This window comes from Nyctereutes procyonoides, unplaced genomic scaffold, assembly GCF_905146905.1.
Source record: "Nyctereutes procyonoides isolate TBG_1078 unplaced genomic scaffold, NYPRO_anot_genome, whole genome shotgun sequence".
Taxonomy (NCBI): Eukaryota; Metazoa; Chordata; class Mammalia; order Carnivora; family Canidae; genus Nyctereutes; species Nyctereutes procyonoides.
This window is the reverse complement of record NW_026575134.1, coordinates 11,302,309-11,446,487: the sequence shown is the minus strand read 5'-3', so window position 1 is coordinate 11,446,487 and position 144,179 is coordinate 11,302,309. Positions and strand designations below refer to the sequence as shown.

The window sequence follows — 144,179 nt, the reverse complement described above, 5'->3', positions numbered from 1 at the left end:
CCTTGTGGGGGACAAAACTCGGTTTCCCCACATAGTGGCCTGCTAGACCCTGGGAGGAGGGAGAGCACCAGCAGCCAGTGGGGTCGGGAGCCACGGAGAAGCCCATGTTGGCCCAGTGTCGGTTCAGGGGCTGAAGACAGAGTGATGTGGGCAGAGCTTTTCCGGGCATTGGGAGCTTCTGGCTCAGACAGGGATCTTTGGGAGCAGGTTCCTCCCAATGTAAAAGGTCTAATCTGAATGGTGCTGGATGATGTGTCTGTCAGCTGATGACAGCAGTGACTAGTGCCCTTTACTCCCAGAGCAATCCTGTCACAGGTACAGCCTCCCACATTTTCTAGAAGGAAGAGCCTGGAAGTCATGATCTGACACACTTGGCAGGGTTAGGGGGACATCGGGGCTCCATCCCTCAGTGGGCCCAGCAGAAATCCCAAGCAGGTGGATGACAGGCTGGTGAGAGAATGTGGTCCTCTCTTGAGCTATAAGGCCAGGCTTCCTCAGAAGATGTGGGAGCCCTGGGGGAAAGGACATCCCAGCCACAGAAACAGCCAGCACCTCTCTGCATGGATGGTGGAGGAGGGGGACAGCCAGCCAGACAAGTGCTCAGCCCCCTCTAGCTTCCCCATCCTCCTGCGAGGAGCAGAGGGGTTCCTAGCACTGTGGGATCCCGAGCCCTCCCAGGCAGCTATCACCTCCCTATGGGCTGGGAGCCCCCTGGACACTGACCAGGAAATCCCCATGACGGACTGAGCCGCAAGGTTCATTATTGGGCTGGAATCTTCTGCAGGATGATGTGAGTGGAAGTCCAGGGGCTGCACCTGCCCTCCTGCTGGTGACATGATCCAGGCTCCGTGCAGAGACCCAGGCCATCTCAACACGTGCTGTGATTATGCTCGGTCACGCATCCGGCTTGGTTTGCCGTAAGAAGAAAAAAAGGCCTTTTAAAAAAATTATTTGATTTATTTTCCTGTGAGAGAGTGAGTGAAGGAGAGTGCAAAGGGCCAGGGGCAGAGGGAGAGGCAGTCTCGCCGCTGAGCAGGAAGCCCGATGTGGGGCTCAACCCTGGACCCTGAGTTCATGACCCAAGCCAAAGGCAGATACTTACCTGACTGAGCCACCCAGCCACCTCTGCCTAAGAAAAAAAGTCTTATGTCCTAGAGAAAGTTAACCACGAACATGTTCCCAAAGAACAATGGAGGATAAATAACCCTGTAAATGTTTTTTTTTTTTCCATTTTTTTTTACAGAGCAGAAATCTATAAGGGCATAATTATTATTCAAGAGGAAATTTTAAAACACCTGAATCAGATCAAGATAATTCTTCTGTGCTGTGCCCTCTGTCCTTCTATGAAACCTTTCCTGGAGCAGGGGCAGGGAGAGCTCATGGAAGTTGCTTCTGTAATTGTGTGTCAACATCAAATTGACTTGATTGAAAGCACGTCAACTATTAACGTGACTGAGGCTTGAGGCTTGAAAGTTTATGTGATTTAACCAAGTTCAGAGGAAATAATACAGCAGAACACGGGATGAATGAAACAGTTTACAACAGCCTGTATTTTCATGGTCTACAGCATATTAGGCCGGGTGCTCCCCCAACTTCTCTCAGCGTTGCCTCCCCTGGGGCCCTGAGCCTCTCTGAGATGGTCCCTGTCACCATGTGCGAGTTTGCTGAGCTCCCACCTCGGGCTTCCTCCTCTTTTCTGTGCTTTTTAAATTCCTTTCTTCTCTGTGGGCACCTTTTTATTGAATAGCTTTTTAAAAAATCATCTTAATAATGTTTTACTTATTTTATTCTTTTTATTTTAAAGATTTTATTTATTTATTTATTCATGAGAAACACAGAGAGAGGCAGAGACACAGGCAGAGGGAGAAGCAGAGAGCTCAGTGTGGGACTCGATCCCAGGACCCCAGGATCACGACCTGAGGCAAAGCCAGATGCTCAACCACTGAGCCACCCAGGCAGCCCTATAATGTTTTATACATTTATAAAAGGCTACTATTTATTGTGCTTTACAAATTACATTTCTCTACTGAAATCCATACATTAGGCCATTTGTCTGACCTGACCGGGAATTTGGATTTGCTTTGTGCTTTGATTGTGATGATGTTGTTGATTTCTGCAGGGAGGACGGTATTCCCCAAGGAGAGATGCCATAAATACTGAGTCAAGGAATCATATGAATAACAGGCATTTTTAAAAACTAGTTGGAACTGTTCATAGCTTATTAACAAAACAGGTTTTTTGTCAAGAGATTTCAAAATACTTTTTTTTTTTTTAGTTTTATTCCCTCCTGAATCTGAAACAGGTAAAAAATGTGATTCTCCTTTGTGTTTTCATTCATCACTCAAAAGCCCAGTCCTCCCTCCCTCTGCTCTCAGAACACTGAGCAGACATGGAGCACAGCAGGGATGGAAGACAGGAAAGTAACTGAGACCTGGTCTTGCTGTGGGACCCGTGGTGAGACCGAGTGTAAAATAAATGTCTCCGAGGGCCACAGACCCTGTGACGTGCCCTCTGCATCTCAGAAGACAGGCAGACCAGGGGAAGGGGCTGGATGTTCTCTGATTACCTGTCATGCCCTCACCTGACCATCCTCCAGGACCCCCCTGTGTGAGGATGGAGCTCTGTCTACCTGGTTGCTGGTGATGGAGACCAGAGCCTCCCTGGAGACCCGCCCTTTCTCAGGGGCTCTCGTCCCATTGCTCACTGGGCCATGTCCACCCTCTGGATTTCTGCCTCTTGTGTCTCATCATTGTCCCACCTCCTGCTTTTCCACCTTCCATTCAGCATCTCCTGCTTCGGTTTTTGCACCAGCCTCCTGCCTCCTGCCACAGTCACCCTGTCCCAGCCCCACCAGAGCCCCATGTGAAATGGAACACTAGCCTTGTTCCATTGGTTCCTGAAGCCAGTCTAGGACTTGAAAGTCTCATTAACCCTGTTTTAGAGATGATTAGATATAGGCACAGAGAGGGAAATTTGTGCAAAGTCATACAAAGACTAAGAGATGGACTTAGGATTTGAACCCGGCTCAGGGCTGGAGTCCATGCTCACAGCTGATCCATGTGCAGCCTTTCAGTATTAATGGAAACACAGTATTGATCACATCTTCCCTGTGCAAAAGCTTTCACTTGTGGAAAGGATCAAGGAAGTTATGGGTCCTCAGCCTTCCAGAAAGCACCATTTGACCTCACTTACCAGTTGTCCAACCCCCAGTGCTGTCTCCTTGTGTTCCCTTTTTAGCTTTGCTGAAGATGTCATGAGCCAAAGCCCCCAGGCCATTGCTCAGCTTGTTTTTCTATCCTTCCCGCTGTTCCTCTACAGCCCTACTGTCCACTCACAGGAGAGAAGGCTTCTCCCACCCCACCCTCACCCCCGGGCTGCTGGGAGGGTGTTCTCTGCATTTCCTTAGGAACCCCTCCTACAGCCCTGTCATCTGTGCTAGCTCCCTGCCCTCAGCGCTGACCCGGCTGTTCCTACCACGCAGATGGGGACCTGAGTTAGAGACTGCATTATTGTATTCCCAGCATTGAGCTCAGTGGGTAATTGAACTCACACACACACACACACACACACACACACACACACACACACACACACGACGGTACAGCAGATTCCAGGCAGAAAGACTCATGTGAGTGATCAGAGACACAGCAATGGGACACAGCGAATCAGGGGAACTCCAAGTAACATGATATTCTGGACTCTTGGTATTGCATCTAAATGTAGGTTAAACAGGAAAGCATAGAGTTAGATGAAATACAGATGTGAATTTGCAGAAAATTAATTTCTCAGCTAGCGAAACCTCAGAAGTATTAAACTCTGTATACCTCAATATATGGCTTATTTCATGGAGATTTTTTGTACATCATAGGACTTGTTCTTTGGAAGAAAGGAAGTTCACAGTTTCGTGCATGTTTTTGCATAGCATTTATTTTCTAAGACTAATAAAAGTATCAGGAGAAATGTGTTCACTTAACTAGAATTTCAGAGCAGCAGGATAATAATGGGAGGAAAACCTCTGGAGACATCATTGTGAATCAGATTTACAATTCCAAATCCACTGGCTCTGACTTTCACCCCCACCTAGTGGTGTTGGGAGCATTTCCATTTCATTGGATTATGGAGCTGAAGTAGAACAAACCTGGTCAGGGTGCTCTGCTGGGAAGCTGCTTTGTTCAAGACAAAATGCAAGTGTGTAGTAGGAGAGAAGGAGTGTTCAAAGTGACTTACTTTATTGTATTATATTTTCATTGTCTGACCTTCAAGTTAGGATAGAATTATAATTAAAAACTATAATTGGAATTAATGTGCTGAGGACAGAAGACTACTCTAAAGCACCGCTGGCTCAGGGGGCAAGTGGCTGAAAATTTAACAGAACAGGTGTCTGTGCTTCTGCTGCCCTGGGATTGATGAGGCGCTGGTTGGCACCTGGTGGAGAAGAGGGCATCTGGGGGCTGCTTGCCTTCTCCTGACTTTCTTTCTCTTGCACCTACTGTGGTGCTGGCACAGAGTAGATTTATAGCTGTGGAAGGAATGGATGAAAAGAAGAGAAGAAAAACATGAGACTCGCCAAAAATTAAAATATTTGCATTTTTCTTGTAAAAAATGGCTTGAATTTTAATATCTTAGAGATTTGATAAATTAGCACCTTTTTGTTAGATTTACTTTGAAAGAATATGAAGGGGGTTTGCTTGCAGTTCTGCGTGTTGGTCTAACTGTGTCCTGCTTACCTGCGTATTCAATGGAAGGACGAGGAGGCAGAATCTTCTTAGAAAACTGGGTTGAAGGTGTTATGTGTGGTCAGACAGCTGAAATGAACTAGTCATGATGCTGAGGAAAGAGCAGTTGGTCACCCCTTGACTCATGGAAGACTGATTTAAAATGGAGAATAGCTCAATTGCTTAATATTATCTGTGATAAGCATATGTGGATGAAGATGCTGAAATTAGAATTTGACACTGTCTACACATTACCAGCCATACACGCTGGTTTGCCTGGAACAGTCTGGCTAACTCCTGAGGCCCCATGCCAGTGTCGCGAACGCCGTTATCTCTCAGCAGTGCTCCTAATTAGATGATCGTTATATACTGACTTCGTGTACAGTGCATAGATTGGAACACAGTGTTGAAAAGTATTAACACATCATGGCTAAGGATATTACCTAACCTTAATTTAAAAAAAATAAACAGTTTTTTTTGTGAGGTATAATTTGCATAGCATAAGTCATCCATTGTAAATGTGTGATTGCATGGTTTTTAGTACATTTTTACTTTTTAAATCAACACGGTGTGTAATTTTAAAGCACTTTTATCACTCAAAGATGCTTCTTTATTTCCAGCTAGTCCTCACTCCTACTTCTAGTCCCAGGTAAATCATGATCTGCTTTCTGTATTGAAAATTTGCCCTTTGGGATGCCTGGGTGTCTTAGCGGTTGAGCATCTGCCTTTGGCTCAGGGAGTGATCCTGGTCCTGGATCAAGTCTCACATCAGGATCCCTGCATAGAGACTGGTTCTCCCTCTACCTGTGTCTCTGCCTCTCTCTGTGTATCTCTCATGAATAAATAAATAAAATCTTTAAAAAAAAAGAAAATTTGACCTTTATGGAAAATTTATATAACTGCAGAATATGTCATTTTTTTGCATGCGGCTTCTTTTTCATAGTATGATGTTCTTGACAGTCATTCCTATTAGAGCATGTATAAGTAGTTTCTTCCTTTATATGACTCAATACTATTTCATTTTATGGACATGCAGTGTTTTGTTTATTTATCAGTAGATGGATATTTTAATTGTTGCCCATTTTTGGCTATTATGAGTAATCCTGTTATAAATATTTACATATATGTCTTTGTGGGGACATATGTTCTGTTTTACTTATATTCCTAGGCGAGGATTTGATGGGTGTTTTAGTGAGTATCTATTTAACTTTTTATATTATTGTCAGTGTTCTCCAAAGTAGCTGTACCATTTTATGGGTTTATTTCTTGACTCACAATTCTCCTCCACTGACCCGTGTGCTCTCTTAGCACCAGTACCACACTGGCCATACTACTTTAACTTAATCTCTCTGTAGCTATGAAATCAAGTATTGTATGGCCTTTCTTGAAATGCCTGCCCTGCTATCCCCTGGGCCTCAATTGTGTCAGTGATAAAACTTTCCACACCTTCTGTGTGTGCAGCATCATCATTCTCATCATCCAAATCAAATTCTGGATGTGCCCTTTCTCCCACTAATTCTGCAAGGTGACCATAACAATCCTCCAACTTTGTTCTTTTTCAAAATTATTTTGTCTATTCTAGGCCTTTTGGGTTTTCATGCCAATATTAGGAGTAGCTTAATTTTTGTTCATGGAAACTGCTGCATTGAATCATCAGTAGATTTGGTAAGAATTGCCATCACAACAGTATTGAATCTTCTAATCCATGAACATGGACCCTGTCTGCATTTATTTAGATATTCTTTAATTTTTCTCTGCATTGTTTTGTGATTTTCAGAAGTTTTGATCTTCTTTTGTTAATGTAATTCCTAAATGTTCTTTCCTTTGGGTTTATTGTAAATAGAATTATTTCCTTAATTTATTTTCAAGTTGTTCATGTTAGTGTATATAAATCCAACTGATGTTTTGTACTTTGAATGTGCACCTTGTGTCAATGCTAAACGTGTTTATGAGTTCTACTTTTGGTTTTGTGTGTAGTAGCCATGGAATCATGTCATCTGTGGATGAAGACCATTTAACTTTTCCTTTGCAATCTGTTATATATATTCATTTTTTTCTAGAACTTTTAATACCAAATTCAATAGAAGTACTAAGAGCAGACATCCCTGTTTTGTTTTGGGGGGGATGCATTCAGTCTTTCAACATTAAGAGTGATGTCCGTTATGGGTTTTCAAAGAAGCCGTATATCAGGTTTTGGAAATCCTCTTTTATTAAGGTTTTATATTCTGCCAACTAGAATATTTACTTAAAGCCTTCTAGTGAATAGTTCACTTCAGTTGTAATGCTTTGCTATTGCAGATTTTTAAAAAAAACTATTCTTTTTTTGTAATTTCTGTCTCATTCTTTAGATCTCCATTTGTTGATTTATTATTGTCATACTTTCCTTTAATTCTTTAAACATGGTTTTCTATAACATATTTCTAATAGCTGTGTTTAAGTCTTGTTCTGCTACAGAAAATGTCTGGGCATGCTCAAAGACGGTTTGAGTTGAGTTGTGGGAGTTTTCCTCTTGTAATAGGCACACATTTGTGATTCTTTGCCTGTCTTGTTAATTTTTTCTTGAAAAATATTTTGTTGCAAATTTTTCCAGCAATTCTAGATTGTGATCCCCCCAAATTTGTTTTCATTGCTGTTTGTGTACTAACAATGTTGCTTGAGGTATATCTGTGGTATTATATCCCTTGCAATATGTGCCTATTCATGGAGCTCTTGTTTTCTTTTTTAATTATTTATTTTTTCAGCCTATCTTCTTGGGGATCACTCTCTGCCTACATAGCTTACTAGTAGCCACAATTAGATAGGGATTGTGATCAAGAACTTTGATTAAGACTTCCATGCTCTGCCAAATCATTATGGTGTGTGTATTGGGTAGCATATTCATATTTTAGGCAATTTTGAGTCTTACCCAGCTTATACATTTTGTGAGTCTCTTCATGTTTACTCTACATATGCCTATGGCCTTGGGGTTTGCTAGGAGTGTTTGACTGGCTTGGGTTTGTTTAGGTTTCTGCTAAGCATGCGTAAAGCTTCAACTATGCACATGCTTGCTGCAGCCATGACCACAACTGCAAACCAGCAGAGCCCCTGGCCTTCCTTCTTGCACACCAGCGATATTGTCAGCTCTCCATCACATCATTCCCCATTCCAAATTAACTGAGCTTTCTAACACTGTGCAACTTTACTGCTAGTCCTCATGGCCTGTCCTATCTAGAAGTTTCATTCCATGGAGCTGGATATTGAGAAGAGGGTGAAGAATAGGATCAGCTCCAGGCAAGAGCACCACTGTTGTTCCATGAATTTTGCAGCTTTTCAAACACAAACAATTCTTAGCTTATTGTGACACTTACTAAGGGCTGAAATGACTGGTTTTGCTGTTTTAATGTCTTGTTTTATATATGATTTTTAAGTAGAAGATTTGTTAACCTCACTTGACTGTAGCCAGAAGTCTTTGCTAGATTTCACTTTTAAATTATGCAAAGCATACATGTCTTTTTATTTTATTTAGAAGTTTGTCTTTACTATCCACTGGAAGAAAGTCTCTTCAATAAATGGTTCTGGGAAAATTGGACATCCACATGCAGAAGAATGAAACTAGACCACTCTCTTTCACCATACACAAAGATAAACTCAAAATAGATGAAAGATCTAAATGTGAGACAAGATTCCATCAAAATCCTGGAGGAGAAAACAGGCAACACCCTTTTTGAACTCGGCCACAGTAACTTCTTGCAAGATACATCCACGAAGGCAAAAGAAACAAAAGCAAAAATGAACTATTGGGACTTCATCAAGATAAGAAGCTTTTGCACAGCAAAGGATACAGTCAACAAAACTCAAAAGACAACCTACAGAATGGGAGAAGATATTTGCAAATGACGTATCAGATAAAGGGCTAGTTTCCAAGATCTATAAAGAACTTATTAAACTCAACACCAAAGAAACAAACAATCCAATCATGAAATGGGCAAAAGACATGTACAGAATCTCACAGAGGAAGACATAGACATGGCCAACATGCACATGAGAAAATGCTCTGCATCACTTGCCATCAGGGAAATACAAATCAAAACCACAGTGAGATACCACCTCACATCAGTGAGAATGGGGAAAATTAGCAAGGCAGGAAACCACAAATGTTGAAGAGGATGCGGAGAAAAGGGAACCCTCTTACACTGTTGGTGGGAATGTGAACTGGTGTAGCCACTCTGGAAAACTGTGTGGAGGTTCCTCAAAGAGTTAAAAATAGACCTGCCTTATGACCCAGCAATTGCACTGTTGGGGATTTACCCCAAAGATACAGATGTAATGAAATGCCGGGACACCTGCACCCCGATGTTTCTAGCAGCAATGTCCACAATAGCCAAACTGTAGAAGGAGCCTCAGTGTCCATCGAAAGATGAATGGATAAAGAAGATGTGGTTTATGTATACAATGGAATATTACTCAGCCATTAGAAACGACAAATACCCACCATTTGCGTCAACGTGGATGGAACTGGAGGGTATTATGCTGAGTGAAGTAAGTCAATCGGAGAAGGACAAACATTATATGGTCTCATTCATTTGGGGAATACAGATAATAGTGAAAGGGAATAGAAAGGAAGGGAGAAGAAATGAGTAGGAAATATCAGAAAGGGAGACAGAACATAAAGACTCCTAACTCTGGGAAACGAACTAAGGGTAGTGGAAGGGGAGGAGGGCGGAGGGTGGGGGTGACTGGTTGGCGGGCACTGAGTGGGGCACTTGACGGGATGAGCACTGGGTGTTATTCTGTATGTTGGTAAATTGAACACCAATAAAAAATAGATTTATTATTAAAAAAAGTTTGTCTTTAGTTAGGACACAGACATAGTTCCAAGACATGTAGGCTTATTGTAGCTCAAAAACCATTAGCCTGACATGTGGAGAGGAAGCCCAGAAACAGAAAGACGTGGTATGTGTGACAGTCTTCCTCAGACTCATTTCCAAGTGAGAAGGCATTTACTCTATCCTAGTGTCTTTAAGATTTACAACAGTTTGACAGGTTGGCAAGTGGAGCCTTCTGATAGTGATATCCTGGTCTATTTATTTTGCCACAAATTTAATCTGAACTCTGTGACATTTATGAGGTTAAAAAGTGGGACACGATCTTTCCTAACATTGTCTGCTATTCATTACCTGTACCAGACTTGTTCTTGCCTATAATGCAGGCAGATATTTTCAGAAGAACAAACTGTCCTCTTTGAGTCATATTATCTGACCTGAGGAAAGCAGCTGTGAAGCAGGCTGCCTCCTCTGTGTGAGGAGGCTCCATCCCTCACCCACTCCCTTGTCTTCTCATTGCTCCTGTTTTGTGTCCCTTCCCTGACAGTAAAACTTGCCTTTTATAAAAATGTGCACAGAACAGCAATTGAAGAACCTGTCCTTCTAACTCTGTGGCCACATCAGCGTTGACAGTTCAGTTTGTCTCCTGCTGGTTTTGTGATTGTAATTTCACATAATCATGGCCGTACTGCTGGTATTATTTACACCCTGTTTTAACAATTATAATTTAAAAATTATGAAGTCCATTTGTTGTAGAAATTTTGGAATATCCAGAAATTATTTAAGTCACCTGGTTATTTTTTTCTTGTCTTTCTGATTTGCATATGTATCCTTACTTTTTATTATCATAAGTATGATCCTGTGGTATATACACTTTTTTTCATTACATATTTGCCTTTACTTTATAAAATTTGCATTTTCCATGCCGTCCCAAATTATATGAATATAATTTTAAGCGAATGTAAAATATTTTGTGGAAATATGATAATCATTTAACTTTTTTTCTTCTCTCACACATTTAGACTTTATGATTTTTAGGAGAAAAGTGTACATAATGGAAATCAAGTATTTCATTAGAAATATTTCCTAAGAAATATTAGAGTGAGATAGCAGGGTCAAACATACAATCAATATAAGGCTCATGAGGCATGACTCACAATGTTTGTAGCAGTGGTCACAGGCAAGAGCATGTAACAGTGACCATCTGGCATCCCCCTTGACATTGGGAAGTCTTCGCCACTTTCATTCACTGGGTACAGCAACTTTTAAAAACAATTAGATTAGATTATTTGTACCAAAGCTCACAGGCATTTGCACTTGAAAAAATATATGCAAGCTGGGTCAGCCAGGAGGTGGAGGAAGAATAGCAGTAGATAATAATTCTTAGTCTATATAAATATTTTTAGTAGTACAGAAGTGACATTCATTTTGACAGGTTAGCATGAGTTATAGATTCTCTTAAAGGTTTTCCTCCTACAAGAAATAAAGTAAAACTTTATTTTACAGTTACAGTTTTGTTAAGCTAAATCTCTTGAGGATTAAACCCATGTATCTCCAGAGGTCTTAAAATTTGATGCGCTTATATTGTAATATTAAAATAAATTATATTATTCCTGAATGGACAGTGATACATCTTCTCTTCTTCTCAACTAGGTAGGATCTGAAGGAAATCCAGAGAAAAAGCAGGACAGTAAAAAACCATGCTGTTTTAGAACTTACTTTAATTTGTTTCCCTATTGAAACAAATTAGTTAAAATTGGACTGCTTCTTTGAGTAGACTCAAGGTAAAATTCAAGGATATAAGTACAAGTGTACAGCAGATTTGCCTCATTCACATGGATTTAAGGTTATATGTTATTCATGTGCAATTTCTTACCATTCTTTTGTGTGGTAAAAAATTGAATTTTGGGGGGTATGAATTTTTAAAGTCTGAAAAATAAGCTAGAGTTCCAAATTTCTTTCTCTGTTTTATTGAAGTAAAATTGGCATACAACATTATAGAAGTTTCTGGAGTACAACATTACAACTCCATATTTGTATACACAACAAAGTGACCACCAACATTATTCTCATCACCACCCAAATTCCTACACAGTAAGATTGAGTGCATCTTGTCTACACAGCCAGAATGCCTCTGTGTCAGGTGTTGTTCAACGAAGTGTGCTATGAGGGGAGCAGTGCTGTGAGATGTGGGAACCATTGGCGTCTTGGTTTACTTCTGAGAATGTGGGACTAGAATGGTGAGTGACTGTCCCAGGTGGCACAGCTGGCAAGTGGCAGAGACTCAGGCTCCAGCTCTGCCACTCAGACCCTGGTACCAGAGTCTGTCTTTGTCCTGCACCCAGATGTCCCCCAAGTGCTGTGGAGCTTCTGAGATGAAACATGTGATCCAGTCAGAGCAGTAAGCGATGGGTCTCGAGGTGGGGTCTATTCAATCCCTTCAAATCATCAAGCAAAGCTCTTCAACTTCAGAAATGCAAGCAGATAGGCACAAAGAGAATCATAGTAGAAACAACTCTGCCTAATTATGTGAAGACAGGAAGAAAGTGGTGACCAGCTCAGAACAGTGGGGTGGGGCCTGTACAGGTGGGGACTGGCTCCAGAGGCAGCCAGAGAGGCTGCAAATGAGACCCATGCCTGCATCCCCAGAAGCTCACAGGCCCTGGTCAGGCTTTCTGCTTTAGTGATTGAGACACAGCAAAGAAAGGGGCATGTGAATAGTCAAATTCTAAAATACTTTAAAATAAATTCTTATGTAGCCACACCCAGGTCTTTTTGTGTCTATAACAGCCCATCTTCAGCACACACACTTTCTCATAAAGACATAAGGCAAAGTGTAGCATTTCCTCTTTAACTGTACATCTCAAATATTTTTGAGTTCTCTCTTTTTCTAAGTGTGAAAAGCCATTACTGAAAGTCACTGGAGGTAAAAACAAAAATAAAACAAACAAAAACAAAACAGGATTACAGCTGGGGTCTCCCTATTGAAAGTTGAAGGAGACGTCCACTGCTGACTTGAATGAATGGCTAATAAAGAATTTATTTATTGTAATACCTCATAGACATTGTACAGATCCATGTACATTGAGGACCTGCCTGTGGCTGGTAAGATAATGTGATGATCCATCCTGTGTTCAGTGAGACAGAGTCTGATCTGTTCATGAATAGTTGGAGCAAAGTCTTGTGCTGTATTCCGGATTAAAAGATTTCTTACTACATTGGAATAACACTTTTTTATGATGCAAAATATCTTTTTTTTTTTTTAAGATTTACTTATTTCTTTTTAGAGAGAGAATGCTATGGGGGTGGGGCAGAGGGAGTGAAAATCTTTAAGCGGACTCTGCACTGAGGATCCCAGTGGGGGAGCTCTATCCCCAGGTGTTGAGACCGGGACCAGAGGTGAAACCAGGAATCTGATGCTTAATTGAACACACTACTCAGGCGCCTGAAGAAAATATCTTTTTATTTAGATATGCAGGTTGGAATTTTTTGCTTCGTGTTTTTATATTTCTTTTGTATTTCTTATTTAACATCCTTCATTTCCCTTGTGTTTTTTAAATCACACTTATGGGCTCTTTGTACAATTTTAAGAAGTGGTAAACTCCAGCATATCAACAGGATTCATTTTGCTTCTCTTGTTTTGCATCATGTGTTTGGCCTGAAGCATTGGAATTACCAAATGGGGCAAGGAGGGAATGAGAACACATGCACAGTGTAACCAGATATTTTTGTATTATTTTCATTATGAAATAGCACATTTCTCTTATAAGTATGGTTCTGAAATAGTGTAAGACTTATTTTGAACCCACAGTCTGAAATCATTGCCATCATCTTCCCTTTCTGTTTGGTTAATTTTTAAAAAATAGTGTTTCACTAATTTGAATTAAAATGAGATAAATTATACTGTGAACTCTTTCTTCCAAACATGAATATTTACCTTAATGCTTCACAGGAAGGCAGCGTGTCTATTAGTTTTCCTTCACTATTTATTGTGTCCTCACTTGTGTGTAATGGCAGTGGTGCTGTCTTGGGTGGAAAGTGACCATTTATTTGTGCTGTTAGATTGATTCGATCTGTGCTTGTTCTGGAATGACCAAATGACAGGAGTGCCACCAAGAGGGATGTGAGAGGTTGAGGCTTAACCAGAAAGAGTTTCTTAATGTGGAGAAAGGGGTGAGAAGGGTCTACAGTTTCTGACCTTTGGACCAAAATATCAAGAACTCAGTGGTGTGGCCACAGTTAGAATATCCTACCTCAGGAGTGGAGTCCCGTAAACACCAGGCCCACAGATGATGCCTAAGCTGGATATGAGTGTATAATTTACCCTCTCTTCCACACATGCTGGGCTGAAGCAGTAGCATGGGGCCTCTACTCATGGAGGTCAAGATTCACCCAGAAGATGGCTCTTAAGCACAGACTAACAGGAGTGAAGTCTATGGTGGGAAAGTGTTGTGAAGTCAGACCGTGAAAGCCTAGGGTGGCAATCTCAGCAATAGAAGTTTGTTTCCCCAAGTACTGGACAGATTGGGTCCCAGGACTGGGCACCATCTGTGTACCATGCTCAGGTGGGTTGGGAGTGGGGGAATTTGCTCTTTGTGCACACATTGCTGAACAGGGTGGTCCTCAGCTCCACCCCCAGCACACTTACTTGATGTGCATGTTTCTATTGAGCCTTGCTCAGCCTGACTCTGTAGTCACTTGTCCCTTTAGAGGGACTGAGATGACTCAATCTATGACATTCAATTACACAGTTGAACTCAGGGCCCCCATATATCTGTTATCTTGTGAGGAGAGAAGCACCTGATGTTGTGATGTGTACACTTTGCCTATGCCAACAGTCTCATGGGCGGGGGTCTCATGTCATCCTACCTACACTGACAAAATGAGACTCGGTGAATCACCTACCATGGAAAAGAATAGACTCTGGTGGAATGTCTGGGATAACCTAACACTACAAGAAGTCTGTGTGCTGTTTTCTTGAGAACAGTGTCATCAGAGTGGACTGAGGGTGAAGTGTCTCAACGGTCCTGGTCAGAGGATCCCAACTCACATAGTAGCTACTTTGAATGAACGTGGTACAAAATAGGGGAACCCATTACTCATAGCATAAGAGTATGTATGATAGCAAGATCATGTGTGTGTTGAATATTTTCCTTCCATTAGCTGTGGCCTATTGGAAGTGAGCAAAATTGGCTGTGGTTTAACTGTCCTTATTTCATCTTTCAAATGCTGGGGCCACCTCTTCCACAGCCCCAACTAGCAGAGGCCGGTTTGACCTCAAGCATTTTCCACGAATCAACCACGTTTGATAGAGTGCATAGATAAAACAAGCCTGAGAAAATAAAGCACCGTCCTCACATCAACACCCTTCTGCCACTCACACCATCTCTGGCACCACCACCTTCTCCCTCTCTGCACATCCCAGTCCAGGACAGCCCACAGCCCAAATCCAGTTGGGGAAAGAAGGTGCTGAGGAGTTGGAAACCACAAGAGACACTGTCTAGGAGCCCCAGCAGGGATATCAGCCCACTCAGCTTTCCATCATTTGCTGGTTTCCCCTCTGTGCCTCCGTCCTTTCCACATGCAGAAACAGATCCAGAGTCTAAGTAGAGGCCCAGTTGTTTGTCCTAAGTAGGTTTGATCATATTCTTGAGAATCAAAGAGCAGATCAAAATTAAATTTCCTCTTCCTTGTATCTGGTGGGTCTGTTATTTCCACATGGGAACCTCTATTTGGTTTCCAAATGCTCCTGTTTCATAGCAACTGATGTTGATTGTAAATAAAAAAGTAGATCCTTCTGGGGACACCTGGGTGGCTCAGCAGTTGAGTGCCTGTCTTTGGCTCAGGGTGTGATGATCCTGGGGTCTGGGATCGAGTCCTGCATCAGACTCCTTGTGAGGAGCCTGCTTCTCTCTCTGTGTCTCTGCCTCTGGCTGTGTGTCTCTCAAGAATAAATAAATAAATAAGCTCTTTAAAAAATCCTTCTGAATTTTAAATGAGACATTTTATTCTAATATATAAAATCTTTTACTTTAAAAGGAATCATTAGAAAAGGAGAAAAATGAATAATCATTTATTTCTTTACCCAATAACCATGCAATGAACATTTTGTTTACCTTCATGTTTGTACAAATATACACACACATATAAATGAGTGTCATACTTGGTAGTATTGCTGCACATAGAAACTATGTTCAAAGGACTGGACAAATATTGCACAAAAAGAGAAATATAAATGGATTCAATGTATGAAAAGATGCTTATTCTCATTAGAGAAAAGCAAATTAATACCATGATGAGATACTACTTTTTACATGTCAGATTAGCAAAAATGTGATGTTTGATAACAGTGTCCTGACATCCACCTACATTGTGGTAGAAGTGCACAATGGTGCTGGATCTATCAGGGTAAGCTGACAATACCCGTTAAAATGACCAATAATTCCATCAGAGTGGCATAAAACAATATTATAATTTCAGCATATTATATAATAGTAAAGACTGGAAATAATCCACTGGTCTATCACAGGGAAGTGAATAACATATCTTATAAAGTGTATAGTCACCAATGAAATACTGTGCAGCTAAGTGTTCTTTTGTATTGACATGAAAATAGCACAAGGATGTGTGAGGAAGATATGCAGAATAATATATATTACTACTGTTTGTGTGTTAGAAGAAAGAAAATTAGATCTATGTGCATTTATTTATTTTTTATATCTAAATTTGTATTAACCTAAATAAACTGAAAAGATAGACAAGAAGAGTGTAACATGTAAGTTGTGGGGAGTTAGAGACAGTGGTTGGAGCAAGGTTTTGTTTTTCAATCTTTACAGTGTTTTGATTCTGGAACTATGTGAAGGTATAATCCAACACTTTTAGTAAGGTCCTGCCATGCAAAGCTCTTCAACAACACTTTTTTTTTTCTTAAAGTTTTCATTTGTTTACATAATCTCTATCCCTGGTGTGGAACTCCAACTCAAGATTCCAGGATCAAGAGTTGTTCACTCCCTTGACCGAGCCAGCCAGCCACCCTTTCAACAACACTGATCAATTTTCCATTTCTTCAATAATCTACATTTTTGTGTAAATGAATAGTGGTCCACATACAGTATCATTTATTTTACTTTTTTTTAAGTTTCTTATTAGGCTTTTGACTTAATTGGGGACTGTTGAAAATGGTGCTATGATATTGCCTGTAAATCTTAATGCATACTTCGAAGTTGTGTGGGAGTGTGTGGGAGGAGGTGTGTTATCTATTATTTAGAAATTAGAGCTGCCAACAGTAGATGCTAATGATATTGAGGGCTGGCATGTGCCCAGCAAAGTTAACTCATCCCATCCACACAACTCCAGGAGACAGGGAAGACTGTATCTTCATATTGCAAATGGGGAAATTAAGGCATAGAGAGTTCAAATAGCTATAGAACCAAGATTTAAACCCAGGCACTTGGGGTTCAAGTCCAACCATTTAAACCCTCCATCACTCTAGCTTTCCAGTCTTAGTGCAGTTCTCATGGGATTCTTGTGAGATCAAGAAATGTGGTGCCCATGAAACACTGGTATAGTTTTGACCACAGCTGCCAGACATTTATGTTATACTGTTGCCACTAGAGTGTCTTAAATGAGATGGGTCTGAATCAGCTGACCATTGAAGGAGAAATAATCTGGGCACCATCACTGGCTGTGGCTCTCAGGTGCCAGTGCCTCAAAGAAGTCATAATAAGGACTATGTCAGGGAAAGAATTAGAAATTTGGAATTGACCATTATTACAACCACTGCTGATTTTGAAAACTCAGTTGTCATGTTGTCCCTTACCTCAATATCTCAGTTAGATTGCACCAAATGAAAGAACACAGATGCAAAAGTAGACTTTTGATTGTTTTTATTATGCCTATTTTCAAAAATAGTAGAGGTAGCAAAGATGCCAGCTTCCCAATGTGTAAAATAAAAGGATTTGAAGCAATTATCTGGTTAAAGACCCTTTGGAGATGTAGCTGGAAGCTGTGTATTGGCTGAACTCTGAGGTATGGGTACTGCGTGGCTGAGCCGCTGGTGGACATCGAGGAGAGAGCAGCGCTGAAGCTCCTAGGGATGGCCCCCTGGCCCCGCCCCTGAGTCATGACAGATTTTGTTCTTGCTACAGAGTGAAAGTTTCTGTTTGCCCAGTGGTTTGTAAACCTATTCTGCAATAATTTCTCAATAGGAAAAGACACATTTGAACTGAAATAATTCAGTCTCAGAGAGAAAGCTGCACTAGATCCTCAGCAGACACTTGTCGCCACAATAGCCAATGGAGAAAAAGGGGACCTTTGGTGTCACTGTGTGTTAGGAACTCTTCCCATTGCCACAGAATGCTGGTCTCCAAGTAGATAGAAGGTGATGGCGACAGAGTAGGCCAGGCTCTTGAGGAGAAGGAGGAGGTAGATGTAGTAGGCAGAGGTGTTCATGAGCTGCAGCTGCAGGACGTCTAAAAGAAGTTACTTATTAGTTTCACCTGTTCTTTTGAAGACGAGGGCTTATTAGCGGGGGAGGGACTCACATTATACATTTCTGATGATCTAGATTGAAAGGACCTCTCACATCAGCACAACCCAACAGTAAATGTCTACATCATCAATACTACCACCACCATCAATACCAAATAACTCAGAGTCCAGCTTGCAGGTCGAGTCAATAAACAACCTCTGAGAAGCTCACTTAGAACATTCTAAAGTATTAAAAAGTAAGGATATGTCTTAGATAAATGAGTTAGCCTGAAAAAAATTGGTTAAAAATAGCTTTTACCATTTCTTCACCCCCACCACATCTGTAAATAACAACATAGCTAATATGCCTTAACCACTAACTAAATGCCAGGCCTTTAATTTGAGAGGTTTGTAGGCAAAGCTTCAATATTAAATTTACATTTTTAAATTTAATTTCATATATGGCATTTAAATTCATATACGGCATATACTACATGCCAACATATAGTATAACACTCAGCACTTATCCCGTCAAGTGTCCTCCTCAGTGCTCCTCATCCAGTTACCTCATTCCCTTACCCACCTCCCCTTCTGCAACCTTTGTTTCCCAGAGTTAGGAGTCCCTTATGGTTTGTCTCACTCTCTAATTTTTCAACCTTGGAGATTATTATTTTCATTGCCATTTTACAAATAAATTGAGGACAGAGAACTAAGTTGCCTGGTGTCATACAATTAGTAAGTACCACAAGCAAGATTCTAATCCCAGCACATAATGTTCAAGAACACATTCTTACTCTGTATTTCTGTACATCCACGTGTAATAAATGCCCCCGACAACAAAGAGTTAAGCATCAATATAAAGATGGATTGCTAATTTAGAAGCATTTTAGCTATTATACCTTATACATTGCTGAGATTCCTTTTAGGGGAACAATCAATGGAAATGTGGTTGTGCTGCAGTAGAGTAGGTAGGAGGTTTCGGTAAGAGGGTTAGTTGTGATGACACACACACACACACCTAGTGTGTGTTACTAGGTGATGTATGGAAGTGATAAATCTCTATATTTTAAACCTTAAATTAATACTACGCTGTATGATAACTGGAATTTAAATTAAAAATTAAAAAAAATAATAAAATAAAGTGCAAGAATGGTGCTAATCCAAATTCTCTGCAACTTGAGGAGGTCACTCCTTTGTCTTTACTGAATACCTTAATTGTAGCTATGATGTTATAGGATAATTTATTATCCTATATCCTATCCATTTACTATCCTTTGAGGTTTTGCAGGAAAAATATGATACCAAGAAATAATGCCAGAGATGTTGGGCCAGATTAGCTACTCAATGAGCCACCAGGCTGAGTCTGTTCCTGTGGAATATTGTTTCACATGTTTATCTCCAAATATTCAGAATTCTGGAATCATTAGCCCTTCATGGAAAAGGACCTCAAGTGGTGTTGTACTCATAATTTCTTGTCCTTGGTCAAGTAATATGTTAGCTAAGGTCTAGAGGCCCCTTGATATTGGACATGGAGAGCAGATAAGCAGGACAAGAGCCAAAGTTCCTTGTGCTTTCTTGGTACATATTTTGGAAGAAAAGGCCAGAAACTAGTACTTACAATGTGTCAGCTAAATGATATACCCTATGATAGATATTCCACATATGTGACATTATATCTTCAATAACTGAGTGAGGTGTTATTCCTATTATTCCTGATTGGCTCAGGAAATGTAACTACTATACTCATATCCATGCAACTAATAATTAAAAGACTGGGGTTAATGTCCAGTCTATGGCATTTGAAACTCTGTACTGACCCCTCTCCATATGTGTATCTGTCTCAGTGCCTTGGCTTTGGGATCTCATGCTCTATGACAAAAGCATAGAAGAAGAATAGAAAACTGAGTAAGTGTATGAATTGTTGGCTCAGACAGTCTGGGCTGAAGCCCCAGATCTCACTGTGTGATGTGGTGCAAGGGACTTAACTAGTTTTAGCTCACTGTCTTCATGTGTAAAATAAGAATAAAATCCTTCATAGTGAGTATTAAGAGAATTAAACAAAATGCACTCACAGTGCAGCACAATGCCTTTTGTACAAGAACTTCAGTGTCAGTTCATGTTATTAACTACCAGCAAGAATAAAGACTTATTAAAAAACCTCTAGAAACAACCTGATATCATGTTTTCCTCAATCAGTAGAAACAAAGGCCACAGAAATATATGAAGTCCATTGCTGCAAGAATTCAGATCACATCACTGAACTCCTAATTTATAGTTCTTTCACACCCAAACCAGCATTTACTTTGCAAAGATGACTCCTGAGCAATGATGAATTGATTTAAAATATGATTCAGTCTATTTTGCAAGATCCAGCCATTCTGATATTTCACCCTGACACCAGGGAAGTTTAAATGTCAAGTTGATCAGGAGGAAAAAAATACTGTAGTGTAACATAAAGGCAAACATAGACAAAAACTTACCATTTTCATATCTCATAGAAGGTTTTGCGGAGGTAATAGCAGTGAGCTCTAAAAAAATAAGAGCAAGTATGATTCAATGGTTCATATCCATTATTTTTAATATGTCTGTGTTGTGGATAGATGGATAGATAGACAACAGATAGAATTTGTCAACCCAGAGGATAGAGCCTTTACTAATATGAGCCCCATGATTCCAGAAATGATTGGTCTGATCTGTGTAGTTCAGTAGATCAATTCATATATTGTATTTCTGCACATGAAGATGTTGAAGTTCATGAATGATTCATTTTATCTTTTTTTCTCACAACTGAAGGGCAATATCTAAGACTTGTTTTCTGTCTGTGCTCATAGCTCCCAGTCCTGTGCCTGCTGCAAAGAAGGTGTTCTAAAAATACGTATTGAAAGGAAAAATAGCCAGAAACAGTGGATACCGTTCAGTCCTCAGCACCCACTGCTGACATGAAGGATTGCTACCAAAATGAATTCATCCAACCCTGGAATCCACAGTAGAATCTTATAAATCAGAAGGAGTCTGGAGATTTTCTGGAGTGGTGGTATTTGTAGACATGATAATGATACTAATGATAACATGTATCTATCGAGTGATTTTCCTGTGCCAGGCACTTTGTGAAAGGTTCACATGTATTACATCATCTGATCCCCCAATGACATGGATGTAAACTGTATTTTGGAGGACCCCATGTTAGACTCAAAAAAGTAAAGTTTATAGTGTCTAAGTAACTTATTGGGAGTCTTACCAGTGACCGGCAAAGGCAGCACTCAAAGGACCATTGTGAGGGTTTAGATGAGCTAGAGTATGTGGAAAGTACCTTGTAAAACAATCCATAGAAATCATACATAACTCCACCGTTGTGGACTCTCAGACATCATCTCTCACAGTTAGTTAATTACTCTTAGCAAATGACCTTTTTATTACAGAAGTTCAACATTTCATGCACATCTTTCCAGGGATAGAATGATTGGCCAAGAAATAATCATAGTTTTCTGAATATATAAAACTGAGTTGAAGGTTGTATTTCTCTACAGTGTAAAAAAACAAAACAAAACAAAACAAAAACAAAACAAAGACCCAACATGCATACAAAGACAAGAATCCTTAAAAAGATCATTGACTGCTGGATGGAGGAAGAAAGTCTCAACTGGTTTTGATTTATCTTTTTTCTGCTCAATGTGTCCTTGTCCATACAGATATGGTTCTGTTGTGCACATTATTCACTCCACACAATCTTATTTTGGTACACTCTTAAAAAATAAATCTGAGCTATAGGCTTTGGGGTAAATCCAAAAAATAAAAATGTTCATCTAGTCAGGTTTAGATGTTAAAATATCTTCAGGAATTGACTTTTTAGTGTCTTAAAAGTCTCTTTCTTTTCCATACAGTGACTTTGCTCATTAAAAGGGAAATAAACATCCATCACCATGCATTGATCGATTGAAAAACATTAAGGTAGCAATCTCTCAAATCAAAATCTGTGTGGTGTAGGCTAAATTCTCTTTCTCAGTTAAGTTTGCTTAAAACTTGGATCAGATTAGTTTTCTCTCTTTGAGATCACTTCGTGGATTTGGGCTTCCATGTACTGTATATTTTTAGCTTTCATCAAAAGCAAAAAGAACAAACAAAAAACTTACAAGAAAGAGCATTAGAAATTTGCTGACGAAAGGCATTAACAGAAATGCCCTCATTAACTTTGTTCCTATGAGAAGATCTTGGAAGATAATCCTTCTATGAATTAATTCTCAGGTAAAATACATCATATATAAGAATTTCTCCCTTTTCTCTAATCACCATGGAATTTACTATAGTATATTTTTACTGTGATCACTATAACAATCAATCCCTAAAGGACTACAGCCCAGTGGTTACATTAAACTTGTGCTTCGCTCATTTGTCTCCTGTTTCTTAGCTATAGAAATAAAAAATTAGGGTTGTTTGTAAACTCAGTTTTATTTAGGATAAGATATACATTAATACATTAAACAAAAGAATGAATGTATCTGTGTCATGTTTTCAAAACCAAGCATTTTCACTGACATTGCACTTTCTATTCATCACATGCCAGACAAAGCAAAGATAAGTGTTCCACTCTAATTTGATCATTGGAAAAATGAAGGATCCAAGAAGATAAAGATTTAGTTTAGCAATTCATAGTGGTACACAGCAAAGGTCTTTGCATGTTTTGTTAAGTGTTTGTTCCCCATTGGTTCCCAAGGGCTTGTGAAACACAGGGAAAAGCTCTAACTGGTTCCTTTTTATGGGCCCTCTGGGGCTTTAGTCTTTGATGTTCCTGCTCAGGACTTGACTTTTCAGTCTAGAGGTTACTAGATCACAGCAAGACCAGGGCACATCCATCTGCCCACACTGTGGAAATATATCCAGTATCTGCATCAATGAGATTAGTTTGGGTCACAATGCCTGAATCACAAGTGACCCTGAGTGATTAGGAAAAGTGTATTCTCTCTACTGTAGTGATCCTCCTTGGGAGAGTAGTTCATCCTGCGTCCCTTCCAGGCCTGGCACATGCTAGAGCTGCAAGAAATGTTTGCTGAGCAGCATTTACCAATGGTAAAGATTATATTCATGTGTAGAATGGATGAATGTTTGTACACGTTAGCTTAACCCAATCTTTACTTACCAAATTTCACCTTAGGGTGGTATATAAAATTCAAAACTGAGAAATCCAAGACCGTACTAACACCTCAGCAACCATATTATTGTAGCCTATATCTCATTGTTAATGAGTTATATTTTGAGTAGAGCAAAATTAAAGTGAGAAGCACCTTGACTACTGAGTAGAACATCCCTGAAAGATGTATAATTGTCCTTATTTCCTGATCAAGTGAGATCATTAAAGATGGTTCTCTTCTAGAGCATCTCTCGTGTGTGATATTGCTAGGTGCTTTCATGTGTATTATTTCTTTTAATTCATACAATGACTTTAAAAACATCATTGTGATGACTTTCGTGTTTTGGATGATGAAACTGAGGCTGAGAAAGGCTAAGTAAATTAGTCTTTTTCTTTTTCTCTCTATTTTCCAAAGCCCATTCTATTTTGATTCTATGGGGGAAATAACAGAACATCTATGCTACCATTAAACGTAAAAACATTAAAGAAAAGTTTCAATTTTTTTCATTAATATCTGTCAGAAAAGGTGGGATATTTCCTTTGGAAAAAGGGTATGGAAGGTTGTGTTTATATATACATATACATACCTTTTTTCTGTGAAGGAAATAGAATCTCTTGTTCAACTCCTCCTTTATTCCTCTCATGTTTGATGATACATTTGTATTCTTTATTCACTGACACTCCAGTCACAGTCAGCCAGCTGAATTTCATGTATGTGTTATAAGTCTTTATGGTGTCTCCCTGCTGGGATTTCAGAACTGTTTGGTCATTCTTTTCTTTCCAGTCTATCTTGATAACATCAGGGAAAAAATTCTCAAGAAGACAAAGATATGTTCCAGCATTCTGGAGTGTTGTTTCAGCAATTGAGGGAAGAAAAATTGTAGGCTTGGGGGAAATGCCTACATTAAGGTTTCTATCTGTGGAGAGGTGTAACAGCAATTAAAACATTATTAGAGCAACACAAACATTATGTGGTTTGAAACCACCAAGCACAAGAGGAAATTTGCCATAGAATTAGTGCTTACTATAGTCTTTCATCCACAATGGGATAGGAGATACTAAGTGTTCTTATTTTCAATGGGAAAACATGTTCAAGAAGTCATGTAACTTGTCCAGTAGCAGAGTCTGGATTGAAATGTGAGATTTTTTGGAACAACACACACTCACTTTTTGAATGGGAATCTATTTCCGTGTGTACTTGACACTCTATCAAGTTGACCTTTAAATATTCAAATATGGATCCTATGCACACTGCTGAAGTGATGGAGGTCTCCTACTTGATTTCTGATTTCAAAACATTTCAATCTCATATCTGAACCACTTGAGGATTTTGAGTAGATTAATGTTTAAAGCTGCACCTCCCAATTATTTACAGTGCCTCATATTTAGAAGCAAAGGAGCAGTATTTCCAAAACTGCTATTAGAAAACATTCTTTTCAGAAATACTTATATATTAAACTTGTTAAGTAAGGACACATATCAGAATTTTGTTTTGCTTTGGAAAATGTTCACTGAAAGCAAATTTTATATTGGAATATCATTTGAAACTTATGTGTGACTAAGAAGATGCCAAATTTGACTCTGAGTCTCCCTTTAAAGTCGAATCTGCCCTTGACAGCTGATAAACGTTTTTTTTTTTTTTTTAGAATGCCACAGTATCTGTGATTTCACCTGCTGAATATAATACATATATAACTGGTGTAATATTAGGTGTATGGTTCTAGAGTTTGTTGCAGACATAATGTCAAAATATATAACAAAATATCATTAGTTTTAAAGGACATGCCACTTGAACACTGGTATGTTACTTGATTCTACATTTACTATTAATGATTAAAATAAATGTTAGAACCCTTCTAAAATTTATTTCCACCTGAAACTCAAGTGTTTTACTAATGTTCTCTTTGGGCTAGTTTGGAGTTAGTTTAGTATATCAATGGGCAATTTCCTTAGAAAAGAGGAGTTAAATTTCTCGTTTGACAAGAAAAGGAAAAAATTATTTTTGAGGGTGGCTTGTGATATATATATATATATATATATATATACACACACACACACACACTCTAATATATAATATATTAAGATTATATCTAAGATATTATATATATATACATATATATATATATATGTATATATATATAATTAGGAAAAAAACCTTGAGAATTTCTCCCCGTGTAGCAAAGCTCCTGATCAGTAAACAAATGATGAAATTTATTCATTCTATAAACAGAATTAGGCCATAAGGTACTATTTTAAGTTTATACATCTTGCTTGGATTGCAAATTGTATTTTATTGATTATAATAGTAAGATACTGTATATTTCTCCAACCATATACTTTATTTTTAATGTAAAAAGCATGTTACATAAAGGAGATTAGTTTTTCAATTGTGCATGATATTCACATAATGTTAGCCTCTAGTCAACATATTAAGTAATCTAATTTTCATATTAGAAACTTTGGTTTTTTTTTAATAATACTTCTGATTCATTATTGTAAAGAAATTGAAAATCAAATGATGAAATCAAAAAGTTTCTGGATGGTAACACATTGATTTTATATCCTGTTACTTTTCTTTAGTTAGATTCTTGATATTTTATTCTTTCCAGCATAAAATGAATCTTGAACTTCCACAATTTTCTCAGTGGAATATTAGCTGAGCATTAAAATAGTGCACTTGATTATATATGGTTAGTGGTATATTTTGGATAGTAATATGACATGGTTTTTCCTTCAACATTCTTTTTTAAACTTATTAACAGTTATTTTTATGGCCAAAATAATTTTTATGATGCATAAATTAGAAACTAGATTCCAAGATAAATAAACCTGTCCAATATATTTATACACATTCATTTGCATAATCACAAAGTACATTGGAGTTAAATTGTCTGAATTATTTATATTTTATTAAGATGCACCAGTGTGAATTCTATTTAAGTTTACCAAATATCAACTACATTTTCAAGTGCAAGTGTAATATTTCAAACCTCCATATCAATGTTGATTTAATTGTTCTCTATTTTTCTTTTATTAAGTAAATAATTAGAGCAGTTTCATATTTAAATATGCATTTCAAATTTATGACATTCCTAAATTTATTTAAAGTTCTAACTATAGTTAAAAAGTTTAAACTTTTTCTGATAACTATGAGCATGAGGGCCAGAATTGTTGATGTCTAACCATGTCTGCTGGAAGTCACCATCTGTGAATACATTAAAAGTCATGGTGCCCATGGTAATGATGCAGTGGTAGCATGAAACGCACTGCTTAAAGACCATTTCTTCCATTTTATAAAATGGCTGTGGAAGCCAATGCCCACTGTTTCACTTCACATTTCCTCCTAAGAGACTCATACATTGAAGTCTTTTTCTAATTTTTTTGGTGGGAAAGACATAACAAATTTGAATATTTGGTGTGCTTCATTTTCTCAGGTAATATAAAGTATGTACTCCACCACATTTACCTCCTATCTTTGAACATAAAATTTTACCCTGTGTTTCTTGCTAGATGATCACAGGTCTTTTTTTTTATCTGATTTCCTTAGTGCTTTTGATCTATTTTCATTTTATGGTCTAACTCTACTTGTGTATTTCATTTTAACTCTTCTCAAATAGATTTTGGAAGTAGTTTAAATAAATGAGAAATAGTTTGTGCATTAGAGCTTGTTTCTTTTTCTGCCCCAGAGCTTGGTGGTTTAAAGTCTACCTTGAAGATATTGTGAAAAATAGGAGATGTTTGCAAATTCCACACTGCAATATAGATGCAAAACATACAGAATTCGACACACTGAAATGCCAGGGCATAAGGCAAGTCTTTTGTTCTCCCAATTATCCCTCAACAGGGTTGCCTTATGTTTCCTTGGGCAATCTCTCACTTTAAAGAGGCACTTCTAATGCTCAACTTTGATCAAACAATACTACTTGACAAGATAACAACCTGAAAAATCCAGTGCTAGTTTTAGAGGTTGTTCTACTAAAGGACAATAAGGAAGTTTAATATGGATTAGGTAAATATTACATGGAACAAAAGTCTCTACACATTATGCTTGCATTGCAAAATATAAATACCAGAGTAAATGAAAAAATATTTTTCAAAAAAATTTTAAGTGGGTAATTTTATATTCAAATAGTATATCCGGTTACCTTATCGTAAGGTTATCCAAAAACAGACACTCAGACTCTGAGACAACTCAGAAATTTGTTCTAAAGTAGATGTTTTAGATGCGTGTGGAGAGCCTGAACAAAAGTTTTTAATGAAATTTAGTGAAAACAAACAAAAAAAGTAGCATTTCTCAACTGATGTTTGATATAATTTTTAACTTTGTAGGTTAATTCAATTAAGATATTAAACATGTGAGTGAATATTTGACTTTTATCCATATAAGTTTATATATTCAAGTTGTAAAACCTCTTCCTTTTTTTCCTTTATATCTGGACATTTCCACTGAAAAATGAGAGACCACCTTATATTCAGGGTAGCAATATTTGAGACAAAACTTATTATATTCTCATTATTTAAAATTTTTTCTAATATTTATTTATTTATTTATTTTGGAGACAGAAGTAGAGTGCTTGAGCAGGGAAGAAAGAGGGAGATAAGCAGACTCTCGCTGAGTGTGAAGCCAACCATGGGGCTTGACCTGTGGCTGGACAGGCGGCTTGATGCAGGGCTTAATCCTATGACCCTGAGACCATGACCCAAACTGAAATCAAGAGTCAAGAGTCAGATGCTCAACCAACTGAGCCACCCAGGCACCCCTACACTCTCATCATTTTTAGAAGCAGGTGACAATTAATATTAGAAATTGAAGTATTCCACAAATTAGACCATTTGTTCTAAAGTGACCTGTAATAAATATATTTTTCTGTACTCTTGCTTTCATAAAAATTTCCAGTGGCGTTCATTTGAATTCTGGAGAAGAGACATTATTTATGACTGATCATGTCCTGTTTTTTATGATAGCTATTTCTATATTTAATTTCATACACTCCTATCACCATTCACTTGAGATTATTGTTACATTGATAAATGAATAGATGGAAAGCCAAAATGTTAACTATAACAGTGTCACTATAAAATTTTAATTTTTCTTTATTTTTTCCCTTTTCCAATTTTTCCATAATAAGCATATATTATTTTAATAATTTTAAGAAAGCAATAGCCAGTTAATCAAAATTTATTTACTAAAGGATGATTATACAAAAAGTGATAGATCTAGATTCACAGTCCATATTTTTCTCTGCATGATACTGTCCTCAAAAACATTTTTTGAGGTCCTCATGAATTATAACTGTGCCACCATTATTAAACTTGACTGCTAGAATTTACATTGACTATGTAGTCAGTTGGAAAAAAGAGCAGTAGAAACTTCCTTTTCAATTTGTGAATTCATGTGTGCCCCAGATCACAACTACTAAGGAAAACTAAATATATGTCTTTCATTTTTTCAGTGTTTTATTGCCTTTATGAAGATTCTTTGAAAACTTTTGACTAGACCTAGTACTCTAGAAACATCCTTCTAAGATGTTAACCCTCATGCAGGCAAAATTTCATCTTTAAAGCTAATGAAGAATGAACCAATTTACTAGACTGAGATTAAGGGGGAAAAAACCCCTAGCATATTCTTGAATACGTGGCATAAATATTTTGATAGTTGATAGTAATCATCCTCTGACTGAATGAAAGTTTAACAATTTTTGTTCATTCTTTTCCATTGGTTATTTTTCGAATCACATGAATAAGATATACAATCTTCTTTACAAAACTTTCAATGCAGAAATTCCAAGCACACCTAACATTTCCTCCTCTTAGGGACCTGCAGTTGCTCTAGCTCTTGTTAATCTGGTTAGCTCCTTGTTAATTAATGTCCTCCAAGCTTGCTCAGGCAGCAACTACCTCCAAGGACTGGGATGAAGTCACCAGCTTCTCCAAGGATCATGCTACTACCTGTGACCAAACTGGAATCAAATCCTAGAATTCTGAGCCAGCACCAGCACCTAGCCTGCAGCCCCTGTATTATTTGCCTCCCCTCCCTACCTTATAGGGAAGAATGTAAAGAAAATTTACCTGTAACCCTGAGCTGTGTGCCAGGACCCATCACTTTGTTGCTGTTCCAGCCATACCCACTCACTGTCTAAAAGGCTTTTCCAAAAAACTCCCTTTGTGCATCTTTTAAAATTGTGCCCATGTTTTTTCAATATTTATATATTTGTAAAAAAGGACTATGCTAATGTGGTTTTTTTTTTTTTTGAGAGAGAGAGAGAGAGAGAGAGAGAGAGAACGTGAGAGAGAGAAAGAGTGAGAGCAGGGAGTTGGAGCAGAGGGACAAGGAGAGAGGCATGACCAACAGGCAAGGAAACCAATTGTTTCAAGACCATGAGATCATGACCTGAGACCACATCAAGAGTTGGACACTTAACCGACTGAGCCACCGAGGACCCCCAAATTCTGCTAATTTTAAACAAAGATGAAGCTCAAGCAAAACCACATTAGATATGAATTGATGAACTGACCCCTCTCTCCCTGGGCAGCTTGGTTCCATCTTTCTCATCTTACTCACATCTCATCTTACTCACGGTTGGAGAGTCTGAATTTCTGACTATTTTCCTGAACGTTTAATCTCTTCCCTTAAAGGGTTTTCTTCTATAATATCAGTTCTTTTACAAGAATATAATTTATAGTTATTATTTATTTAATTTTCAAAGAAGAAAAAATAGAAATAATGTATTCGAGTATTTAATAAATTAATACTCAATATTTTTACAGGATTATTTTATCTCTATGTATTGAGGGGTGTATATCTGGTTTGATTGTAAAGTGAGTTCTTTCCAGAATCTAATCCCCACTGATACAAGACCTGATGTGTTGTTACAGAGTCTGAAATCATAATGATGATCTCTTTTAACCTATTTAATCCTGAAAGACTGTTCCTTTGAACTTAAAATTGCTGTAACAGTTTCCAGGGTATTGATTCCAGGGTAAAATTCCGAGCTGCCCATCAAAGGATCCTATTTGATTTGGTCTTTCTGAAGTTGTTCTAGCATGAGTGCAAAGGCAACTTTGAGTTATGTAGCTGAGTCCTGCATGCAGTGCAACTGCTCCCGTCCTTTTGCCAGCTTCAATATTTCCAGTCAGTTTGATGCCAATACAGAAAGAAGACTGAATGCATTGGTGTCAGAAGGATTTGTCCTTTAGAAATACCCTAAGAATTATGTTGAGTGAAATAAGTCAATCGGAAAAGGACAAACATTATATGGTCTCATTCATTTGGAGAATATAAAAATTAGTGAAAGGGAATAAAGGGAAAGGAGAGAAAATGAGTAGAAATATCAGTGAGGGTGACAAAACATGAGAGACACCTAACTCTGGGAAATGAACAAAGGGTAGTAGAAGGGGAAGTGGGCGGGGGGCTGAGGTGACTGGGTGACGGGCACTGAGGGGGGCACTTGGTGGGATGAGCACTGGGTGTTATGTTATATGTTGGCCAATTGAACTCCAATATAAAAATTAAAAAAAAAGAAATTTTAATAAATGCATATTCAACATGACTTGCTTGATCTTTTGTGGAGAAGAGAAGCAATTTTAATGCCATGATTAGAAGTAGAAGCATTCTTTTCCACATGAATAGTAATACAAATTATGAGCTATTACTAGCTAAGCATTCAGGTGAAGAGTCTACTTAAAATGTCAGGCTACACAATCAGAATCTAAAAATATGGCCTAGGGCACTTGGATGGCTCAATCGGTTAAGTATCCCACTCTTGGTTTCTGCTCAGGTCATGATCTCCTGGTCCTAGGATGGAGTCCCATGTTGGGCTCCTCACTCAGTATGGAGTCTGCTTCAGATTCTTTCTCGTCTCCCTCTCCCTCCCCTCTGCTACTTACTAAATGATGTGCACTCTCTCTCCCTCTTTCTCTCTCAAAATCTTAAAAAAAATACGGCCTAATGTTTCTCATAACACATAATGGTTGAGGCCATGCTTTTTGGAGTGGACAAGTCTCTCTTGAATCCCAGTCTTTGCCAGAGTAACCAGCCATGACTTTAGGCAAATAAATGAAATTCTCCAAACCTCAGTTTGCCTATCTATGAAACGGATCAAGAGGATTTTTTGTATAGGGCAGTTGAATGAAATAATGCACTAGACTAGTCAGCATGGTATCTGGCCCTTAACAAATCCTAGCTATTATTATTATTCCCTCTACTGGGATGATTTCAGGCCATTTTATCAAATTCTTCCAACAAATATATGAATTTTATGAGCAATAGGTGTTACATTAATGAAGAAAGCAAAAGAGCTCATGAATCTAAGATGTTCTGTGTCTCTGGCAGCCACAAGCTGAAAAATTTGGGGTCCAATGACCAAATCTAGAGTAGCTGTCATCCAGCCTAGAAGTTTTTTGAGTGTTGGGACTGTCTTCTTCACCCTTTTATCTCTATTGTACATCACAGAAACTGTCTTCAATAAATACTTGCTAAGACAATAAATGAGCAAATGAAAATGTAAAAGCATCAAGACTCTTTTCATGGATTCTGTAGCTGAAATGGTTTACTGAGCTCACAAATTCCATTAAAATGGATGATCTCTAGGCAATAGTGCAAGAATAACAATAGCCCAAATTTTGACTAGTCTCAGCCTCCCCTCTAAGATGCTATAGTAATAAGAATAAGTGGGATTTATTGATATTCTATAGTCATTTACTGTAGGAGTTAATTTTTTTGCACTGCACTTAAAAAGAGATCAAAGCAGTCATACCAATTTTGCAGGTTATTAGAGAAAGAAGCACTACTCATTAAGAAAGGGGCAGTATTATTACTAGAGGGAGTTAAAGTGTTTCTCACGTAAGTGACTGTCTACAAGAAAAGCATGTTGAATCAATAACTCACAGTAATGGTTAGTAGACACAGTTCTCAAAATATCTTAATTTCAATCCTGAATATATTTTACAGTGCAGGTATTTTCTAAAAGTAGAATTTTAATCTGCTTGCAAACACGGAAGTAAATAAACCATTTGCAAAGTAGTTGTGTTTCCATATAGAGGGCCCAGTGGCTGCAAAATTACTGTCCATATGATGAGGTGATCCTACATTGTTCTTTCTAAAAAGCTTCGGTCACAGGGTTTAAATAAAACAAAGTTACTTACCTGAAGGTGTTACTATGAGCTTAGTTCCTTCTCCAAATATCTTGATCCAGCCTGAGTTATCACACTGGTTGGAGGTTCTACAAAAATGTCAGCCTTCTCCTGAGCTTCATGGCATGACCAGTAGGTAGAAAAAAAAAAAAAAACCTCGCAATTTGATCTGGGTTCCCTTGGAAATCCTTGAATATAGGCTTCATAGTATCTGACATTTTATAAATTTTTCTCTAAAGTGCTAATAGGAAACAGGAACAATAAGAGCAAAAGAAAAAAGATGAAAAGATTGGGGGAAACCGATCAACCAACTACTTATCTACATTACCAGGAAAAGTATTCAGTCAATTAAGAGATTTTGATTTCCAGGTGTTCAAGTGTGTGAAACTGCTCAGAGGTTGCATCAAAGGAAAAAGCCCTTCTGTTCTCACAAACATCAGACCTGCTCTGTTAGTAATTTGGGATTGTATTTTTAAAGGAGGAAACTTTTCAGTAACCAAAAATACAAATATGTCAACAGAAATATACTTAAGAAATGTGAACAGTGTTTTCCATTTTTAAAATCAGCTACTTTTATGACTTGGCAACATGATTCTTTACCACACAAGGCAAAATGAGAAACTAGTTTGTGTAGCAACATTATTGTTCCTGGAATAAAAAAGAAATTTGTAGAAATCTATCTCCCTTGAGATAATAGATTCCTATTTAAACCAAAATTTCAAAACAAAATCCATTTCTCTGAAATGTTGAAAGAAAAAACTTCTTGGAAGCTATTCTATGTTCTTCAGAAATGCATGTGCAGCTCTAGTTCTGAGGTTAACTAGCTTTGGACAAGGCATTTGCCATCCTTAAGTCCCCATGTCCTCATTTGTTGTGTGGGCATTGGGCTATGTACGTCCAAAGGGCTCTTCCTGTTCCAAGAGTTTATGAACCTTTGATTAAGAGATCAGAAAAAGGTCTGCTCTGATTGCTTAAGTGAGAAAGGAGTTCAGGTTTTCTTACAAGTCCCTTCTGACTTTGTGATATTGTGAGATCTCAGCAGGCACAACAGCAGGTGGTTTCATTGGACATGAGGATTTCATTGATTATCAGATACAAGACTCTGTTGTCTTTCTTATCAGTGTCCAAGCCAGAATTGCGCGAGTCATACAGGGAATATTGGTTGAGCTATATAGGATTTATTTCAGGGGCTCTCCTTCTTTTAGTGGGTACAGTGGCCTTCTCCAGGAAAACCTCAGACTGCTTGCAACAAGTGCAACAGTATGTGGGGGAGGCAGTGGCAGCCCCTTTTCTTTAGAGGCAGGGACTGAGGAGGAAGATTGCTTTAGAACCAATGAAAGACCTTCTTACTTTCTGTCTCAGTGTTATTATGTTCGTGGTTTAAAAAAAAAACTATCAGATGTCAGAAGACTTCATCTAAATCCCCTGTCATAATAATTCATTGTTATCTTCCCCTTTGGAGCAACACCCTCAAGGTTTCCCTTAGGTTTTGCTCCAAACACACCTATCCTTGAGCTCTTTTTCACACTGAGTTATAGATTTTCCACCATACATTGGGAGAGTGTAGGAAGCTATATGGCTGTTGTGAGAATTGGAAGAAATTCTTATTACTTTATATAGTAACAAGTGAGACAATAATCCCACAACTTTATTCAGAAATATGTACATTCTATACATCAGTAGTTTGCAGAAAGTTCCCAAGGTTTGGTGAATATTAACAATTACTGTAGTTGTTGCTTTAGATGCTAGAATGTTTCCTGTGCTCTGATGTGAATGAAAAAAATTCTTGGAGGTAAAATATCCGTTGGTTTATTATTCTCAATTATTTTCCCATTCACAATTCTTAGCTTTTCGAAATAAAGAAAATTTTGCTGTTGTTTGGAGAACAATGTAAAATGTGACTTTTAAATGCTACAGTTAGTTTTGATGGCTCAGTGAAACAATTAGTTGTAATGGGAAAGAACTCCATGATGTGTTGACCCTGTGCTAGATCTGTCCTGTATGGAACCTCCTTTGATCCCCAGCAACCCTATGAGAAAGATTTAGTAACTTTTCTGAATTATACTCTCAGTTAAGTGCTGAGCAGATATTCAAATCCAGGTCCATGTTACTCCAAAGACTATCTATCTATCTATCTATCTATCTATCTATCTATCTATCATCTATCTATCTATCTATCTATCATCTTTCCTTCCTTCCTTCCTTCCTTCCTTCCTTCCTTCCTTCCTTCCTTCCAAGTCAGCACACCATTTTGCACGCTGGATTTGACTTTCTTTCTCAGAAACTTTTCATAGATGGAGAAGTAGGACACTAACTAGGATACCAGTTAGGTCACTAACAAAAGCCAGCCTAGACCCCAGAGAGGTAGATAATAAAGTGACCTACTGAAAGAAACACTTTACACTAATATCGTTAGTAATTAGTCCAGAGTGCATCCTTGGACTCCTAGCTCAGACCTTCCTGAGGACACAAATGCAGGAGAAAGCCCTGTATAGATAGTAACCAGGTCCCTCTGGAAGGTAGAAAGGAGCATGTAAGTGTTTGCAGGGGTGTGGAGTTGTGGGAGGGTTTTTGTTCAGTGGCAGTGGAGCATTTCCATACGGTGTATCCCAGCAGGCACAGTAATACAGCCCAGCATCTGCCTCATTAACTCGGTGTATCCTGAGACTCGCCGGCAAATCCTGCTTCCATTTCCTGGCTTCATATCTTTCCTCACTAACACCTTGTTCATGGACCACATTTTCATTTGAGGAAATATACAGAATTCGTTGTAGAGGCTGGTCTGGCTTCTGTCGGTACCAGTGTATATATACATTCTTCTTAAAGGCACCTGTTTTTATTTGGCATTCTAAAAATGCTGTGTTGCCTTGCTTCTTGATAACGGATGGCATGAGCTGGGTTATTAAAGTGTCTGCCTTGGTACCTGAAAGAAAAACAAAAATATCAGCAAAATTTTGACATTTATTTTAAATAGTGTTCATTGTTCTCTATTAATGAAAAGCTTGGGGTCTGAGGTTCACATGTTCTTCCTGAAGAATTCAAGGTCATGGTGTAATTTATCAGCCTAAGGTGAATGGTCATGTGGGCTTTTTTCTGCCCTTATGGGCTGACTTGATTGCCCATTCTTTCTGCCAGCTTTCTTCATGAAATGAAATCCCCCATGGGTAAAGCCACTTACAGCTCCACAGGGACGTCACAAGGATAATGTGTGTTAGGAGCAGCATCCTACCAGCTCTTGTCAGAGGTGACTGAACACCGGGCTGATCTCTGAGCAAATCTGAGGGCTGGTTTAGTAAGAGGAAGTGGTGCTCTGAACACACAGCAAAGACTCATAGACTGCAGAGAAGGGGCCCACAGTATTTACCCTAAAACATCCTGCAACACAGGGCTCTAAGTCAGTTTAACAGCAGATTTCTCACATCACTATGTGGTTGTTACCATCCAATGATATTAGTGTAAAGAAGCCATTTCTTATTAAAGGACTGTTCCTTTATTGGTTCAAATCAGAGTGGGAGAAGGGAGGGGGAGAGTTCTGATTTTCTGCCTCTCTTTCTCTGTCCCCTCCCCCCTACCTCTCGTATCTGTCTCTGTCTCTGTCTCTCTCTCTCTCTCATGTCTTTCCATTGCAGTTTGTGTAATTTCTAGTGGCCGGTCTTTGTGCCAATTCTTTATATCTCTTAAATACACTGGTGAGCCATTCATTGCATTCTTCATTTCTGTTAAGTACTTTTGGTTTCTTGCATTTCCTTTGGTTCTTGAAATCTCTCTGCTAAAATTATCTGTCTGATCTTGCATATTGTTTACCTTTTCTATTAGATTAGAGTCTCTAACATGTTAAACATAGTTATATTAAATTCCCTGATAGTTCTAATATCTGGGTAATGCCTCAGTCTGTTCTGGTGATTGTTTTGTGCCTTCAGACTGTCTTTATTCTAGACTTGTTGTATGCCTCTGAAATTATTGGTTGGAAGCTGAACATGCTGTATGGTGTAGAAGATACTGAGGTAAATATATTTTGTGCATCTTTCTTGCTAGGCCTTTAGTATGAGGGTTTGGGTTCACTGGTCAGGAGTTAGACTGGATTTGAAGTTTGGTAAGTTGTGAAATTGTGAAATTTGTTGTTGTGACTTCAGACACTTAAAATTTCTCTAGTTGTACTTTGTCTTTGTCTCTTCACTTGTCTTTGAGTCTTTGTTCTGCTCCCGAAGAAAGGTCTCTTGGAGCTCTCTTAGCTCTATTTCACTGTTAGTTTTACTCAAGAATTGCTAGCATGGGGGTGAAAGATCAGGAAAGGAGACATTCTCTGATATTTTTATGAAGTCTCAATTTTAACCAGATACAGTGAAACTGGGTCTTAAGGACGTACTTTCACAAGTAATCCTGCCTCTTTTTTCAGAGGTAGAACATTTTATTTATTTTTTTAAAAAGATTTTGTTTTTTTTTAGGGAGAGAGCATGAGCAGGGGAAGGGAGAGAGGAAGAAACAGAATCCAAAGCAGGCTACCTACTGAGCGTTGAACCCAACACAGGACTGGATGCAGAAATCATGACCTGAGCCAAAGTCAAGAGTCCAATGCTCAACCAACTGAGCCACCCAGGCACCCACACCAGTAGAATATTTTAAATCCTTGTCCCCCTCCCCCAACTGCAGTAAGTACCCACCTACTTCAGGCTGTAGTTTTGATGCCCATTCTTCTGCAGGTGAAAATTTGTTACTTTTGAAGAGAGGGGAGATGTTCTGAGCAGTTTCAGGGGTCACTTCCTTTGCCTTCTCTTATCTGCAGTGCGATTCCACCAGCACCTTCCCTTGCAGGTGAAGTCACTTGTTTCCTACAGTGATGATTGAGGTAGATGAGGCTCTGGGTGGATTTCAGCAGTAGCTGTTCATACCCTCCTGGGAAGCTTTCTCTGAATTGTCCCTGATAGTCCCTGCAAGAATTTTATGGAGATCCTGGAGAAGAAGCTTAAAAGGTGATAGGAAGTACCTCATATATATGGTCCCCCAGGGTTTACACTCTTCCACTAGTCTATACTCAGCTCTTACTGTTTCATCAAAAATGTCCACTTTAGTCTTGTTACTAGGTGAATGTGTTTGACAATATCTGTCCAAGGTGAGCATTCTGTTTCTCCCTGCAAGTGCCTTTCTGTTTCCAGTTTTTGTGTAAGTCATTAACCCTGAAACCCTAGTTATCTGATGGGTTCAAACAAAGTATCAAATTTCAGTGTGTCCTGCTTTTTTGGGTGTTACAGTAAGATGAGAGCTGTGTCATTGCCAACTCTCCACATCTCTGAGCACATGTATGTCCTTTTCCTTTTTTTTTTTGTTGTTAGTTTGTTTAGTGTAAATTGCTATTTACATTAAAATTCTTCTATCAAAAGAAGAAGAGAAGGGGATCCCTGGGTGGCTCAGCGGTTTAGCACCTGCCTTTGGCCTGGGGCGGGATCCTGGGGTCCCGGGATCGAGTCTCGCGTTGGGTTCCCGGCGTGAGCCTGCTTCTCCCTCCTCCTGTGTCTCTGCCTCTCTCTGTGTGTGTCTATCATGAATGAATGAATGAATGAATAAATAAATAAATAAATAAATCTTTTTTTTAAAAAAAAGAAGAGAAGTAAGTTTCAGTTGAGTTCTGCACAAATTCCCATTATATACCTTTCCAATTTTTTAACTGGATTTCTTTTCTCATTTTTGAGTCTTGGGACTTCTCTCTGTATTTTGGACATCAACCTTTCCTCTGATTATATATATGGAGAATGTTTTCTTTGAACCTGTGGCTTTTCTTTCCATTTTCTTGAATTTTCCTTCAATTTTCAGTTTTGAGAACAGAAATGTTAATTTTGAGGAAATGCAACTCACCAAATATTTCTTTTATTATTCTTGTTTTTTTTTAAAGAAAGATTTTATTTATTTACTCATGAGCGACACAGAGGCAGAGACACAGGCAGAGGGAGAAGCAGGTTCCGAATAGGGAGCCTGATGTGGGACTTGATTCCAGGACCCTGGGATCATGCCCTGAGCAGAAGGAAGGTGTTCAGTTGCTGAGCCACCCAGGAGCTCCTATGATGAGAAATCTTTTCCTAACCCAAGTCACAGAGATTTTCTCCTGTATTTTCATCTAGAAGTATTATTGTTTTAGTTTTTACTTTTAGGCTTCCAATGCATTTTTAAATTTGTGTATATGATGTATAGTATGGGTAGAAGTTTTTTTGTTTGTTTTACATACATGAAAAATTTTTCTTAACCAGTTGTAGAAACCTCTATTCTTTGTCTATTGGATTTTCCTGGCATCTGTGTTAGGAATTAGCTAATCATTTATGTGTTACTCTATTTCTGGATTCTGTTTGTCTTTTATCTATGCTTTCACAAATACCCCCACTATCTTGACCATTGTAGCTTAATAGTGTTTAAACTCTTTTCGAAACTATTTTGGCATGTTGGAGAGGATGCGGAGAAAAGGGAACCCTCTTACACTGTTGGTGGGAATGTGAACTGGTGCAGCCACTCTGGAAAACTGTGTGGAGGTTCCTCAAAGAATTAAAAATAGACCTGCCCCACGACCCAGCAATTGCACTGTTAGGGATTTACCCCAAAGATTCAGATGCAATGAAACGCCGGGACACCTGCACCCCGATGTTTTTAGCAGCAATGTCCACAATAGCCAAACTGTGGAAGGAGCCTCGGTGTCCATCGAAAGATGAATGGATAAAGAAGATGTGGTCTATGTATACAATGGAATATTACTCAGCCATTAGAAATGACAAATACCCACCATTTGCTTCGACGTGGATGGAATTGGAGGGTATTATGCTGAGTGAAGTAAGTCAATCGGAGAAGGACAAACAGTGTATGTTCTCATTCATTTGGGGAATATAAATAATAGTGAAAGGGAATATAAGGGAAGGGAGAAGAAATGTGTGGGAAATATCAGAAAGGGAGACAGAACATGAAGACTCCTAACTCTGGGAAATGAACTAGGGGTGGTGGAGGGGGAGGAGGGCGGGGGTGGGGGTGAATGGGTGATGGGCACTGAGGGGGGCCCTTGACGGGATGAGCACTGGGTGTTATTCTGTATGTTGGTAAATTGAACATCAATAAAAATTAATTTATTAAAAAAGAGACTATTTTGGCAATACTATGTTCTTTGTCTTCCCATATAGATTTTGCAAGCAGTTTATTGATTTTTAGAAAAAGCACTCCTGGGATTTTGGTTGAGATCACATTGAATATATTTATCAGTTTGCAGAATGTCTAACTTTGTAACTATGAACATGGTATATCTTGCAATCTATGAACATAGTATATCTCTAGATTTATTTAGTTCTTTTTTGACTTCTGTCAATAAAGTTTTATTGTTTTCAGCATACAAATCCTTCCCATTTTGGTTAAATTTACCTCTAAATATTATAGAGGTTTTTTTATATTGTTGCTGTTTCTACTGTAAATGATACTATTTCTGAAATTTCACTTTCCAGTTGTGAATTGCCATTATAATTACAATTGATTTTACATCTCACATTCTATTTTATGGTGTTTAGCCCTCCATTATGTGCATGAGCCATTATTTATTCAAACAATCTCTCTATATTTGGATATTTTTATCATTTCCAACATTTTGCAGTTACACAATGAAAGTCCATATATATTTTCACATTTTTGAAAGTTGTACATTTAGACTAAGTTTCTAAAAGTGCTTTTATTAGGTTGAAAGGTAAATGCATAAGAGCTTTTGTTAGATATTTCCAAATTTCCCCACAAAATGATTGTATTTTTCATCCTTACCATCAATGTATGAGTGCCTGCTTTTCCCCACAGCTTCACCAACAGAATGTATTGTCAAAATTTTAAATTCTTGCAAATCTCATGGGTGAGAAATGACATCTTAATGTAGTTTTAATTGATCTTTATCTTATTATAAGTGAAGTTGATCATCTTTTTATATCTTTAAGGGCTATTTTTCTGTTTCTCTCCATAAGTTGAGTTTTCATGTCTTCTGCATTTTTATTATAGGTATTTTAAATATTTTACCTCCATTTTTAAAATGTATTTTTATATTGGAGGTAGTTGGCCTTTATGTGCTTTACAGGTTGCAACTCTTTCCTAATGATTTATAATTTGTCCTTTGGTTTAACTTTTGCTGCTTTTTGTTATGCAAGCTTTTTTTTTTTTCATTTCCATGTAGTAATTTACCATTATTTTTTTCTTATTGCATCCTGAGTTTTAGTTATATTTGTGAACTCATTCCCTAACTTTATGTTGCATAGCAGAGCCTGGCAAATATTTTTTAATAGAGAGTCAGATAACAATATTTTATTTAAGTTTTTTTACTTTAAGATCTCTGTTGTGATTAATCATTAACTCTTCATTAACTCTGCCATATAACTCATAAGATGTTATAGACAGTTATGAAATGAATAGGCATGGCTGTGTCCCAGTGTCAGGGGCAAGTGTCCTATTATAAATGTCTAAAAATAAAAGGTTTATTTTTAAATTTATTTCTTTTATTTAAAAAAAAGAAAATACTATGTTATGGGTTTTGTTTTATATTTTGTTCTTTCTTATACTGTTTTATTGTTTGCTATTATAGCTTATTGTTTTATGATTTGAAAGTCCAATCAGCCAACATGTTTAGACTTATTCTAGGAAGACAATGCTCAAATTCTGACTCAGCATAGATATTCATCTATTTGCTTCGGTAATTATCTTGTGAATGACAGTTTGTTTTCTCTTTGGCTGTAGAAACAACAGAGTAAATGCCGTTTCTACTGCTTGTATTTCAGAGGCAGAATAGTACCCTGTGTACAAGGACAGAAATTGAGCCAGAAACCAGCCCTCTATCTCCATTTGGCAACTCTGTGACCACAAAGTAAATAATGTCCTTATGCCTTTGTCTCCTCATCTATAAAATGTGAATTATGACAGTGCCAATGTCACAGTGTTGTCACAGGGTGAGCTAGATTATATCTAAGGGATTTAGAACAGTGCCTAAGAAAGAGCAGCAGCTCTGATTAAATGGCTTCTGCAGTCCTCTCTAGGCTCACAGCAGAACCCCAGGGGAAAAGGGTCCTGATAGGATTTTCCACCTTACTCTGTGATCATTAATGTCCACCCTCCTGCCCTGGAGGATCTGAGGCTTGTGCAGAAGGAAGTATGCTGCTTGGGCTGTAGCCTGATCCTACAGTGTGAAATGATCTATAATCTTCAGTGTAGGAGAGGGTATGAGCTCCTGTCCACATTCTCCTCCAGTGTGTACAGCACAAATAAATGCTGCATGGCTGCAGATGAACTGATGGAGATGCAGAAAGATGGGATGAGGGATTTGAAAGTTATTTCACCTCTCTAAATCTCAGATTATTCATATCACAGTGGACAAAATCAATATTATACTGCAAAAATGTGATGATTTTATGTATATATATATATATAGAGAGAGAGAGAACTGTGATATATATATATATCACAATTGTGATATATGTTATATATATATATATATATATATATATATATATATATATATATATATTATCAGCACAGCAACATGTTTCCTGGCACTTAGTGGTTTCCTCTTTGGATCTGAGCAATGTTAAATGTTCATGAAATCTCTAGACAGTTAAGGGAAAAAAGAGTACATGATTTGGATTCTATAGGTCCTAATGTGTGAATATAATGCAAGTTTACATTGGCCAGCCCTGAGAACGAGCCAAGGAGGCCTGCTCAGGTTGACACAAACCTGAGAAGAGGCTCTGTGTGGGTGTCTGGGTTTTGCAGGATTTCTTTTTCCTTTAATGCCCACGGTTCTTGGTTACACCACTTCCAAGAATGAAGAGGTAGACGAGACAAAGAGTGGTGTGTAGCAAAGCAAAGTTTGTTGGGCGACAGTACAAAGCTCTCAAAGAGGGAGGGGACCTGGGAAGGTTGTCCCCAGAATTTCTAAGTCTAGTGGTTTTTGTGGGCTTGTTGGTTGGTGTTTTAATCTGATTAACCCTCCATGCACCTGTCAACTAACCAGGTTTTTGTCTGTGTGCTCATCTATCTAACATGTAGTTGTTCAGGTGGGAAAAGGTGGTGGGTTCCCTCCAGAGAGGTACAAAATCTTTTTAAGAGTGATTTCCTCTTAAGGCAGCAACCCTTATTCCTGCCTGTCTTTCATCTGACTATCCTTCATTATGGAGACCTCTATACTATGCTTGTAGCAGGCACAATAGTAAATACCCACATTTTCCTTTCCTGTGAATTTATATCAAGGTCAGAATGAACCTGGGAGTACTGTTTTTGGCTACAGAACCTAAATGAACTTGAGCACATGACATTGTTGTTAAATATATATCAGGGTGTTTTAACTGGTACAAGTGGCTAGATATCATCTTACACAGTATTTGGACTTTTTATATATTTATCTGGAAAATTAACATTTCAGGTTACTCCTACTTAAACTGTCAAAACCAAACTGTTATCAAAAAGAGAAATTCTATACACCTGATCTACAAATATGCACCATTAAATAATTTCTTTGCTCTCTCATCAAAAATTGAAAGGACTAGGAGCAGCTATGAGCTCAGAGGGAAGAGATGAATGTTTCTGGCAATGACATCTTCCTGAGAAGACAGGAAAATAAGAACTTAATGACCATATAGTTCAGGTCAGGGGGAGAAGGGTGTGGCCTGACTTGGGTGGGTCACGTGGTTCCCTAGGGCCCTTCTGTGCTGGCTGCAGACAGACAGGACACCCATGAGTGCCCAGAAGATCAAGGGAGACAGCGTTGGTTGATGTGTTGGTGATGATGCAGAGATTGCCTTAATTTTCCTTTATAAACCCCTGTCCTTCTCAGTTGTTTATACAGTACAAATGAGAAGATCCTTTTGTTCAATGTAAAACCCTTCACTTTGTGGATTCAGGACAGAGAAATGTGAGACATTGCAGTATTTTTCAATATTTATATCCATTGTTGGAATTTTTATTGATATTGTTTGGATACCAAATTAACAAACAGTAGAATAGATTTAAAAACTTAATTTGGACATCTCAACACAGATACAACTTCACAAAATCCAAATTTCAATTTCTATCTTTCACTTGTTTTGGATAACACCAGATAGACTTGTGTGTAGAGTGGATAGTAGCTTGAAACCTGCCTAAACCTTGTTGTCTGTCTCAAATATACCTCAATACTTGAAGAACTTCTACAAGTAATTTTGGCATGGAATAGCCACCATTGATATTACTATTTTTTGAACATTTGCTATCTTTTAGGCACTGTGCTTTATATATATTATTTCATATTCTCCTCTCAACAGTCATAAGATGCTGATATTATTACAGTCACTGCTGTACCAATGAGAGAAATGTAACAAACGGATGTTAACTTTCACAGCTGGTACATGTGGGAGCCTGGATAAGTAAATGAGAACTCAATAAAAAAATTCTGTGGCAAGGGAAATATATAAAAATAATAAATGCCTCCATTATTATAGCACTGTAGGCAAGTCTATTTTCACTGTTTTCACAGGGTTTTCCTCTACAGCTTAGATGGATAAATAGATAGATATAAAATCATGTGATTATGTGCAAATATGAAATTATATACATGCATAATTTTAAATTACATATACATATATAATTTAAGTGATCATTTATATATAGACTCATTTATACTTTTAGTTTTGTTATAGACTTATGAATACTTTTATAACTGAAGTTTATAGGTAAGTATAAATTTAACATTTTACAGTGTGTATCTTTATAACAAATTTATAGGAAGTCATTTTAAACATTTAAAAAATCAGAAAAAGTTCAAGGAAATAAAAATTGTCCATCACAGGCTTTACCACTCTTTTTTTTAATAAATTTATTTTTTATTGGTGTTCAATTTACCAACATACAGAATAACACCCAGTGCTCATCCCGTCAAGTGCCCCCCCCCCCAGTGCCCGTCACCCATTCACCCCACCCCCCGCCCTCCTCCCCTTCCACCACCCCTAGTTCGTTTCCCAGAGTTAGGAGTCTTTATGTTCTGTCTCCCTTTCTGATATTTCCCACACATTTCTTCTCCCTTCCCTTATATTCCCTTTCACTATTATTTATATTCCCCAAATGAATGAGAACATATGTTTGTCCTTCTCCGACTGACTTACTTCACTCAGCATAACTTTTAAATTTACCTTGATTTTATTAATATACATATTCACATATCTGAGAGCTGACCACATATACAATACTCTGCTGTTTTATTTTTTTCAAGTTAGTATTTTCAAGCTTATTCCTTGAAGTCACTATTTTTGGTAGACATCTAGTGTTTCAAATTTTGAATGCAACGTTAATTAGCTTCACCATTTTCCCACCATGGACACCTTCAGGGATTATTGAGTAGCTGACCTGGCTTCAATCCCATGGTGTTTTATATTACTCACAAATGATTCTCTACCTTTAAATCCCAACTTCTCAGATTGTAGAGTCAAAGAAATCCGTTAACCCTTGAAGTGAAAATGCTAATACTACCATTTCCAGAATATAACTACAGATTTTTTGGTAATTATTTTGTAACTAGTTAATTTAGAAGTTAAAAAATAAAGGCAGCAGAATTACTATAGCTAGGAATGATCAACTTGTGATTGAAATAGTTAAAAGTTGACTCATAGATGGCAGGAAAGTAGATTAAGGAAGGTCAGAAGGGATAAATCAAGTATAGCAAATGTATGAGGCTGAATTTGTTGACATTATGAAAGTGGCAGGCATTTCTCTAGGCTCAATTATTTAATAAGAATTGGAGTTGTTTCGCTACTATACACTTGCTTATTGTATTAAAGAACATCAAGAATACAGAATTGGATTCATCATAGTACTGGTTCATAAAGCAGTATAATCATATATCTACACATTGATCTCTTTTATATTATTTATTTTATTTGACTTATGTGTTGACTTACCTAATAAGTCAACAAATACCAGAGAATCCATTATTTAACCAAAGAACAAAAGCATTACAAATAATTTACATGCTCTTTCTTAGTTTATCAACTAGAAAAGCACAGAATTTAATGATAATCTCTCAACACTAGTCCTGTTTCCTGTTTTGTTACCAAAGGAACAGGGCACATCCTGTTCTGTTAGACATGGGACCTTGGTGGCTTTGTGGAGAGTGAAATGAAACAAATTAGATATAATCTTCCCCCTATTTCTCAAATTGTTTTACTAAATTTGGAACCAACATAACTCACTTATTTAATCGTCTGCTTGATTTATCCCTTTTGCTCCTGCATATGGACTGCTACTTCTCTTTACCTTGTCCCAGGTATTATGAGGCAGACCCTCATAGGCTGCATCTATGGTCTTCCTTATCTTCTGGGTGCTGCTTGGAAGCAGTCATTAGAGCATCACCAGGAGACTGAGAAGTGGGAGCAGAGAGAGCTCAAGATGCCTCCCTGACAGATGATGTGCATCATTCCCCAGAGCCAGCATATGGTGTCATCTACCCCAGAACCAGAGGTTTATGCTCAGGAACTAAGAGGTGCAGGTGTGAGTGCCTGTTCCCTTTCATATTAATTAACTCACTGGAAATATTTGTTTCTTTGCTCCCAGGACCTCAGATACACGTGCTTGGAAATCTAATGCCCAAGAAGGAATGTTTGTGTCAGGTGACATATGATGGTTCTTTGAACTTCAACTTTGATTGGCCAAGATTTGATAGCAATCAGAGCAAAGATTCTCCTTAGTGGAACCCATAGGGGTTAGCCTAAGAGGGCACAGACCAGTATGGAGAAACATGGAGTGTCGATCCTGAGGAAAAAACAGGTTTCAGAGGATCCACCCTTCCTGTCCCTCAGCATCCTTGCCTTTCCTTTGGGAAAGAACTTTGTGTCCCCAGATAAGGGGACACACAGAGTCCTACTTGAAAGTCTATCTTTTCTTAGTCCCAAGTGAAGATTACATGAGGCTGATTTTTTAGCACCTGTTCCATGAAAGCTAGTAAATCGTGCTTTCAGACAATAAAAGTCCCAAACAACTTTCCTGAAAGAAACTATAGTTTTGAGCAATACTGTGTGCAAGTCTGTCAGAGACAATCTCATTCTTGCATCTGCATGTGAACTAGAGACTTAAAGAAAGCCATATACTACAGTGTCATAGTAGAGTGTTAATAAGAAGAGTGAGTATTTGTGCCACTCTCTGTAGTACTTAGTGTCTATCCTACACAGAGGAAAAGACATACTCTGGTCAAGAAGCTACTCTGGGCTCTTGTCTAACCTTGTCTATAACTTGGAAGAGAGTTAATGGGAATCAGGAGAGAAAATAAGATTTCATTTTGTAAAGAAGCCAAGGTTGTTTGAGAAGAGGAGAGAAAAATGATCAAGACAGAGCCAGTTATTGGCCTTTCTAACTATCAAATTTCACATGTGGTGTCTAAGTACTCAATAATATGCAATTATTTTTAGCACTAAGAGCCAGGTGAATTCTTTTTTTTTCCCACTAGTTTGTGTTTTATTGATACCAGTGCTCAGGTCTTGACAACATGCTTCTGCCACCAGGACAGCCACTCCTTGCACTGCTGCTTCTTGGTCTTTAGGTTTTCCTCCTGTTTGTTCAGCTAGCAAGGCATCTGTCTTCTTGTGCTACATATTCATACCTTAGGCTTGTCCTTTTATGCTGGTAGAATTTCCTGAGGTTCTCTTTCTGAGTCTGGTTGATGATGGTGAGAACATAGGTGATGGATTTGTGAATAAGTCCTTTCTTGGAGAGCTTGGAAACAGCACCTCCTGTCACCTCGACAATGTGCAGCTGGGACAGCTCCACCTTTAGTCTTCCTGCTTTTTAAGCAGCTCCTCCTTCTTCTTGTCTGGATGGTTTGGATCCTTAGTCTTGGCCATACCTGTATAATCCATCACTGCTTTGGCCTGAGACTAAGGACCCCATGAATTATTTTTAAAATAAATTTTAAAATAAAATTTAAAAGCAATGCAAAGTGTCTATGAGATAATTTAGGGAATGTGGAAGTGACAAAAAAAATTTCCTGATTCTAATGTTTAATATTGACCTCTCCAAAGTTATCCCATTCCTATGGCCCAGGCTGTGCCTGTGAACCTGTGCTCAGAGCTGAATATAAAGAGTACCCGAAACAAAACAGAAATGTGGATTTCCAGGCTTACCAGGCAATTTTTAGAATTGTGATTTTTACAAGGTGAGTCTGAGGTAATGGACATCAACTTTTACACAGTACTACTATGTATGGTCACTTGGTAATGGATGTTACTAAGAAATCATGATATTTAAGATATCCTTAATCAGCTTTAACGTGATAACATAATGTTAGTCAAATTTTTCAAACTCATTGTGTCTCACCCACCTCAGGAGTGAAAGAAAATGAGTTGAGCCCAAATTATCAGGACATTTTGAGCATTCATCTATGCAAAATCCCCCACCGATAGGTAATGTGAGCTCCTCTCTAATACTCAAAATATCAATCTCACCTCAACAGACATTAATGTAGTCACCACTATACCCAGTGTTATCCATTGGAATAAGAAGCATTCGGTGTTTTTATGAATCATCCATTTAAACAACCATCTAGGGGCACCTGGGTGGCTCAGTCGGTTAAGCCTGGGCCTTTAGCTCAGGTCATGATCTCAGGGTCTTGAGATCCAGCCCCACATTGTGCTCCCTGCTCATTGGCAAGTCTGCTTCTCCTTCCCTCTGCTGTTCTCTCTCTCTCTCTCTCTCTCAAATAAATAAATAAAATCTTAAAAAAAAACCACAACTATTTAATTAGCAAATGTTTACTTAGGACAGGAGGACTGGTTGACCTCTGGCTGGTCTGCCTTTGGTGTTTGTGGCCAAAGTGTCCTTGGTGAAACTCATCTTAGCCAAGATGAGAAGGGCAGATGGAGGAAATGTCTCAAAAGTTGGGCTTGCCCCTCACTTCCCACCATAGGGTTGATTGCTCCATGCCCAAGGCTACTGTCCTTCTAGTTATGTGTAACTCAAAGGTCATATGGAATCATGTTGAAAACTGGTAATTTCATTGACTTGGGCTGACTTTTCCTGAGAGTGTCTTCATATTTAGCTAGTTTCCCTCTAAGTTTAATAGTCAGTTTAATAGTCAGGTCTCAGAGTCATGCTCTGTGGAGTTAGGCCCTGAGAGGATGCCACAAGAGGAGAGGGTTTGCTTGTATTAGGAAATGGGGAAGACAAATTGGGGGATGAAGACATCCCCCAAACAGACCAAGATAGATTTCTGCCACTCTATCCTCACCCCTTCCTGCATATGCTGGAAGGCTCAGACCTTTAATAGAGAGTCAGAGCATTAGCTGGGCTCTTTCAAAAGAAGGTATGTCTAAATTAAAAATCTCCCACCACAAAAACAGAAGCTCAGAGAATAAAGAGGAGTTAGTGAACCTTGAGATCATTTATTTATTTATTTATTTATTTTTATTTATTTTTTATTTTATTTTTATTTTTTTTTTATTTTTTTTTATAAATTAATTTTTATTGGTGTTCAATTTACCAACATACAGAATAACACCCAGTGCTCATCCCATCAAGTGTCCCCCTCAGTGCCCGTCACCCATTCACCCCCACCCCCCGCCCTCCTCCCCCTCCACCACCCCTAGTTCATTTCCCAGAGTTAGAAGTCTTTATGTTCTGTCTCCCTTTCTGATATTTCTCACACATTTCTTCTCCCTTCCCTTATATTCCCTTTCGCTATTATTCATATTCCCCAAATGAATGAGAACATACACTGTTTGTCCTTCTCCGGTTACTGTGGCCAAGTTCAAAAAGGGTGTTGCCTGAGTTCTTCTCTGGGATTTTGATGGAATCTTGTCTCACATTTAGATCTTTCATCTATTTTGAGTTTATCTTTGTGTATGGTGCAAGAGAGTGGTCCAGTTTCATTCTTCTGCAGGTGGATGTCCAATTTTCCCAGCACCATTTATTGAAGAGACTGTCTTTCTTCTAGTGGATCGTCTTTCCTCCTTTATCGTATATTAGTTGAGCATAAAGTTCAGGGTCCACTTCTGGGTTCTCTGTTCTGTTCCATTGATCTATATGTCTGTTTTTGTGCCAGTACCACACTGTCTTGATGAACACAGCTTTGTAGTACAACCTGAAATCTGGCATTGTGATGCCCCCAGATATGGTTTTCTTTTTTTAAAATTCCCCTGGCTGTTTGGGGTCTTTTCTGATTCCACACGAATCTTAAAATAATTTGTTCTAAGTCTCTGAAGAAAGTCCATGGTACTCTGCGCCTTTTGATGGGGTCATTAAGCCCATTCACGTTCAGAGTTACTATTGACAGATATGAGTTTAGTGTCATCATGATATCTATTTAGTCCTTGTTTTTGTGGATTGTTCCACTGACCTTCTTCTTAAAGGGGAGTTTTAAGAGTCCCCCTTAAAATTTCTTGCAGAGCTGGTTTGGAGGTCACATATTCTTTCAGTTCCTGCCTGTCTTGGAAGCTCTTTATCTCTCCTTCCATTTTGAATGAGAGCCTTGCTGGATAAAGTATTCTTGGTTGCATGTTCTTCTCATTTAGGACCCTGAATATATCCTGCCAGCCCTTTCTGGCCTGCCACGTCTCTGTGGAGAGGTCTGCTGTTACCCTAATATTCCTCCCCATGAAAGTCAGGGACTTCTTGTCTCTTGCTGCTTTAAGGATCTTCTCTTTATCTTTGGAATTTGCAAGCTTCACTATTAGATGTCGAGGTGTTGAACGGTTTTTATTGATTTTAGGGGGGGATCTCTCTATTTCCTGGATCTGAATGCCTGTTTCCCTTCCCAGATTGGGAAAGTTTTCAGCTAGGATTTGTTCAAATACATATTCTGGCCCTCTGTCCCTTTCGGCGCCCTCGGGGACCCCAATTAAACGTAGGTTTTTCTTCCTTAGAGTGTCATTTATTTGCCTTAATCTGTCTTCGTGGTTCTTTAATTGTTTATCTCTTTTTTCCTCAGTTTCCCTCTTTGCCATTAACTTGTCTTCTATGTCACTCACTCGTTCTTCCACCTCGTTAACCCTCGTCGTTAGGACTTCTAGTTTGGATTGCATCTCATTCAGTTGATTTTTAATTTCTGCCTGATTGGATCTAAATTCTGCAGTCATGAAGTCTCGTGAGGCCTTAATGCTTTTTTCTAGAGCCACCAGTAGCTGTATAATGGTGCTTCTGAATTGGCTTTCTGACATTGAAGTGTAATCCAGATTTTGTAACTCTGTGGGAGAGAGGGCTGTTTCTGATTCTTTCTTTTGAAGTGAGGTTTTCCTTCTAGTCATTTTGCTCAGTGCAGAGTGGCCAAAAACAAGTTGTATTGGAACACGGGGGAGTATCACTGGTCCGTCCAGCTGGTCTTCTGGGGGAGGGGCCTGTTGCGCTGATTCTCAGGTGTTAGCACTTGGGGGAGCTGCTCTGCCCCTGCCTGCTGCAGGGCTCAGCGGGGGTTGTTTACCCCGTGGGGCCCCAGGAGGAACAGCAGCAGTTGCTACGGCAACTCTGGAAGCCTGGATTCAGCCTCCGCAGGAACTACGGGGCTCGAGGCTCTCGGCTCTCCGTCCGCAGGGCCTGGAGGCTCCGGGGCGGGGCCGCTGATCTGCTCAGCTCGGGGCAGGAGCGTCCTCGCTGTCCTGGGCCCTCCCGGCCTCTGCCTGTCCCGGGGGAGGCCGGATCCTGGGCTGTGTCCCGGCGCCCTGAGCTCCGGGGCCTGCGCTGGTGGATTCGCGCTCCCGCCCCCTTGAGATCATTTAGACTTTGAGTAATCATGTTCATTAATGCCACTAAGCTTTCCATAGACTTTGAAAATTCAATTGAAAAGGACAAACATTATATGGTTTCATTCATTTGGGGAATATAAAAAATAGAGAAAGGGGATAAGGGGGAAAGGAGAAAAAATGAGTGGGAAATATCAGAAAGGGAGACAGAACATGAGAGACTCCTAACTCTGGGAAAAGAACAAGGGGTGGTGGAAAGGGAGGTGGGCGGGGGGTGGGGGTGACTGGGTGATGGGCACTGAGGGGGGCACTTGATGGGATGAGCACTGGGTGTTATGCTATATGTTGGCAAATTGAACTCCAATAAAAAAAATAGAAGAAAATGACTTTAATTCAGTTTAGACCTCCTCAGAGTGCTTTTTCTTCTTTCCCACTTACAGCAACAGGGATTTTCCTGTTTGGGGCTGGGGAATCAGTAATACTAGTTTTCTTTTCTTTCTTTCTTTCTTTTTTTTTTTTTTTTGGCCTTTTCAACCAGAGTTGACTACCTTTATAAGAAGGTAGTGACCATAGTGATATCTTATTTGTGTAATTTTGCTTTATGCAGAAATCAGTTATATAATTATAGCAGTTAAACCACCTCATTTTACACATGAGAGAAGAGAGGTTCAGGGACTCTGGACTCCAAATCCCATATGCAGTAGTATTTAAGGACAAGTAGAAGGCAAAGGGCCTTGAGTCTCATCCCAGGGCTGGTGCATCAACCTCACTGAGGATCATGTCCCCCCACAGGAGCTGAGCCCCAGAGATGCCAGTGCAGGAAGGTGCTGAGAAGTAGGCCCTCAGCTTCCTGAGCTTCTGTTCCCTGACTCTCCACTGCGAAGTAATAGCAGGCAGTGGGGCAGCAACATAGAAACAGGAGGTGACTTCCAATCTCAGCTTTCAAACATTTTGTGGCAAATCTCCAGAAAGTCCTTCATCCTTGACATCATTTGCATCATATTTTATTTGCACATCTTTCAGGGCAGATAATCAGAGTTTTAAATTGTCAGTGTATAAGAGTGCTGTTCAGTAGAAATAAACGTGGGTCAGCAATTGCAGCCAAAAATAAACATTGCAGCTTTGAAAAAAAAAAAAGCGGAACTGTTCTCCAATTAAAGCTGTTAACGTGAACTACGCTGTTTCCTTGTTGGATTTTGTTCTCTGCTGCTACTGTAAAAACAAAATGAGTGGTCCTGCTCAGGTTCCAATGATGTTCCCAAATGGTTCTGTGCCTCCTATTTATGTGCCTCCTGGATACACCCCACAGATTTTATTTATTTGACAGAGAGCATGCGAGCACAAACAGGGAGAATGGCAGAGAAAGGGAGAAGCAAACTCCCCACTGAGCAGGGAGCCCAATGCGGGGCTCAATCCCCAGGACCCTGGGACCACGACCTGAGCTGAAGGCAGATGTTTAACAGACTGAGCTACCCAGGCGCCCCTATAGTCATCATTATTGATATAATTTTACGTACTCACTAAGTAAAGTAAGACTGGATTCTAGCATTTTAATATCACTGTCAAGATAACCCCCCATTTCCTAGCATACACAATTTCTAATGTTAGAAAATACTTAAGAACCAGGTTCTCTTAAGATAAGCACTTAATAATTGTCTAAAACTTGACACATAAGGAAACATAATTGTCTTAGCAAATCTAAAGCTGGGAATTGAGCCAAATGTTAAGACAAATAGATGGCTATAATAAAAGTATAGGTTGTATTTGGCTCAGCAGGAACCAAATAGCACAAATACTAAGTGCATGAATATCTGTCATCTGTGGTCTTCTTTTAGACTTTTATGTACATCTCCCCTTGTAGCAGTGATCACCAATGAGGTGTCAAATTATATATTTGCCATATTATTGTGTTATAAAGTGCATCCTAATAAGATTCAGAAAATTTATGCATTCTAAAAAGTTAGGTCAGGCAAGCAAGGATGGCAGAAATAAAAATCCAGTGTTGGGATTGTTTAGCTCTATCACTGAGAAAATAATATGTACCTATGAGCATATTGGGGCAGAAAAGTTAAGGTTCCCAAAGATAGACAGGTCTTAATTTAAGATTCAGATCATGATTTAATGAAAGTACCTTTAGGACAAACATAAGAAATCATGATTACCCTAGGATATAACAACCTTCAAATTTGTAATGTTTATATCAGTGGCATGCCCCTATTAAGTTTAGAAGCACTGCAGATATTAACTCATCATTAACTCATACGTATATTTTAACTTCATTTTTAAGAGCAACATTAGACAAGGACAAGGTATCAGTAACTTTAGGAGTGGTTGGTTCTGTTTTTCTTGTTTTAGATTTGTAAAAGCCAAACCTTCCGTTAGTATTAAAGTTGCTAGTACTGTATTGTAAAAAACAAAACAAAACAAAAAAAAACATTGTATAGCTATAGCTGCTACCTTAAAAAAAATTTAAAAAAAAGAAGTAAAATTCACTTTAGGATCATTTTTAGTTAGTAATCCAAGATATCTGAAGTTATTTCAAGCATGCAATCAATATAGAGATTATTAATGTGATATTTAACTTTCAATTTGTAATGTTCAAAATAATGGTTTGTATGTTACATAAGCAGCCATCTCAGCTTGGACTTGCATAAAGCTACATTTCAAGTGCAGAGTATCCACCTGTGGCTAGTGGCTAGTGGCTACTACACTGAGCAGCACAGTTTCTGTTCCAAATACTTCAGAAACACTGCTCCTGACAATCTGTAGAAAAGTCCCTCCAGGCTGGACAGCTCCCTGGGTCTGAGCGACACTGAGCACCAGGGGCTCCTTAGCCTCCAGGGCTCTACCTGCTGAGGGGGTGCCCCCCAGAGTCTGGTTGCTGAGGGCTGACCCCAGAACAACTCCAGAAACCCAGAGGCTGTGGAAGGTGCCAGGCCTGAAGGGCCCGGAGTCAGTGACCTTTTTGCACGGGGGACCAGGGCAGAGTGAGTGGCTGTGTGCTTTCCAGGCAGCGCAGTAGTACACGCCCTCATCGCTCTTCTCCAGCTTCAGCACCAACAGGGTACAGCTGTAGCCATCCTTGGCCTCTATGGCGGTGACTTTGTCTGCTTCCAGGACCGAATCCCACTGCACATCTGTTTGGAACATGGCCAGGTAGAGGAGCCTCTGGAGCCCTTTTCCTTCCTGGTAGCGGTACCAGTGGATATAGCTGGCCTTGACATTGGCTGTGCACAGCAGGGAGGCTGAGCTTTTCTCACGTGCCACAACTACAGCAGGCTGCTCCAACCTGGTCTCCGCATGGCCACCTGTAAGGGGGACAGCTGTGAGGTGGTGGCAGGAGTCTGAAGGTGCCCATGCACCCTGCAGCAGGGAGGGAGTCCAGACTTACGGGGAAACAAGAGAGTGCACAGGATGGTAAGGGGACACAGAATGATTTTTCCTCCCACCTGGTGGAGAGAAGCCAAGGGGGACCTCATAGCTGCACCTGCTGGGAGGATACTGCCTGGGTGGGTGGCCGAGGGCAGGTTAGAGTCTGAGCCTCCACTTCACTGAGGCATCTGAAAGTACTGGTGAGGGAGAGGCTTGAGGGAGAGATGGGGAGGGGCTAGAGGGTAGGGTAGGCACAGGTCTGATCACAAGGGGTGGGATGGTCAGGGCCCTGAAAAACACTGAGGAATGTTGATGCAAAGAGATCACCAGTGATAACAGGATTCTTTGATTGGACATAGACTACACCTGAGCACCATACTAATTATTTTCTGCTCATTGTTTGATTAAATCCTGAAAATTACCCTGTGGGATAAATATTGCTGTCCACCATTCAGAAATGGGAATAGCTCACATTTTATAACTCTTCCAAGGCTGAATGCTTACAGAGAATTAGGTGGTGATGTTAGCCAGATCTGACTGGACACAAATCTCAAGCATCAAATGGCCATTTGGTACTAACAGAGTGATGGGTATGCATCCTGCTCAGGAAGCAGAGACAAGCACAGAGCAGAGATCCCTGCTGAAAAGACAGTAGTCCACGCCCCCACCACCCCAAGCGAGCATTGGAGCATTTCTCCTAAAGGGTTCATCAGAAGATTTAAATGCCCTAACAAAAAACATGATAGCTGTGCAGTCTTGGGCAAGCTGTTTCTCCTCCTTTCCCTCTTATGTCAAAAGGGACCTCATTAGGTTGCAGGCAGAGTAAGCAGGGAATGTGAGCAAAGCACGTAGGGTGTTCCAGATGCATAGAAAATGCTCAAGAAATGTTGGAGAATGGTGTTCACCTCAAAATTGGGCTGATTGCAGTAAGCTAATTTATAGGGTCCTCATAGTGTAGAATTTCAGAAAATATTACAGTCTTGGAAAATGGTGTGTGTGTGTGTGTGTGTGTGTGTGTGTGTGTGTGTGTGTGTGCAGCCAGAGGAAGAAGTATGCATCGAGCCTGAGGGCAGTGCAGACCAGGGGGCGGGATCAGGTCTTGCAGTTCCAGTGTCAGATCCTCAGGAATGGTAAAGGCAGGGCCTCAGGAGGGGTCAGCTAAAAAAACTTTCTGACATGAAAATTCAATTCAGTCAAGGTAGTATTTACCTTCAACTGAAATGAACATTAATTTTAATTGTACCCAGTATACTAGGGTCTCCTGGGTGTAGTTATGGTAATTAGTAATGCTAGTTATAGCTTGTGAGCCTGGGGAGAGAAGGCAGTGAGAATGGTCAGAAAGTGAGGAAGGTTGGGTCCTTCTCAACCACTATCAGACCCAGCTCCTGAGCTCCTCCTCTTGGTAAAAACTGAAAGGAAGACATACTGAGCCATAACCAACATTCAAGGCTCAAGTGTCCCAAAATGCAGGCTTTGGGTTGTACTGAGTTGGTGGGGTGTTGACTAGAATATTCTGCTAAAAGAATATTTTAGAGCCATCATTCAGGCCCTCAGCAGGTGTCTAGGGTAGTGGTGCCAAAGTGGTAAGTGGAAAAGAAAGTGCCAGTGGGGATGACATCTGCACAGAAAATGACAGTTGGAAAGAGTCTGAATACAGAAGGTGAGCTATGTGGGTGGTGAGAAATTGGGTAACAACTTTCTGGTTTTCTAGATTTCAATAAGAAAATCTTACATATGAAAGGATAATCCACAATGATCTATATTTTTATGAAAATAAATTTAACTTATGTTGTCAGCCTTTTTTGTTTTTAGGCAATTATTGTTTTTTTTTAATATTTTCTTTTTTTTCTTTTTTTTTAATTTTTATTTATTTATGATAGTCACAGAGAGAGAGAGAGAAAGGCAGAGACATAGGCAGAGGGAGAAGCAGGCTCCATGCACCGGGAGCCTGATGTGGGATTCGATCCCGGGTCTCCAGGATCGCGCCCTGGGCCAAAGGCAGGCGCCAAACCGCTGCACCACCCAGGGATCCCGGCAATTATTGTTTTTATGCAAACAGCTGTTGGCCATGACTAGCCTTCAGTGTGTAGTGAAGTCTACCTAAACTCCCAAATACTCTCCTGGGTGTCTCAAATGACAAAACTAAAACCATTTAATCTGTAGATTTGATGTCCTTTACTAAAATAAGAACAATCCATGGATTGGGGAGCTCAGGGCCTCACAAGCAGTGGAGCACTCTTCTTCGAAGATTCAGGGCAACAGGGAATATCACAGAGCCTTAGAAGCAGCCCAGGGGAACAGGCAGGATGGCCTGGGAGGTCAGGGATTTCCTCAAAAGGCTGGCAGGTCAGTCAGGAATGAGGAGAGAGAATCTGGATTAGGCTGATTGGTTGGGGTTGCATATCTGGTCTTATGTAGAACAGGGGAATCATTACAGATCCTTGGTGTCTGGGGCCTGGCTGGCTGGGATAGACAGTTTCTGGTCAAGGGCAGCATTTACAGGGACAGGAGAGTATCTAAGTTTTAGTTTGCTTACTCACCACCCCAGAGTGTAGAGGGTCCATCCTGGATCTGGAAATGCATTTCAACAGGTGACAATTGTTTTCCTTTCCTCTGCTTCTCTTCCTGCTGTGGTGCAGCTGTGCTTTTCTCCAAGTGACACTGAAAGGTTATATTTTTCTAAAAGAGACACACATTTAAAAAGTAATAGGAGAAAACTCTTGAGCATCACAGAAAAAGTAGCCGAGGCTTCCCCCCAACTACTCTCATGTGGAGAGTGGAAGGTTCTGAGCAAGACCCCCTGGTCCCCAGGAGGAGAGAAATCAGGTGGCTCTTGAGGGAGCAGTACTTCCTGTCCTCCCAAGTCATCCTGCTGCTGCCATGAATACAACTGCTCCGATGGCCCCAAACCTCAGCCCAAAGGGAGAAGCAGGTGGGTCAGAGCAGAAGCTTGGACCTTTTCATTTAACCTCTGAGAGGCTGGCCTGCTTTCCCTGACCTGGAACAGCTCCCTTCTGACCATGGGAGAGTATGAGATCTTATCCAGTTTTACTTCTTCACTAGATTACGGGGAATAAATTGGATGTCCACGTGATGTCGACTCTTAGTGAACTGGCCAGGCCCAGAAACCCCAAAATAGGAAAGCCACCGATATATTTTGATGAAAGGACTGCATACAATATTTTTTCTTTTACCTTCAGTTTATACCTTTATAACACTTTTTGCTGATAAAAAAACTGTTGAAAAATAATTTCTTTGTGTTAGACAAGTAACCCCATGTTTAAAAACAAGGCCTAAGTGTCATGTTGAAGAGTCACACTTTGCCATGGAATCACAGAAGCTTAGACACTTAAAGATGAAAAGTGTAGTGGCGCAGGGCAGCTGCCCCAGTGGGCTACTTCAGCGTAAAGATTATCCTGACTTAAAATAATCAAAATCCAGCAGATGCAGGAAAAGCTTGTGCCTCTCACTGAACTGCAGAAATTTACACTGGAAAGGAGAGCCTGTGGCAGCAAGAGGGCTATTAACAGAGACTCCACTTTGCCTAAGGAATCATCTGCATCATTGGGCAGCCTTGTTTTTCCAAATTGGGCTCTCCTCTCACCTTCCTGCACCTGGACCTTTTGTATCCTAGACCCCTGCCTCTCTCCTTAGCTTATAAAAGCTGCCTATTCCAAATTCTTGGGAATTTCCATGTCTGTATGGACTCCCCATATGTCTGCCTATTAAACTTGATTTTCTCCTGTTAATCTGTCTCATATCACCTTGACTCTAAGTCCAGCTAGAAGGACCACAGGATACAGGAAGATCTTTACCCAAGAAAAGGAAAGCCTTCCTATCAGAAGCCTCATTGTTCCTCATCTTTAAAGATGAGAAAACAGCTCCTACAATGCAAGTGACTCATTCAGTATGACAGGACCATGAGCAGCTGAGGCAGGATTAGAGCTCCATCCCCTCTCTACTGTGTGCACCTCTCACTGAGTGGACCTGGCATTTCAAGCTCAGTCACTACATGCAGAAAACCTACCACATGTCAGGCATGAGATCAGGCCCCTTTCAAACATTAATCTCAGTTTATAACCCTTGAAAATAATAAAATCTGTGAGATACACATGAGTATTCCCAGTCAACAGATAATGGCAGGCTTTGGACATTCCTCACCAAGGACGCCTTTAAAAAGGTGAGTTAATGTGATAATCTTTGAGCCTGCTTTATTAGAAGGAAATTAGAATCAGTGATGTTAGTCCAATTTGGCTCTTCTCAAGGTAAATGGATGTGTGTGTGTGTGTGTGTGTGTGTGCACATGTGCACACAGCAAATCAGTGTGATACAGTAATTCTGTTCCTCTCAAATCAAAAGTCTGCCTCACACAGGGTTGCGAGAGTTAATGGGAAAAAAGCACAAATACATAATATTTGGGACATAAGTTACAAAACTATATGTTGTTTATCTGAAATTCTTGGAATACAAACCAACTCACAATTAACAGGGCACCTCATGCCTGTTAGAATGGCTGTTATTACAAAGCACAAATACCAAGTGGCATCACAGAAGCTGGGAGTGAGGAAGAGCAGGGACGCTGGCTGACCGTCCTGTGCTCAGGGACCCCGTGAGCAGGGGACAGGAGGCTGCCCCAGGAGCAGCTGTGAGAGCAGACTATCCCAGGCAAGCTCTCTGTCTCCACCATGAGCCAGGGATTGGGCCAAATTAATTGCTTTGTAAATAAATATTGCCAGTCAGTCTTATGTACGAAGTGATTTGTATAACAATCTTTTCCTCATAATAACATGTCAAGGTAGTTATAACAATCACATTTGACAGATCAGCCTATTGGAATCCTAAGATATTTTAGGGTCATGTAAGTAATGGAGCCTTGATTCAAACCCAAATCTAACAAATACCAAAACCCACGACACCATCCATTCTCTGTATATAATCTCAACAGACACATATACATCTTTCTATATATAGAAAGAGGGAGGGAGGGAGAGAGACAGAGAGACACACAGAGAGAGATATTCTTCTACTACTTGTGAATTGATAGATGCTTACCTTTTTGAGACTAATTTTTTAAAGGTCATAAAAGAAATCATTGATCCCCTGAATAATAACAAATACCTCTTACTAAGTGTCACACACTGTACATGTTGATTCCCTCCCTGCAAGCAGCAAGCAGGTGTCATTCATCCCATTCTGCAGATGAGACCGAGGCTTAGGGAGGTGGAGTCACCCACCTGAGATTGCCCAGCTAGGAAAGACACACGGAGAACCTCCAGTCGGCCAGGCTCTGAGGCCTGTGCCCTACCTAACCTGCGTGGATGTTTGGGATTCAGGGATTAATTTTGTCCTCACTGAGCTGTTGCTTTGAATGCACATTGTGAGCTTGTTCCACTTCCCAATTGTTTTCAATAATAAGCTTCAGGCTTGAAAACTACAGTAGTTGGCTTGTTCCTTCTGCTGACTTCTGCCCCCCCCCCCTGCTGGCCGCTGAGGGTCTTATAGGGACAGTCCTCTGGGGTGGAGCCCAGGGAAGTGATGCCTTGTTACTGCAAAGGATCCACTGGAGGAGGGAAGTCCCCAGACCTACCAGGCTGGAAGCCTGCTTTTCCAGGTGTGGACTCAGTATGCTTGGCAGTTTTAGGTAAGGGGCTCCTCCTTGCAAGGCCCCATTTCCCAGCCTCAAATGAGAACACTGATATGTTTGGTGTCCTCTGTACCTGTGAAAACCATAGAGATTTGCTGGTGAATAGTGTACATTTACGTGTATATACATGGCATAGCATTCCTGTCAGCCCATGTGTCTGTCCCCACAATTCACTGCTCCCCTGTGCTGCTCCTTGAACCACTGCCTGCAGCCACTGCACTAATTCATCCCCCGACAGTGACGGGCACTTGTACTGCTGCCCAGACTGGCTGTCACAGCAAGGCTGTCCCCACCGCTCGAGGCTCTGCTGCTGGGAGTCAGCATTTCCCCGGGAATCTGATCCCCCAGTTCCTGGTACCAGGGAGTATACATGCATGTTCTCTATAAACACTGCCCATGCTCTTATCTGACATCCAAGACTTTAGAAACTTGATGGTGACCACACAGCGTCACGTTGTTAAGGAGGTGATGGGCATCTCTCTGATGAGGAGAAAGCTGAGGGTCTCTCTTCATTCCTGATGTCCATGAAGTGTTTCCCTCAGAGACTAGCTTATCTGTGCCCTTTAGATGCAGCAAGAGGAGGCTGGGTTGCAGAGGCTCAGCATCCAGCGACCAGGCCATCTCTGCTGTCTCTGCCTTCCCCCCGCCCCACTGTCTTGGCTGTGAGCCCTGGAGTCAGTGTTCACACCACTGTTTCTCAGCTCCTCATCTGCAGAAAGGAAAATCCGCAAAAGTGAGACTGGTACTACGTGACACTTAGTGTCAGCTGATAAGCTTAATGATCCTCAGAATGTAAAAAATCCTCCCCTCCAGGTAGCTCACTAAGGCTGCTGAGTGTGCATGTGTGCTGTGATTTGCTAAAATACTGTTCCTGCAACTGTGTTTATACTCACAGAGCTTGACACCCCATGTCCCCTGACCCTCGTTCTGTCAGTCAGGCTCCTGCTGGCATCACCCTGGTCAGGGGTCATGGTGCTAGGAATCCTAGTCGGGGGTTGGAAGGACTAGGCCCAGGTCCTGTGGGATGATCTCTGGGCTCCCCAACCACTAGAGGGAGCCCCGGCTCTACATTTCAGGGCTCCCTTCTGTGGGGACACTGCCTTTGCAGGCTGGACCTTGTGGGGAACAAAACTCGGTTTCCCCACACAGTGGCCTGCTAGACCCTGGGAGGAGGGAGAGCACCAGCAGCCAGTGGGGGTCGGGAGCCACGGAGAAGCCCATGTTGGCCCAGTGTCGGTTCAGGGGCTGGAGACAGAGTGATGTGGGCAGAGCTTTTCCGGGCATTGGGAGCTTCTGGCTCAGACAGGGATCTTTGGGAGCAGGTTCCTCGCAATGTAAAAGGTCTAATGCGAATGATATTGGATGATGTGTCTGTCAGCTGACGACAGCAGTGACCAGTGCCCTTTACTCCCAGAGAGATCCTGTCACAGGTACAACCTCTCACATTTTCTAGAAGGAAGAGCCTGGAAGTCGTGATCTGACACACTTGGCGGGGTTAAGGGGACATCGGGGCTCAAAAGCTCAGCCCTCCCTTCCTTTCCTCCCTCCCTCTGCTCTCAGAACACTGAGCAGACATGGAGCACAGCAGGCATGGAGACAGGAAAGTAACTGAGACCTGGTCTTGCTGTGGGACCTGTAGTGAGACCCAGAGTGTAAAATAAATGTCTCCGAGGGCCACAGACCGTGACGTGCCCTCTGCATCTCAGAAGACAGGCAGACCAGGGGAAGGGGCTGGATGTTCTCTGATTACCTGTCATGCCCTCACCTGACCATCCTCCAGGACCCCCTGTGTAGGATGGAGCTCCGTCTACCTGGTTGCTGGTGATGGAGACCAGAGCCTCCTTGGGGACCTGCCCTTTCTTGGGGGCTTCCATCCCATCACTCACTGGACCATGTCCACCCTCTGGATTTCTGCCTCCTGTGTCCCATCACTGCCCCACCCCCTGCTTCTCCACCATCCACTCAGCATCTCCTGCTTTGGTTTCTGCACCAGCCTCCTGCCTCCCACTTCGGTCACCCTGTCTCAGCCCCACCAGAGCCCCATGTGAAATAGGACACTAGCCTTGTTCCATTGGTTCCTGAAGCCACTCTTGGATGTAAAAGTCTCATTAATTCTGTTTTAGAGGTGAACAATGGGAGGCACTGAGAGGGAAATCATTTGTGCAAGGTCACTGGAGGAGTAAAAAGACGAAGTAGAATTTGAACCCGGCTCAGGGCTGTAATCCATGCATACAGCTAATCCATGTGCTGCCATTAGGTATTAATGGAAACGCAGTGTTGATCACATCTTCCCCAGTGCCAACTCCTTCACTTTTGGAATGGATTAAGGAAGTCATGGGTCCTCAGCCTTCCAGAAAGCACCATTTTCACCATCCTAACCCAGTTGTCCAATAACCCAGTACTATGTCCTTGTGTTCAATAGCTTTGCTGAAGGTATTGTGTACCAAAACCCTCAGGCCATTGCTCAGCTTGCTTTTCTATCCTTTCCACTGTTCCTCTGCAACCCTACTGTCCACTCACAGGAGAGAAGGCTTCTCCCACCCCACCCCACCCCCGGGGCTGCTGGGAGGGTGTTCTCTGCATTTCCGTAGGAACCTCTCCCACAGCCCTGTCATCTGTGCTGTCTCCCTGACCTCAGCGCTGACCCGGCTGTTCTTACCACGCAGATGGGGACCTGAGTTAGAGACTGCATTATTGTATTCCCAGCATTGAGCTCAGTGGGTAATTGAACACACACACACACACACACACACACACACGACGGTACAGCAGATTCCAGGCAGAAAGACTCATGTGAGTGATCAGAGACACAGCAATGGGACCCAGCAAATCAGGGGAACTCCAAGTAACATGATATTCTGGACTCTTGGTATTGCTTCTAAATGTAGGTTAAACAGGAAAGCGTAGAGTTAGATGAAATACAGATGTGAATTTGCAGGAAATTCATTTCTCAGCCAGCAAAATCTCAGAAGTATTAAACTCTGTATACCTCAATATGTGGCTTATTTCAAGGGGATTTTTTTGTACATCATAGGATTTGTTCTTCGGAAGAAAGGAAGTTCACAGTTTCGTGCATGTTTTTGCATAGCATTTATTTTCTAAGACTAATAAAAGTATCAGGAGAAATGTGTTCACTTAACTAGAATTTCAGAGCAGCAGGATAATAATGGGAGGAAAACCTCTGGAGACATCATTGTGAATCAGGTTTACAATTCCAAATCCACTGGCTCTGACTTTTATCCCCACCTAGTGGTGCTGGGAGCATTTCCGTTTCACTGGATTATGGAGCTGAAGTAGGACAAACCTTGTCAGGGTCCTCTGCTGGGAAGCTGCTTTGTTCAAGACAAAATGCAGGTAGTGGTGGGCAGAGAAGGAGTGTTCAAGAACTTGCCTTAATGTTGTATCAGAAAGATTCTTCTTTTTTTAATAAATTAATTTTTTATTGGTGTTCAATTTACCAACATACAGAATAACACCCAGTGCTCATCCCGTCAAGTGTCCCCCAAGTGTCCCCCTCAGTGCCCGTCACCCATTCACCCCCACACCCGCCCTCCTCCCCTTCCACCACCCCTAGTTCGTTTTCCAGAGTTAGGAGTCTTTATGTTCTGTCTCCCTTTCTGATATTTCCCACACATCTCTTCTCCCTTCCCTTATATTCCCTTTCACTATTATTTATATTCCCCAAATGAATGAGACCATATAATGTTTGTCCTTCTCCGATTGACTTACTTCACTCAGCATAATGCCCTCCAGTTCCATCCACGTCGAAGCAAATGGTGGGTATTTGTCGTTTCTAATGGCTGAGGAATATTCCATTGTATACATAAACTACATCTTCTTTATCCATTCATCTTTCGGTGGACACCGAGGCTCCTTCCACAGTTTCGCTATTGCGGACATTGCTGCTAGAAACATCGGGGTGCAGGTGTCCCGGCGTTTCATTGCATCTGAATCTTTGGGGTATCTCTCCTACGTTTTCCTCTAGGAGATTTTATAGTGTTAGGTCTTCCATTAATTTATGGTCCACAATGAATTAATTTTCACGTATGTAGGAGGTAAGGAGACAAGTTTATTCTTCTGCCTTCAGAACCCATCTGTAGCTGAGCTGAGTTGCTGAAAAGACTATCTCATCTTGCACTGAATTAACCCAACACATTCATGAAAACCTGGTTGACCTTAAACATAAGAGATTATTTCTGGATTCTGAGTACTCTTCCATTGTCCTGTGTGCTCTCTTTGCACCAGTAGCACATTGGCTTAATTACATAACTTAATTTTTCTATGAGCTTTGAAATCAGGTACTGTAAAGCCTTGCTTAAAAGGCCTGTCCTGCTGTCCCCAGGACCTCATTTGCCAGCGAGAAAGCTTTCCACACCATCTGTGTGGGGGGCATCATCAGTTTCATCATCCAAGTCAAATTTTGGATGTGCCTCTCCCCGCACTGCCTCTGCAGGGTGACCATGTCCATCCCCCAACTTTGTTCTCCTTCAAAATTATTATGTCTATTCTAGGTCTTTTGGGTTTTCATGTTTTTTTAGAGCAAGTTTGCTAATTTGTGCCCACAAAACCTACTACTTTGAATCTTTAATCAGTTTGGTAAGAATTGTCACCTTGGCAATATTGAAGCTTTTAATCCAAGAACATGGATCCTCTCTGCATTTATTTAGATGTTCTTTAATATTCTGCATTGTGTTGTAATTTTCAACATGCAAGATTTGCTCTTCTTGTGTTAAATTAATTCCTAAATATTTTCTTCTTTTTGGTTCTATTGTAAATGGAATTGTTTCCTAAATTTCATTTTTAAGTAGTTCATGCTAGTATATAGAAATCCAACTGATATTTTGTACATCAAATGTGTACTTTGTGATGATGCTGACTTGGTTTATGAGTCCTTCTTTTGGTTTTGTGTGCACGTAGATTCTCTGGTATTATCTATGTACAGGATCATGTCATGTGGGTGAAGATATTTTTATTTTTCCTTTCAATCTGATAGAGATCTTTACAATTTTTTTCTAGTTGCACTGTCTAGAACTTTTAAAACCATGTTTAATAGAAGTGTCAAGAGCAGACATCCTTGTCTTGTCCATGTTCTTTGGGCAAAAGCATTCAATCTTTCAATATTAAGTATGATGTCAGCTATGGTTTTTCACAGATGCCCTTTATTAGGTTGAGGATGTCTGTTTGTATTGATATTGTTTCTTCTGCCAACTGAAATAGTCTCTTGAAGCCCTCTAGTGAACAGTTCGATTCAGGATAAAACTTTTCTACTCTAGATTTTTTTAAAAAAATATATGTTCTGTTTTGTAATTTTGGTATCCTTCATTAGAATATCTATTCTATTTGTTGACATTTTCCCCATATTTTCCATTAATATTTTAAACATTGTTTTTATATTTATTGGACACAATTGTTATTCAAAGTTTTTGTTTGCTAAAGAGAGTATCTACATGACTCAAGAACAGTTTATATTGAGTTGTAAGGGATTTTTCCCCTAAAAATAGTCTCACTTTTGTGATTCTTTGCCTGTCTTTTTTTAAAATAAAATACATTTTGTTGAAAATATCTTGTAGAAACTCTAGATTGTGACTTTTCCTCAAAACATTGTTTTCACTTACTTTTGTATGCTGAGAAAATTGCTTGGACTTAATCTGTGATATTATATCCCCTGTAGTATGTGGCTGCTCACCTCTCTGATATTTTCTTTCTCAGTTATTTTATTTTTCAGCCTAGCTTCCTGGGTTCACCCTGTGTCTACATAGCTTCATGGTCACCAAGATTACGTAGGGATGTGTTCCAGCAACTTGATTAAGACTTCACTTCTGCCAAATGGTTTTGCTGTAGGTATTGGGTAGCACATGCATGCTTTAGGGAATTAGCACACAGACTGCGTGGGCTAAAGTATAAGTCTTCCCAGATTATACTTTTTCTGAGTCTTTTCATGGTTCCTCTGATTATACTAATCACTTCAAGGTCAACCAGCAGTACTTGGCTGGCTTAGACACTTGAGTCTCTGCTAAGCATGCACACAGCTTCAGCTAAACACATGCTTGCTGCAGCCCTGACCACAATCTCAGACCAACAGTGCCCCTGGCCTTCCTGCTTACACACCATGCAGATTGTCAGTTCGCCATCTCATCACTCCCCACCCCAAATTAACTGACCTCCCTTTCACTGTGTGACTTTGCTGCCAGTCCTCATGCCCTGTCCCATCTCAGAAAATCTTTCATGCCCATGGAGCTGGGTGTTGGGAGGTGGGGGAAAGAATGGCAGTCACAGTAGGCAAGTGTGCTGCCATTGTTCCCTGAATTTTGCAGCTTTTCAAGGATAAACACTTTTCAGATTGTTACATGCATTTGGACATTTTCCAACCACTGAAATGGTTAGTTTTATTGATGTAGTCCAGTTTTATAGTTGGGATCTATGAGAAGATTTGCTGACTGTAGAGATCAGACTTGCTACCATTCACTTATAAATTGTGCAAAGTATACATATTATTATGTTTCAATTAAAAATTTAGCTTTAAAAAATTTTGGCTTTAAGGATGTGCACCTGGCTCATCTCAGGTGATTGAGAGTCTGCCTTTTGCTCAGGTCGTGATCCTGGGGTCCAGGGGTCAAGTCCCGCATCAGGCTCCCTGTGGGAAGCCTGCTTCTCCCTCTTCCTATGTCTCTGCCTCTCTTTGTCTCTCATGAATAAACAACTAAAATCTTTTTTAAAAGTTTGGCTTTATTTAGGACTCCCAAATAATTCCAAGACATGTGAGCTCTAGTTTAATAGGCTGGAAAGTGAAGCCTTCCTACAGAGGTACCTTTAACTATTTATGTTATCACAAACTTCACCTAACTGTGAGGTTAAGATGTGGGACAACTCTTTTCTTACGGTTCTCTGCTATTTATCCTCCCGTGCAGAGTAGTTCTTGGCTATAATGCAGGCAGACATTCTCAGGAAAAGAAAATGTGCTGTATGAGGTGTATTACCTGACAAGAGGAAAACATCTGTGCAGCAGGCTGCTTTGTGTATGAGGAGGCTCCATCCTTCACCTGCTCCCTTGTCTTCCCATGGCTACTTTTGTTATGTTCCTTCCAGAATGGTGAGAATAAATACATGCTTTTGTAAAACTGTGCATAGAACAAAAAGCACCTATCCTTCAAACTCTGTGAGCACATCACTGTTGATAGTTTAATTTGTCTCTTGCTCATTTTGTGTTTGTAAGTTCACATAATTGTGGCCATAAGGTCAATATTATTTATATCCTGTTTTAAAAATTGTACTGTAAAACTAATAAAATCAGTTTGCTGTAGAAAGAAATGATTGGAGTTACCTGGTTATTTTCTTCTTGTCTTTCGGATTTGCAGATATATATTTATATAAATATATTTATAAATATATGCAAGTACCTATATTTATAAATATGGTCCTATGGGAGATACAGTTTTTCATTATATATTTGCTTTTGCTTGATATTATGAACATTTACTGTGCTGTTACACACATATATGTTACATATATATAATTTTAAGTGGATGCAAAATATTTTGTGGAATTATTAAATTAATGTTTTTCTACCCTCAGACATTTAGATGTTTTCCAATTTTAGAGAAAAAAATGTACCTAATAGAAAACAAGTATTATTTGGTCAGATATATTTCCTGAAGAAATAACTAAGAATGTTATCACAGAGTCAAATGTGCATTTGTTCAGGTTGGATCAGCTCCATCTATGCTGTTCTGAAAATGGACTAAATGATAGAAGTGCCACCAAGAGGGGTGTGGGAGGCTGAGGCTTAACCAGAAAGGGTTTCTTAAGGTGGAGAAAGGGGTGAGGAGGGTCTGCAGATTCTGGCCTTTGGGAATCAAACCTCAAGAACTCAATGGTGTGGCCACAGTTAGAATATCCTGTCTCAAGAGTGGAGTTACATTTACACCAGGCCCATAGATGATGCCTAAGCTGGATGTGAGTGTATAATTTACCCTGAGAAAGAGCTCTCTCCCACACCTGCTGGGCTGAAGCAGTAGCATGGCGCCCATGCTTATGGAGGCCAAGGCTCACCCAGAAGTTGGCTCTAAGCACAGACCAAAAGGAATGAAATCTATGGGCTGTAAAGTCAGACTATAAAAGCCATAAGCAGCAAACTCAGCAATAGAAGTTTGTTTCCCCAGGAACTGGACAGATCGGGTCCCAGGACTGGGCACCCTCTCTGTACCAAGCTCAGGTGGGGAGCTCTTTGTGCTCACATTGCTGAACAGCCATCCTCTGCTCCACTCCCACCACACATTCTCTGATGTGCATCTCTTCTATTAAGCCTTGCTCATTCTGACTCTACAGTCACTGTCCCTTTAGAGGGACTGGGATCACTCAATCTATGACATCCAATTACACAGTTGAACTCAGGGCCTCTATATGTCTGTGTTCTTGTGAGGAAGATAGACCTGCTGTTGTGACGTCTACAGTCTACCTGTGCTAAAAGCTTCATGGGCAAGAGTCTCGTGTCACCCTGCCAACACTGACAGAATGAGACCAAAAGTGGGAGCCTGAGTGAATCATCCGCCGTGGAAAGCACAGATCTTGGGACGCCTGGGTGGCTCAGTGGTTGAGAGTCTGTCTTTGGTTCAGGGCATGACCCCGCAGTCCCGGGATTGAGTCCCACGTCGGGCTCCCTGCAAGGAGCCTGCTTCTCCCTCTGCCTCTGTCTCTGCCTCTCTCTCTTTGTGTCTCTCGTGAATAAATAAATAAAGTCTTAAAAAAAAAAAAAGAAGAAAGCACAGATCTTGGTGGAACATCAGGGATCACCTAGTGCTACAAGAAGTCTGTGTGCTGTTTCCTTCAGAACAGTGTCATCGGAGTGGACTGAGGGTGCAGTGTCTCAACAGTCCTGGTAAGAGGATCTTAATTCACATAGCAGATGCTTGAAATGAACTTGATATAAAATAGGGGAACCCTCACCCACAGCCTAAGAGTATGTTTGACAGCATGACCATGCATGTGCAGACCGATATTTTCTTTTCATTAGCTGTGGCCTTTTGGAAGTGAACAAAGTTGGCTGTGGTTTAACTGTCCTTATTTCATCTTACAACACCAGAGCCACCGCTTTCACAGCCCAACCAGTTGAGGCCGGTTTGACTTCAATCATTTTCCGTGAATTAACCACATTTGACAGAGCACGTAGACAAAAAAAAAAAGCAAAATAAAGCACCATCGCCACACCAGCAGCCTCCTGTCATTCACGCCATCTTCTGCACCACCATGCTCCTCCACTCTGCATGCCCCAGTGCAGATCAACCCAGGTTGGGTTGAGGACGGAAGGTGCTAAGGAGTTGGAACCACAGGAGATATTGCCTTGGAGCCCCAGCAGGGACATCAGCCTACACAGCTTCAGGTCATTTGCTACTTTCCCTTCTGTGCCTCCATGCATTCTACATGCAGAAACAGTTCCAAATCCCTAAGTAGAGGCCCAGACATTTGTCCAAGGAGATCTGAACAAATTTTTGAGAATCAAGGAGAAGACTGAAATTAAATTTCCTCTTCCAGTCTGCTGGGTCTTATGTTGTTTCCACATGGGAAACTCTACTTGGTTTCCAAAAACACTGGTTTCATAGAAATGGAAGCTGATCGTAAATAAGCAAAAAATTCTCCTCAATTTTAAATGAGATGTTGTTTGAATTCTAATATATAAAAGTTATTATTCTAAATGAATTCTTTAGTGAAAATGGAAAAATATACGATCATCTATTTTCTCATCATCTTGCCACACACTGAACATTTTGTTTACATGTAGAAATATACATACACACGTAAATGAGTGTCCTACTTCTTAGTATATGTGCTTGGGCATGTGTGTTATCTATTATTTCTAACTTAGAGCTGCCAACAGTAGATGCTAATGCTGTTGAAGACATACATGTACCCCGTATAATTAGCTCATTTGATCCACACAACTCTAGGAGATAGATCATTGTAATTTTACTTTTCAGAAGAGAAAATTATGTCTTAGAGAGTTCAAATAGTTATAGAACTAAGATTTAAACCCAGGCACTTGGAGTTCAGAGTCCAAGCCCTTAACCCCTCCACGACCCTATTTTCCAGTGTTATTGTTGCTCTCTGGGGTTCTTACGAGCCCATGAAACACTGCTATAGGTCTGAGCACACCCACCAGTCTTGAGATGTGTTATACTGTCATCACTAGAGTGTTTTGAACTAAATGAGTCTGAATCAGCTGACCTTTGAAGGAGGAATAACTTGGGCACCTTCAATGGCTGTGGCTCCCCAGTTTGGACCAGTGCCTCAAAGTAGGTGTCATAAGGTCAGGGCAAGAATTAGAAATCTGGAATTGACCAGTATTACAACCAGCACTGAATTGGAAGGCTCGGTGGTTATGGTGTCCCTTACATTGGACCCTTAGATTGCACCAAATGAAGGCACACAGGCCAAAACAGACTTTTCAATGCTTTTTATTGTGCCTATTTTGAAAAACGGTACAAAGTTCAAGTAGCAAGGATGGCGGGTTCCACGTATATAAAATAAAAGGCTTCCAGGCACTTATCTGGTTAAAGAGTCCAAAGGAGGCAGCTGGAAGTTGCATGCTGTCTGTCCTCAGAGGCATGGGTACTGCATGGCTGAGGAATGGGTGGGCATTAAGGAGAGAGCAGTGCTGAAGCCCCTGGGGATGGCCCCCTGGCCCCACCCTTGAGCCATAGTAGAATTTGTTCTTGCTGCAGAGAGAAAGTTTCTGTTTGCTCAGTGGTTTATAAACCCATTCTGCATAATGGCACTAGAGAGAATGACACATGTGAAAGGAAATAACCCAATCTCAGAAAGAAAGCCCCACTACATCCACAGCAGACATTTTAGAACAGCAGCCAATGGGAAAAATTGGATCCTGGTGGCACCATGTGTTAGTTCTTCCTATTGTCATCGAGCGCTGGTCTCCGAAGCAGACAGATGGTGATGATGATGGAGTACATCAAGCTCTTGAAGAGGAGGAGGATATAGGTATAGTAAGCAGAGGTGTTCATGACCTGCAGCTGCTGGTTGTCTAAAGGAAATCACTTATTAGTTTCATCTGTTGTTTTGAAGGTTAGGACTTATTAATAAGAGAGGGGTGACTGTATAAATTTCTGATGACCCAGGTTGAAGTGACACTCTCACACCAGCACAACCGAACAGTAAACATCTATAACACCACCACACCACCACCACCACCACCTAGAAAACTCAGATCCACGTTTGCAAGTCAAGTCAGTCAAAAAATCTGTGAAATTCATCTAGAACATTCCAAAGTATTGAAAACCCAGGTTGTTTTTATAATAAATGAATCCAATGGGAAAAAAGTATTGGTGATAAGTGGCTTTTAGCATTTTCATCCCCACCATGTCTCTAAGTAAGAATAAAAGGCAATATTCATTAAGTAAAAATTAAATGTTATTTATTTTGAGAACTTTGCATGCAAAGTGTAAATCTTATTTAATTTTCTAATAACTTATGAGATTATTATTTTATTCTTTACAAAGAATATTTATTTTATTTACTTTACAAATAAACTGAGGACAGAGAGAGAAGCCTTTTGCCTGATTTCTTTTTTTTATTGGAGTTCAATTTGCCAACATATAGCATAACACCCAGTACTCATCCTGCCAAGTGCCCTCCTCAGTGCCCATCACCCAGTCACCCCAACCCCCCACCCACCTCCCCTTCCACTACCCCTTGTTCATTTCCCAGAGTGAGGAGTCTCTCATGTTTTGTTACCCTCACTGATATTTCCACTCATTTTATCTCCTTTCCCTTTATTCCCTTTCACTAATTTTTATATTCCTCAAATGAATGAGACCATATAATGTTTGTCCTTTTCCAATTGACTTATTTCACTCAGCGTAATACCCTCCAGATCCATCCACGTGGAAGCAAATAGCGGGCATTTGTCGTTTCTAACATTTGCCTGATTTCATGCAAACAGTAAGAGAATCTAGATTGCAATCTCAGCAACATGGCATTTAAGAACACTTTCTCAGTTGCTCTGTAATTCTGCTCTTCATGTGCAATAAATACCCAAGGCATCAAAATTATTAAGCAAAAATATAAAGTTGGATGATGAAGATATTGAAGATGATGATGATGATGATGATTAGGGTCCAGAAGTCCCTTGATATTGGACATGGAGGGTGGATCAGCAGGGCTAGAAAGAATGTTCCCTTTGTTCATATGTGGGGAGAAAGAGGCAGGAGCTAGTACTTATAATGTAGCAGCTAAATGAGATATCTACACTGGATATTCCACGTATGTCATGTCATATCTTAGGAGTTATTGTTAGGTGTTATTTGTGTCATTTCGGAGGGCCCAGAAAATGCAAATAGTTTACCCATAGTCATGCAATTGATAATGAAAGAGTAGAGTTTATTTATTTATTTATTTATTTACTTATTTTAAAGAGTAGAGTTTAAATCTAGTATGTGGCACAAGAAGCCCTGCACTCACCTCTTCTCCTCATGTGTGCACCTGTCTTAGGGTATGGCTTTGGGATTTAGAGGAAGAATAAAAACTGTGTAAGAGTATAAAGGCTACATTAAAAATAAAAGCAGGAAGATGCCAAAAAAAATGTTCAATTGCTTGGAGGTTACTGGCTTTGTATTTGTATGTAAAGCTTTTGGGAGAAGACAATGCACAGGCAGATTATATGATTACTATAAACAGGATAATTCCCCATGTTTGGAGCGCTATTTGATGCCAAGGTCCCTAAGACTCAAAGCAATTAAGATCAAAGAAGTAAGAAAGACCCCTCTGAAGGAGTCACTCTTTTAAGCCTTATTAAGGCTTATTCAGTGATCTGATGTTATCTGGTTTTACCCTTTCCAACAGTTCATCTGAGTATAGCACATTGTGTTGTCTACAGCACAGATCCAGCCTTGCTCAGCTAAGAGATATTCAAGGGTTATCTTACTTTTAAGAAATGCTTTGGCCAGAATCTAAGGATTTTTGCTGGGTAGCCATTGCTTTAGGAACGATTCTACAACAATTTCAAGAATGAAGGAGAAAGTCTTAATCAGACCTCATTTACATTTATCCCAAACTGGGAAAGGGGGGCCCTGCCAAAGGGGTGAATCTTGGTGGCTTCTTGGTAGTCCCAACTAGCTACAGATGTAAATTTTTTTTTTTAATTTTTATTTATTTATGACAGTCACACATAGAGAGAGAGAGAGAGAGGCAGAGACACAGGCAGAGGGAGAAGCAGGCTCCATGCACCAGGAGCCCGACGTGGGATTCGATCCAGGGTCTCCAGGATCGCGCCCTGGGCCAAAGGCAGGTGCCAAACCGCTGCGCCACCCAGGGATCCCTACAGATGTAAATTTAGGAGAGTCAATGAATGAGATATCTTATTTACCTTGAAAAAATTTAGGAGCAGGGTAAGATTTTTCTGCTAGCCTGAAATAAACGTTTGCTATAAATTCCAAAGTTTACCCCCTTTGGCAATAATGTGGGAGATACAGGCTATTTGGATGTCAGCTACTTCTCTTTCCCTCAATTTGATTCAGAAACTCCATTGTCTGGGCAGGCTCAGGTATTATTTGGAGACTTCTGCAGCTGTGTGATGTGTACCAGGCTCAACCTTTAGTTTTACAGTGAAAGCACTTGGTAAGGTTCTTCTTCTTCTTTTTTTTTTACAGGTTATCATCCGTGTTTATTTATTATTATTATTACTTTTAATAATAAATTTATTTTGTATTGGTGTTCAATTTGCCAACATACAGAATATGCTGAGTGAAATAAGTGAATCGGAGAAGGACAAACATTATAGGTTCTTCTTTTAACTGAGATGTTTGAGGACTATCTTCCTCTAATGTTTTGTCTAAAATACCTAATCAGTTGGCTGTAAACTTGACTTAGAGGATCTCTCTAATTGTAATCTAGGAAGGTTTCTATAACCTATTGATGATAGGCTTAAGCATCAGGCTTTGGAGACTTACATTAGCTGGTCAGACTAGCAGGGAACATGAAGGATCAGCAGAAAATTGTACACTGAGACAATTCCAAAGTGTTTGCAAGGTTTCCCTAAAGGATCTATGATTTGCCCAGTGATGTAGGAGTCTTGGTCACTGGAGATCACAAAAGGTGGGAAACCCATTTTTAATAGTGTCTTTGCCACAGTGAGGACATCAGTCTCTTGGTAGGGAAAGGCTTTAACCATCCTGAAAATACACTAACAATGACAAGGGCTTATGAGAACCCATACTAAGTGGCAGAGGAATGAATTCCAGCTGCAGGTGTTCAAAGGGTACAGAGGCAGAAGGCATGAAGCCTCTGGAGACAACAGGATTTTCCAGGATTATGGATCTGACAGATTAGACATTGATGGTAAATCGTTTTCTACTATTATAGAAGTCTTCCACTGACATCTTTTTATAATCTGAGTCATTTATAATGCCCTATGGTGGGTGATGGAATGAAAAAACAAAAACTAAGAGAAATGGGGTTTGCCAAGGGAGCCCAGAAGAACCAAGTGGCCTGGTTTTCCCTTAGGCCTGACTCTTTGTTTAATATACTTCTATTGTTTATCCACCTTCATTTCTCTGAATCATAAGCAGACTGATAATGATGGGCCATTTTTTTTTGTAAAAGCAGAATGGTCTTTATCTACATGTGGCACAATCTTACAAATACTATATCTAGAAAACTTAGTATGAAGTTCTATTGTTCTATCCCATGTAATTTGACATATTAAATAAGTCAGACTACTTTAGCAAATCCATTGGAATGTTCCAGGTCAAAAGACTTAAGCAGACCAAAACTCCAAAGGAAACAAATAAACCCACAAAACCCATTGTCCTTTGACAGAGAGAAAACAAATTCTAATGCTGCACCCGCTAACTTTTGATTTGGAAATTCTTCATTCTAATATTAGCCACTCTTGACCACACATAACATTCCTTTCCTAACATTGCCTTTGTAGAAACCTCTACAACTTTCTCTTTTACATTCAGATTTTGTCCTGAGTTTACCCTCATTAGGTGACCAACCTCCTTTTAGGACAAAATCCTTCTTTTTCTCCCTCAAAAAACATATTTCCATTCCTCATACTTTTTCTTATTAAAACTACACATCTTACTTTTCCTTATATTTTCAGTTGTTTCCCATATTATTTTCTGTAGTCTTCATTACATATACTAGAATTCTTAGCACTTAGAAACCTTCATTTTAAATGAAAGCTAATAAGTAAACAGTTGTGAACTGTTTTTTTAGTCAGCATTGTTTATATTGGCAAATTTATGAATACTTTTCATAATTTCAACAAGCGTGCATCTTCATAAAGCAGTCTTTCAGTAAAGCACAAAATACATTTATGAACATGCCCACATTTATCTTCCGTCTCTGAAAAAAAGGAAACCAAAAGCAGATGAACCTATGTTTATTTGTTAATACTTTAATATTTTATCTTGCTTGGAAATGATCTAGATAATCAATATAACTTAACAGGTGACCTATCTCAGCAAAACCTTAAGGATTTAAGTTCCCAACAATATTTGAGAGACTATTTAAAACTTTATCTAAATTTTTTTCATTTTATTTACATCTTTTGAAATTACTTGTTCCTAACAGTTTAGCTGAGATTACCCATAAAATCATTATGAGATGTGGGGAGGGATGAGTAAAGTAGGTGATAGGAATTAAGAGGTACCCTTGTGGAACCCTCTTGCACTGTTCATGGGAATGCAAGTTGGTACAGCCATTCTGGAAAAACAGTGTGGAGGTTCTTCAAGAAGTTAAAAATAGAACTACCCTACCACCCAGCAATTGCACTACTGGATATTTACACCAAGATACAGATGTGGTAAAACAACAAAACATCTGCACCCCCAATGTTCATAGCAGCAATGTCCACAATAAGCAAGCTATGGAAGGAGATAAAAAGATGTCCTTCAACAGATGAATGGAAAAAAGAAACAGATGACTGGATAATGAAGTTCTGGTGTATATATACAATGGAGTGTTAGCCATCAGAAAGGATGAATACCCACCATTTGCTTCACTGTGGATGGAACTGGAGGGTATTATGCTGAGTGAAATAAGCCAATAAGAGAACAACAATTATCATATGGTTTTACTAATACATGGAATATATGAAATAGTGAAAGAGATCATAGGCGAAGGGAAGGGTAACTGAGTGGGGAAAAATTAGAGAGGAAGAAAAATCATGAGAGACTCCTAACTCTGGGAAACAAAGGATTGTGGGTAGGGGGGATAGGGTAACTGAGTGCCAGGCATTAAGGAGGGCACATGATGAGATGAACATTGGGTGTTATACTATATGTTGGAAAATGGAATTTAAATTAAAAAAAATAAAGAGGTGCCCTTGTCCTAATGTGCATAGGTAATGTTGGAAGTATTGAGTCACAATATTGTATACACAATACTAATATAATATGGTGTGCAAACTAAATGGAATTAAAATAAAAATTAAAAAAAAAACCTTATGAAACATCCAAGTCCATCATTCTCCTAAGTTAGTTCCTATAGCATTTTATAACAGAGATCATATCTATTTATTTGACTTTTGGTAAACTCAGGCACATGAAATTTCTCATTTTAGTGCTGATAAGGCAGTAAATATATGCTTATTTTACTTAAACCCACAACCATGCTCAGATCATGTAAAGTTGAAAGACATTTGAGTTAGTTTCTATTTCTGAGAGTTTTAGAATGCCCAGTCCTCATTGTTTGTGATTGTATTCAAATCAAGGAAATGAGCTATTTACAAATTAATTTTGGCAACACCATCCAGACAGAAAAATATCTCACACTGACAACATATATTTATGGACACACAGACTGCTGCAAAGACCCCAGAGTCACTAATATTTGGAGATAATTTCAAGATTTGTATTGTCTCTGGAATTATTAAGGAGACTAGACTAGAATTGAGGCACAAAAGCTCTTTAGCAGTTCATATTTTAGAAAGGGCTCTTTCTTTTTCTTTCCCTCAGTCTCAGGCATTTGTGGGTTATGCTTAAATTTTAAAGAATTAGTAGGATGTAGAGTTTTAAAGACAAAGAAGCAATGTATGTTCCTCCAAGAATGCTTTTGCCTTCCTAAAGCCAATCATTTATAAGCCATTTTCCATAAATAGGAGAAGCTTGGGAATAGGTAAAAGAATAGAAGAACTTTGAATTGCCTCAAGAGCTGCATTTCTACTTCTGTTAAGATTTGTCAGGATAGTTGCTCTGAGTTTCTTAAAGACTTGATTTAGGTGAAATGACACCATAGTTTGATACAACCTATCAGAACATATGAGCCTCAATTTGCTTTCTTACCTCTGGGTACATAGTTTGAATTTTAAGGATTTCTGGCAGCATGGAATAATCTCTCTTGGGTGTAAAATGGATCCCTAAAGAGGATGCAAAGGATATTATCTTCCCAAGATCCAGAGTCACTCAGTAAGAGTCAAAGGAAAAACCAACAGGCCACACGTCCCAGGTAAGCAGAAAGCTAAGAGCAGTTATGCAGGATGACACAAAAGAAGGAAACAGCTCTCTCTACGAGAGAAAGGATCAATAGCAATGGGTCTGGATTTGGAAAGAATGGGACTACAAAAATTTTACTATCCCCGCTGGACTAGGCACCATGGAGAGAGATTTGGAAGGAGCTACTTCTGTTAAGAGTTTCTACTCTTCCCTGGCTACTGCCAGTTTTTCTAGGATCCCAGTGCAGGTCCTGGTATTTACCAGAATTTCCACATGGCTGTTTAGGAAAGTAAAGCACATAGCAATTTTCCAGAAACCACCCAGTTTCATCAACTCTGGAAGGGGCTCATTTGGGGCTCTCCTGTGAAGGTAGATATGGAGGTGTCTGTAAGACTATGAACTGAGCAGACTGCTGTTTATGGCTGTGTAGTCTGTTCAGAGTGGAAAATCAATTCAGACTAGAATGAGCACTCAAAGGAGCCAAAAGGGAGCAGGAGTTAGATCAGTCTTATAGTTTTCTGTTTTAGGTACTTCTTCCATCTTTAATTTTTCATTAGCCTTTTGCAATGAGTCTTTCAATAAAATGACCTTGGAATTTTAAACCTTTTGGAGGTTCTGTTTAATTGGAGAACCCTTGCTTTTAAGTGGGTTCTTAATGATTTTATCTAATTGGAAAGTTCCCCCTTTATGGCCTTTGTATTTCTAGATTATCATTGCCCTGAGGGCTGGCAACAGTTTGGTAGGATACTAGCCTCAAATGGACTTAACCCACACCCCAGTCCAAATATATCTGGCTGAAAATGAGTTATGCCCCACATTCCTGTCTGGTATTATTTTGGGGTTTCCAATTCTTATCTGGGGTTTCCAATCTGATTCCAATCCAATCCAACCAAGTCAGTTGGTTAGGACACAAAACAAGCTTTTGATATCTTGCAATTTTGCTAGGTATCCGTAATCTAGGACTATAGTTTTAAATAAAAAATTAACAGGTGCATTGGAAAGTCATGTGTTTGACTCTTTAGAATTTAAGGATCCCATTAGCTAAGACATTGGACTTCTCAGAGCTAAACTAACACCTAAAATGGTTGTGTCCTGAAATTGGGGATTGTGGGTATTTCAGAGTGTGGCTCCTTGCCCAGAAGTTTTCGTGAGGTTGATGGGTGACCTAGTGCTGATCCACCCCATTTCCTGACCAGCTACTACTATCAGGGGTGTGTTCTTGAGGTATCAAATGCTCTAACAGCCTCTAAATGCTTGACTCATGTCCACCTATTGCTGTAGTTTTTTCCACCTTTCCCTGTTAGCAGTGGCCTTTATCTACACAAATGAAGACAATCAATTAGGTGCACATTAGTCTATGGGCAGTAAGAGATGTTACTGAGTTCTGGCCACAAGAAGACTCTGTGTGCACCACCAACAATTCCCCTGAAATCTTGCTGAGATTTCCATCTCAGGAATTTGTTCTGAAAGGTTAGGGGCTTGGCTCTGGGCATATCCTTCTGCTTGTTCAGTTGAACTCTATGCAAATATGCCTGCAAACATGCTAACTCAACTGAACTCAGGCATAACACTCTGCCAGCCTAAGCTGATCTTCCCCGTAAAGCAAAGCCGATCAGATTAGAAGTCAAAACCCAGAGAGTGGAGCTTGGAACCAGGGAGAACTCACCCACAGTGCTTGGAGCAGGTGAGAAAGGTTGTGAACTTAGAGGGCTCACAGTTACCACCTGTCTCTTCCTCCTTGTCTCTGAATGCCTCTGGGAGTCCATATTGGATTGAATCGCTGCCACCAAAACTGGTAAAGAACAAAAATTTAACCAAGCAAATGTTAAAGATCTAATGACTCTATTAATGGATCAATTTATGACTAAGGTCATCTGGCAAATAGAAGGGAGCTCTAAAGGACTATGGGGATGGAATACTTTTTACAATAGAGTGTGAGTGGAAAAAAGGGAATTTTTAGCAAATAATCCATTGTTTTAGGCAAGGCCACTCTCCCAAGGTGAAGAAAGGGTCAATCAGGAAACTTCCTGGGGCTGAACAGGAAATTCCCATGTGGACTGGTTAAAGGTTATTCTTCCGGGGGTTGAAATTACACTTGGGTTAGGTATTAAGTTTTGGTTTAGTGACTTGGGGCTGTAAGCCAAGTGTTTCCTTTTTGGGTCCGTGGGTTTTTTTTTCAACACTCCAGAAACACAAAGACTTACTTCAGAAATTCAGATTTGTATATAGCAAAGCTCTTCACAGGTCTTATTATGTGCTTGTTCCCCACTGCTTAAAAAATGCTTGTTAAGCACAAGGAAAATCCAAACTTGTTCCTTCTTATTGGGCCTCTGGGACCTTGGTCTGTATATTAATATTTCAGGACTTGACTTCTGAGTCTAGTGAGTTACTGGATCACAGCAGGCCAGGGCACATTCAATTGTCTGCCCACACTGTTGAAATGTGACTAATGTTTGCTCCAATGGCACTCCTTTGGGACACCATGCCTGAATCATGAGTGACCCAGACTGATTAGGAAAAGTATATTTGCTTTGCTGTGTGATCCTTTTTGGGAGAGTAGTTCATCCTGCATTCCTTCCAGGTCTGGCACATGCCGATATTGCAATACATGTTTGAAGAGCAGCATTTACCAATAGTAAGAAATGCATTCTTTGTGTAGAATGAAGAATGTATGTACACATTAGCCTCACCCAATCCTTGCTTACTAAATTTCCCCTTATGCTGGTATATAAAATTCATGTCTGAAATACCCAAGACCATACTAAAACCTCAGAAGCCAAAGTACTATTTCTGGTGGAGCTGTGATCCAGCTCCATCAAATGAATAGCTTTTTGTCCCTATAATTCATTGTTAATGTTTGAGTAGAGCGAGATTGAAGTGATAAGGGCTTTAAGTGCTGAGTAGAACATTCTTTTTCTTAATAAATATTTTTATTTATTTATTCATGAGAGACGGAGAGAAAGAGGAAGAGACACAGGCAGAGGGAGAAGCAGGCTTCCTGAGAGGAGCCCGATGCGGGACTCCATCCATGGACCCTAGGATCACGCCCTGAGTAGAAGGCAGATGCTCAACCGCTGAGCCACCCAGGCATCCCTGAGTAGAACATTCTTGAAAGATGTAAAATTGGTCTTATTTCCTGATCAAGTAAAATCATCAAAAGTGGACTCTCTTTTGAGCATTTATGGTGTGCAAGGTTACTAGGTGCTTTCACATGGATTGTTTCATAAAATCATAAAATGACTATAAAAAACATCACTGTGACATTAATATTTTGGATGATGAAAGAGGCGAGAAAGGCTAAGTGAATTTTTCTTTTTTTTTTCTTTTTTTTGTATGTTCTGAAGTCCATTCTATTATAATTCTCTGGGGAAATAGCACATTTATGCTACCATTAAAAGTTAACAACACTAAAGAAAAATTTCTAATTGCTTGTTTTCATTAATACTTGACAAATGGGTGCCTGGGTGGTTCAGTCAGTGTTTGCCTTTGGTTTGAGAACAGGATCCTGGGATTCTGCCCAGCATCTGGCTCCCTACTCAGTAGGGAGTCTGTTTCTCCCTCTCCCTCTCCCTTTGCCTATCATTCTGCCTACTTGTGCGCTCTCTCTCTCTCTCTCTTCAAATGAATAAATAAATAATCTTAAAAAATACTTGACAGAAAGGTAGAGTTTTTCCCTTTGAAACAAGGGTTCTAGAAGGTTATATTCATATTTACATGCACATACTTCTGCTTATTGAAGGAAAATCGATCTCTTGGTCAACCCTTCCTTTATTCCTCTCATGTTTGACCATGCATTTGTGATCTTTAGCCATTGATTCTTGAGTCACGGTCAGCCAGCTGAATTTCATGTATGTGTCCTTAGTCTTCATGGTATCTCCCTGCTGGGATTGCAGAACTGTTTTATCATCTTTTTTTTTCCAGTCTATCTTGATAACATCAGGGAAAAAATCCTCAAGAAGACAAAGATATGTTCCAGTGTTGTGGACTTTAATTTCAGTAATTGAAGGAAGAAAAACTGTGGGCTTGGGGGGAATGTCTTCATCAGGATTTTTATCTGTGGGAGAAAATGGATAACAATTAAAATGCTATAAGAGAAACACGAACATTGTGTGGTTTGGAACACTCCAGCACATAGAAAAGCAAGGCAAGTTGCCATAAAATTAGTGTTTATTATGGCCTTTCTACCACAGTGGGTTATAAGGTACTGTTCTTTGTTTACATGGGAAAAGAGGTTCTAGAGGTTATATAACTTGACCAAAGTCACAGCTATTGAGTAGCAGGGCCTAGATTAATATGTGGCACTTTTAAAAAAAAATTTTTTTTAATTTTTATTTGTTTATGATAGTCACAGAGAGAGAGAGAGAGGCAGAGACACAGGCAGAGGGAGAAGCAGGCTCCATGCACCGGGAGCCCGATGTGGGATTCGATCCAGGGTCTCCAGGATCGCGCCCTGGGCCAAAGGCAGGCGCCAAACCACTGCGCCACCCAGGGATCCCCAATATGTGGCACTTTTAAACAATACACAGTCATTTGTTTGAATGGGAGTCTATTTCCATGCATACTTGACAACCTATCAAGTTGATGTTTTAGTTTCAAATTGGATCCCATGACTACTTTTGAGTACTGGAGATCTTCTTGATTTCTGTTGTTTTGTTTTGTTTTCTAAATGTTTTATTTATTTATTTGAGAGAGAGAGAGAGCAAGAGCAGAAGTGGGGGTAAGGACAGGGGGACAGGGACAGTCAGACTTTCCCTTGACTAAGGAGCCTGAATGTGGAACTCAATTCCAGGACCTGAGATCATGACCTGAGGGGAAGCCAGGTGCTTAGTTGAGTGAGCCACTCAGGTGCCACAATTTCTGGTTTTATAGAACATCTGATTCTCGTAATTGAACCACTCCAGGATTATGAGAACAGTAGTGTTTAAAGCTGCACCTCCAAATTATTTACAATGCCTTGAATTTAAAAACAAAATGGCAATATTTCCAAAATTTTTAATTTAAAAATATATTATTTTCAGAAATGCTTTTAAATAAACTTATCAAGTAATGCATTGGTCAGAATTCTGTTTTACTTTAGGAAATGTTCACTAAAAGCTCATTTTATATTGAGCTTATATTATAATAAGCTTATATTGAGCTTATTATATATTTATATATTATATTTATACTTTCATTTGAAGTTGAAGCCGGACTAAGAAGACACCATATTTTGATTCTTAGCATCTTCCTCCAAATGTGAATCTGCCCTACAAGCCTGCTGAATTTTGTTGTACTCCATAGTTTTCTGATTTCACCTGCTGAAAAAAGTCATAAAAAAACTGGTATAAAGTTAACAGATATGGTTCCAGAATTTCTTGTAGACATAAGGTCAAAATATATAACAAAACATCATGGTTTTCAAGGGTATGTCATTTGAACGCTGGAATGGTACTTGACTACATAATGTTAATTTAATGATTGAAATAATATATACTAGAGCCCTTTACAATTTGATCTCCAACTGAAACACAAATGTTTAAATCATTTCCTCTTGTGCTAGTTTCGAGTAAGAATAATACGTTCATGGATAATCTCTTAAGAAAAGAATAATTGGAATTCTCTTTTAAAAGGAAACAGGAAAAACATTTGTGAGAATTTCTTCCAGTGCTGCAAAGCTCCTGATTTTTATATTAAATTAGTAAGCAAACAACCCAAGTTTTTTGCTCATACTGTAAAGAGAGTTAGGTAATAATGTGCTTATTGTAACTTTGTACATCTTGTTTGTGGTGCAAATAGCATTTTATTGATTATAATAGTAGGACACTGCATATTTCTCCAATGATATACTTTGTTTTTAATTTAAAAAGCATGTTATATAAAGCAAGATTTCTTTTTCAAGGTATATGATATTTACATAATTTTTGCCTCTGGTCAATACAGTAGTCTTGTTTTCATCTTAGGAAATTTGGCTTTCTTATAGGAATACTTCTGATTTATCATAGTAAAGAACTTGAAAATCAAATCACAAACTTGGAAAATTTCTGGACGGTAAGACCCTATGTTTACATCCTGTTCCTTTTCCTTAGCTAGATTCCTAAAATTTCATTATTTTCAGAATAGAATGAATCTTGAGAGCCATAACTTTCTCAATGTGATAGTTAACTGACCATTAAATAGTGTACTTGATTATATATGGTTGGTGCCAATATTTCGGGTAATTATATTACATTCTTTTTCTTTCAACATTCTTTTTTAAACTATTAACAGAGTATTTTATGTCCAAGGTCATTTCATTGGTGCATACACTAGAAACCAGTTTACAAAATAAGCAAGTTTGTCTAATACATTTATATATGTTCATAATAAAAAAGTTTGAGGTAAATTGCCTGAGTGGTAGGCATTTAATTAAGATGAAGCAGTATGAATTCTATATAAATTAACCAAATGCAACCACATTTTCAATCAAGTGTGGTATTATGTTAATATTGATTCAAAATTTCTCTATTTTTTCTCATTTTTCCACATATTAATATTGATTCAAAACCACATGTAATATGGATTCAAAATTTCTCTATCTTGTTCTCATTTTTTCCTATTAAATATATAATTTTACTATTTCATATATACATGTGATTTTCAAATTTAGGGCATTTCTAAGTATATTTAAAGTGTGAACTATAAATGTAACTGTATTTCTAAATACTCTAAAATTTAATTGTTTTTCTACTAAATATGAGCATGAAGCCCAAATTTGTTAGTGTTAGACATGATATCAATTAAGATAAAAGGTTAAGGTTTATTTTTTTAAGATTTTATTTATTTGACAGAGAGAGAGCACACAAGCAGGGAAAGTGGTAGACAGAGAGGAAGACACAGATTCCCCATTGAGCAGCGCTCAATCCCAGGACCCTAGGATAACGACCCAAGCAGAAGGCAGATGCTTAAACAACTGAGCCACAAGGTACCCCAGGGACTAAGATTTAAAGTACATAGAACAAATACAAAAATACCAAAAAAAATCATATCTTAATTTCTTTTTTTTTTTTTTTTTTTTTTTGTTGCAGAACCATTGTCTATACTAGATACAATTCTTCCCTTGGGTTTGAAATGAGGCAACATGCATGCAACCACCCATTATGTGTTACACAACGTGCCCAGTACTTTATTCACAGTGCCTCATTCAATATTCACATGACCCCTAAATTAAATACATCCTGTTATCCCATCTTATGGATCAGGAAACTGAGACCAGAGAGTAGCTGCCCAGAAAACAGCAAGTGGTAGAGCTGGAGCTCTAGGTCAGTCTGAGTCCAAAGTCCAGGCTCTCTGATGACACCCTTTCACCATCAGAAAAGGAAATAGTTGAACTCACAAAAGTTACCTGTCATGATCAACTTTGTTCTTGGGCCAAACACTGTCAAGACAATTATACATGTTGTGCATGAGCACTTTATGCAAGTCTACACAGACACAGAGTCAGAGCTTATTATAGTACTTGCACAATATGGTCTATGCTGACCTTTACTGTAAGGATTGGAATTAAAATCTCCCCTAAGATTTCCACATCTAAACATGCTATGAAAGTGGGAGATTATAATTATAGTTATTACCATTATTTTAGCAATTTGTTAGTGATGATTCTGTTCTCAACGTGACATTTTAATCTCATGTTACCAAACCTTCACTCACTAATGGGAATGCAGTATTTGGCGGTAACACTTAGATCTATGCCATCAAGCACAGAGATGCATTCCTTCCTTTGCACCTCACTTTATTCAGCTATGTTGGAATTCTCTGAACCATCATCAATAAAAATATGCCTTTCACACATCTATTAAGGCAATCACTTGTCTTATCTTATCCACCACATTTCCAGTGCTAAGAAAATCAAAGGGAAGCTGGTAAAGCCTAGTAATACAGGGTCAGTTCATGGAACTGCTTCACCTATGATGTCCAAACAAACGACACTTTCCTACCAACAGTAGTACATTCTAGACATATTCCAAGATCTCACCAGAAATTTCTACCTCAAACTGACTTCCGGCCAGGTGATGCCGAACGTTTGGCTTGAAACTCCTACTGTGGGCCTTTATGGTGGACCAGAAAATTGCTTTTTAATTTATGAATTCATTTGTGCCTGTGATCACAACCACTAAGTAAGCCAAAATATATATTTTTCGTTTTTGCAATGTTTTACCAGCTTTGTGAAAATTCTTTGAAAACATCTATTTGAATAAATTCTGTAGGGTAGAAACATCCCTGTGAATGTTCTCTCTCATCCAGGCAAAATTTCAACTCTAAGGCTAATAAAAAATGAACAAATTCACTAGACTGAATTTAGAAAAAAGAAATGGCTTATGACATTTTTGGATATGTTTGTGCTGTTAAATGCGTAGATACCTGATATGAATTACCTTCAGACAAATGGCAAATTTATCAATTTTGGTTCATTCTTTTCCATTGGTTATTTTTAGAATAAAATAAATAAGATACACAATTTTTTTTTACAAATGTTTCAATCCAGAAATCCCAAATGGCCTTAACCATTTCTCCCCTTAGGAACCCTCAGTTGCTGAAGATACTTAGCTCCTTGTTAATGTCCTCCATGCTAGCTCAGTCAACTACCTCCAAGGACACAGAGTCACTTACCTCCCCAAGGATCCTGCCGCTATCTGTGACCAAACTGGGAACAAATCCTTGAATTCTGAGCCAGCACCTAGGTTACAGCCCCTGCATCACCTGCCTTCCTTCCCTGTTTATATGGAAGAATTAAAAAATATTTACCTGTAACCCTGAGCACTGTGCCAGGACCAAACACTTTGTTGTACCAGCTATACCCAATCCCACTGTCTCAAAAGCTTTTACAGAAATCTCCCTTTGTATCTCTTTCAAAATTGTGCCTATATTTTTTCAATATCTATATATACATATATAAAATGGTCCCTACTAACATTAAACAAAGATGAAACTTAAGGAAAATCACTTTAGACGTGAACATAGTCAAATATTGATGAACTGACCCCTCCTGCCTTAGGCAGTTTGGGTCTGTGTTTCTCATCTCACTCACAAGGTTGGTGTGTATGATTTTATCTTTTCTGAAAGTTTTCCTGAATCTTCTAAATCTCTTTTTTTAAAAAAAGGTTTTCATGTATCATATCAGTTCTTTTCCTAGTGTGTAATTTAGATTTACTATTTCTATAATTTCAAAGAGGAACAAAAATAGAAATAATATAGTTGAGTATTTAACAAATGAATGTTCAATATGTTTACAGTATTATTTTTCTATGTATTGAGGGGTGGGTATCTGGTTTAATTATAAAGTAAGGGTTTTTCAGAATCCAATCTCCACTGATGATAGACCAGAGGAGTTGTTACAGAGTCTAAAATATTAATGATGATTTCTTAACCTATTTATTCCTCGAAGACTGCTCCTTTGAACTTGAAATTACTCTACCAGGTTCCAGGCCATTGATTTAAAATCCTGTGCTGTTCCTCAGAGGATTCTATTTGGTTTGGTCTTCCTGCAGCTGTCCCAGCATGAGTGGGAAGGCAACTCTGAGTTATGCGATTGAGTCAAGCATATAGTACAACCACTGCCATTCTTCTGCTAGCTGAAATATTTTCAGCAAATTTGATGCCAATAGAGACATACGGTTGAATGCAATGGTGTCATAAGGACTTGACATTTTATAGAAATACCCTTAGAATTACATTGTAAGAATTTAATAAATGCATATTCAACATGACTTACTTGATCATGAGGAAAGGAGGCAACGTTAGTGCCAAGATTAGAAGCAGAAGCATTGTTTTCTACAGGAAGGGTAATACAAATTATGAGCTATTACTAGTTAAGCATCCTACTAAAGAGTTGATTGGAAAAGTCAGGCTACAGAAGAGTAAATATTCAGAACTTTAAAAATGGCTTACTGTTTCTAATAGGGCAAAATGATCTAAGCCAAGCTCTTTGGAATGGATAAGTCTCTACTAGGTCCCAAACTTTCCCACAGTAACTAAGCAGGTGACTTTAGGCAAATAGTGAAACTTCCTAAGCCTCAAGTTCTTTATTGTGAAATTGATATAAGAGGAGCTCTTGTATAGGGCCATTCAGGATTGAGATAAGGCACTGAATCTCTTCAATGTGGCATCTGGTTCTCAATAATTATCAATTAATACTATTATTCTCTTTAATGGGATGGTTTGGGGCCCTTTTATCAAATAATCCGCTAAATAAACTATATGGATTTTACAAGCAGTATTATACAAAATAAGAAAGGAAAAGAGTTCATGAATCCAAGTCATTCTATGTCTCTGGCAGTCAGAAGCCAAAAAACTTATGGCTCAGTGAAATCACAATCTAGAATACCTATCCACTAGGCTACAAGCTTATGAGTGTTGGGACTGTGTCTTGTGCACCTATTTACCTCAAATGTCCAGCATAGAAACTGCCTTTAATAAATGTTTACTGAGACAATAAATGAAAAAACAAGGATATAAAATCATGCTGACAGACTCTCATACTCCTTCTGTGGACTCAAACTGAAGCTTTGAACTCACAAATTCCTTTAAGCTGGATCATCTCTATGTCACAAGACTCAAAGCAGCACAAATTTTTACTAGTTTCAGCCTCCTCTCTAAGAAGCTAAAGTATTAAGAATGAGTGGAATTTACTGATGTTCTATAGTCATTTACTGTAAGGGTTAAACTTCTTGCACTGCTGTTAAAGACAAGATCAAAAGCAAAAAAATTAATTAATTTAAAAGATAAAATCAAAAGCAATTTTGCAGGTTTTGCAAGTTATTAGAGAAAGGAACATTATTCATTAAGAAAAGATCACTACTAATGCTAGAGGTACTTAAAGTGTTTCTCACTTAAAAGGCCATCAACAAGAAAAAAAATCTTGAGCTAATAACTTATACCTATGGTTATAGACATGGTCCACAAGAATTTTAATTTCAAGCCTGAATCTATCTGTGTGTGTGTGTGTGTGTGTTTTCTAAGAGGAGATTTTCAATTTGCTTGTAAGAAGGGAAGTAAATAAACCATTTACAAAGTAGTTTTGTTTCCATATATTGAGAATAATAGTATATTGTGACCAGTAGCTGCAAAGTTACTATCTGTATGCTGAGGTGATCCTACATTGTTTTCTCTAAAAAGCATCTATTAGTTTTTCATTTCACAGGATCAAAATAGAACAAAGTTACTTACCAGGGGGAGTTACTATGAGATTAGTTCCTTCTGCAAATAATCTTGATCCAGCCGGAGTTTTCACACTGGTTAGAGGTTCCACAAAAATATTAGCCTTCTCCTGAGCTTCATGGCATGACCAATAGGTAGAAACCTTGTACTAACAATTTGATCTTCTGGGTTCCCTTGGAAATCCTTGAATATAGACTTCATGGCATCTCTTATTTTATAAATTTTCCTCTGATTAATTGACCCACATGTCTGTTTTCAATGGTGGCAGTAATCATGGAAAAGTGCTGATAGAAACAATAAGAACAAATAAAAGTAAAGAAAGAAGAAAAGGAAGGAAGGAAGAAAGGGAAAAAGAATAAAAAAGAGAAAAGATCAGGACCAAGTGGTGAACAAATGACTTTCTAAATTATCAGGAACAGTGTTCAGAGAATTAGAGGTTTTGATTTCCAGGTGTTCAAGTGTGTGAAACTACTCAGAGATGCATCAAAGGAAAAGACCTTTTGTTCTCATGAACACCAGACCTGGTCCGTTAGCAATTTAGGATTGTATTTCTGAAAAACTATATACTTCAGTAACTGAAAACGCAAATATGTCACCAGAATATGCTTGAGAAATGTGAACAATGTTCTCCATTTTTTAGTAAGCCACTTTTATCATTTGGCAACATGAACCTTTACCAGGTAATGCAAAAAGAGAAAATAATTTACCATGATGACAATATTTACCTGGAATAAAAGGAGAAATTTGTAGAATTCTATTTCCCATAGAAAAATAGATTTTTTATTTAAAAAATGAAAACAAAATCAGTCGTCTGACATATTGAAAGAAGAAACCTTTTGGAAGCTATTCTGTGATCTTCAGAAATGTACATGTAGCCCTGTTTCTGTGGTTAACTAGCTTTGGACAAAGCATTTGCCAACCCTGGGCTCCCACATCCCAATTTGGTATGTCGGCATTGGGCTATGTATGTCCAAAAGGCCCTTCCTATTCCAACAGCTTACGATCTTGTGATTAAGAACAGGAAAGGGTCTGGTGGTTACTCGAGTGAGAAAAGAGTTGAAAGTAATGGAAAAAGTTTTTTTTTTACAGTTTGATTTTGATTTTGTGAGATCCCAGTTGATGGCTTCATCAGGCTTGATGACGTTATTGATTATCAGATAAGACTCTGTTGTCTTTCTTATCTGTCTCCAAACCAGAATCGGGCTAGCCTCACAAGTAACATTGGTTGAGTCGAAAATACCAGTAGACCATGGTCTTCTTGAGGGAAACCTCAGTGTGCTTGCAAGGTATGTGCAATATTCTGTCTGGTGTTGAGGTAAAAGAAACTTGACCCTAAGAGATTGTCATATTGTTATGTTACTTTAATTTGAAATGCAACGTAGAGAAATCAGAGGCACTTGAACAGGTTGAGTGGACCTACAAACCCAAGCCAAAGATATACATAAATACATGGGGTTGGAGTTGCCAGTGACTAATCAGAACGGACTCCAAGATGGAGCACGAATCAGGACTGGGGAGGCAGTGGCAGCCCTTGTTCTTCAGAGGCGAGGACAGGGGAGGAAGTTTTGCTTTAGAACCAATGAAAGATATTCTCAGAAAGATCTGTCTCAGTGTTATTTTATTATGTTCCTGGTATAAAGAGGAGAGAGCCCAGAAGACATTATCAAAACACCCATGTTATAATAATTCATTGTTGTTTTCCTTTGGGGTCAACACCTTCACATTTTTCCTTTAGTTTTTTTCTTCAAAAACACCTATCCTTGGGCAGCCTGGGTGGCTCAGTGGCTGAGCACTTGCCTTGGAGGCAAGCACATGCCCCTGGAGGGCATGATCCTGGAGACCCGGGATCTAGTCCCACGTTGGGCTCCCTGCATGGAGCCTGCTTCTCCCTCTGCCTGTGTCTCTGTCTCTCTCCCTCTGTGTCTCTCATGAATAAATAAATAACATCTTTTTAAAAAACACCTATCCTTGAGCTCTTTTTAAGTTTGAGCTATAGATTTTTTCACTATATTTTGCAAGAGTGTGGGAAGGTATATGGTTATCATGAGGATAGGAAGAAAAGTCGTATTCTGTATAACAAATGAGACAATAATCCAACAGCTTTATAGATAAGCAGATCCCTTTTGTAGATGAGTAGTTTGTAGAAAGTTCACAAAGCTTGGGCATATTAATAATGACTATAGTTATTGCTTTACATGCTATGACATTACTACACTGCTGTGAATGAAGGAAAATCTTGGAGAAAATAAATATTTTGGTTTGTTGCCCTCAACTCTTTTTCTATTCAGAATTTTTAGTTTTTTAAAATGAAAACTATTACTATTTTTTTAACTATTACTATTTTCATTACTTACTCTTTATGGTTTACTACTTTTTTGGAGGACAATGTAAGATGTAAGTTTTAAAGAGTCCCTGAGTTCCTGTGTTAGCTGAGATGTCTAGGTAAAGCAGTTTAGCTAATGGGAAAGGACACTGTGATATATTGACCCTGTGCTAGAACTATCCTGTACGGAACCTCCTTCAGTTTCCAGAAATCCTATGAGAAAGATTTAGTAACTTTCCTGGATTGTGCTGTCAGCTAATTGGCTGAGCAGGAATTCAAACCTAGGTTTATATCACTCCAAAGCCTTGTAGTTTCCATCAACCATTCATTCATTCACTGAAAGTCAGCACACCATTGTGTACATTGGTTAGTTTCCTTCCCAGGAAGCCTCCCATAGATGGAGAAGCAAAGCAAATTCACACTGCCCAAAGCTACCCTAGGCCCCAAAGAGTACAAATAGAAGATAAAGTGACATACTGAAAGAAACATCACAGATTGGGTGCTTGGGGTCCTAGCTCAAACCTTCCTGAGGACACAGATGCAGGAAAAAAATCCTATATAGACAGTAGCCAGGTCCCTTTGGTAGGTAGAAAGGAGTATGCATGTGGTTGTAGGGGTGTGGAGTTGTGGGAGCTCCTTAGTCAGTGGCAGTGGAACATTTCCATACAGTGCATCCCAGCAGGCACAGTAATACAGTCCAGCAGCTGCCTCATTAACTCAGAGTATCCTGAGACTTGATGGCAAATCCTCTGTCATTACTGGCTTCATATCTTTCTTAACTATCACCTTGTTTATGAACCATATTTTCACTGGAAAAATGTACAGATGCATTTTAGAGGATGCCCTGGCTTCTTTTGGTACCACTGTATTTATACATTCTTCCTGCAGACACCTGTTTTTATTTGGCATTTTAAAAATGCTGTATTTCCTTTACTCTTGGTAATGGAAGGTATTAGTTGTGTTATTAAAATGTCTGCATTTGTATCTGAAAGAAAAACAAAGGCGAACAGCAAAATTTTGACATTCAGGAAAATAGAATACATTTTTAAAATTATTTATTTATTTATTCCTGAGAGACACAGAGAGGAGGCAGAGACACAGGCAGAGGAAGAAGCAGGTTCCCTGCAGGGAGCCTGATGAGGGACTTGATCCCGGGACCCTGGGGTCATGCCCTGAGTGGAAGGCAGACGCTCAACCGCTGAGCCAGCTAGGTGCCCCAGAATACATTTGTTAAAGAAAAACTTAGAGTCTAGAGTTAATATATTTTTCTGAAGAGTTAAGGTCTTGGTGGAATTTATCAACATTGTTTGATTAACTATGTCACTGTCTCCCACCCAAATGGGCTGACTTGATTGTCCATGGGTTTTTTTTGTTTTTGTTTTTGTTTTTGTGGGGTTTTTTTGTTTTTGGTTTTTGGTTTTGTTTTGTTTTGTTTTTGTTATCAGCTTTGTTCACCAAATGAAATCTCCCATGAGTAAAACTACTTACAGCTCCACAGGGAGGCCACCAGGATGGCCTGTGATGGGAGCAGCATCCTGCCAGCACTTATCAGGAGAGGTGGCTGAATAATGGGGTGATCACAGAACAAATCTGAGAGCTGATTTAGTAAGAGGTAGGGGTGCTCGGAACACACAAGTTAGACTCTTAGACTGCAGAGAAAGGGAGCCATGGTAATGATACCAAAACATCCTGCAACATAGGGCTACTAAGTCTATCAGCAGATTCCTCTCATTACTGGGTGATTGTTACCATCCAATGATATTAGTGTAAAGAAGCTATTTTCTTGTTAAAGGACTAATGTCCATGACTGGTTCAAATCAGAGAGTGAGAGAGGGAGAGAGAGACTGGGAAGCGTTCTTATAGTTCTCTTCTATGAATAATGATGATCTGCTTCCTCTATCTGTATCATTCTCTCTCTGTCTCTCTCTCATGTCCTTCCATTGCAATGTAAGTAATTTCTAGTGACTATCTTTATGTTAAGTAATTCTTTCCTTATACCTCTTAAGTCCATTGTTGAGCCTTTAAGGGCATTCTTCTTTTTGTTACTGTGTTTTTTATTCTCGTATTTCCTATTTGTTCTTTCCCATAATTTCCATTTAGGTCTTTTTGTAATTTTTCCTGTATTTACCTGTCTGATCTTGCATGTTGTCTACTTTTTCTATTAGATTAGGGCATATAACATATTAATCGCAGTTATTTTAAATTCCTGATACTTCCAACATCTATGTCATGACTCAGGCTGTTCTGGTGATTACTTTGTGTCCTCAGACTATATTATTTCTTGATTTGTATGACTTTCATTTTTCAACTGAAAGCTGGACATGTTCTATGTTATAATAGATACTGAATTAAATATATCCTGTGCTTGAAAATGAGCCCATCTTTCCTGGTAGACTTTTAGTGTGGGGGTTTGGGTTAACTAGTCAGGAGTTAGACTGGATTTGAAGTTCATTGCTATGTTATCAGGGTTGAAAGTTATTGTTGTCAGATATCAAACACTTAAAGTTTCTCTATCTGTAATTTGTCTTTGTCTCTTCTCCTTGTTCTGCTCCCCAGAGAGAGTCTGCCTCTTGAAGCTCTCTTAGATCTATTCCACTGTGACTTTTACTCAAGGTTTTCCAGCATGGGGATGAAAGGTCAGGAATGGAGACATTCTCTGATATTTTTATTAAGTCTCAATTTTAAGCAGATACAGTGAAACTGGGTCTTAAGAATGTGACCTACATGGTATTCTTGCCTTTTTTCCCAGAGATGGAACATTTTGAATCCTCGTCCCCCACCCCCAGTGCAGGAGGTGCCCACCTACTTCAGGCCATTGTTTTGATGTCCATCCTTCTGCAAATGAAAACTTGTTACTTTTGGACATACAGGAGATGTTTTGGGCAAAGTTTCAGTGGTTGCATCCTTTGCCTTCCCTCAACTGCAATGGGATTCCACCAGCACCTTCCCTGGCAGGTGAAGTTATTGATTTCTTACACTGGTGATGGTCTGGGAGGATTTTAGTAGTAGCTGCTGTTCCTCTCTGGCAGCATAAAGGGAAGCTTCCCAAAAATATTTTATTTTTCTAAAGATTTTATTATTTATTTATTTATTTATTTGTTTATTTATTTATTTATTTATGAGACAGAGCATGAGCAGGGGGAGGGGCAGAGGGAGAAACAGAAGAAACAGACTCCTTACAGAGCAGGGAGCCTGACAAAGGGATGAGGGGTGCTCATTCCAGGACCCTGGGATCTTGACCTGTTCCCAAAAGCAAACACTTAACTGAATGAGCCATCCAGGTGCCCCTCACCAACAGAGTCTTTTGCAAAATGATTTTTCTTGCCAGACTCATGAATGAAAAATGGTATCTTAGCGTAGTTTAAATTGATCATTACCTTATTATACCCGAAGTTGAGCAACTTTGTATATGTTTAAGCGTTATTTTTATATTTCTCTTTATGAACTAGTTTTTTAGATCTTTTGCCATTTTTTACAGGATATTTGAAATGTATTACCTCCATTTTTAAAATGTATTTCTCTTTTTATTTTGGAGATAGTTGACCATTACATGCTCTACAGGTTGCAAGCACTTCCTCATGGTGTATCATTTGTCCTTTGATTTAACTTCTGCTGCTTTTTGCCATGCAAGCTTTGTTTTCATTTTCATGGAGTAAGCTTTATTAATATATTTTCTTATTGCATCTTGAATTTTGGTTCTAGTTACAAATTCATTTCCATACTCTTTCTTGGACAGGAGAGGTTGTCAATATTTTTTTCTGTTGGGGGTCAGATAACAAATATTTTATTTAGCTTCTTGGCCCTAGTGTCTCTGTTGTGATTCATCAGATTTGCCTTGTATCTCAAAACCAGTCATAGACAGTTAAGAAATGAATAGGCGTGGCTGTATTCCAGGAATGTCAGTGGCAGGTTTTCTATTAGAAATCTCTCATAGAAAAGTTGCGTGTTTTCACTTATTTCTATTATTTAAATAAAGCAGAAAGAAAAAATAGGTTATGGTCTTTGTTTTATATTTTGTTATATTGTATTCTAATATGCCTAGTAATCCATATAAGGAATATAATGCTTCAACATAGTGAGCATTAGGCATGCTTCAAGCACTTGTAAGAATTTTGTATGTATTATTTGAGTTACTCTTCTCAACAGTTTTTCCAGGTAAATAAAATTATATTTTCTATTTTCAAATGAGGAAATTGAATCAAAGATATGTTAAATAATTTATCCAGAGTAAGACAGATAATATGAGGAGGATGTATATGTAAAAAAGGGTCATTGAGGAAAAACTGAGAAATAGTGAAATGGAAAACAAAAATAAATGCCACTCCATAGTATATAATTCCAGGGCAGCAAATGAGAAACATGTTCTATAGAGGGCCAAATGGTCAACATTTTAGGCTTTGTGGGTTTTTGTTGCAATACTTAACTCTGCCATTGTAATGCAAACACCTATAGACAATTTGTAAGCATATGGCCAAGGTTGTATTTCAATAAAACTTTATTTGCAAAATTAAGACTAGTTCACGAAATGCCTGTTCCATGGTAACCTCTATTGTCAGTATGATTAATTGTAGCTTTTCAGTTTTTCTTTTTTAAAGGAGTTACAGAATAGGAGTGGTATTAGATGGGAAAATAAAATATATAGCTATTTTAAGTGTCATATCAAGTTATATTTTAAATTGTTATACGAACAATTTCACTATTAAAAGTAAAAACCAATAAAATATTGACTGCAGGAGTGTTGAAAATACTGATTCCACCTTTGGCTCTCCATCTTGATCAAGTCCTCTCTTGGAACTATATGCCTTGGAGCTTAATATGTACACCTTAGAAATGCCCACCAAGGCTTAGATCTGGGGAGACTTGTATTGGCCCTCAGTAAATTTGTACATTTTACTTATAATTCTTCAAAAAAGATGTTTTTAGTGGCTACAAAGTATGTTATGACTTCAAGCCACACAGATAAGTTGTCCTCTTCCCTCCTGTTCATCACTGTAGTGTTTCATGGTTGTTGTGTATCAAAAAGTCAGGGTGGCTCCGTCTCCTGAGACCAGTCCCTGTGCAGACACTTCAGCTGAATTCTGATCTACTCTTTTAAGGATTAAATGAAATAATCTGTATAAAGCATTTCGCACAGATTCTGTGAAAAGCTTGATCCCTCTTTTCAATCACTTCTTTCTGGAAACGGTTCGTTGTTCTCTGACTCTACATTCCTTTCAGGGATCTTCTTACCTTTATTTCTGTAGACAAGTTAGGGGCCAGGTAAGGCCCTGTTGAGACTCAGGCTCTCAGGTTCCTCCTGCTGGAGACCCACCACAGTTAGGAATCACCCGATTGACAGGGTGTGGGACACAAGATCCTGATTTTGCCCCTGAGAAGTGGCTGACACTGCTATGGGAGGAATTCATTCTGCCCTCCATGGCATCTCTGCACTTGATAGCTCCACCTGATTCTTAGAATGAGAAACAGAATGAATGTGTTGCCCTTATATCAAGAAACAGGGGTAAAGGGCAGGTGTGGTAATTATGTGGTCAGATAATCACGTTATCAAAGGTGCCAATATTAGAACATTTTCTAAAGTATAGGTTTTTCCCATGGTTGGAATGTGGACTCCAGGAGTTAGGAGAGGAGTTTTTATAGTTTCACACAATATACTTTACTTCATTATTCCTTAAAAATTTGCAACCACCCATCTACTAATAGCAGAATTTAATTCTCAATCATTACTTTTTATTTTATTAATTTGTGGCAGTGGCATCTCATTGACCAGGCTGGCTCCCCAGTGATGAGATAAGAAGTCAAGTCCCTGTTAGTAGGACTGGTCAGGCCAGTGGCAGAAGAGGGGACTGGTTCTGGTTTCTGGGATTAAGTGATAGATTACATTGTTCCCTGGAATACTTTATGTCAATCACAGAAATGAGCAGGTCTGGAGCTTCCTGCACCCCATGAGTGCTGGGCAAATAGGGTAAGAGCTCCCAATCTGGAGAGAAATTCTTGGTATGAATGTGTCAGTCTGGAATGGTGCAGGAGGTTCTCACATCCACTTATTCCCCCTGGAATCCCATACTGCAGAAACATTGCTCGGAAACATGAGAACATGCCTGTTGGGTTCAGCCCTTATGTCTATCTGTCTCTGCTGTTAATTTGAGACCCAGATTAATTGAGACCCTGACCTTTATCTTCTGTAACACAGCACTAAAGAACAACAATCAGACCCTGAAATATATGAATGTTATCAAATAGGCCATGTGCAAATGCAACAGAGTATTGTGTTTTGTAAAATTAATTGAGATATCACCACGAAGATTAGAACTCAGAGAAATTAGATTTCATTTATAATCTGAGTGCTTCCATGAAGGGACTAGGTCGTGATTACTGGGGATACATGGGTCAGAGCAGTCTCTGGAAACCAGTTTCTACTCGCCCTGGGCCTTGCAACTGTCTCATGAGCAAGATATCACATGATGAAGATAATCATCTTCAAAGCATTATGTTTAATATGCAATTATAAGCTGTACAATTAATATACATCTACTGTCCATGGTGGACTTGCTATTTGTCAGGCAATGTTCTAAACATTTTCTTGCATTATTTTATTTAGTCTGCTCTACATTTCCATGAGATTGCTGTTGTGATTATCTCCATTTCATGAATGAGGTCAGTGGCAGAAAGAAGTGATTCATGCAAAGAAAAAGCCAGTAAATATGAGAACACATATAATTAACAGTAGTTCTTTAAGGAAAATCTAAGTAAAATCAGATGTAAAAAGGACAATTCTGTCACACATCAGCTGGCTCTTTACACCAATCCTAGTTCACCAGCTCCCTTATGGTTCACTTAAAGTATTGCATTCTTAAACCTTTCAGTGCCCATTAGTCTAGTTCAGAGAGCTCTTGGTGGAACATTAAGCCTGAATTCTTTAGGCTTTAATTTTTTTAGTTGTAAAATGGACCAACAAAAGCTATATTACAGAGGCATTTCTTTTAAATGGCATTAAAATGGCACACAGTGATTCCTTCTCTCAACCTGAAGCTTACTCATACTGGGGTCTCTGGATGCTGAGATGATGGACAGTGGTACAGCCTGTGTGCTATCATCCCCACAGAGGACTTTAGTTCATTGGGAAGTAGTGTCCAAGAACACTTTGGAAGCACAATTCCTGAGGCCAGCTGGAAACTAATGTGCAAGCGTAATCCAAGATGGCTCCTGGAAAGATCTGGAAATGCTGATGATTAAGGGAGGCTGAGGCTGGGAGCCCAGGTGGGGAGCTGGCTGTGGTTGCCACTGTTGGAGGATATGGATGGCACAGACCCAAGGAGGAGATCTTGTGTGGGTTTTCTCCACAGTTTTAGGACCCTGGGTACCATCCCCACAGTAGTAAATAGCCACATCTTTATCTATGATATTTACAGTGAAGATTGAAGTAAAGTTTAAGAACACTTTTTGCCTAACCTATTTTCTTTCCATCCAAATGACATGGAGCTGGGATTTTTGCCAACGTCATAAAAATCTGACTTTCCAAAGCCTGATTTCATTTCTGCTCCTCCCCATAACAGTGTCCTTTTCAAAACTTGAGCTGGATATCTTGCAATATATCTCAATATTTTTCTTTAATTTTGTGGAAATGGACATATGGAACTGCTCCACTTTTGATAACTCCTGTCCAGCTGTTAGTAAAGGAAGAGAATTTCCAATGAACCTGTAATAACATAAGAAATATTACAGAATTTCTTTGTTCACTCATCTAGACTGCAATTGTCCAGAAGTGTGACTCAGGAGCCCAGAAGGAGAAGAAGGTGAAAACTTGGAGCAGTGACATGCTGTCTTCCAGGCTAAAGGAGAAAGCAGACAAGTGGGAACCTGGTGGCTACATGCCCCCTGACTCAGCGTCTGAAGGCATGCCCTGAACTGTGCAAGAGGAAAGAAGTGGTTGATGAGGTGGGTTGTTGGCTGTTTAGTGCTGATTGCATACTTGCAGGGCCTGAGATCACTGTGTTTTGTAGGCTTTCTGCTGCTGTGCCCATCTCAACATAGGGCTGGTGGTCTCCGCAGGTCTCTGAATGTGAAGGAACTGTGGAAGCTTCTTGATTTCTATAGAATTGGAATGGTTTTTATTTGCCAGGAGCCATTATATGACCCCTCTTTCTCAGTATAATAGTTTAATATATTGCATGTTTAATAAATATTAATTTCAGAAGAGCAAATACTTAAAGAGCATTTTTTAATTTTTTTCTAGATGTCCTTCACATTTTTTTCTAAATGTTCTTCACCTTTTTCATCTTCACAGGAATCACATGATATGGATGCTTGTTTTCATTTCATAGATCAGGGCAGTGAGGTACAGAGGAGTGATGAGTGAATGAGGGAATGTCACATGGCTGCTAAGTAGGACATGTAGGTAAAAATATTCTTTGAAGAAAATTAAAGAAAAACGATAAAGATGAAGATAAAAATGCCATGAGTATCTCACTAAGAGCTGCAACTCTTTCATTATGGTGTGAGAAGTTCTAGATTTCTGTAATTAGAAATTACATGAATATGTAATTTAATGGGTATGAATATTATTTTGTGGACTCAAATACATTTATGAGTCACAGGTGCAATATGCACAGGGTTTTAGTATTCTTGTTTCAGGTCACTTCATATTCTGAGCATTTCCTCACGTCACTGACACAGCTTTTTCATGTCTGAAGGGACGAACTGTTTATCTCTGTCACTCAGGAGCTGTCTGACTGGTGCAAATTTCTTAATCTCTTTCTATCTTGAAATCCTCATCTGAGAATGGATGTGATAACAATACTATCTCAGAAGTTAATGCATATTAAATAACTGAGAGTATTTCAGATTTATTATAACAGCACAGGTTCTGGAATATATGAAATTCTTATTAATAATTAGATATTATTTCTACTTATATTGTCATGTCACAAATTTAACATTCCCATACTGTCAAACATTATTATTTGCCACATCTCTCATTGTGAAAATGCTTTGATGACCATTTTGAAGTAGTATCCTGGAAAATCAGTTACATATTATTAGTATTTTATTTTTCTGCGTTTTTCCAAATTCCTCTTTTCCTCAGCTAAGATTTTTTGCTTGCCTTTTATGATTTCCATATGGTTTTCTCTAAATATCTGCATTTATTAAAGTTTGAAACAATTCTCCCTAAAACTTAGGGCTGGCTCTGTGACATACACGTGGAGCTGATGCAAACTCATACGTGAGTTCTTCTTGAGGAGAAAAGAGAAGAATAAGCCATGTTGGCTGGATTTTCCTCCTGAGGCAGCTGCCGTATTTTCTCTGGTTTCCAATAAATACTATTTCTGAGGTGTTCCACTCAAGGCATTGAATTTTGAGGAGATAGAGGGTGGTAAACCAGAAGGCCAATGGCCTACAACTAAGAGGACTGACTCTTCTGCAGGAAGGTGCCTGCTAGAAATGAGAAGGAGGAGAGGAAGAAGAGACAGCCATAGTCACTCTGGAGGGAGGTCCCCTGCTCTACCATTGATGCCAGGGATTTCCTTCCAAACCCTATGTGTGTGTGCACATGTGTGCATGTTTGCTTGTGTCCCTTTGTACATGTGTGCCTGTTTGCATATACGTGTGTGCGTGTGTGTGAAGGGGTGGCAGTTGTGGGGAGTGTGTCTATCTGGAAAAGCCCACACTTTCTACCTGAACTTAGCTGTATGGAACGCTGAGAAGCAGTATCTGGAACTTTTCCTTCCTATACTGGGAGGAAATCCATTCTTTCACCAAGGCTTATAAGGTGGAGAATTCCCCTGACATAGACAATGGTTTCAGATGCTAGGAGCCAAAAAGGGAGATAAATGGCCATATTTATAAATGGAGATAAATCCTAGAAAAAAACTATTTCTTGTTTATTAATTATGTCAAACAGGGAAGAAAACAAAGGCAGATTTTATCTTTTACTAATTATTTTAAACACTTTCAGAGAATAGAGATTTTATTTTATTTTTTGTAACATGAATAGCTCACAATATTGAAGGAATTCTCATGTGGCAGGTACGATGCGGTAAACTCTTTGGTTTCATTATCTCATTTAATCTTCACAAAACCTACTAAATGGGTGCTTTTATTATTGTTCTATCATTCCTATGAGAAAATGAAAACTCTGACACACTAGAAATTTTTATCAAAGGTCTTGGGTGGCTAAGTGGAAGAACAGTAATTTATACCAAAGGATCTAGATCTAGAACACACATTCTTAAAGCAGACACTTCATTTCTTCCATAGGTACTTATTATAACATATTATATACTACTGTGTAATAATATGTATACATGTATATGTACATTTGTATGTATGTACATATGAGTCTGTGTATATGTCTTTCTCCCAAGGCTCTCGAATGCAGAGACAAAGGTCCCAGTTTAGGACACTTTTATTCCAGTGACACTTGTATTAATCTTCTTCATTTGGCACAGCAGCTAGCCCTGGAATCACACTTATGACTGCAATCAGATGCCATCCCTCTACTATCTCAAGTCTCTTGTTATGCAGCTTGGGTCATCTATACTCCCTGGAAATCTCAAGACTCAAAGAAGTGATGATTCCTGACTCACTCAGGCTGTTCTCAACAACCCCAAACAGAAACCACCATCAGGAGGCAATCAGGTCAATGGGAGGTTGGAGTAGGAAGGCTGGCATCCTGCAGGCACTCCTAGTGGCTGTCTGCTTCTTTTCCTCTGGATTCTAGGACTGAGATACCTGACTTTCCATATTGCTATCTCATGATTAACCTAAAAGAAAAATTCTTCTGGGCATAGCCACCACCTCCTTTCGTGGATGCTGTTTGTTATGGTTTAGTCCAAACCAGGGCAGGGCTCCTGATGGCATGATGTATGTAGGAAAATAACACTATACCTGTTACAAATTTCCAAAGCTTCATCCTCATTCCATATGTTGATCTTTTAGTTAAGTCCTCCTAAGAAGTTTTTGTGCTCTCCGTGTAGTTGATCTATGATACTTTCTGCTAAAGCAAAATCACAAAACAGAGAAGATATGTGATTTTTTTAAAAAAATATTTTATTTATTTATTCATGAGAGACACACAGAAAGAGAGAGAGGCAAAGGCACAGGCAGAAGGAGAAGCAGGCTCCATGCAGGAAACCTGACATGGGACTTGATCCCGGGTCTCCAGGATCACGCCCTGGGCTGAAGGCAGGCGCCAAACCGCTGAGCCACCCAGGGATGCCCTATGTGATTTTTTATAGCCTTTTTAACTCCACTAGCAGGAAAGGTCTTGGGGCAGACTATACAGAAAGAGAACTCTTCCAGATGTGTGCCATGACTACTTGAGTGACCAATCATTCTGTCCTGACCAGGCTCTCCTGGGTTGAGTGGCCAGTCTGGGACAATCCATATTTTCCCACAAATGCCAGATTTGTAAAGTTAACAAATATTAAAGATCTTTAAAGTGGCCCAATAGTGCAATTGGACTATGTATTTGGAAACATTTCTGTTCCTCTCTAAGCATCAATTCTTCCTTCCATGAAATGAATTTATTTGCAGGATTTTTTTAAAAAAATATTTTATTTATTTACTCATGAGAGACACACACAGAGAGAGAGAGAGAGAGAGAGAAGCAGAGTCACAGGCACAGGGTGAAGCAGGCTCCCTGTGGAGAGCCTGACGCGGGTCTCATTCCCAGGACCCCAGGATCATGTTCTGAGCCAAAGGCAGACGCTCAACCACTGAGTCATCCAGGCATCCTCATTTGCAGGACTTTTATGATAATCACAGGATCTCGGACAGACACAACAGCTAGCTCATTTTCTGACAGGCAATGGAGCTTAATGGGTATGAATTCCATTTTATTCATCGCCAGTATCTTCAGCCTCAGCCTTTCACAATTACTGAAAATCCCTGGGGAATGAGATACTATACCTTCCTCTCTCTGAGATAATCAGACCTCAACATATGAAGTGTCCAAATAGGAATTCACGCCAGTAGGTAAATAAGTCAAACCTGGCATTGGAGGACAAGGTTAGAGTGATACATGTGGGGGTACAATTTATAGCCATCAGTCTGATCATTTTTTGCTACAGAGACATAACATAACAAGAAGTGTATCAAGTGCTTAATTCAGTGTCTAGTACTTAAGGAGTTCTCGTTAAAAAATACCTTTTATTATATTCTTATCAGAACATTATATTTATTTATTTTCAAGTGGAACCGAGCTCCTTGAAAGAATGACTATACATTCAACTCTGCACATATAAACTAATTGATTGTTTTTGCTTTGGCTGAGCAAAGAAAAGGAATCAAAGAAATCTCTTGACCCATGGACTGCAAATGCTAATTCTACCACTTTCAGAATATAATTGCAGATTTTTGGTAATTATTCTGTATCTTCAATCTACAAGTAAAAAAAAAATAAAGGCAACAGAATTACTGCAGTTATTAGGAATGATTAGCTTGTGATTGCTACAGCTATATGTTGACTCATAGGTAGCAAGAACATAGATCAAGGAAATACAGAAAGGATAAATCAATTATAACAAATGTGAGAGGCAGGATTTTAGTTGACATGAAGGTGGCGGGTATTTCTCTAGGCTCCTTTAATGAGAGTTGGGATTGTTTCACTAGTGCACACTTGTTGTATTGCATTAAAGAACATCAAGAGCACAGAATTGGATTCATCATAATATTGGTTCATAAAGCACTGTAATCTTTTATATACACAGAGATCTCTTGATTTATTTTGTTCTAGTAAGTGATGATGACTTGCTTAATAGCTCGAAAAATAACTCAGCATCCCTGATAAAATGGAAGAACAAAAGCGTTACAAATAATCTACATGCTCCTTTTTTTGCTACATTTATCAACTAGAAAAGCACAGAATTTAGTGATAATCTGTCAACACTTGTCTGTTTCCTGTTTCTTTACTGAATATATCCTGTTCTGTTAGAGAGGAGACCTTGGTGGTTTTGTGGAGAGTGAAATGAAAGGAACTAGATAAAAATCTTCTCCTGACTCTTCAACTTGTTTTATTTATTTGGGGGCCAACACAGCCCACTTATTTGACTGTTTGCTTGAATACATTCTTTTGCTCCTGCAGATGGACTGTCCACCTCTCTTTACCTTGCCCTGGGTATTACAAGGCAGACCCTCATAGACTGTACCTGTGGTCTTCCTTATCTCTGGGTGCTGCTTGGGAGCAGACAGTGGGAGCATCAGCAGGAGACTGGGAAGTGGGAGCAGAGTGAGCTCAGTATTTCCACCCTGACAGGTGGCCTTAGGTTGGCTGCATCCTTCCCCAGAGCCAACATATGGTGTCATCTACCCCAGAGCCAGAGGTTTATGGTCAGAAACCAAGAGGTGCAGGTGGGAGTGGCCATTCCCCTTCATACCAATGAAGCCATTGGAGAAATTTGTTTCTTTTCTCCTAGGGCCCTGAATCCACAGGCTTGGAAATCTGATGTCCAAGAAACAATGCTTTTGTTGGGTGACATGGTGATAGTTCTTCAACTTTCAACATTTGATAGAAATCAGAGCAAAGATGCCCATTAGTGAAATCCATAGAAATTAGCCTAAGGGGGTACAGAGCATTGTGGAGAAAGGTGGAGGATCCATCCTACAATGTGTGTAATTCTGCTAGGGATGATCTCATTCCTGCATCTGCATGTGGATAAAAGAGACTTAAAGAAAGCAAGGAAATTATAGTACACTGTTAATAAGAAGACTGGGTACTTGTGTCACTCTCTGCAGTAGCTGGTATCTGTCTTGCACAGGGGAAAACACACACTCAGCCCAAGAAGATACTCTGAGCTCTGTGTCGCTATAGGATTTTTGGAAATTATTGAAAATGTAAGGAAGCAGGAAAAACTACCCATCATCTTTCACTCAGGCAGCCTTGTTAATACTTGGACATATGTCTTTCTCTCTTTTTTTTAAACCTCTGGATCATAGCCTTTGTTCTGTTTAGTATGTAGTATTTTCATAGTTACATCTTCTTTCTTAAATAAAGGTTTGTAGAGATCAAAAAAAAAAACAAAAACAACAACAACAAACAACAAAACAACATGACAACCATGAACCTTGTCTCTAACTTGGCAGACAGAGGGAGTGGGAATCAGGAGAGAAAATAAGATTTTGCTTTGTAAAGAAGCCAAGCTTGTTTGAGAAGAAGGGAGAAAAGTGATCAGGACAGAGCCAGTTACAGGCCTTTCTAACTGTCAAATTGCACATGTTGTGTTTAAGTGCTTAGAAATATGCAGTGATTTTTAATATTAGGAAACATGTTAATTCTTTTTTAAAATAAAATTCAAAAACAGTACATATTTTTGGTAAGACAATTTTGGACATATGGAAGTGACAGAAAAAAACTATCCTGATCCCAATGTGTAGAGGTGACCTCTCCAAAGTTGTGCCCTTTCCTCTGCCGAGGCTATGTCCCTGAACCAGTACTCAGGGCCAAACAAAAAGACCTCTCAACACACAAGAGTCAACATGGATTTCCAGGCATGCCAGACAATTTTTAAATTGTGATTTGCACAAATGGGAATCTGAGGTAACAGCCAAAATACTAGCATGTGTGTGCAGTTGGTAATGGATAATATATCTATGAAAATCCTGATATTAAGATACTCTTAGACTTACTCAGCCTTAATTTGATACTATAATGTTGGTCATGTAATTCAAAGTCACTGTGTCTCACATACCTCAGGAATGAAAGAAAATGAGTTGATCCCAAATCATCAGGATATTTCAAGCATTCATCTATACAAAATCCCCCACCCATGAGGTAATATGAACCCCTTTCTAATAGTCAAAATATCACAACAGACATTGAGAGATCTACCACTATACTCAGGCCTATACATTCGAATAAGACACTTTCAGTTCTTCTATGAATTAGCCATTTAAACAACCATTTAATTAACAAATATTTACTTAGGACAGGAGGGCTGGTTGGCCTCTGGCTGGTTTTCATTTGGTGTGTGTGGCCAAAGTGTCCGTGGTGAAGCTCACGTTATCCACAAGGAGAAGGCAGGAGCAGGACATGACTCCAAATATGGGCTTGCTTTTCCCTCCACATAGGGTTTGTTTGCTGCATCCAGAAGGCCACTGTCCTCTTAGGATGTAACTCACAGGCACTATGGAACTGTGTCAAAAACTGAGATTTGTGTTGACTTGGGATGACTTCTCATGACAATGACTTCATATTTAGCTAATTTCTCTCTAACCAAACTAATAATCAGCTCTCAGAGTCACTGCTCTGTGGTCAGGCACTGAGAGGAAAGTGTTGAGTTGTATCAGGACAGTGGGGAGGACAAATGAAGGAATAGTCCTCAGAGGGAAGATAGGTTTCTGCCCCTCCAACTCCACCCCTTCCTGCACATGCTGGAGGTCTTAGCCTTAGGCCTTCAGTAGAGGGTAAGGGGTGGGTGTTAGCTGAGCGCTGTCAAAAGAAGGCATGTCTAAATTATAAATCTCCCATTGCAAAAACAGAAGCTCAGGGAGACAGAGGAGGAGTAGTGAGCTTGAGGGACCAATGTCCTTCAGATCATTTAGACTTTCCTTTCATTAACCATTTTTCTCAAGGCAACTAAGCTGTATATAGACTTTGAAATTTCAGTTGAAAATGGGTTTTGTTCAGCTTATACCTCCTCAAAGGGCTTTTTCTTCTTCCCCACATACAGCAGTAGGTGTTTTCCTGTTTAGGGCCAGAGAATCAGTAACACAGATTTTCTTTTCTTTTCTTTCTCAAGAAGTTGACTAGCTTTATAAGAAGGCAGTGAACATATTGCTACCTTATTTCTAAAATTGTGCTTTAATACAGAAATAAGTCCTATAATTTCAGCAGGTAGGTCGCCTCAGCCTACAGATGAGAGAACAGAGGTGTAGGAAAGCTGTACTCAAAACCCCATGTGGGGTAGTATTCAAGAAGTGGAAGGTAGAAGGCCCGGGTCTCAGGGTTGATTGTGTTATCCTGCACTGAGAACCATGTCCCCCCATAGGAGCTTGAGCTCCAGGTATGCCAGTGGATGAGGGTGCTGAGAAGTTGAGAGATACTGTGCTTTTAATTACTGACTCCCCCCTGTAAAGTAATTAATTGTTCACAGGGCAGCAACTTAGAAAGTAGAATCCGGAGTTGACTCTCATTCTCAGCTTTTAACCACTTTGCGGCAAATCTCCAGAGAGTCCTTCATCCGTAACATTATTTGCATAATATTTTATTTGCACATTTTTCAAGGAGATGATCAGAATCTTAACTTGCCAGTCTAGGAGCACCTGGGTGGCTCAGTTGGTTAAGCGGCGGACTCTTGATTTCAGCTCAGGTCATGATCTCAGGGTCCTGGGATCGAGTCCCATATTGACTCTCATTCTTCCTCTACTCCTCCCCCATGTTCACTCATGCACACACACTCTCTCTTTCTCTCTGAAATAAATAAATTAAATCTTTAAAAAATTGCCAGTCTATAACAGTACTATTCAACAGAAATAAATGTAAGTCACCAATTTGAGACATGAATTAAAACTTTTCTATCCACTGCATTAAAGAAGGTTAATAGAAAAAATTAATTAATTCTAGGACTATTTTTATTTAGTCAAAGATATGCACAGGGCACCTGGGTGGTTCAGTCAGTTAGGCAACCAACTCTTGGATCTTGGCTCAGGTCTTGATCTCATGGTTATTAGTTCAAGCCCCATGTTGGGCTCCATGCTGAGTGTGTAACCTCCTTAAAAACAAAAACAAAGATATTGGGGTGCCTCAGTTTGTTAAGCATCTGACTCTTGATTTCAGCTCATGTCTTGATCTCACAGTGATAAGTTCAAGACCTGTACTGGGCTCCATGCTAAGTGTAGAGTGTACTTTAAAAAAAAAGGTATCTAAAATATTATTTCAACATACAAATTGTTAAGAAATATCATACTTTAAGTTTGATAGTCTCCAGAATGTGACTTGTGTGCTACACAAGCAGCCCATCTCAGCTTGGACTAGTCTACTAGTTACATTTTAAGTGCTCAGTAGCCACTTGTGGCTAGTGGCTAGAGGCTACTGTATTGAGCACCACTGTTTCTGCTCCAAATGCTTCAGAAATGACACTTGCATAATCTTCAGAAAAGTCCCTCCAGGCTGGACAGCTCCCTGGATCTATGCCAGTCTGAGTACCAGGGGCTCCTTGGCCTCCAGGATTACATGGACTACACACGTGTAGGGAGTGTCCACAAGAGTCTGAGATGCTGAAGGGTGACCCCAAGGCAACCCCAAGGATTCAGGGGTGGTTGAAGTGCCAGGCCTGGAGACCCAGAGTCAGAGAACTTTGCTCAGGGACCTGGTCAGCATATGGGGCTGTGTGCTTCCCAGGCAGCACAGTAGTACACGGCTTCATCGTTCTTCTCCAGCTTCAGCACCAACAGGCTATCGCTGGTGACATCTTTATCTTTTATGGCAATGATTTTATCTGCTTTCAGGACTGAATCCTTGTGCACAGAAAATCCAGACACTTTCAGTCTGAGGATCCTCTGGGGGGCCGTATGTTCCTGGTGACGGTACCAGTGGATATAGCTGATCTTGGTGCTGGCTTTGCAAGGCAGAATGGCCAAGCTGCCCATGCGTGCCACAACCACGGATGGCTGCTCCAGGCTGAATGCCACCAAACCACCTGTGAGGGGGACTGCTGTGAGCCTGGGGTGGCCTGGAGCTTCAGGGCACCCCACACACTCCTCACCAAGGAGAGAGTCTGGCCTTACCAGGAAATAAGAGAGTGCACAGGAAGGCAAGGAGACATATCATGGTCTACTTCCCACCTGGTGGAGAGAAGCCCAGGGTAACCTTGCAGCTGCACCTGCTGGGAGGAGACCAACTGGGTGGGTGGCAGAGGACCGGTTAGGGACTGAGCCTGTGCTTCCTGGTGGCCCTGGCAGGTACTGGTGAAAGAGAGGGAGCCGGGAGGGAGGAGCCCAGAAAGCAAAGACAGTGAAGGTCAGGGGGTGGGACCAGGTGCTGTAGTTCCAGTGTCAGATCCTCAGAAATGGTAAAGGCAGGGCCTCAGGAAGGGTCAGCTGAGGAACGCATCTGAAATGAAGCTTGTGAGGAGTCAAGGTAGCGTGGACTTCGGTCTGAAGTGAAGGTTTCTTTTTGGGTGTGCCAAATATACCAGGAACTCCTGGGTGTAGTTATGACAATTAGTTGTGCTAATGATAGTGTGTCAGTCTGGAAGGAGAAGGCAGTGGGGATGCCTAGGAAGGGGACTTGGTTGGGGCAAGGAGGATTGGATCCTTCAGCACTTGATACCAGACCTAGCTCCTGAGATCTTCCTCTTGGTCAAAGCTGAAAGGGAGACATGCTGAGCTATAACCAAGATTTAAGGCTCAAGTGTCCCAGAATACAAGCTTTGAGGTTGTACTGAGTTGATGATGTGGTGACTAGAATAGTCTGCTAAAAGAATATTCCAGGGCCATCATTCAGACTCTCAGCAGGTGTCTAGGGCAGCTGTACTAAAATATTAAGCGGGAAAAAGAGTGAGAATGTGGGTGACATCTGCACAGTAAAATGACAAGTGGGAAATGCCTCAGTATAGAAGATGAGCAATGGGGGTGGTGAGAAATTGGTTGAACGTCTCTTTCTATTTTCTTCTCTTTTCTAGACTTTCACCCAATAAAAAAAATCTTCCTTTGCGGAAAAAATTTACAACCGTCTATTCTTTTATGAAAATAAATTTTATTTCACTTTCAAAACTCTTAATCATTTCTCATAGTTATTATAAACGTTTCTCTTCAAACACTGCTGAAATTCAAGGCTGAACAAGTGTTGGCCATGATGAGACCTACTGTGTAATGAAGTCTACCCCAAACCTCCAGCCAAATACTCTCCTGGGTATGTCAAATGATAAAAGTAAAACAATTTAGCGTGTAAAGCGTGGTGTCCTTTATTCAAAGGAGAACAATCCATGGATTGGAGAGTTCAGGGCCTCATAAGCAGTGGAGCACTCTGCCCCAGGGATTCAGAGCAAGAGGGAGTTTTATAGAACCTTAGAAGCAGCAAAAGGGGAACAGGCAGGATGAGCTGGAAGGTCAGGGATTTCCTCCCAAGGCTGGCACGTCAGGCCGGTGTATGGAGATAGTATTTAGCTTAAATTTATTGACTGAGATTGCGTATTTAATCTTAATTAGATCAGGGAAATCATTACACATTCTTGATGTTTGGGGCTTGGTTGGCTGGGATAGCCTGTATTTCTGGTCAAGGGCAGCCTTTACAGGAATAGGAAAGTTACCTAAGCTTTAGTTTGCAGACTTGATACTTCAAGCAGGAGCGCCTCCATCCTGGGCCTGCACAACTATTTCAACAGGTGATAATTGTTTTCCTGTCCTCTACTTCTCTTCCTTCTGTGGTGTGTCGGTGGTATTCTCCAAGTGACACTGAAAGTATATATTTGTCTAAAAGGGACACATGTTCCCTCCTTTCCCTTTTAATCCCTTTCACTATTTCTTATATTTCCCATATGAGTGAAACCGTATGATGATTGTCCTTCTCCGACTGACTTACTTCAAGCAAAGGAGAGAAAGTGAGTGGGAAGAATTAGAGAGGGGGACAAATATGAGAGACTCCTTACTCTGGGAAAGAAACAAAGGGTTGTGGAAGGGAAAGTGGGCAGGGGATGGGATGACTGGGTGATGGGCACTGAGGAGGGTACTTGATGGGATGAGCACTGGGTGACATACTATATGTTGACAAATTGAACTTGAATTTTAGAAAAAAAAGACACATGTCTAGAAAGTAATAGAAGAAAACTCCTGAGCAGCAGAGAAGAAGAGGTAAGACTTCCCCTACCCTCATGAGGAGAGTAGAGGGTTCTGCGCAAGACCCCCTGGTCCCCAGGAAGAGAGAAATCAGGTGGCTGTGGAGGGAGCAGTACTTCCTGGCCTCCCAGGTCATCCTGCTGCTGCCATGAATACAACTGCTCTGATGGCCCCAGACCTCAGCCCCAGGGGAGAGGCAGGTAGGTCAGAGCAGGTGTGGACTCAGGCCGACCCTGTGCAAAGAGCCAGGTGCTGAAGCTTGGACCTTTTCATTTAAACTCTGAGAGGCTGGCCTGCTCTCCCTGACATGAGACAGTTCCCTTGTGACCACGAGAGAGTCTGAGATCTAATCCAGTTTCACTTCTTCACTAGGTTACAGGGAATAAGCTGGATGTCCAAATCACCACTCAACATGTCAGACTAGATAGTTGTTGACAGTGGAGGAGAGAGGAAGACAGACTAGGGCACAGTTCATGCTCCTGGGCCCCCTGCTGCTCAGTGCCCCCCCCAGCCCCCAGCTTCCCAGACAGCAGCCCCATCCCCTGCTAGGGCGGTGGCAGGGCTGGACCAGGACAGTTTCCAGAAGAGTCCAGGGGAGCCCAGAAACCTCAGCCACAGCCTCACATCCTTCCTGCTTTTCCCACAGGCTCCGAGGCTGCCAGGTGCACAAAGTCTGCAGGGAACAGCTGGTTCAGACCCAGTCCCTGTGCCTGCCAGCCTCCCAGATCTGCTCGCCTCATGGATCAGGGGTCCAGTCTGGGGCCCAGCCCTCTGAGCACCCAGCGATGTGGTCTGATCAGTGGTGCACTGGGGGGAGAGGTCCTTCCTATATGGAACTGCCAAAGGGGAGCCCTGGAGGCCGAATGACACCTCCTTACTCTCTGAGGTTTTATTGTATCGACAAGGACAGAATGACAGCTCCAGTCCAAGCCCTGCCCCTTGGGGGACATATGTCTTTGGGAAAGTAACTGTGCATGGGAATAATAATGCTCACTCTGGAGACATCCCCCACCATGGGCCTGGGATTGGGCCAAATTGGTTCCTTTGTAAATAAATAGCATTAGCCTTACATAAAATGTGATTCTTATAACCATTTGTTCCTTATAATAACATACTAACATAGTTAGACCATCCAAACTTGATAGATCGGTGAATGGAAATCTTAAAACATTTCACTTGCTCAGAATCATAGAAGTATTGAAGGCTTTATTAAAGCCTTAGTCTGACAAAGTCCAAAACCCATGAACCCATGACACCATCCATTCCATATATACAGATTCAACGTGTGTGTACAGAGAGACAGAAAGAGAGAGAGAGAGAGAGAGAGAGTTTCCTTTAAGCTCTAAAGGGGCCATGAGGAAAGTTTCAGAGAGCTTGCAGAACTCAGGAATCTCTCTCACTTGCCAGGAGCAAGGAGCAGAAGCTGTTCTTGAGGAGCCGTCATTCAGGTAACGGTGCTGGACCCAGAACGTAGGAGAGATTCCTCCAGCACTTGTGAATTAAGAGTTGCTTGTCTTTTTTGAGAAACTAATTTTAAAGGTTGTAACAGAAACCATCCATTAAATAATAACAAATGCACTCTATCGAGTGTCACACGCTGTACACACCGATTCCCTCCCTGCAAGCCTCAAGCAGGTGCCATTCATCCCATTCTGCAGATGAGACAGAGGCTTAGGGAGGTGGAGTCACCCACCTGAGATTGCCCAGCTAGGAAAGACACACGGAGAACCTCCAGTCGGCCAGGCTCTGAGGCCTGTGCCCTACGTAACCTGCGTGGATGTTTGGGATTCAGGGTTTAATTTTGCCCTCACTGGGCTGTTGCTTTGAATGCGAATTGTGGTCCTGTCTTTAGTACTGAGATTCTGGGTTAAAAGCTGCAGTAGTTGGCTTGCTCCTTCCTCTGTCTTCTGGCCCCCCCTGCTGGGCGCTGCAGGCAGGTCCTATAGGGACAGTCCTCTGGGTGGAGCCCAGGGAAGTGGTGTCTGTTACTGCAAAGGACCTGCTGGGGGACGGGAAGGGCCAGACCTACCAGGCAGGAAGCCTACTTTCCCAGGTGTGGACACAGTGTGCTTGGCAGTTTTAGGTAAGGGGATTCTTCCTGCAAGGCCCCCGTTTCCCAGCCTCAAATGAGAATATTGACTGATATGTTTGGTGTCCTCTGTACCTGTGAAAACTGTAGAGATTTGCCCGTGAATAGTGCACATTTACGTGTATATAAATGGCCTAGCATCCCTGTCAGCCCATGTCTGTCCATGAGTCTGTCCCCACAGTTCACTGCTCCCCTGTGCTGCAACTTGTACCACTGCTTGCAGCCACGGCATTGATCCATCCCCTGACAGTGACAGGCACTTGTACTGCTCCCAGACTGGCTGTCACAGCAAGGCTGTCCCCCACCCCTCGAGGCTCTGCTGCTGGGCGTCAGCATTTCGCTGGGAATCTGATCCCCCAGTTCCTGACCTGGGAAATACACATGCATGTTCTGTGTAAACACTGCCTGTGCTGTCACCTGACGTTTAACGTTTCACCAACCTGAGGGCGACCACACAGGGTCAGGTGGTTTGAGGAGGTGATGGGCACCTGCCTGATGATGAGGACGCTGAGGGGCTCTCTTCATACCTGGCACCCATGGAGATTCTCCCTCAGAGACCAGCTTATCCATGTCCTTTAGGTGCCGCCAAGGGGAGTTGGCTTGCAGAGGCTCCAGCATCCAGCAGAGCCAGGCTACCTGCGCTGTTCCCGGGCCCCCTGTCCTGGCTGTAAGCCCTGGAGTCCGTGCTCACACCGCTGTTTCTAAGCTCCTCATCTGCAGAAAGGAAAATCAGCAACTACCTCATAGGTTTATGAAGATTAAATAATGCACTACGTGCAGTAAGGAGGGTGTCCGGCAAATGAAGACTGTCAGTTACTTTGTATTTACTGTTAACAACAATGTAATAATGTTATAAATACAAAAAAAATAGACATAATACAAGTATTATAATACATCATTGAAAGCATGCTATAAATGTCTACAATAGCCAAACTGTGGAAGGAGCCTCAGTGCCCATCGAAAGATGAATGGATAAAGAAGATGTGGTCTATGTATACAATGGAATATTACTCAGCCATTAGAAACGACAAATACCCACCATTTGCTTCAACGTGGATGGAACTGGAGGGTATTATGCTGAGTGAAGTAAGTCAATCGGAGAAGGACAAACAGTGTATGTTCTCATTCATTTGGGGAATATGAATAATAGTGAAAGGGAATATAAGGGAAGGGAGAAGAAATGTGTGGGAAATATCAGAAAGGGAGACAGAACATAAAGACTCCTAACTCTGGGAAACGAACTAGGGGTGGTGGAAGGGGAGGAGGGCGGGGGGTGGGGGTGAATGGGTGACGGGCACTGAGGGGGGCACTTGACGGGATGAGCACTGGGTGTTATTCTGTATGTTGGCAAATTGAACACCAATAAAAATAAATTTATTAAAAAAGTGTGCTATAGATAAAAATGAAGATAAAATGATATAAAAGTTGAATTACTAAATTATTTAAGATTAGAGGAAATGTTATAAAATACTTTTACACTTGAATGATTTAAATCTCTTGGATATTTATCCTTTGTGAGTTTTAGCCTATAAATATCCTCAGCTAATTTACCTTCTGTCTAAACTTTGGCTAAGGCATTTGCATTAAATACAGATTCTCAGTTTTGTAGTCAATCTCTTGTTGGCCACAGACTTTGCACACTCTGGAATCCTGATTAGGGAAACACGTCCCCCTCCAGCACCACCAAAGCATTCTATCCTTTCCCGGGATATCCAGTTTGAGATTAGAGTCCCTGCTGAGCCGAGCATTAGCATGTCTGGACTTCTGTGAACTCCTCATCCCTCAGTCTCTCCTTTATTGGCTCTTTGCACATAAGATCCCTGCAGTAGGTTCAGAGCACAGAGGAGGTCAGCAGAGACATTTTCAGTTATGGGAAAATGAAGTAGTAAGTGGTGTTGATTTTACACGGAATTCAATAAGAACCCCCAGTGGTGCTGGTGGAGAAGTAAACCGGTGGAGCACGCTAATCACACTCATTACTAACATTTTGTATATTTATAAAAGGTTATCCACCTATCGGCTTTACAATGGACACTTCTCTAACAAAATGCTTCCTATAGGCCATTTGTTGAATTATATTGTACACTTGAATCTGGTATAACACTATATGGTAATTATACTTTATTTTTTTTAAAAGAGCTTGTTTCTCCTTCTCATTGACACATGCTAGAGGTTATCTGTTGGATGACAGGCATTGTAGCAGATGTAAACTGGTATCTCCTTGGGGTTTCATTTGCCCCTACCGACTAAATTGTGAAAACATTTACATGTGCTTATTAGTTACCCCTATATCTTCTTGAGAAATGTGTCTTTTAACCCTTTTATTTTTCTTTGAAGTGTTATTGAGTTAAGTCCTACTGAGTGGGAAATCTTTATGCATTCAAGATAAAAGGCCTTAATAAGATGTATGAATTTTTCTCCCAGGCTGTAGTCTTTTCATTTTCTTCAAGGGGACTTTTGAAACCCATGTTTTAGGTTTCGATGAAATCCAGTCTATCAGAATGTATTATTTTATGGATAATGTGTTTGGGGTCATATCTAAGAACTCTTTGCTTTAATCCTGTATCACACAATTCCTTCCTCTGTTTTCATCTAGGAGTTTTTAGAGTTTTACCTTTTAATTTATGGTCCATCATGAAATACTTTTCATGTATAGAGGAGCAAATGAAAGAAATTTATGCTTCTGCCTTGCAATATCCAGTTGTAGCTGAGTCAGTTGTGGAAAAGACTATCTCATCTTGCACCAAAGTAACTCAACACATTTATCAGAACCCTGTTGACCAAACACAAGAGATTATTTCTGGACTCTCAGTTCTCTTCCAGTGACCTTCATGTTTCTTTGTACCAGCAGTACTGCCTAAATAGTGTAACTTAATCCTTCTGTAAACTCTGAAATCAGGTCCTGAAGGCCTTGCTGGAAAGGCCCGCCCTGCTGCCTCCAGGACCTCATGGGTCAATGAGAAAGCTTTCCTCATCCTCTGTGTGTGCAGCATCATCAGTATCTCATCCAAATCAAATCTTATGTGTGTCCTCCCTCCAATGATTCTACAGGGTGACCATATCAGTCCCCCAAGTTTGGTCTCTTTCAAAATAATTAGGTCTATTCCAGGGTTTTGGGTTTTCATGTTAATTTTAGTGCAAACTTGTATATTTGTGTGCATAAAGTGTGCTGCATTGAATCCTTAATCCATTTGGTGAGAATTGTCATCATGGCAATATCGGAGCTTCTAATCCATGAACATGGACCCTCTCTGCATTTGTTTAGAGATTCTTTAATTTTAATCTGCATTGTTTTGTACTTTTTAATGTACAAAATTTGCTCTTGTGTTAAATTGATTCCTAAATGTTTTCTTCTTTTTGGTTCTATTAAAAACAACAGTAAATGGAACTGTTTCCTAAATTTCGTTTTCAAGTGTTGCATTCTAGTATATGGAAATCCAAATGATATTTTGTACATTGAATGTGTCCTTTGTGTGATATCTACCTTGTTTATCTTCTTTGGGCTTTGTGTGCAGGTAGATTCTCTGGAAATATCTACATACAGGGTCATGTCAGCTGTGGATGAAGTTATTTTGACTTGTTTTCAATCTACAAGAGAGTTTTACATTTTTTCACGTTGCACTGTCTAGAACCTTTAATACTGCGTTGAAGACAAGTGTCAGGAGCAGACTTCCCTGTCTTGTTGCTGATCTTTGGGAAAAGCATTCAGCCTTGCAGCATTAAGTCTGATGTCAGCTATGGGTTTTCACAGATGCCCTTTATCAAGTTGAGGAAGTTCTTCATTTTGTGATTGTTTCTTCTGCCAAAGAGAATAATCTCTTGATTCCCTCAAATGACAGTATTGTTCCAAGTTATAAGTTTTCTAACCTAGATTTTACTTCTTTTATATAAATATTCTATTTTGTAGTTTTTGCCATACTTCATTAGAATAGATTTTTTTTACTTTTTGTTGTCGTATTTTCCTTTAGGTTTTGCAACATGATTTTCTCTATTTATTGAACACATTTCTCATAGCTACTTTAAAGTATTTATCTCCTAAGAAAGTATCTGCACATCCTCAGGGCAGTTTATATTGAATTGTAAGGGGGTTTTCCCCTAAGAATAGTCACTTTTGTGAGTCTGCGTGGCTGTTATTTTTTTAGTGAAAAATATCTCATTAAATGTATCTTGTGGGCAACTCTAGATTGTGACTTGTCCCCAAAATGTTGCTTTCATTGTTGCTTTTATGCTGAGAAACTTGTCTGTACTTAATCTGTGATATTATATCCCCTGTAGTATGGCCTACTCATGCTTCTGCTATTTTCTTATTAAATTATTATATTTTTCAGCCTCGCTTCCTGGGTTCACCCTGTGTCTACATAATATCATGGTCACCAAAATTACTTAAGGAAAGACTTGGACTCTGACAAATAGTTTTGCTGTAGGTATTGGGCAGCACATGAATATTTTAGGCAAATAGATAGCCTACATGTGGTAAAGTATAAGTCTTCCCAGATTATACTTTTTCTGAGTCTTGCCACGGCTCCTCTGCATATGCCAATCACCTGAACGCACACCAGCAGCGCTTGACTGGCTTGGGCATTTTGGTGTCTCTGCTAAGCATGCACACAGCCGTAGCTGAACATGTGCCTGCTGCAAGCATGACCACCACATCAGGCCAGCAGAGCGTCTGGCTTTCCTGCTTGAAACCACACGAATTGTTAGTTCACCATCACATCATTCCCTACCCCAAATTAACTGGGCTCCCTTACACTGTGTAATTTTGCTGCAGGTTCTCATGGGTTCCTGATTTTGGAAGAACCTTCATGTCCATAATGCTCAGTGTTGGGAGGTTGGGAAAGAATAGTAGCCACAGTAGGCAAGTGCATTGCTGGTGTTCCCTAGATCTGTAGCTTTCCATTATATTTTCCTTTTTCTTGATGGCTTGAGCATTTACTGTGCTGTTGTATACTACATAAATATAACTTAAAGTGGATGCAAGATATTTTATAGAAATATAATCATTCTTTTTCTTCCAATCTCAGACATTTAGAGATTTTCCAGTTTTTTTTTTTGAGATTTTCCAGTTTTAGAGAAAAAACTTTATATAATGGAAAACAAAAATTATTTTGTCAGAGATATTTGCTGAAAAAATAATTACAAAATATAATTACAGGGTCAAATGTGCATTTCTACAAGTCAGTTCAACTCCATTTGTGCTGCTCTGAGAATGAACCAAGTGATGAAAGTGCCATGAGGAGGGATGTGGGAGGGTGAGGCTTAATCAAGTGAATTTCCTTATGTGGAGAAAGGATCAAGGAGGGTTGGGATCCTTGGGTGGCGCAGCGGTTTAGCGCCTGCCTTTGGCCCAGGGCGCGATCCTGGAGACCCAGGATCGAATCCCACATCGGGCTCCCAGTGCATGGAGCCTGCTTCTCCCTATGTCTCTGTCTCTCTCTCTCTCTCTCTCTCTCTCTCTCTCTCTCTGACTATCATAAATAAATTTAAAAAATGAGGGTCTACAGTTAATGGCTTTTGGACCTAAAAATCAAGAACTCAGTGGTGTGGTCACAGTTAGAGTATTCTGTCTCAGAAGTGGAGTTGCATATACACCAGGCCCACAGATGATGCCTAAGCTGGATGTGAGTGTATAATTTACCCTGGGAAAGAGCTCTCTCCCACACATGCTGGGCTGAGGCAGTAGCTTGGGGCCCCTATCATGGAGGCCATAGCTCACCCAGAAGATGGCTCTCAAGCATAGACCAAGAGGAGTAAAGTTGAAAGTGAGAAAGTGTTGTAAGTCAGACTAGGAAAGCTTAGGGTGGTGATCTCAGCAAAAGAAATTTGTTTCCCCAAGGACTGGACAGATTGTGTCCCAGGACTGGGGACCCTCTCTGTACTTAGCTTGGGTGGGGTGGACACAGGGACACTTGCTTCTTGCTCTCACATTGCTGAACAGCCCTCCTCTGCTCCACCCCAGCACGCTTACTGATGTGCATGCCTTTATTGAGCCTTGCTCAGCCTGACTCTGCAGTCACTTGTCCCTTTAGAGGGACTGAGATGACTCAGTCTGTGACATTCAATTCCACAGTTGAAGTAAGGGTCCCCATATGTCCGTGTTCTTGTGAGGAGAGAAGCACCTGCTGTTGTGACATCTACACACTGCCTGTGCCAACAGCCTCATGGGCAGGTGTCTCGTGTCACCCTGCCTACACTGACCAAATGAGACTGAAAGTAGGAGCCTCTATGAATCACCTGCCGTGGAAAAGCACAGATCCTGGTGCAATGTCTGTGATCACCTAGGGGGCTACAAGCTGTCTGAGTGCAATGCAGTTCCTTCAGAATGGTGTCATCAGAGTGGACTAAGGGTGCCACAGTCTTCCGTATAGCATCCCAACCCACCTAGCAGCTAGTGGAATGAACATGGCATAAAATAGGGGAACCCTCACCCACAGCCCAAGAGTGTGTTTGACAGCAAGAGCATGTGTGTGCAGATGGATGTTTTCTTTCCATTAGCTGTGGCCTTTTGGAAATGAGCAAGAGGGCTGTGGTTTAACTGTCCTTATTTCATCTTACAACACCTGAGGCACTTTGCACCCGCCTAACCAGTAGGGGTCGGTTTAATTTCAAGATTTCCAAAAATCAACTGCAGGTGAAAATGCACACACACAAAACTAAACCCGAGAAAATAAACATCATCATCACACTAACGGCCTCATCCCACCCCACTGTCGTCTGCACCACCACATTCCTCTATCTACACCTCCCAAGTCCAGGGCAGCCCAGGGTAGGTTGGGAAGTAAGGTGCTAAGGAGTTGGAAGCCACGGGAGACACTTCCTAGGAGCCTCAGCAAGGACATCAGCCACAGAGCTGCAAGTCATTGGCTACTTTCCCCTCATTGCCTCTGTGCTTTCCACATGCAGAAGCAGTTCCAGATCACTAATTAGAGGCGCAGGCATTTGTCCAAGGAGACCTGAACAAATTTTTGAGAATCAGAGAGTAGATCAAAATTAAATTTCTTCTACCTTTATTTGCTGGCTCTTCTGTAGTTTCCACATGGGAATCTCTACTTGGCTTCCAAATCACTCATTTCACAGAAGCTGAAGCTGATTGTAAAAAGAAAACAAAAATCAAAGATGCCTCAGTGGCTCATCGATTGAGCATCTGTCTTCAGCTCAGGGTGTGATCCTGGAGTTCTGGGTTGCAGATCTGCATGGGGCTCCAGCAGGGAGCCTGCTTCTCCCTCTGCCTGTGTCTCTGCCTCTCTCTGTGTAGCCCCCAGGAATAAATAAATAAAATTCAAAACAAAACAAAAAATCATTCCCATTTAAATGAGACATTGTTTCATTTCTAATATACCTAATTTATTGCTCTAAGTACTTTCATTACTGAAAATGGGAAAATATACAACTATTAACTTTTCAACAACTTTTCACATACTGAACATTTTGTTGTACATGTATGTTTGTAAAAATACAAACACACATATAAATAAGTACATACACACTTGTTAGTGTGTGTGCATGCAGGCCTGTTATCTATTATCTCCAAAGTATATGGCAATAGTAGATTCTAATGCTGTAGAGTGCTTGCATGTACCCAGCAGAATTAACTCTTACATCCACACAACTCAAGGTGACAGGGCACACTGTATCTTCATTTAATGCATGAGAAAATTATGTCACAGAAATGAAATAGCTTTAGGACCAAGATTTAAATACAGGCACTTGGGATTCAGAATCCAAGAATTTCCCTCCTCCACCACCCTTTCCTTTCAGTGTTAGTCCTGCTCTCATGGAGTGCTTATGAGATCAGGAAACATATTGTCCATAAAACACTGCTATAGGTCTGAGCACACCTGCCAATCATGTGACATGTTATATCATCACCACCCAAATGTTTTAAACCAGATGACTCTGAATCAACTGACCATTGAAGGGGAAATAACCTGGGTATCTTCTTCACTAGCTGTGGCTCTCCTGTTTGGGCCAGTGCCACAATGAGGCATCATTAGACCACCTCAGGGCAAGAATTAGGAATATGGAATTGACCACTATGACAACCAACACTGTATCTGAAGGCTCAGCTGTTATGCTGCCTCTTACATTTGACTCTCAATTAGATAGCACCAAATAAAAGCAGACATAGGCCAAAGTAGAATTTTGATTGCTTTTATTGTGCCTACTATGATAAACAGTACGAAATTCAGGTAGCAAGAATGAGTACTTTCAGGTATGTAAAATAAAGAGTTTCCAGGGAAGCATCTGGATAAATAAGAGTTCAAGGATACAGCTGGAAGCTGCATGTTGGCTGTACTCAGAGGCATGGGTACTAGGTGGTTGAGGAGCACTGAGGAGAGACCAGTGCTGAAGCCCCTGGGGATGGCCCCCTGTCCCCAACTCTGAGTCATAGCCAAATTTGTTCTCGCTGCAGAGTGAAAGTTTCTGTTTGTCCAGTGGTTTCTAAACCCATTCTCCATAATGGCACTATAGAGAAGACACATGTGGAATGAAATAACCCAATCTCAGAAAGAAAATCTCACTTGTTCCGCAGCAGACATTTTAGAATTGCAGCCAATGGGAATAATTGGATCGTGATGGCACCATGTGTTAGGAACACTTCCCAGTACCACTGAACGCTGGTCCCCCAAGCAAACAGATGGCAGTGATGATGGAGTACGTCAGACTCTTCATGAGGAGGAGGAGGAGGTAGGTATAGTAGGCAGAGGTGTTCATGAGCTGTACCTGCAGGGGGTCTAAAAGAAAGGATGTAATAATTTCACAGTTTTTTTGAAAGGCCAAGACGTATTCACTGCGAAGGTGACTGTATACAATTCTGATAATTTAGGTCAAGTGCCATTCTCTCACCAGCACAATGGGGTAGTAAATACTTATATCAACATCACCACCACCACCACCTAAGACAACTCAGAATGGAGTTTGCAGGGCAACTCAGTCAAAACCTGTGCAACTCACTAGTACATTCCAAAGTATTAAAAAGTAAATTTGTGTTTATAATGAATGAATCCAGTGGGGAAAAATACATTGGTGATAAGTGGCTTTTAGCACGTTCATCCCACATGAATCAAAGTAAGAATAAGAAGCAATATACATTAAGTACAAACTAGATGTCACTTATTTTGAGAACTTTGCATGCAAAGCTTAAATCTTACTTAATTTTACAGTAACCTCTGAAATGATTATTTTCATTCCCAATTGACAAATAAAGTGAGTACAGAGAGAGAAGCCATTTGCCTGATTTCATACAACCAGTAAGTACTAGAATCCAGATTTCAATCCCAGCAACACAGAATTAAAGAACACTTTCTCAGTTGCTCTGTAATTCTGCATCTTCACATTCAACAAATACCCAAGACTTCAAAATGACTAAGCAAAAATATAAAGTTGGAAGCTTCTGCTGCTGAAGCTGGTGATGATGTTGATGATGGTCAGAGTCCAGAATCCCCTGATATTGGTCATGGATGGTGGATCAGCAGGGCCAAAACCAATGCTTCTCATCATTTCCTTTGCTCATTATGTGGGGAAAAAGTGCCAAGTGCTAGCACCTATGATGTAGTAGCTAAAAGGGATGCCTAAGCTAGATATGACACATATGCCATGTTATATATCTATAACTCAGGTATGTGTTTTTGTGTTGATTTTATTGGGCTCAGAAATTGTGAATAGTTTACCCATACTCATGAAAAAGAAAATTAAAAAGCTAGAGTGTAAATTTAGTCTGTGGAACTGGAAGCCCTGTACTGAAACCAGCCTCCCCATGTGTGCACCTATCTCAGGGCCTTGACTTTGGGATTTAGAGGAAGAATAAAAACTGAGTAAGTGTGTGAACTTGGTTCATCTTGAATCAAATGGTGTAGGTGTCAGCCTTAGCTCTCGCTGTATGGCATGGAGACTGAATTCATTTCAGCTCATTGCCCTCATGTGTAAAATTGGAATATAATCCATCACAGTGAGAATAGGAGTTATAAACAAAATGCACTCACAGTGCAGCACAATGTCTTCTGTACAAGAACCTCTCAGTGTCTGTTAATGTTCTTAACTACCGGCAAGAATAAGGCTAAAAAATATAGAAGCAGCATGATATCATGATTTCCTCAGTCAGTAGAAATCTCTGGCACAAAAATGAATGAAATTCATTGTTGAAAGAATTCAGGGCACATCACTGCACTCCTGATTCATGGTCCTCTCACACCCAAACCAGCAGTTACTGTGTGAAGACGACCTGAGAGACAATGGATTGACATAAATATCACTCTCTATTTTACAAGATCCAGCCATTCTGAGGTTTCTCCCTGAAGCCAGGGAAGTTCAAAGTCTAAGCTGATCAGGAAGGAAAAATGCTATAGCATGACATAAAGGCAAACATAGACAAAAACTTACCATATTCATCATCCAGGGAAGCTTCTGTGGAGTTAATAGCAGCAGGTTCTAAAAGAAGTGAGGACAGGTATTGTTCATATGCATTGTTTGACATTCCTCTGTTTGAAGATAGAGGATAGAGATAGATAGATGATAGATAGATAGATAGATAGATAGATAGATAGATACATAGATAGATAGATAGATACATAGATAGATAGATAGATAGATAGATAGATAGATAGATGATAGATGGAATTTGTCAGCAAAGAGGAAGAGCCATTACAAACATGAGCCTACCAATTTCAGAAATTTTTTGTTTGATTTTACATAATTTAGTAGATCAATTCACATATTGTATTTCTGCACATAAAGATGTTTGTGAATGATGCACTTTTTCTCACACCTGGAGAGTAATGCCTAACATTATCTTCTTTCCTTGTGTGTTCATAGCTCGTAGCACAGTGACTACTCCACAGTATGTGTCCTATAAATACTATTGAATAGAAAAATAATCAGAAACGGTGACTGCTGTCCAGTCCTCCATATCCACTGCTCACATGAAGGGCTGCTACCAAAATGAATTTGTCCAACCCTGAAGCCACAGAGGCACTGTACATGTTGGAAGGAGTCTGGTTTAGGTAAATTTCCTATCTAAACCAAAGAAAGCATTCCCATCTTTCAAATCATGCATGCCCCATTATCCTCAACTCCTGCAATGATTTTCTGGACTGGTGGTGTTGGAGGACCTGACAACAATACTAAAGAAGGCCAAACCTACTGATTGATTGTTATTGTGCCAGGCACTATGTGGAAGCTCATAGGCATTATCTCATCTCCCCATTACATTGGTATGAGCTGAATTTGGAGAATTCCGTGTTACCTACAAGGAAATAAGATTTAGAGAGTCTGAATTTTTGCTGAATATCATACCAGTGATGATTGTCAGAGCCAGCACTGAAAGGATGATTGTGGGAGCATTGATGAACTAGAGCCTGTGGAAAGCACCTTGTAAAACAACCCATAGAAATCAAACATAATTCTGCCATTGTGGACTCTCAGGTAACATCTCTTCCATATAATTGAATTAATCTTAGCACTACCCATTTTATTACAAAAGCTCAGCATTTCTTTTTTTTTAATATTTTGTCATTTATTTGAGACAGAGAGTGAGCATGAGCAGTGGGAGTGGGCAGAGGGAGAGCAAGAAGCCAACTCCCAGCTGATTAAGGAGCCCAACTCTCAGCTCAAACCCACACTTTGGAATCATGATTTGAGCCAATGGCAGGCACTTAACTAATTAAGCTACCATGCAACCCTAAAAGCTCAGCATTTCATTGAGCATGTTTGCAGGGATAGAATGAAAGGCCACATCACACTATAATTGTCTGAATACATAAACCTGTTAGAGTTGTATTTATCTACAGTGTAGAAAAACAAAAAAAAACACCCAACATACATACAAACACAAAAGATCATTAATGATGATTGACTGTTGGATGCAGGAAGGGGAAGTTGCAAGTTTCCTTTGATTTATCCTTTTTCTGTTCGTGTGTCATTGTCCACACAAACATGGCTCTGGTGTGTAATTTTACCCACTCCAGACAGTCTTATGTTGGTGTGCTCTTGAAGAAATGGGTGTGAAGTATAGACTTTTGGTTACATATCAAGAAGGACAATGTTAGTATAACTAGGTCAAATGATAAAATATCCTAAAGGGCTTACTTTACAGTGCCTTAATGGTCTCTTTCTTATCCATACAGTGATTTTATTCATCATATTTGTACCTGAAACTGCAGAGCAGAGGGAGTCAATCAGTAAACATCCTAGTGCTGACTATGAAATTCCCATGTCCACTGGCTAATGGTGATAGTTCTTGGTATTGAAATTGCCGTTGGGTGGCTATGAAGACTTGGTTTACTGACTCATGGCCTTAAACTAAATGACTACATTGTGAGCCTGTGGTTTCCTTTACAACAACCTTCCCTTTTGATCTGATCTCAGCTTAGCTCAGAGATGGGATCAAAATTGAAGATATTAATACTGCTCGCAGCAACAGTGCTGAAGTTCTCAGTTTGTGTTGTTCCTCTGGGTGATATTCATGGGTCTTGACCTTTATGCTCAATCCTTGTAATATTCAAGGGTTACCACTTCAGCTGTATAATATTTAAATTGGACATTTTGTCATTCTTTGGTAATGTTCCAGTTTTAGAAAGATCATTTGTTTATAGGTTTCTGGCTTAGAACAGGCATGTAAAGTTTTTGAGAGAACAAAATCCACCAGGCAGATTATTATGATGTCTGTAACAGGATAATTCCCCATGTTTGGAGCGCTTTCAGATGTCATTGTCCCAATATTCAAAGCAATTAGAATCAAATAAGTAGGAAAGACCCTGCTGAAAGAGTTACTGAGTTTTACCTTCCCCAGTAGTGTTCATCTGGGTATAGCAAGTGAGGTGGCCTACAGCACAGATTCAGCCTTTCTCAGCGAAGAGATAATCGAGGGCTATCTTAACTTCAAGAACTGCTTTGGACAGAAAGTACATTCGGGTGCTGCTGAAAGTAGCTGAAAGTACATCCTGGTTTTCCCTTAGGCCTGACTCTGTTTAATACACTCCCATTGTTTATCCACCTTCATTTCTCTGTCAGAAGCAGACTGGTGCCATATTACAAGGACATCAGGACAGCCAACGTCTGGCAATGAGGGGCCATTTTTTTTATATATAAATTAATTTTTATTGGTGTTCAATTTACCAACATACAGAATAACACCCAGTGCTCATCCCGTCAAGTGTCCCCCTCCGTGCCCGTCACCCATTCACCCCCACCCCCCGCCCTCCTCCCCTTCCACCACCCCTAGTTCATTTCCCAGAGTTAGAAGTCTTTATGTTCTGTCTCCCTTTCTGATATTTCTCACACATTTCTTCTCCCTTCCCTTATATTCCCCTTCACTATTATTCATATTCCAATGAGGGGCCATTTTTTGTAGAATTGGAATGGACTTTATCTACATGTACCACAATCTTACAAATACAATATCTAGAAAACTTAGTGTGAACTTTTTTGACAAGGCGTCCATGTAATCTGACGTGCCAAATAAAACAACTAGTTTTACAAGCCCATTGGAATGCTTCAAGTCAAAGAGATTTAAGCAGACCAAAACTCCAAAGAAAGTAAACTAAGACACCTCCCCACCCGGGTCCCACCAAAGCATTCATCCTTTTGGCAGGAGAAAACCAACTCATCAACTTACTTTTGATTTGAAAATTCTTCATTCCAACGTTAGTCAGTCCTGCCGACATGTAACATTCCTTCCCAAACATCCCCTTTTGCAAACCTCTACAACTTTTCTTTTACATTCGTGTATTGTCCTGAGTTTACCTTCTTTAGATAACCAGCCTCCCTTTAAGACAAAATCCCTCTTTCCCCCTCAAAAAACATATTTCCATTCCTCATACTTTTTCTTACTAAAAACGTACCTCTTACTTTCTTTGCTTTCCAAATGTTTCTTTTTACTTCCAGTAGTCTGCATTACATATGCTAGAATTTTTAACCTGTAGAAACCTTCATATTTAAAGCAAGCTAGTCAGAAAGCAGTTGTGAGCTGTTCATTAGCTGCATTCTTTAGATTGATGATTTTATGAATACATTTCATAATTTCTAGAAATGTGTGCTGCTTCAAAAAACAATCTTTCAGTAAAGCACCAAATATGACTATGAACAGTTCCGAGTTTATCTTTGCTTTCCTAAAGCCAATCATTTACAAGCCCTTTTCCATAAATAGGGGAATAAGAGGGAAGGGTCAAGAAACAGGAGTACTTTGTTTTCGTTTTTTATATATATATATAAATTTATTTTTTATTGGTGTTCAATTTGCCAACATATAGAATAATACCCAGTGCTCATCCCATCAAGTGCCCACCTCAGTGCCCGTCACCCAGTCACCCCCAACCCCCTGCCCACCTCCCCTTCCACCACCCCTAGTTCATTTCCCAGAGTTAGGAGTCTTTCATGCTCTGTGTCCCTTTCTGAAATTTCCCACTCATTTTTTCTCCTTTCCCCTTTGTTCCCTTTCACTATTTTTTATATTCCCCAAATGAATGAGACCATATAATGTTAGTCCTTCTTCAATTGACTCATTTCACTCAGCATAATACCTTTCAGTTCCATCCACGTCAAAGCAAATGGTGGGTATTTGTTGTTTCTCATGGCTGAGTAATATTCCGTTGTATACATAAACCACATCCTCTTTATCCATTCATCTTTCAATGGGCACCGAGGCTCCTTCCACAGTTTGGCTATTGTGGACATTGCTGCTAGAAACATCGGGGTGCAGGTGTCCCGGCGTTTCATTGCATCTGTATCTTTGGGGTAAATCCCCAGCAGTGCAATTGCTGGGTCCTAGGGGAGACCTATTTTTAACTCTTTGAGGAACCTCCACATAGTTTTCCAGACTGGCTGCACCAGTTCTCATTCCCACCAACAGTGCAGAGGGTTCCCCTTTCTCCGCATCCTCTCCAACATTTGTGATTTCCAGCTCTGTTAATTTTCCCCATTCTCACTGGTGTGAGGTGGGATCTCATTGTGGTTTTGATTTGTATTTCCCTCTTGGCCACTGATGCGGAGCATTTCCTCATGTGCTTGTTGGCCATGTCTATGTCTTCGTCTGTGAGATTTCTGTTCATGTCTTTTGCCCATTTCATGATTGGATTGTTTGTTTCTTTGCTGTTGAGTTTAATAAGGTCTTTAGAGATCTTGGAAACTAGCCCTTTATCTGATATGTCATTTGCAAATATCTTCTCCCATTCTGTAGGTTGTCTTTGAGTTTTGAATTCCTTCAAGAGATGCATTTCTACTTCTCTTAAGATTTGTCAGGCCAATTGCTCTCAATCACTTGGAGTTCTTTTTACGTGAAATGATATCATAGGTTGATCCATCTAATCAAGTACACGAGCCTCAATTTGCTTCCTTCCCTCTGGGTGCATAGTTTTAATTTTAAAGGTTTCTGACATGTGGAGTAACACCCTTTGTGTGTTTCCAGGGTTCTCAAGTTGGTGCAAAGGATACTACCCTCCCAATGCTCAGAGTCACTCACAGTGAGAGCCGAAGAAGGAACCAACAAGCCACATGTCCCAAGCAGGCAGAAAGCTAAGGGCAGTTACACAGGATGACACAAGCAAGAAGGCAATAGCTCTCACTGTGAGAGAAAGGATCAATAACAAGGGTTTGAATTTGGAAAGAATGGGACAACAAGAAATTTTACTATCGTCTCTGGACCAGGCAAGTGGAGAGAAATTTGGAAGGAGCTACTTCTGTTAAGAGTTTCTACTCATCTCTGGCTTCTGCCAGTTTTTCTAGGATCTCTTGTGCAGGTCCTGGAACTTACCAGAATTTCTTCTTGACTGTTTAAGAGACTAAAGTACATAGCAATTTGCCAGGAACCACCCCGTTTCATCAACTGTGGAGGGGGCTCATTTGGCGGCTCTCCTATGAAGGTAGATATGGGGGTGTCTGTAAGGCTATGAAATAGCAGACTGCTGTTTGTGGCTGTGTAGTCTGTTCAGAGTGGAAAATCAATTCAGACTAGAATGAACCCACAACGTTGCCCAGAGGGGAGCAGGAGTAGTTGGATCCATCTATTAGTCTGTTTTAGGTACTTCTTCCACCTTTAGTTTTTTTATTAGCATTTTTCAATGAGTCTTTCAATCAAATGACTTTGAAATTTTATCTTATTTATTTATTTTTTTTAAAGATTTTATTTATTTATTCGAGAGAGAGAGAGAGAGGCAGAGACACAGGCAGAGGGAGAAGCAGGCTCCATGCAGGGAGCCTGATGTGGGAGTTAATCCCAGGTCTCCAGGACCAGGCCTTGGGCTGAAGGCGGCACTAAACCGCTGAGCCACTCAGGCTGCCCAACTTTGGAATTTTAAACATTTTGGAGGATTCTATTTAATTGGGGAACTCTTGCTTTTAAGGGCACGTCTTAACGTTCTCATCTAATTTGCAAGTTCCCCATTATAGGCATTATATTTCTAGGTTATCATTGCCCCGAGGTCTCGCAGCAGCTTGGCCTTTACATGAATAAAGACCAACTGTTACATGCACATTAGCGTATGGGCAGCAGGAGATGATACTGAGTTCTGGCCACAAGAAGACTCTGTGTGCACCAGCAATTCTCTGGATAATTGCTGAAATTTCCATCTGTGAAACTTGGTCTGAAAGGTTAGGTGCTTGGCTCTGGGCAGACCCTTCAGCCTATTCAGTTGGACTGTGCAAATACCCAGCTAAGTGGGACTCAGAGCAGACACCCTAGTAACTGAACACAGGCATAACACTCTGCCAGCCCAAGCTGACCTGCCTGTCAAGCAAAGCCAATTAGATTAGGAGTCAGAACACAAAGTGACTAGAGCTTGGAACCAGGGAGAACTCACCCACAGTGCTTGCACCAGGTGGGAAAGATCGTGAACTTAGAGGGCTCACGGTTACCACCTCTGTGTTTTGCTTTGCTTCTGAATGCCCTTTGGAGTCGACATAAGATTCCATCCTTGCCACCAAATCTGTTAACAAAATCAACCATGTACATGTTTACACTCTAATGGCTCTATTAGCCAACCAATGTATAAATCACACAGCATTCCATTTAGCAAGCAGTGGCAACTCCAAAGACTACAGGAGAGGAAAGGTTTTTAACAATAGGAAGTGGGTGGAAAATGGAATATTTAGCAAAGAATTCATTGTTTTAGGCAAAGTCACTCTCTCAAGGGGAAGAGAATGGGTCAATCAGAAAATTTCCCGGGGCTGACCAGGAAATTCCCATATTGACTGATTAAAGATTACTCCTATGGAAGGGGAGAGTTGAAATTGCATTTGGTTTAGGTATTAAGACTTGCTTTATTGCCTTGGGGCCATAAGCTAAGTGTTGCCATTTGGGTCTGTGGGTTTTTTTTTTTCCAATGCTCCAAGAACACAAAGACTTACTTCAGTAATTTAGACTTGTATATAGCAAAGCTCTTCATGGGTCTTGTTATGTGCTTGTTCCCCACTGCTTAAAAAGTGCTTATCAACCACAAGGAAAAACTAAAGTGCTTCCTACTTACGGTCCCTTTGGGGCCTTGGTCTGTGATGTCAATGCCAGGACTTGACTTTTGAGTCTAGTCAGTTAGTGGATCAGAGCGGGGCCAGGGCACATTGAGGCCATCTGCCCTCTTTATCTAAATATAACCAGTGTCTGCCCCAATGAGGCACTTTGGACAAATGCTTGAATCACAAGTGACCCTGGTTGATTAGGAAAAGTATATTCACTTGACTGCAGTGATCTTCCTTGGGACAGTAGTTCATCCTGCATCCCTTCCAGTCTGGCTCACACTAGAATTGCAATAAAAGTTTGCTTTGCAGTTTTACCAATGGTAAGAAATACATTCATTGTGTACAATGGAAGAATGTTAATATACCTTTGCTTCATTCAATGTTTACTTACTAAATTTCACCTAATATCACCTATACTGATATTTAAATTTGAATCTGAAAAATTCAAGACCATACTAAAATCTCAGTAGTCAAATTATTATTTCTGGTTGAGTTGTGATCCAGCTCCATGAAATCAACAGCATTTTGTCTCCTATAACTCATTGTTTATGGATGATACTTTGAGTAGAGCAATTCTGAAGTAAAAAGTATTTTGACTGCTATGTAGAACATTCTTGAAAGATGTATAATTGGTCTTATTTCCTGATCTAGTAAAGGTATCAAAAGGGACTCATTTGTTTGTTTCATATGTGAGAGGTTGCTAAGGGCTTTCACATGCACTGCTTCTAAATCATGCAATGATGGTAAAAACCATCATTGTGACATTAGTATTTTGGATGCCAAAACTGAGATGACAAAGGCTAAGTGTATTTGTCCTTTTCTTTTTCTCTGTAGGTTCCAAATCCCATACTGTTTTTTTTAAATTATATATATTTTTTGAGAGAGAGAGCATACTTGGGAAGGGGCAGAGAGAGAAACTCAATAACTCTGTGCTGAGCGGGAACCCGGTACAGGGATCCATCTCATGACCCTGAGATCATGACCTGAGCTGAATGAAGTGTCAGATGCTGAACTTACTGAGTCTCTCTGGTGCCCCAAAAGCCCATATTATTTGAAATCTATGGAGAATAAATAGCAGAATATATATGCACCATGAAGAGCAACATTATAGAAAAATTTCTAATTGCTTCTTTTCATTAATACTTGACAGAAAAAACAGGGTTTTCTCTTTGAAACAAAGGGTTCTGGGAGGTTATTCCTGTTTATATGTACATACCTTCATTTATTGAAGGAAAAGAATCTCTTGATTAACTCCTCCTCTACCGCTGTCATAGTTAACGATGCATTTGTGTTCTTTATCCATGGACACTCCAGTCACCGTCAGCCAGATGAATTTCATGTATGTGTCCTTAGGCTTCATAGTGCTTCCGTGCTGGGATTGCAGAACTGTTCTGTTATTCTTTTCTTTCCAATCTATCTTGATAACATCAGGGAAAAAAAATCTTCAAGAAGACAAAGATATGTTCCGGCCTTACAGACTTTTATTTCAGCAATTGAAGGAAGAAAAACTGTGGGTTTGGGGGAAATGTCTTCACTTGCACTTTTATCTGGGGAAAAAAATGGAATAACAATAAAAATGTAATGAGAGAAACACAAACATTTTGTGGTTTGGAACCACCCAGCACATAGTAAAAGGAAGGAAATGTTGTTGTAGCATTAGTGTGTCATAGCCCTTCATCCACAGTGGTTTATGATGTACTTATTTTCTTAGTTTCCACGGGAAAAGAGGTTCTCGTGTGTAACTTGCCCAAAGTCATAGCTATTAAGTAAAGAGCCTCAATCACAACGTGGAATATTTTGACACAACGCACAGTCACTTGTTTGAATTGGAATCTATTGAGTTGATCTTTTACTTACAAATATGGATCCCATACCCTCTTCTGAGTAAAGGAATTCTTCACCTTGATTTCTGATTTTATAGAACATCTCATTCTTGCATCTGAACCACTGCAGGATTTAGTGTAAGGCAAAGTGTATTGCTTCACCTCCAAATTATTTACAATACCTTAAATTTAGAAACAAAATGTCAATATTTCCAAAACTTCTCTTTAAAAAATTTACTGTAACTTCTTGCAAGATTCATCCACGAATGCAAAAGAAACAAAAGCAAAACTGAACTATTGGGACTTCATCAAGATAAGAAGCTTTTGCACAGCAAAGGGTACAGTCAACAAAACTCAAAGACAACCTACAGAATGGGAGAAGATATTTGCAAATGACATATCAGATAAAGGGCTAGTTTCCAAGATCTCTAAAGACCTTATTAAACTCAACAACAAAGAAACAAACAATCCAATCATGAAATGGGCAAAAGACATGAACAGAAATCTCACAGAGGAAGACCTAGACATGGCCAACACGCACATGAGGAAATGCTCCGCATCAGTGGCCAAGAGGGAAATACAAATCAAAACCACAATGAGATCCCACCTCACACCAGTAAGAATGGGGAAAATTAACAGAGCAGGAAACCACAAATGTTGGAGAAGATGCGGAGAAAAGGGAACCCTCTTACACTGTTGGTGGGAATGTGAACTGGTGCGGCCACTCTGGAAAACTGTGTGGAGGTTCCTCAAAGAGTTAAAAATAGACCTGCCCTACGACCCAGCAATTGCACTGTTGGGGATTTACCCCAAAGATACAGATGCAATGAAACGCCGGGACACCTGCACCCCGATGTTTATAGCAGGAATGTCCACAATAGCCAAACTGTGGAAGGAGCCTCAGTGTCCATCGAAAGATGAATGGATAAAGAAGATGTGGTCTATGTATACAATGGAATATTACTCAGCCATTAGAAACGACAAATACCCACCATTTGCTTCAACGTGGTTGGAACTGGAGAGTATTATGCTGAGTGAAGTAAGTCAATTGGAGAAGGACAAACATTGTATGTTCTCATTCATTTGGGGAATATAAATAATAGTGAAAGGGAATATAAGGGAAGGGAGAAGAAATGTGTGGGAAATATCAGAAAGGGGGACAGAACATAAAGACTCCTAACTCTGGGAAACGCACTAAGGGTGGTGGAAGGGGAGGAGGGGGGTGGTGGGGTGAATGGGTGACAGGCAGTGAGGGGGGCATTTGACGGGATGAGCACTGGGTGTTATTCTGTATGTTGGCAAATTGAACACCAATAAAAATAAATTTATTATTAAAAAAATAATAAAAATAAAGGGTTAAAAAATTAAAAAAATAAAAAATTTACTGATTATTTTCAAAAATGTTCTTATAGTATCTTAATCAAGTAATTTTGATTAGGGAATTTTGTTCTGCTTTAGGAAATGTTCACTAAAAGTACTTTTTATATTGGAATTTCATTTGAAATTGAAGCCTGAGTGAGAAGACACTGTATTTTGAGTCTAAGCATCCCTTCCTCAAATTTGAACGTGCCCTACAAACCTGCTGAACTTGTCGTATTACCCCTAAATTTTCATTCATTTAACATGCTGAGTAAAATTCTATATCAAAAGTTATCGTCAGAGTTTCTTGCAGATAGGATCATAACTTCCTTTACTAATGGGAATAAAGTGTTGGGTATAGCAATTGGACCTATGTCAATCGAGCATCGAGATTCATTCTTTCATTTGATCCTCATTGAAAATATGCCTTTCACACACCAGTTAATAGGGAATCACTTGTCTTATTTTATCCAATGCCTCTTCAGTGTTCAGAAAACCAAAGGAAACCTAGTAAAGCCTAACAATATGGGGTCAGTTCATGGAAATATTTCACCTGTCTTGCCCATAGCAAATTGCATTTTTTTTCCCACCAACATCACAATCTATGAGCATTCTAAGATCTCATCAGTAATTTCTACCTCAAACTGACTTCCAACCAGATCATGTCCAAAGTTTGGCTTCAAACTCCTACAGTTTTCCTTCATGATGGAATAACAAGATCAATGGCTGGTTGCCTGGTCCTCCAAACTTCCCTATTGTCACATGTGATCACTAGGCTGTTACCTTCGTGATTGGGTCTGCTGAAGGTCACCATCTATAAGTAACATTAAATGTCATGATGCCCATAGTAATGATGCAGTAATAGCATGAATTGCATTTGTTTAATGACTCAATTTGAATGTCTGAACTTTGACAACAGCAAATTTGAACCCTGATAACATTGCAACAAACTTCTAATGCAGTCTATCTCCTGATAAAATAAAATAAAATAAAATAAAATAAAATAAAATAAAATTAAATAAAATAAATTAAATTAAATTAAATTAAATTAAACATGCTCATCTCTTACTCTAGAAAATGATATTTCCGGTTGTTCCATCTTTATCTGCCCAAGGCCAACTGCAAGTAACGAAGAGAAATTCACATGAACAAATGAAATGGAAAAGGCAACAAGAAAGAATTTCTTGAGTCTCTTCTGTAGACTGAAGTGCCTGGGAGAAAACTCACAAGCCCAGAGGGTTGAGAAGATGACTACTTCCAGAACTGGCATTTTTTTGGCTTGGCAGGCTCCCCAGCAAAAAGGTAAGAAGTGAAGTGCCTGTAGCAGGACTTGTCAGGACAACGTCAGGAGGGTGGGACTGGTTCTGGGTTCTTAGAAGAAGTGGTGGCTTAGATAGTTGCCTGGCATTCTTCACAATCTGTCACAGATCTGAGCGAGTCGAGGGCTTTCTGTGTCCCATGAGTGCTGGGCAGATGCGGTAAGAGGATTCTCAATCTGAAAATAAATTCCTGGTAAACGTATCTGTATGGGGTGAGTCAGAACGTTTCTCACACCCACTCACACATTCACATACTACAGGAATCCCACACTACAGAAACACTGCTCAGTAATATGAGGACAGGTCTGCTGGACTCAGCCCATATGTCTATGTGTCTCTGATTTGCTGTTATTGGGAACTCAGATGGAAAACCTGACTCTGCTCTTCTGTCAACAGCACAACAGAACAAAATCAGACCCTGAAATATCTCTTTGACATTACTGAATATGCCATGTGCACAAGAACTGGAGGTTTTTTGTTTTGTTTTGTTTCTTAAAAATAGATTGAAATGTCATAAAGCAAATAGGGCTCAAAGATCAAATTTCATTTATAATCAAGTTCTTCCAAGAAGGGAGTAGGCCACAGCTGCTAGGGATACATGGGTCAGAGCAGTCTCTGGAAACCAGCTTCCATTCACCCTGAGCCTTGCAACTGCCTCATAAGCATGATGTCACATGTAGGATCACTTTCAAAGCAATGCTATGAGTATTATGTAATGATTCACTTTACAATTATTAGACATCTAATATGCATTGTGGACTTGAATTATTTTTTACTCCTCTCACAGTCTCATGTGATAACTGTTATGATAAATCTCCATTTTACAAATGAGGATGGTGTCAGTGAGACATAACTCATGAAAAGACACCCATTCGGTAAATATGACAACGTGTATAAATAACGTAAATAAAATCCATGTAAAATGAGATATAAAAATGATGATCCAAGGCACCTATCTTTTAGTTTTACTTTGAAATTTCTCTATGTATTTGTGACTAGAATTAGGATTGCTTGGTATATTATATTTACGTTTCAAGTGAGATTTGCATATTTGAACTTTCTCTTCTTTTGGTTAAATTATTACTGTGAGCAATATTCTAGGTATTTAAATGATCTATGAGAATAGTATTTTCTTGAATATGTGTAATAATCAGCCTCCTCTACCATTTAGCCCATTTATTTAACTTTATATATTGAAAATTTATCAGGATCTTACCAACTTTTCATGAAAATCGTTACCAATGGCCTATGAAAATCAATACCTCCTTATCTTACTTACCCCTTTGGATGTGAACTGAGGTATTTAATCTTTTTGTCTCAGTTTCTACATCTATGATTGCTGAAATATCTATCAAAATTGACAAAGTTACATTATCAGTTCAAAAATCAGAATGAACATAAAATATATGCACCTGATAAATGATAACAAACATAAATTAGATATTGTGGATAGCAATATTATGCCCTTTCTAAAATTTTCAACGTGTATTTTTATTATTATTGAAAAGGAAGAAAAATGACTTTCTGAAATACTTTCATTGTAAAAATTCTTGATCCTACTTTTATTTTAAATGTATAAAATCAATAAATAAGGAAGAAAAGCCCATCCTGTCTATCTGACAAATGGTATCTTAAAACTTCAATATTTATTTTCATATTCTTTCTTCCACTAAGATAGACATGGATGTAGTTGAGATATAATGTAGGAGTATGAACTTTAATATTTTTTCATTTTTGAGGTAAGCATTTTTCCTTTTATTAATCAATCTTAAAATGCTGATTTAAAGGCCTCATGTATACTGACTTTTGAATGAAGAATAAAACATTTGCCTCTTTTCATTATTTTAATATTAAACTTTTCACTAACTTTTCTAAGTCTCATACTGGAAAGCTGATTTAACTTGTCTCATCAGGACTGTTATCAGAAGACACTATGGTACGAAGTACACTTCTCTTCCATACATGACACAAGACAATGCAGTTAGCAAAGATATTTTGAGAATCAAAATAGTAATGTAGCAAAGATGTCTTCAGAAGCAGAATCCACACTTGCCATGCATTCCTTTTAGAAAGGGTTGGTTCTTTCTCATTCAGGTGTTCCACTCAGATCCTGGCCTCCAATTTTCCTCCATAAAAAAACTATAAGGGACTAGGAAGGTTCTGATCAGGCTCAAGAAAGCAAGGGTCTCCCCACAGAGAAACAGTCAAGGTCATGAACAGTGTAGGTTAAAATGACCATAAAGAACATGAGCCCAACTGAGGTGGGAGAAGGGCTGAAGGATCCCATGGAGTTCCATCTCTTGTATGTGCCTGGTCTGCAAATCCCTCTTTCCCCTGAGGAGATCTCAAAGTTGAACACTAGACTGTGGGGCCTTCAAATAGGGGACAGAGTGAATGAATCTGTTGATGTTCACTGGGGAATTTATCCTTCAGGTGAATAGCTCATATAGGAAAGTTGCAAGGAGAGATCTGTATTCCCACAGAAGCCCACTGCAGATTCTATGGTTAGAAATAGACTTTTCGCTGTTTTATGTTGAAAAGTCAATGAATAATGTATTGGCATTTTACTTATCCTTTGAAATAAGGTCCTGCACTTGTGTTTGAGCACATGGTAAGGATTTGTGTCACTTAATGTTCACTATCTGTTCTGTCTCTGTTGTGGGGTACGGTGCCTTGTTCCTTGTATTGTCCTGTAGTGAAGAAGTGGTTTAGTGGTTTAGTCTTGATTTCTGTGGAAATGAGAATGGTCTCTACTTGTCAGAAGCTGCTTTATAAACATACTTTCTCAGTATAATAGTTTAAAATACTGCATATTCTATAAATATTAAGTTTCAGAAGAGCAAATAATTGGGGTGCCTGGGTACCTCAACCAGTTAAGCATCTGACTCTTGATTTCTGCTCAGATTATGATCTCAGGGTCATGTTATTGAGCCCCACATCAGGCTTGCGCAGAGGTGGATCCTGATTAAGATTCTCTTTCTGCATATGCCTCTCCCATTCCCCCTCCAAAAAATGACCTAATATTAATGAGTACTTTGTTATTGATAGACTTTTTTTCCCCTAAACGTTGTTTACCTTTTCCATCTTCACAGCAATCACATGATACAGTGGCTTTAAATTTTCACTTACTAGATCAGGAGAGTGAGGTACAGAGGAGTGATGAGGGACTGAAGGAATGTCACAGGGCTGCTAAGCAGGACAAGTGGATAAGGTCTTACTTGAAGATGATTAGAGAAAAAGGATAAAGATGAAGATAAAAATTCCCATGAGCAGCTCACCATGAACAGCAACTGTCTCTATGAAGGAAGGACTGAAAAGATAGATCAATTTTAACAAATGTGACAGGCTGGATTTTAATTGACCTTATGAAAGCTGCAGGCATTTCTGTGATCTCCTTTATTAATAGTTGGAATGTCGGGAATCCCGGGTGGCTCAGTGGTTTAGCGCCTGCTTTTGGCCCAGGGAGTCCTGGGATCGAGTCCCACGTCGGGCTCCTGTCATGGAGCCTGCTTCTCCCTCCTCCTGCTCTCTCTCTCTCTCTCTCTCTCTCTCTCTCTCTGTCTATCACGAATAAATAGATAAATAAATCTTAAAAAAAAGAGTTGGAATGTCATAATACTGTACCCTTGTGTATTGGATTAAAGAACATCAAGAACACAGAATTGGATTCATCATAATACTGGTTCATAAAGCACTATCATCATTTATCTCCACAGAGATCTCATTATTTTATTCTACTTTGGTGATGTAGAAATAACTCAACAAATACCTCAGAATCCCTGACTTAACTGAAAAACAGAAGCATTAGAAATAATCTGCATTTTTTCCTACTAAGTGTATCAACTAGAAAAGTACAAAGTTAATGATAATCTCTCAATTCTTGTCCCATTCCTGTTTTGTTACTGAAGGAATAGGGAACATCCTGTTCTGTTAGGTATGGGAACTTGGTGGCTTTGTGGAAAGTGAAATGAAAGGAACTAGACAAAATCTCCCAACTCAGGGGGGTACTTGACGGGATGAGCACTGGGTGATATGCTATATGTTTGCAAATTGAACTCCAATGGAAAAATAATAATAAATCTCCCAACTCTTCAACTTGCTTTACTACTTTGGGGGCAAATGCAATCCACTTATTTGACTGCTTAATTGCATAGTTTTGCTCCTCCAGATAGAGAGTCTACCTCTCTTACTTTCCCCTAGGCATTAGGAGGTGGACCCTCTTGGAGTGCACAGATGGTTTTTATTCTCTGGTTGCTGTTTGGAAGCAGCCAATGGAAGCATCAGCAAGAAACTGGGAAGTAGGAGCAGCATGAATGTAGGGTTCTCTCCCTGAAGGGGGTCTGCATCCTCCCAGGGCCAACATATAGTGCCATCTGCCCCATACCCAGAGGCTTATGCTCAGGAACCCAGAAGTGCAACTGAGAGAGGCCCTTTATACCACTCTATCCACTGGAGAAATTTGTTTCTTTATTCCAGGGCCCTGGACCCAAAGGCTTGGAAATCTAGTGCCCATGAAGAAATGCTTCAGTAGGTGACATGATGATTACTTGAACTTTAATTTCCATGGAGCAACTTTCCATTGGAAATCAGAGCAGAGATTCCCATTACTGTAATCCACAGGAGTTAGGTTCCTGGGGCAAAGAGCAATGGGGAGAAAAGTGGAGCATTGATCCTGAGGAGGAAACAGAAGTTTTCCCAGAATCCAGTCTTTGTGTCCCTCCATATCCATGCTTGTTCTTTCCCTGGAGGAGAAATCCGTCTCCAAGGCAGGGAAAAATGCAACATCCTGCTTGAAAGTCTATCTTCTTCTCAATTTCCAGATGAATATTTGAGGCTGAACATCTAGCAACCTTCACTGAGCAGATCATGTTTTCAGAAATTGGAAGTGAAACAACTTTGTTGTTTGTTGTATGTTGAACATAACAGTGTTTACATGCAATTCTGCTTGATATGATCTCATTCCTGTCTCTGCATCTAGACGAAGGAGAGGTAAAGAACCCTGTAAAGAATTTACAGTAATGTTAATAAGAGGACTATTTGTAGTACCTGACACTTATCCTACACAGGGGAAAGACATAAGCAGCCCAAGAAGGTCCTCTCAGCTCTCCAAGCATGAACTTTGTCTCTAACTTGGCTGATGGAGTCGGTGAGAATCAGCAGAGAAAACCAGATTTTTGTTTTGTAAATGAAGCTAAGATTGTGAAGAGGGGGAGAAGTAGTGGTCAAGAGAGAGATTATTACACACATTTCTAAACATCAGATTTAATATATTGTATCTAAGTGCTCATTAATAATCAAGAACTCTAATGTTAAGCCATGTGGATTCTTTTAGAAATAAATTTTAAAATATAATTCAAAAGCCATACAGGTTTTCTATGGGACAATAAGGGTATGGAAGTGACATAGTAAAAGGTCTCCTGATCCCAATGTTTAGAAGTGACCTCGCCCAGTTGTGCCCTTTCCTCTGTACAAGACTGTGTCCCTGTACCCATTCTGGGTATGGAACATAAAGAGCTCCCAACACAAAACAGTCAACATGGATTTTCAGGTTTGCCAAGAAATTTTTAGATTTGTGATTTTTAGAAGGTGACTCTGAGGTAACAGACATGACTTTTTCCACAGTACTAGCATGTGTGTGATCAGTTGGTAATGGATAACTATGAAATAATGATTTTTTAAATAAGTTCTTAGTCCTGCTCAGCATTATTTTCATAATATAATGCTGCTTCTATAACTCAAAATCACTGTGTTTCACCCACCTCAGGAGTGAAATAAATGAGTGGAGCCCAAACCATCAGAGTATTTCAAGTATCCATCTATACAAAATCCCCTACCCATGAGGTAATGTGAACCCTTCTCTAATAGTAAAAATATAAATCTCACTTCAATAGACATTAGTAGGTCTGCCACTGGAATCATTGCTGTGCATTCTGGGATGATGCCTTTAGGGCCATCTTGGTGGGTTAGGGGTTAAGCATCTACTTTTGGTGCAGGTTATGATCCTGGGGTCCTGAGATCCAGCCTGACATCAGGCTCCCCACAGGAAGCCTGCTTCTCCCTCTATCTATGTCTCTGCCCTTCTCCCTGTGTCTCTCATTAATAACTAATTAAAATCTTTTAGAAAATAGAATATGTTTTTAGTGTTTTTATGCATCAGCCATTTAAACAATCATTTAATTAGCAGACATTTCCTTAGGACAGGAGGGCTGTGTGTGCCCTAGAGCTCTTTGGTGAAGTTCACCTTATCCACGAGGAGAAAGGCAGTGGGAGGAAGTGACTCCAAATACTGATTTGTTTTACCCTCCACTTAGGGGTTGTTTGCTCCATGCACTAGGCCACTGTCCTCTCAGGATGTAACTCAAAGGTACTATGGAGCCATGTTAAAAACTAAGATTTGCATTGATTTTGGATGACTTCTCATGACAGTGTCTTCATATTTGGCTACTTTCTCTCTAAATAAACTGTAATAGTCACGCCTCAGATTCACTCCCCTATGAAGTCAGGCACTTAGAAGGAAAGGGGTCAGTTATATAGGAAATGGGAAGATAAAGGAAAGAACATCCCCAGAACAGAACAAAGGTAAATTTCTGCCCATCCACCCTCATCTCTTCCTATACATGCTAGAGGGCTTGGCCTTGACCCAGGCCTTCAGTAGAGTGTTGGGTTGTTGGTTGGGATCTTTCACAGTCATGCCTGTCTTAAATATAAATCTCTCACCAAAAAAGCAGAAGTTCAGAGAGATAGATGAGGAGTTAGTGAATCTGAGGGACCAATTTCCTTCAGATGATGTAGACTTTCCTTCCAGTAATCGTTTTCACCAATGCAATTACGTTTTACATATAATTTGAATTTTCAATTGAAAATACATTCATTTTAGCTTAGACCTCCTCAGAGACCTTTTTCTTCTTCCCCACAACAGCCATAGGAATTTTCCTCTTTGGGGCTAGAGAATCAGTGATATACCTCTTCTTTTCTTTTGCTTTCTTTCTTTCTTTTTTTTTTGGCAAAAATTTAACTACTACTTTATAAGAAGTTAGTAAACATAGTGATATCTTATTGGTAAAATTTTTGTTTAACACAAAAATCAGCCACATTTCTGTCAGCTAAAGTACTTCATTTTACAGAGGAGAGAACAGAGGTCTAGGGAATCTGATCTCCAAATCCCATATACAGTAGCATTTAAGCAGAAGCAGAAGGTGGAGGATTCCAGGTCTCCTTTAGGGCTGATGGATCCACTGCATGAGGATCATGTCCCCCCACAGGAGCTGAGCCCCAGACATGCCAATGCACGAGGGTGCTGAGAAGTTAGCCCTCAGCTTCCTGAGCCTCTGCTCCCTGACTCTCCACTGCAAGTAACTAGCAGGGGGCGGGGCAGCAACATAGAAACTGGAATCAGGAGTTGACTCCCAGTCTCAGCTTTCAAACATTTTGTGGTAAATCTCCAGAGTGTCCTTCACTCTTGAAATGATTTACACCATGTTTTATTACCACATTCTTCATGGAGGTGGTCAGATTCTTTAATCCCCAGTATGTCACAGCTCTGTTAAGTAGAAATAAATAAGAATCACAATTGGAGACACAAATATTTTCATACTGCTGCATTTTAAAAAGCTAAAGAATCAAATAAGATTCTAGGATTTCTTTTATTTACTGTGAGATATCAAAAATAGTATTTTGACATCTAATCAATATAGAAATTACTAAGAAGATATTTCACTTTTTTAGACTCCAGAATAGGACTTGTATGTTACACAAGCAGCCATCTCAGCTTGGACTAGTGCACTAGCTACATTTCAAGTGTTCAACACCCACTTGTGCCAAGTGGCTAGTGGCTACTACATTGAGTAGCACAGATTCTGCTCCAAATGCCTCAGAAACACTACCCTGATGATCTTTAGAAAAGTCCCTCCAGGCTGGACAGCTCCCTGGGTCTGAGCCAACCTGAGCATCAGGGGCTGCTTAGCTTCCAGGGTTATGTATAGTGAACCCAAGGAGGAGACACCCACCAGAAGACAGGGTGCTGAGAACTGTCCCCAGGACAACTCAGACACCTAGAGCCAGAGGAAGCTGCCAGGCATGAATCGCCCTGGGAGATGGAGACCTATTTGTGCAGGGGCCAGGGCAGCAGGAGTGGCTGTGCTCTTCCCAGGCAGCGCAGTAGTACATGCCTTCGTCGCTCTTCTCCAGCTTCTGCACCAACAGGTTACAGTTGTAACTGTTCTTGTGCATCTTGGCATTGACTTTGTCCATGTTCACAGATGCATCCCTCTGCACAGATGAGCTGTATGTGTGTATGTAAAGGAGTCTCCTAGGGGCAATACCCTCCCTGTGGAAGTACCAGTGGATGTAGTAGACTGAGCTATCCACTGTGCACGGTAGGGTGGCCGAGGTGCCCAAGCGCCCCACGACCACAGGAGTCTGCTCAAGCTTGAGTCCTGCTCCACCACCTGAGAGAGGGATAGTGAGACAGCAGTGAGACAGGGATGGTCAGGAACTTCAGGGGGCCCCCATACCCCACACTGTGGAGGGAGTCAGGACTTACCGGGAAACAGGAGGGCACACAGGACAGCAAGGGGACCCAGCATGGTTCAGCTTCCTGCCTGGTGGAAAGAAGCCCAGAGGGACCTCGTGGCTGTATCTGTTGGCAGGAGACTACCTTGGTGCGTGACAGAGAGCCAGTTAAGTTCTGAGCCTCTGCTTCCACGAGGCACCTGAAAGTTCTCACAAGGAGAGAGAGGCCATAAGGAGGTGCCAGAGGGCAGGGACAGATCTGACCACAATGGGGGTGGGAACATAGTGCGCAGGGTGCTGAGAAACACTGAGCAACGTTGGTGCATGGCAGCACCTGTGAGAACAGCAATCCTTGATTGGACATCCACTACATCTGAGCACCACACTAATTGATTGCTGCTCATTGTTTGATCAAATCCTGGAATGATCCCTTGGGATGAATTCACCCTTGGGATGAATGCTACTTCCCTCACTTTAGAAATGGAGAAAGCCTGGTTGATCATTTAAGTAACCTTTCCAAGACTGCATGTCTACAGGGTATTGGGTGAGGATGTTCCCAAGTCTGGCTGGAGATGACACTCAAGCCTCAAATGGCTACTTGTTACTAACAAGGGGAATGTGTGTGCAGCTCGCTTGGGAGGCAGGCACAAGTGCAGAGCTCTCTGCTGAAAAGGCAGCAGGTTCCTTGAGCTAGCATTGGAGTATTTCTCCAGAGATCTCATTGGATGATTTAAATGTCCTAACATAACATGATAGCTGTGTAGTCTTGGGCAAGCTGTTTCTACTCCTTTTCCTCCTTTGTCAAAACGGACCTCATTAGTTGCATGCAGTGTGAACAGGGAAGGAGAGCAAAGCATGTAGTTTGTCCCAGATGCATAGAAAATGCTCAAGAAGTGGTGGGGTTCTGGATTGGTTGCAGGAGATGATTTCAGGAGTCCTCATAGTGTAGAGTTATAGGGAATATTATAATTTGTAAAATCAG

General features: G+C 39.9%; 3 protein-coding genes across 3 annotated transcripts; all 3 read right to left on the bottom strand.

Annotated features, from left to right (window-relative positions):
• Positions 1–17,483: 17,483 nt before the first annotated feature.
• LOC129494093 (uncharacterized) lies at positions 17,484–61,810 on the bottom strand. The gene is made up of 9 exons (XM_055300784.1): positions 61,702–61,810; positions 60,589–60,645; positions 60,010–60,287; positions 56,833–56,971; positions 53,929–54,228; positions 29,181–29,237; positions 23,699–24,028; positions 20,467–20,514; positions 17,484–17,988 (listed from the first exon to the last, which is right to left on the bottom strand). Exons 1-9 carry the CDS (start codon positions 61,808–61,810, stop codon positions 17,837–17,839), a joined length of 1,470 nt encoding a protein of 489 aa, XP_055156759.1. The 3' UTR covers positions 17,484–17,836.
• Positions 61,811–81,093: 19,283 nt separating this feature from the next.
• Positions 81,094–108,645, bottom strand: LOC129494092 (immunoglobulin lambda-1 light chain-like). The gene is made up of 4 exons (XM_055300783.1): positions 108,603–108,645; positions 108,215–108,514; positions 86,147–86,200; positions 81,094–81,437 (listed from the first exon to the last, which is right to left on the bottom strand). The coding sequence occupies exons 1-4, from the start codon at positions 108,643–108,645 to the stop codon at positions 81,094–81,096; spliced, it is 741 nt and encodes a 246-aa protein (XP_055156758.1).
• A 4,657-nt stretch (positions 108,646–113,302) lies between these two features.
• Positions 113,303–143,271, bottom strand: LOC129494091 (uncharacterized). The gene is given in 11 exon segments (XM_055300782.1): positions 113,303–113,454; positions 121,350–121,475; positions 123,121–123,168; positions 129,531–129,656; positions 131,402–131,422; positions 131,425–131,623; positions 131,626–131,732; positions 132,997–133,023; positions 136,923–136,942; positions 142,827–143,133; positions 143,229–143,271. Coding segments are annotated over 11 exon segments (1,176 nt in total).
• Positions 143,272–144,179: the final 908 nt, after the last annotated feature.

Bases quoted from the DNA above. Each gene is read 5' to 3' on its own strand.
- LOC129494092 (XM_055300783.1), bottom strand. From the start codon at position 108,645: ATGATATGTCTCCTTGCCTTCCTGTGCACTCTCTTATTTCCTG. The intron at 108,515-108,602 runs GTAAGGCCAGAC...TCCCCCTCACAG, and splicing joins GTGCACTCTCTTATTTCCTG to GTGGTTTGGTGGCATTCAGC. The intron at 81,438-86,146 runs GTAAATATTTTT...TTTCTCCCACAG, and splicing joins CACAGTGCTCAGGGTTACAG to ATAAAAATCCTGATGAAGAC.
- LOC129494093 (XM_055300784.1), bottom strand. From the start codon at position 61,810: ATGGAAGCCCCCAAGAAAGGGCAGGTCCCCAAGGAGGCTCTGGTCTCC. The intron at 56,972-60,009 runs GTACAGAGGACA...TGTCTCTTTTAG, and splicing joins AATCTCTATGGTTTTCACAG to AAAAATATAACCTTTCAGTG. The intron at 29,238-53,928 runs GGAAAGCACACA...AGACAGTGAGTG, and splicing joins CGTGTACTACTGCGCTGCCT to GGTATGGCTGGAACAGCAAC.